Source organism: Amblyomma mixtum, chromosome 5, assembly GCF_055824585.1.
Source record: "Amblyomma mixtum isolate Tamu chromosome 5, ASM5582458v1, whole genome shotgun sequence".
NCBI classification, from domain to species: Eukaryota; Metazoa; Arthropoda; class Arachnida; order Ixodida; family Ixodidae; genus Amblyomma; species Amblyomma mixtum.
Genome location: NC_143016.1, coordinates 75,067,283 through 75,211,461, shown reverse-complemented (window position 1 = coordinate 75,211,461; position 144,179 = coordinate 75,067,283). Strand labels below are relative to the sequence as shown.

Below are 144,179 nucleotides of genomic sequence, written 5' to 3'. Positions count from 1 at the left end.
CCGCTGCCTTGGCGATGATCTTCTACTCTGCAGAAACCATCTTCAGCGATTATAAATACGTGATTTATAATTTCTCCAAAGGCCGAGTCTCTCCTGCCACCATATCCCTTCTCCACTCCACCAATCTCCAACTCCGCCCGATCCAATTGATCTGGGTCCCTGCGCACTCATCCCATCCAGGGAACGAGGCGCCCCACAAACATGCCTGAGGATTCGTCGACCGGGATGTGGCGTCACCCGTTGCGCGGACGGCGAGCGACCGTATGGTTACGCTTCATGAAATCACCATGCACTACCGCTTAGTGAGACTTCTATATCCCCCAGCACATATTTCTCTCACCAAACCTGAAGAGATTGCGTGCAGGCAACTCCAAATAAACCCATTCCTCTACCCCACGATATATGCTCGCATATACCCTGGGGTGTACTCCCCTTCCTGTAAGCTATGTGGCCAACATGCCACTCTATCCCACATACTCTGGGCTTGCTCTCGAGACTCCCCTCCTCGAGGCTTGCAGCTCTCAAATGCAGACTAGTGGAAGGCCGCATTGCTCAGTTCCGACTCGGACACACAGATCCGGGTTGTGATAAGAGCCCTAGAAGTCACCGAGCGACACGGGCTCATGGCCACTTGATGGGTCTGTACCCTCACACTATCTGCTACTTTTGTGGACGAAAATAAAGTTTATTCTCACATTCCTCTGAGTGCGAGAAAGAACAAATCCTTCACGGCCATAGCATATTATCCACATAAAACCCTGGGAAGGTACGAGACAAGTGTGCTGCATCGGCTGGAAAATCATCCGCTGACATGTCCGCGAAGCAGCTGAACTTAAAGCACTGCGAGGCTAGACGTACTGCTCGCATCATTATTTCGGTCCTCATGCCTTGCTTGCACTTCAGTTTTGTGACATTTCCTCTTTAAAGACTTGGTACGAAAAGCGGTGTTCAGTGTGAGTGGTGCCGAACTACAGGCGCGCGCTGTGATATCGTGCGCGCGGCGGGCTCATGTAAACAGTTCGGGCGTGAACATATATTCGGAACATTGCACTAAGTATTATGTACTAGCAAACGATATGGAAATTCTTTCATCGTAATTGTTGCTTCGTAGGCTCTCGCAGAATATAGTGACTGAGGTGCAAAATTGAATTTAGCTGCAAAAATGTGCACTCTATACTGTGGCATGTTGCTGAATATGTATTGAGGAAAGTTTGGAACGGCACCTGCCCTTCAAAAACGGCGGCAAATGTTTATGATGTCTCTGTCTTATTTCTTTCTCCTACAGCTAGCTTGGTGATACCATCAAAAGCGGGAGCTTTTCGTTCAAGAAGAAAGATGCCTATATTAAAGCCCAGTGCAAGAACGCAGCTGCTGTGTTCTTTCATGTAAAGTGATCGCGAATTAAATTCATGCACCAGCCAGCCCTAGAAATGGGGCAAGCCAAGTGGCGGGAATAGAAAGGCGTGCCTATCACCGGATGTTTTAAAATGCTGGTACAGTTTACCAGACGTATCGCGTCCCCTAGTGTTGACCGCACTGTTGTGGCAGACCCCGTCGCAGCCCGCTTCTGTCATTGCGAAAATGCCACTTCGCTCAACACGCCTATTGAGTGAGTGCACCAAAGTAGCGGAGCTGCGTTCTCTCCTGTGCCCCGGCCGGACAGCGGAGCGCGCACCGTCTAACCAGGGGGATGACGGAAATGAAACTTCCTATACCTCCCAGCAGCCACGAATTACAGACAGTTGCGCCGATTCCTCCTTCAGTTACGTTCATTGCGATTGGTGTAGGAGTTATTTTCATGACAGCGGATGATCGAAACACGCGTGCGCGGGGATGTTCGCATGGCATCTGCTTCACGCGTGGACTGGTCCAAAATCGGACCCGCTAGGGGAGGTGGGAGGGTGTATCTTTGTCCGCCTGTTGAGCGCTGTCGCGCGCCGCGCTTTACTTGAATTGTCAAATACCTTTTCTTTGCTATTGGGGCATGTTAAAATTGGTTGCGCTGCTGGTCAACAATAGTAACCGCTGCGCTCGGCCAATGTGCGAAGAGCATAGAACATATATTTCATGGTTTTATTGACACATATATCCTTCCCGCTGGTTTCAGTCTACAAGGGATATTTCTCGAAATACACTACGTGTCTATGTTGCAGCATTCATTAGAATACAGATATGTAATGTGTTTCGACGCATCAGAGGTGTTACGCTTATCTCAAATGGCGCAGCTGAGATTTTCAATCCACCATTTCGTGCATCATCCACGCAATATATGTGCGATCATTCCTGCATAATGTTGACGCAATATTTGTTCTTTATTTTCTCCTGAGAATGCCTTAGTCTCTGTACTCCTTAACATGCAAGCAACAATGAACATTGCCGATTTACGCGTGCCGAAGAAAATCCCCGCCCTTACATGAAAAAGCTTCCCCCCCCCCCCCCTATCCTGTTTTCCCTGTGGCGCGTCTTTCATCGGCCAGGGTCAACACGGGAGATTGAATTTGCCGCGGCCCCTACCGGCCGTCCCATGTCTCGAAGAGCGCGTTGCGATCGAGGTCAGCACATAAACCCTGCTGAACCGAACAAGAATACGCGCATGCGCTCCGCACGACTGTGAGAGCGGATCATTGATCACCCGTGGCCCGCCGGACTACCATATATATATATATACACGAGCTGGCGGTGCAGGCTTCACCCGCCGGCTCAAGTTTGTTTGTTGTGCTGCGGACGTTATTGCAGCGGTTTGCGACTGTGGGCCATGCATGAGCCGCCCTCGGCACGCCAGGCACGCGAAGCACGCGAGCAGATCGTCGCCACGAGCGATGCGAGCCAGCCGACAGGGATTCCCTTGCGAAGCCGCTCAGCTTTGAGATAGCTTTGCTCGGGTGCATGGGTTGCGGTAGCGTTATGGTTAAGGTGGCTGCACTTACGTAAAGTAGGCAGGCAACTAAGCTGCTTCCTAAGTTTCGTTCTTTCTTGCCTTTTTCTATGCACTTACTTTCAATAAAGACCTTACTACCGCTGCTACGCTCGACAGAGCATGTTCCTGACGCATACATACACGCTAACATGTAGGCGCGCCGTCCCAGGCAGAAAATTGCATTGTTGCAGTGATGTAGCAACGCATCCTGTGTAGCACACGCAGAACTAAGTTGGGTGATGCGTCACTAAGCTGGTAGCCTGGAGAAAATATTTGAAGCTCTAGCCCGTACGTAATTACAGGAAAGGGAGGCACATCGTGCAAAAAATACAAAGAAAGCATGCGGTCACCGGGGAAATCTTCTCACGCAAAAAGCACGTTTCTTACGTGCCTAGTTCACGCGGGTTCTACAGCTTCAGCTTGTTAACTTGCATTGCTCGCTCTGTCAGCGCGAAGGCATGCAGGCCTAATCGGACGCCTGTCTTTTATTTGTCTCCCTGGTAGATTACTTCGTTGTGTTTTTAGAGGTCGGGCTTTACTTCACAGAAGGTTTTCTGCAACAGGAGAGCTCACCGGGAGACGACAATTCCAGCGACATTTATTTTACGCTGGTTAGCGCCGACAGTTAAGCCCAGTGACAAGCCTTGCGAGGGTTAGTTACTGTTCTCACGTATATAGATTCAAAACTTGCGGTAGCACATGTTTTACATGCCCCCCCCCCCCCCCCCCCTCTTATTTATATGCATATAAAAGACCACTCTTGAGGATGGTGCACGCTGCTGCTCGTCTCTTAGACAAGCTGCAAGGCTCCGTGCAAACGCTTGAAAACACGTGGGTTAATTGCAACGCAGCAGCAATTACTCACAAGCGGTCGCCACACAGTCAAGATCTAGTAAGCGAGAGAAAAGAATGTGTAAAAAATGCACGAAGCAACATTAAGGCTCTCCCTATTACTGCAAAACCTTAACGATTCTCTCACACAGTCTTCTGCGTCACATTTCATGAAGCCATACATGGCTGTCGGGCTTCATTTATATCGGTGCGCTTAACCTCTAACCTCGGTGATAAATGAAGTTCTAAGCGAGGATGACACGTCAGTTATCGTGCGACTTAGAACGAGAAGTGTATTAGACAACTTGCTGCCGTCATCAACTTCGCAAGGGCCTAGAGTGACTAATCTGCATAAGTCTGCGCTGCTATTGCCAAATCGGCTCAGCGCGTTTGCTGGGAACTTATGGCCGGGTCTTCCTTCCTTGCATTGTACGAGCACTATAATACCCAAAGACTTGTGATACTGTTGTTCTTTTAGCGATTTACTTAGTTTAGTTTAGTTTAGTTTCTGGGGTTTAACGTCCCAAAGCGACTAAGGCTATGAGAGACGCCGTAGTGGAGGGCTCCGGAAATTTCGACCACCTGGGGTTCTTTAACGTGCACTGACATCGCACAGTACACGGGCCTCTAGAATTTCTCCTCCAAAGAAATTCAACCGCCGCGGCCGGGATCGAACCCGCGTCTTTTGGGTCAGCAGCCGAGCACCGTAACCGCTGAGCCACCGCGGCGGCATCGATTTACTTAAACGGCAGCTTAGTTCGTCAATGCATTTCATTTTGCATGTCACCGTTGCGCAATGCCATTAACATAGCTTCGTCTTTCAGGAACTACGCACGTGTCCTCCTCATCTTGTTCTCGGCTTGTCTTCATAATCAACCAATACGGAGAGTTGGCGGTCCCAGCGTTCGAAAGGTCATCCCTGTTTCGTGCAAGTTCTGCGTGTTACGTGTCGGGTTACGGTTTTTTCGGTGCCGCTGCGTATAGGAGAAAGGGCCACCACTTCCTCTAGAGCCGTGATGCACATGACGTGGTAGTGGAATTATGATGCACAAAGTGGCTCTGTGCAGAGGAGCTAGGTCTTCGTGGATTTCCTTGATCAGTTCGTATGAGTGGGCGCCGTAGAGGATCTTGCCGACTGCTATCGCGCGAGCTAGCATGTGAGAAGCCTCCTGTCTTGCACCACCGTACTTGTTTGACATGCGAGCGATGAAATGTAGGGTACTATTCCATGTGCTGATGAGGCGTTTGATCCAAATAGGAGGACTGTAACAGCTGCCGAAGGGCGCACCGAGAAGCTTGACTGATCCGTTATGAGATGTGAGCACTTGGCTCAGATCTGTTAGTGAGGTCTCCAGGCAATGAACCACGGCCTGCAGCTCTGCTTGAATGGGATCGATTCATCAGAGGCGGAGGTAACGGCATTTAGGAAGATATTGGCAAATATTTTAAGTGGGCTCTACAAAGCACTGTAGAGCAGGGCTAAGCCACCTAAGTTTTTCCCCATGTATCTAATAGCTCCCTCTTTTTCCCTTCCTTAACAACCCAATTCCCCCCAAAACGGCCTCGAGCCTCCCTTTAGAAATAAACCATTCATTCATTCATTCATTCATTCATTCATTCATTCATTCATTCATTCATTCATTCATTCATTCATTCATTCATTCATTCATTCATTCATTCATTCTGCATCTAATGTAGCGATTTCGCGAAGCACCTCCTTTTTTTTTGCTTGTGGCCAACGGACCGAGCAGTTCACTACGTTGCAGTCATGTTCTATACCCATATTCTTGGTCTGGATCGAGTTCAGCCAGTGGGAGTTAAATTCATGAACTTAAAATAGATTTAATACCGAATATGGTGCCAACTCTCAGCCGGAATAGGGCGACCCGTGAAAATATTAGGCAGCTACCATTCAGCGTCTGGAATGAGTTTTATCACAGGCCTGTATCACGAGCGCAGAAGTAAGTTTTGGCCAGAGGCTTTCGCACGATGATGAAAGGTAAGCACGGCGAAACCCTGCTTCAATGGTCTTGTAGGTCGGTTTTCTAAAACTAATCTCGGACAAGTGGAGGCAGAATTCAAGAAGGCAGACTGAGGATACGAATCTATCAACACGAAAAGCCTGTAGTGCACAAGGTTATAATTACGTCATTACCACTCAAGTTGCTCCCACTGAAGGACAAAGATTGCTTCCATTGATTTCCAATAAACCTTGTCCGGTACCATCACGGACACCTATAGTCCAGGAATTTTTTTAAACTGATCTCCTCTCACCCAACTCAACGCCTTTCACGGAGACTTCACCCTTTCCGTGGACTCCGCTCAGTTACCTCAGGAGGCCATCGGTTTCTCCTTAGCAGTGCCCATCCGGCACAAATCCGTCTCCTGCACTTTATTTCTGCTGGGATATTATGAACTAGGGCTCGTTGTCAAAATGGAACTCAATATGGCCCTAGCGGATCGATCAGAGTAAACGAAACGGAACATAAAAGCTGGTCAGGACGGACGCAGTGTAATTTCATGTGCCTCGAACTTGAAGTTATCAATAACTTGTTTCTGTACAAAAAATGTATCGTACTTTTTTTTCGGAAGTAAGGTCAGATCGAACCGGCTTATTGCCACAAAAAAGCAATGTTTTCTATGCAGTGCCCTGGTATTCGGATATATCTATTATCATTATTTATTTTAATTTTCATGCTGTTCATGTGGAGGTTATGTTTTCTACAACAGCCGCCTTTGTGTGCCCGTCGATCTGTTTTTCCCTGAGCGCAGCTGTCATGTGAGCAATGAATGATGCGCATAGATTTTACTCGTTTTCGCTTACTTTTGGGAGGCAGGGGGGGGGGGGGGGGGGGAGGCGGGATACAGTGCCACTCCGATTGCGATTTGGTAGCGGCTCCGTCTACTCTGGCTGCTTACAAAACAGGGGAAAAACAGGGACCGCATCTCTGATAACCTCCCCAAGCAATCTTACGCGCCAGTATATATTTCAACGCATCGGTCATGACCAACGCTATTCTGGGATGCGGGTGCATTGTGTTAACTTCCCATCATTGCCCTTGATATGCAGGTCCATCCCATGCACGCGCGCTTGGGAATTTTCACCTTGATCACAATCTCCCGCGTTGCCTGCGAGCAACAACGGGCAGCCAGCCATTTGTGGCCGCGAGCTTGTTCCCTCGGGTCATTTGTCATGGCCTCCGAGATGAGGTGTCGGCAGAAGGACCTGAGGTTGCATAGAAAACTGAACGTAACCAGACAGAAAGAGCGCCAGAAGGCAGGTGATCACTGAGGAAAACAGATTATAGGGTCCGCGGCTTACGATGCAAACTAAATTTAAGCAAGAAGGGACATTGCGCAGTCTGAACATTTGTCACGTTGGGTTGCGTCTAATTTTATTTTAACGCGTTTGCATTGCGAACGAGAATCCGGTGTCCGTCGCACGGTGCAAAGCCTCCGAGAAAGCAGAAAAAAACACCGAATATACTCATGGCCTCGGGAGGGATTGGAACCCGGAGTGGTGCATAAAGATCAGCTTCGCTTGCCGTTGTTTTAGGCCACTCTGCCATCACCTTTTATTTTTTTTTATTACCAACAAAATCATACAATTGTTAAACCTGTTAGCACTGCTGGCATATCCATTGTATTATTTGTATTGTGAATTGTGTGTGTTGTAGCTATGTTCGTTGAGCGTTATATCGCCAGTTCCATTGTTTTTCTTGAATTATGTGAAAATGAGTAGTCGGCGCCATAATCAGGCAGCAACGTCTGCTTTCATGCGCATGTCAATAATAATAAAAAAAGACACCAGCCAAGCTTTGTCTGGCGTAGAAAGAAAGGGTAAAATTCTCTTATCGTCTTTAAGATTTCAATCTACGGGAGCTATTCAGATTACGAATCCTCAAGTTTGATAATTTCAATATATTTTGCGATCGCTTCTTTAGATTGTTCACTAACTGGCCATACTTGTCCATCCCCGCAGCCCTTCTCCCCACGTGCTAAACTGCCTGCCTTTCGCGCAGTGCTTTGGAAGCCGCCGTCTTCATCGACTTTCATATCAAAAGCACGCGGACACTTACAGGTGCCAGCCCAAGTTTGTACGCATGGCCAGTTTCGTGCCGCGGTCCACTTACAAGTGCAAGTGTACGCTGGCATATGGGCGCGCGAGTCAAAGTGCGAACGCGTGGCCAGTTTTAAGCCGATGGTGGTGGTGAAAAACATTTATTGTCTATTAAAATTTTACAGAGAGGTGATTGGAGTAGGCCCCATTGGCAAGCAACGCCACCCGCGTCTTTTGAACCAAGACATTTTGGGTCTTTAATCTTGACAGCCGAGAAGGGCCGCCTCCCAGTGCTCTCTGGTGGGGTTGGGGGATATAAATGGGTTTTACTGACAAGCCCAAATCATGTGGAAAGTGTCAGCCACCTCCCCACAGAACTGGCACGCGCCATCAAAGGATGTGTTGAAATGTTTAAGCACCGCCGGGCACGGCACTGTGTTAGTGAGAACTTCGATGAGGAGGCGCTCGTCTGCGCGACCCACTCCCTTACAAGGGGCCGGGTAGCGCCGGTGCTCCTCCTTGTAGTAATCGGTGATGTGTTTGAATGCAAGGGCCAGATTGTCTGATTGGCTTCCAAGGACAGGGAGATAGCCCAGGAAGAGATTGCGCGGGTGGCCTGATCGGCCTGTTCGTTTCCCTGGAGTTCCTTGTGACCGGGGGCCCAAATAAGGTTACGTGGAGCTGGATCTTCGCATCGGCAGCTAGATTGCAGTATGCACCAGGCAAGCGAGGGAGCCCAGTCCAACTCATAGTTCCGACAGGCCCCTTCCGAGTCGGTGATGATGTGTTTCGACTTGGGATTGGTGAGAGCCAGAGCAATGACAATTTCCTCCGCGTGTATTGGTTGGCTAAGTGGGCTTTTCGAAGCTCCTGGAAGGTGTTCACCACGACCAAGGCCAGAAGTCTCTGGTTAGACGTGGCGACCGGGAGGTCGAGAGCCCGCTCGATGACTTTCCGGCGGATGACCTCCAGTTGGTCATCATCGTGTTTGCGCAGGTGCAAGTAGGGGGTTGAGTAGAGGATTCTACTCGTTACGAAAGCATGGGCAAGCCGCAGTCAATCCTTGCTTCGGAATCCGCCCCGCTTGTTGGAGAACCGGCGGACTATGCGGCCCACCTGGAAGCTTGATGGCATTTTATCAAAGCTTGGAATGAGGTCGACGGTGCCTTGATGCATGTGCATAAAGGTACCCAAATAGGATCCGGCGTGCATTGCCCCCTGTTGCGCAAAGATTGGTTATGCAGGGACGCTTCGGTCTAGCACGGTGAAGGTTGGGATGATAATAGCCGAACAACGTGATTATGCTTGCTGCTTCTTATTGCAGTGAACGGTGTGCTCCGTTGACGCTCGTCTTCAAGGAGGAGTTGGAGGAAGAAGAACGTTGAGGACATAACTAGGTTCTCGTGGGAATGGAGGTGTTCAAATGCGTTCAAATGCAGCTAATCATTCCAGGAGCAAGGGGAGGGGGGTTCACGGAGAGATTATGGCACCGTCACATGCGTATGGAATGCGTCTCCATCTTGCCATGATCTTCGGGAAGTTGATAGAATGAGCTGTTTCTCACCGACGAACCCATACATTGCGGCGAAAACCTGGGTCCAATCCACCAGGTGCGCTAAATGCCTAAGAGTGCACAGCGAAGACTTAATTTTTCTTAAGGAATGCTCAATTCTTTGCAGCCACGGTCCGAACTTGAAAGTTTTCCGTCACACTTAGGTTCGGTTAATGGCGAAATAGGATTTTTGGTTTCAATTAATAAGAAAGCTACGTCTTTTAACAGCGTAATATCCCGCGAAGTCCCTGAAATCTTACTTTTGCCTTTACGTGCGGATTATTTAGTCGGAATTAATGCACCGGCTGTCGAGGGAGACACAGCCGCAGCTGCGGCCTTCGCACAAGGCACCTGCACGAATACTAGGAAGAAAAAAAAAAACGATAAAAAGATGAAGGATTAGCGTCCTCGCCGGCGTCTTAATTTCCTCGAGTGACAGATAATGAGCGAAGAGTCAGCGAATATCTGTTTTCATTAACGCGGCCCTAGGGAACGCGACATTGCGAGGATAAATTATTCATCCGCCTGATTCCGCGGGATTTTCGGGATTCTCCCAGAGGAAAAAAAAGAAACTGATGACGTGGCGCCGTTAATTTCTCCTTTTGTAACTTTTCTCCATCATTTGAGACAGATTCTCTCGCGAATTCCGCAGGGCTGTCATTTAGGCACTTAATTCTTGCTTAGCAAGCGGTGACACCGATAACGCAAAGCAGAATCTGAGGAAGCGAAAAATGCTTTGCGAAACGAACGCTTCAAGAGGTCACCATAGCGCTATGGCAAGAAAAAAAGAAACTCTAGAAAGGATGACAGGGCAGAAGAACTGCAGCCATGCGTGGGTGCGTGAATAAACAAAAAGTACAAATTAAGCAGCACAGGGAAGATGGGCGATGTTCGAGGAGAGTGCGTAATGATTAGCCTACGCATATGACTCCTGTAGTCGTGGCCGCGAGAAAAAAAACTGCAGAGAATGTTTACCACTTTCGAATCAGAGCGAAAGCACAGATTTGTGTTACGTGGTAGACGACGATGAGCAGGCAGTGCCGTGGGACAGAGCGCTCGCATTAGGGCAGCTGCAATATATATATATATATATATATATATATATATAGACAGAGAGAGAGTTCGTTAATGAAAAACCGAGATTTCAGCCAGCGTGAATATTCGCTGACATGCTATTCTGCGTAGGGAGAGAACAGAGGAGTAAAAATAGAAGAGGGATGCAAGAAAAGAGTGCAGTCATTGAAAAGGGTTGGAACACAGTATATAGATCAATTCGCTCTCGCCCTACCATAAGCTTGCCGTCCCGGTTAGCTCAATTGGTAGAGCGACTGCTCCGGTGTGGCGGTGGTTCCGGGTTCGAACCCCGGACCAGGACGAATTTTTCTTTAACTACGAAGTTTCTGTGAAAGCTGTATAGCTTTCCTTTGTGGCCGTATGGCTGCGCTCGGGTGGACGTCAATGAGTAATTACTCCCTTATTACAAATCTACTCCACCTTGGGGGATTCCCCTAAATATTTGGTCAACACTGTTCCCACTTCGAGTTATAGATCAATTCGCTCTCGCCCTACCATAAGCTTGCCGTCCCGGTTAGCTCAATTGGTAGAGCGACTGCTCCGGTGTGGCGGTGGTTCCGGGTTCGAACCCCGGACCAGGACGAATTTTTCTTTAACTACGAAGTTTCTGTGAAAGCTGTATAGCTTTCCTTTGTGGCCGTATGGCTGCGCTCGGGTGGACGTCAATGAGTAATTACTCCCTTATTAGTAGTTCACTGCATAATGGTTTCTTTTAATGAGACCGAAGTAAGGTTCTGCGCATGTACAGCGATATGATCAAGTGTTCGGACAATTTAGACTTTGTCTAAAACACGATTAGAGTCTAAATAGGCAAAGAAGAATATCATTGCACGTCACTGCTGTCTGTAGCAGTCTAAAGGACCTAATATAGGCAACACTGTGAGTGGCACTTGGGTGACGAAATGTATGCATTGTTCATAGTGCGCACGGTCCTTGGCGTACGCTGGACATTCGAAGAGAATGTGAAGTACAGTCTCAATTGAGTGGCAGTTGTCACAGTACGGACTGTGTGCTTGCATGAAACGGCATCGTACACTTTTCGTAAATGCGACATTAAAACGAAGGTGATGTTCACCAGCTCCGAACAAACAAGGGAACAGATAACGGACGATTTTGCTCGGGGTTGGTGCCAATCGGATTAGTGCTGACGCACTAAAATGCCACTCATTGCCGCTTCTGCTTCTCTTCCGGAGTATTTTTTTTTATCTCAGTGGACACTTCAGCCACACCGTGAGGGAAGGGATGATGACAATGTAAGAAGGGAGAAAGGAGTGCAAATACATGCGCCTTTCCTGCGTGGGGAGTGCTTAAGGCCTTTGTAGTGGGAACTGTTTCTGGGAGGGCTGCAGTGCGGTCCCTGAGACACACGCGAGGCTCGTAAATAATTCTTGGCGCCTTGGTGCCAGCGCTGCGTGCAATGGGGGTTCACGGTGCGCCCGAAGGATGGATTTTTTGGATTGGTTCTTGAGGAAAGGAAATGGCGCAGTGATTTCCTCACCTCTCGGTGGACACCAAACGCGCACCGTAAGGGAATGGAGGAAGCTGGGAGTGAAAACGCCGCAGTCAGCGCGCGGATTACTTAAATTGGTTTTGAGGGAAGAAAGAGCGCACTAACTGTCTCAGTTCTCGATGGACACTCGAATCTCTGGGTTATGTAAAGTTTTCATACGCAGCCTGTCGCAGGTAAAAAAATTCCAGGGGGCACTTTGTTGACCTAAACTGCGGTGAGGCGAAAGCCATAAGCGCGGTGTTGCTGCTTGTGTCACTGATGTGTGGTCAAGATGTTAAGCTTCGCCTCTAAAAGTGGAACGCGACAGCGTCTTGCAACGCTGCCAGGGAGTCCATACAACGCCATCGCCCGTTCGGTTCTACGCCTCGGTCGTCAGTAAATTGGTTTTTGAGGAAAGGAAATGTATCTGTCTTATATCTCGGTGGACACCTAAACCTCGCCGTAACGGGAAGGGAGGAAGATGGGAGTGAACGAAGACACCTTATTTACTAGACGTGCCTTTGTTCATTCCAAACCATCGAGCAGGCATGGCGGAGCGGTAGCGTGCTCGTCTCGCACTCCGGAGACCGGGGTTCGATTCCCGAGTTCGGCCAATGTCCTACTCGGATTTATTTATTTATCTGGACTTACTAGAAAGGTTAATTAGGATAATTGGTTAATTAATCAATTAACGAAACTCAGTCCCGCTTTCCCTTCAATTGGTTTGCATGGTTAGTAGCCAAAGTACAATTGGCCACGTTTGAAATTCGCGCACTGTGACGTCACGACCGCTTCGACCAATTGAAAAGCGTGACATTTCTTGTCGACAACCTCTGCTTACAACGATGAGGCATTAAAGGCTTCCGCCTTAAAAAACAATGGTTTTAAGGAAGTGAATACCGCAGTAAATGGCTTACTTCTCGGTCAGTTCAACCGCGCAGTGAGAGAAGGGGGTTAGACGAAAAAGAAAGAAATAGAAAGAGGTGCCGGACTGGAGGGCTGCGGAATGATTTCGACCAGGTGGCGATCTTTAACGTGAAGACGCTTCGGTCAGTGGCAGCCTCTACACGAAGTACAGAGCTGTGAAGGCTACAGGAGGAAGATAGAGAAACTTTATTTAAGCGAGAGAATTCGATTCCCACAGACCTCCTGGGTCTCAGCACAGCCCCACTTGTGGTCTAAACACTCATGTGGTGTTAGTCTATGACGTATGCGGCCCGGCTGATAGTTCTCAGCATCAGTTCTTCGCCTCGCAGGCATGGTCGAAAGTGGGTCTCATGACACGGCGGCCCAGGGCCCTCAGATCTAGGACGCCATGCTTAGTGCTCGCATTCATCCAGCGCTCCGCGCTGAGGTACGAGAGTACGTATTCCCGACGTCGTCATACAAGGGCCAAGCCAACTCAGCCAAATCGAGGGCATCCGCTATGCCCTCTGCTCAGACATCACCATCTGGGTGACTACTGCCACCTGGGCCAATTGAGGAAGCTCTCCAGGCTGTCGCCACCGTAGTCCAAGCCCACACCGAGGTTTGTGGCTTGCGCTGCTCCCCCGATAAATACGAGATGCTCGTCCTGCGTTAGAAAGACGATGATGCTCCATTGTATGTCAACGTCCATGCCACCCCGAGGTCGAAACCCCGAGGTGGAAACACTACGAGTCGTCAGATTTGTGATCAAGCACACGGGTGTTAGTCAGGACCTGTCAACAGGTCACGCGCATGATCGCCCGTATCACCACCAAAGAGCGCGCTAGAGAAAACGCACCCAACGCCTAATCCAGCCTTCATCTTTAGTCGCATCGTGTATGTCGCCCCGTATCTCCGACTGACCTCAACGATTTCGACGTCGTCATCCGAGCAGCCTACATGAAGGCACTGGGATTTCCCCTCAAGGCATCCACCAGTCGTCTACACCGGATGGGAGTGCACAACACGGCTGGCGCGCTGATCACCGTCCACGGCTCGAACGATCCGGCTTGCCGTCACGAAAACAGGACGGAAGGTGCTCGTCGACCTCCGCCTCAACTGCCCACACCACGTGGCATCCAGAAAAAATATTCTTCGAGAATAGAATGACATCTTTTTCACACACTTCCTGTACCCCAAAACATGCATGCCACCTACTACTAAGCCCGGAGGAAAGCAAAAGACCAGAAAATTGTTGTGCTATTCCAACGAGTAGGGTGCCTTCTCCATTGAAGCTGCGTGTCTGGTTAACGGCTCCTCAAGCATCGCGGTAATACAGAAAGCTCAGACGATCGATGAACTTTCCTTCAGACTCTGGGAATCTTCGGTTACGGATGAGGTCGCGATCCCTTCATAGGATCGTCCGTCTCTCTTCAGAATACCTTCTCAACAACACACAAACCGCGTAACTTCACACGCGGCAGGGTGGCCCCGCCGGCCCACAAAATTATGGAAGACTTAAAAAAATTACGAAGGGCACTTGAGACTACTTTTTTCATTTCATTTTCATTTCGTAAGCTACGTCTTTATGAAGACCTAGTGGCTAGCAAAAGAGCCTAGAACTTACCGATCTCAGCAATGCTTGCGGTGAAGTGGAAGTTTCGGGCACAGATGACGGGCCCCACTGCTGTGAGACTGGCCGATGAGCATGCCAGAACACACTTGTGGAAATTTCCGCCATACGCTCGTAGCTTTCTTCCCGAATTTATATTTTCCTCTTCATCTCCTTCATTCCTCCTCTTACACTTAAGGACGTTCAGCTGCTGAGTACGAGGGCATGTGTGAGATGTCAATGCACGTTAAAGAACCCCAGGGGGTCAAAACTGAGCTGAAGCACTCCACTGTAGAGCCTCCTTCTATCTTTATTTTTTCGCTCTTTCCTTCCTCTCTTTCCTCAACACTCGGTTGAGTGTCCATCGAGAGGTGAAACAGTTACTACCCCATTCGCTTTACTCAAAAATCGATTATCGGAACCCTCCACTGCGGTGCGTCTTTCTCTCTTCTTCATTTCACTCCGTTTTTCATATTTTCCTTCACGGTACAGATGAGGGGTACATCCAAAAGCGACAGTTACTACGTTTCTCCTCTCAACATCCGCCGTAGTGGCTCAGTGGTTAGAACGCTCGGCTACTGAACTGGATTATCCGGGTTTGAACTCGGGCGAGCGGTCGTGTTCGAATGGAGGCGAAATGTAAAAGGTGCCCGTGTTCTGTGCGATGTCACTCAACGTAAAAGATCCCCTGGCGTTCGAAATAAATCCGGAGCCCTCCACTACGGCATCTCTCTCTCTCTCTTTGCTCTTTCTCTCCCACCTTCCTTCCTTCCCTCACGGCTTGGTCGAAGTGTTCAAGCAGAAATGAAACAGTTACCGCGCCTGTTATTTTCTGATAACCAACCATTTTCTTCTCTCAAAAGCAATTTTACAAATGATGGCCTGAGTAGTGCTCAGTGATTATAGGTATATATAGAGAATTGGTCACCATCAATCGCGCAGTGAAAGAGGTGATCTAGGAGGAAATGAAAGAAGGAAAAGAGGAAGAGGGACAGTAATGGAGGGCTCCGACCTTGGCTTCTTTAGTGTGCACGGACATCGCACAGCACACCGGCGTGTTTTGTGTTTAGCCTGCATCGAAACGAAACCTCGACAGTCAGGGTGTGATCTCGCGTTCTCAGGCTCAATACCGCAGTACCTAACAATATGCCAAAACCACTGAGCCACCGCGACAGTTACAGGTGAGGTCCGCCAACACACTACATATTGCTATCATGTGCGATCCCATGTCACATCTTACGCATCTGTGCATATCTTTATACCCGCCCTGCCTTCGCGGTGATAGTTTGCTTGTTTGTGTTTCACGTCGACCTTCATCTGCTTCTCGCAAGAAGGATGTCGCAACGTCTGTGCGCACATATTTAACTATTCGAATCGAAAAATGGCATGCAGTGAAGAGGTGACCAATTGCCGACCCTACACAACCTAGTAGGATTTGTAATTGCTGACCTCGCTCACGTTATTTGAATAACTTTATGGCCTTCCATCCCATCTCACAGAATGATGTTGAGGAATACCTGTAGAGGTGAAAGCTTTCTGAAATTGTGCAGCTTTCAACACGACACATCTCTGAAGTAGGTACGTAGTAGCAGTGCGCCCAAGTTTAGATTGCGCTGCGGACATACCAACCCCCGTGGCACTGGCTGCACAAAAGTATTTCGTGCTTTAAGCCAATCAAGCTGCTCAGACTAGCCTCGCAATTTCTGCTGTCTATAGACAGATCACAAGAATTACTCCGAGAGTTACGAAAAAACTTTTCTGGGAACGAGAACCTCTTGACACCTGTCGCTGCTACATTGGAGCGTGTGAAAACGGCTTAATATCAATCAATCAATCAATCAATCAATCAATCAATCAATCAATCAATCAATCAATCAATCAATCAATCAATCAATCAATCAATCAATCAATCAATCAATCAATCAATCAATCAATCAATCAATCAATCAATCAATCAATCAATCAATCAAGAAGTGAAGAGCCATGAACATTGGTAGTTTTCACATTTAGCTATACATCTTTTCTTTCTAAGGCGTTCTTTCTAGCACTCTTTCCCAGTGCTTTCTGATCCGAGGCGCTGTAGCCACCAGTCATAAAGGTAACCGTAAGCTTCCGAACGTTTGTAGCAGCGGTTATCAAAATGAGAATAAACTACACTCATATTTTCTTCCCAAAACCATCGTAACCGGCTTTTTGCGGCGCCCAAGAAAGAATAAAATAGACAGCCTACAGCTCAGAGAAGAGGCATATTATCACATGCTGCAAACTCTCTCGAAAGCCTCAGCTCTGAATCAAAATTTGAAAAATGTGGAGAGGTGCGAAACAGGTTCTCACATTTTATTTTTAAATTTTGAGGTGTTTTTTTTTCCTCCATGGAGGCGACGAAAAGTGAACTGGGGCTGTGCTCGAAATTCATTATGACAATGCCGTGCACATCTACACTGAACCGTGGAAAGTGAATGGCAACTTATTCCAGCGCCCTTTGTCACGCGATATTAAAGTCCTCCCTGGAAATAAATTTCCTTGCGAACAAGCGAAGGTTATAAAAGGGACCTTCTTTTTTTTACCAAAGTGTCGTCGTTCAAGCGCCGGCATTTTCTATTTCAAAGAAGCACGCCGCAAGTTGGGTGCCTTTTCTGTTCACACATATACAAAACATTCCGGCTTCATCGCTTGAGGTGGCCACAAAGCTTGTGTGCGATGACTGTGGTGTGCTTTTCGTTCGGCGGCAGTCTTCCAGCACAATACAATAAAACTGCTTCTGCTGTGGACCTCCACGGAAGAAAGGAGGACAAATGTGTTGTCAGAAAAATTTGTTTTCATTATTTTCTTTAAAATATGCATCAAATATATCAAGAAATAATGATTCACAACACACAGGAAAACTATTTTACAGAAGAGGAGTGCACGATCCTCCCACTTGAATGAAACGACAGAATCGCGCCCAAAATACTATAAAATGTTTTGTCGTTGCGTCGTGATGAAAAATTTTTCTGTGGTATTGCAGCGTTTTTGTGTACTACTGATGTATTGTTCCGCAGTTCCTTCGCAATGACAAGGGACAGCACCATTTTACAGAAAATTCTGTTGTTACTACTAAAATTTCTGCTGTTACAACAAGCTCATGACGAACGATGGCACAAGAAAGCTATTGTGCAGCAGTCGGAAAATTTACTGTTTGAGATATCATCGCGCTCTGGTCGCATCGTTACTGTTTACAGCTCTGAGCGTTGTACGAACGTTTCGTTTCCATTGATGCGAAACTAAGCGCACAAAGTCACAAATATTTTTCTCACCGGTTTCAAACTACCTCAGTAATGCAGCAGTGAAGTTTCCGGAATAGCTGCGATGACCGTTACTATAAGATGCGATAATATTTATGGACTCATGACAGAATTTTGTTGCGCTCGCTTAATATTCTGCTGATTAAAAGGCGCAGTGGTCTCAAGTGCGATACCCATTTACCGATGTGTTCTATGTAGTTCGATCATCATTATTCTGAAAATGTAAAATTGGAACTTTACAGCGTTTGCTTCTTTTAAGTGCGACTATGCTCTTACCGGCACTGATGGAGAGCAATACAATAGCCATGTTCAGAACTAGACTGTATCCCTGGTATATCTTCGCGCATTCAGTGTCCGTCTAGTTGACGCAAGCTGTAGTTTACGCAACGCTGCATGCCATTAGCGAGGCATATCACAGAGAAAGGCGTAACGGAAGAAACGTCAACGAAGAAATGCAGTACGGGCATACACTGTCAACTGCCTTTCTTCTTTCCTCACTTGAGTTTTGTTATGCCCCAAGGCAAGCAGCAGGACCCCATGTACGACCATTAGAGTTGACCGCGACAGTTGGTCGCGGACTAACAGCCCAGACACCTTTCGAAGCCAACGCCATGAACGACGCTGCCCGCGGTACTTATCTCTACCGAACAGCGGTAGCGAATGTGGCTACAGAGTCCTAACTGCCGCATAGAGACCCTGCATGGCAGAGGACAACTGCCGGAAGATCTGGAACACGGAAGTTTGCAGCCAGTTAGTGAGCTTGACACGCCGACTTCGTCGTCGTCTGAGTGCACACAGCGAGGTCGCGAGCACGGGTTGAATTAATTATTTCCGGCAGTTAGAAGCGTGAAAGGCCCCAGCAAAAAATGAAACACCTTTGTAGGACTCTCGGCCTAATCTAAAAACTCGTGGCATTACAGGAAATGCTAATTTCGAATCCGGAAAAGCTGGCAAGGTCAGCGATGCGGCTTGCATTCCGCGACGTGACGATGGTTAGGTGGATGTTGTAATTAGACGTGCGTTTATGCTTACGAAAAGAATAACACATTAACGGCTGCGCACACATCTTATGCGACACCGGCAGTGTCGGACATCTTTATATAGAACCGTCTGTGGTGTCTGAGTGGTAACACCGACGTAGGAGCATTAAAGAAGCGTTGAAAAAATCTGGGCATTGCATTATCATACCCAACAATTCAGAACAAAAGCATTTTTAAGCGGGAAACAGTTTATGAATGCAATTTTTTGTTATAATGTAATATCAACATATCCGCACACCACCCAACGACAATCTTGAATTTTTTGCTATTAACATTTTTGCTATCGTAAACAGCGTTCCCCTTTGGTTTTGTATGGCATTATTAACTGCTCGATACGGTTTATGGAAACACGTTAAAAGAGATACTTTGTCACACATCGGAAGAATGAACTATTACCTTCAATATCTTCTTAACAGTGAGTTATAATTTTTCAACATTCAAAATTTTTGTCCGAGAATATGGGACATGTTTCATGCAAAGGAAAAATAGGACGTATTAAAAATGTTTTTAACGCTTAATCGAGGTAGAAGGGCTTTTATTCAGGCCCACTCAGCGTGCATTAGAAGGAAGGAATTCGACTCTCGCGCCAAGCTGGACGAATGCGTTGCCTCAGGGCCGGCGTGTTGTGGATGCGCGTGCCACGACGGCACCGTTAGATAACCAAGCGAAAAGTGGCCGCAGTTTATCACGAGAAGCTGGCTTAGTGCCTGGTCGCAGAAATAAATAAAAGCTGAAGAGAAAACAAAGGAGCATGCAAAGAAATAAACAAGCAATAATGCAAATAAGTAAAAAGACAAGTTGAAACGTTTTCATGGCCCTGTCATCACCGAGTCGCGCATTGTTACGGACGCCAACGACGTACCTGAGGATATGTTCCTCGTCAACGGGCTGCATTGCACTTCAGCAGTTTGAGCCATATTGAATGAGATATTCTTTTACGACCTCGTTTTGCTGCAGTGACGGGTTGCGACGGGCTTTTTTGAAGTCAACGAGCCGGAACAGCGAGCAATAGGCGAGATGTTAGTTGGGCTGCCAATCCATGAGAACGTATGTTTCGGGATTCCAAGGCCATAGAAACCTTACAACATGCAGTACAACGCATATGCAAGCTATCATGTTGCCTTAGTTTGTGCTTGCGAACTTCTGAAACGGACACTTTTTGACCCACGTTTGTTACTCCAGAGGTGGAGCGAAGCGCCGTTCGCTGTCCATGGTATCGTCGCCAGCTTTTTTTTCTGCAGTAGCTAGGCTTTTGGAGTATCACGCTTGCTGGTTGTCGCTAACAGTGTCTATAGTGCCTTGAGAGAACAGCCGCAATGACGTGTAACCTTGGAGAGCTGCGGCATTCGCATGGTTTGGTGGTGGTACTTTGCTTTTCCGCCTTTCATACTCCTAGCCTTTCTTTAACTATTCATGTAACAGCTCCGTACACTTGTTACTTGTAATCAGTATTACAGTGCCCTTCTTTGGAGAAACCATTGGGGAGCTTTCTGTTTTAACGTCGTTTTCGTACTGGTAGTCTCACGGGGACTATGGGACCACATAAGGCAAGTTGCCAAATGCACTACTATCTCCTCCGCATGTTCCGCATTGTGAAGTGTGGAACACGTGGTCCGTTTTTTTTTTTTTGAACGCTGATGAAAGTCCTTCCAGCAAGTATAAGTGTCAAAAGGAACCTTGTTCTTTCATGTCCCTTAAGCACTCCTGTTTGTTATAGTGAACTTGGGAAGAGCACTTAATGAATTCACCTCTCGAACGTGCTTTGTCAACGGTAGTTCAAAAAAAAAGAGAAGAGAGAAAGAAGCTATACACAAACAGGCTTTGGGTGCATGACGATTTTAATGACGGTCCTTCTCTGAAGAAGTAGCTTTTCTTCGTGAAAGCTGTATAATGAATTCCATATCAGTGGAATCTGTCGAGACCGACTGAAAGCGCCCCTTTTCAGATGAGGCCCCATATTGATATCTGTGATCTGTGTAGCATGCACAAATCGAGACTGACTTTGTATTGAGGCCTAAATAATGTTTTAGGTATAGAAAATCTGCAGGGCACATTTTTTCATTAAACCTAACGAAACCAATTACGCTTGGTCAGGCCAGAAAAATGTAGCATCTTCCTCCCTAGAGAAACACGGCGCTTAAAAAACTGGCGCACTAGTGCCCAAGTACTACCAGCCGCACATACATTCCCATAAACTAAAAAAAGAAAACATACTGTGAAATGGAATCAAAGGTCTCAGTAACGACATCCTAAACACGTCAATACTTATTTAAGGTTTTATCTTTTGATCGCTTTGACTTTTTTATTTCCGCATGTGTGCCTGGTTCACTCGAAACTTTCAGGACCAGTCTAACGCTGCAGTTTCTCTGAAACCTTTGAGCAAATAGGTTTGAGAACACTTGATATGGGGGCCACGATACGGGTAACCAAGACTTAGCAAGACAGGTGCAGCAATCGCGGGTTACTATTTTGGAGCAGACAGCAAAATTGGCTCGAAATAGGCTTTTAGGCTATGTGCTAGATTACTTGGAGATCCATTCCTCACGTGGAGGTGATTCTACAGTCTTCTCCTCCGCGCCTCTCCACGTGCGCCCGTGCTCGAAACTTTCGTGTACACGCGAGGTTTTGCGGAGGCGTGTCCAGTGTCAGGCGTGTGCTTTGCCCGACGCCCACGTCGGATCGCTGGTGACCCCGAGGGCATGTACCTGTGCTTTGCCTAACTGCGGGCGCGAAGCCTTCGCAGTGTCTCTAGCCGGGTTTTGGTAAGTCCAGGCGCCGGAGCGGCTTTTCACATATGCATTTGAGATGGAGCAATACGAAAAATGAAGGGCAGGCATCTCGCTGAGCCTGGTTTTTCCTCCGGCGCGGAACTGTTAGAGGCTGTTAGCAGTAGCAGAGGCATCCTGAAAACGTGGTAGACGGCGGCCGGGTTTTGATGGAGGCGGAACGCAAAAGACGCCGGTGTGCTGTGCGATGTCAGTGCGCGTTAAAGATCCCCAGGTGGCCAAAATTATTCCGGAGCCCTCCATTACGGCACCTCTTTCTTCGTTTCTTCTTTCACTCCCTTCTTTAACCTTTCCTTACGGTGCGGTTCGGGTGTCCACCGAAATATGTGAGATAGGTAGTGCACCAAAGTGCATAAACATGTACAAAGCGTTTCTATACGTGTCGAATGTGAGTCGCAAGCGTTAGCGTTAAGCAAGTACACATAATGTTCTTTTGTTGCCGTTTCTTTCCGAGCTCATATGATGCTGTCAATTCCCTGTCACCGCTGTCCGCCAGTAAAGAAAACGAAGCGAATCATGGTGTTCTGTATATCCTTTCTACAGGCCGTAATGTGCAGGTGCCTACTGTCACAAGACCATCTTATGCACAAAGAAACAAAAATAAAATAAGTGGTAGCAAAATACCGGGCGTAAAGTATACACGCTTCGGTACTTTTTTTTTTTTTTGGCTACAAACGCAAGTTAGATAGCCGTGCGCGTGCTCTAAGTATTACCGCAGTTTGTTGCAAGACCGTAGCAAAAATAGCCATGCTTTGCTTTACAACCAATAAGTTTGAAAAAAATGTGAGCGGTATGCCCAAGAAAATTGTGTGCTGCGTACATATGGCTTTTCCTTGGCGTCCTAGGCTGTTCTAGGTTCGCAACCCAAAGGGTCGCAAGTTGGAAACCTCGTATAAGCGATTATTTCTGTTCTCTTTATTGTAGCATATATGATCAGTGGTGTGAGACACAATATCATCTTTTTTACTCTGTAAACTACGCTTCATTTACATTTTTTAAAAACTGCTGCTCCCGCATTAACTGTTGGGCCCCATTGCCACAACCATTAGTCTTATTTTGAGATTAACTGCAAAGTCTAACTTTTCGTCTCCTTTCCTAGGAGACCAACAACTTGACCTTTACAGTTAGTCCAAAAAGGACTACTGGTTATGGCAAATCAGTTAATTGCCTAAAGCAGGAACCACTCCCCCTCTTTTCTTACCTTTTTTTCTCAGAGAGTATAATAGATTTGGAAGGAAAAGGACTGCTGTAATACTTTGTAAGTTGTTGTTTTGTTTTACTGGCACGCTTTTTTTTTTAAATACACATGGAAATGAGGCGTGTTCAGCCATTGATTTCGGTCATTTACGAGTGTGGCGCACTTTGCTGAGCGGCTTTCAATCTTATTTGTTCGTTCCAAATGAGCTGTGAGCATGCGTTTCAAAAGTGCATATATGCGCTTCGGCATCAGTAATCGATTGTTTAAAAAAAAACAAAAAAAACTGGCCATAATTTATGAGCAGCAGCCGAAAAAATTCTAATGGCAGACAGAAATAAACATGGAGGCATTTATTCCTTAGCACAATGCTTAGCTCCCTGAAGGCCTTTTGTACCCCACAATTCAGATTTGATTCGATTTGATTTGATTTATTGGGGTTCAATGTCCCAAAGCGACTCAGGCTATGATGGACGCCGTAGTGAAGGGCTCCAGAAATTTCAACCACCTGGAGTTCTTTAACGTGCGCTGACATCGCACAGTACACGGGCTTCTAGAATTTCGCTTCCATCGAAATTAAGCTGTCGCGGCCGGGATCGAACCCGCGTCTTTCGGGTCAGCAGCCGAGCGCCGTAACCACTGAGCCACCGCAGCGGGTACACAATTCAGAAAAAAAAATTCAATTGAGGAAAAAAAAGCATTTTTCAGGCGGAAAAAGTATATGAATACAGTTTTTTCTTATATTGCGATATTTCACAATAAAAATCCACATATGCTCACTTATTTCCTCGGCAAGCTTGCATTTCTTGCTGTTAATCCTTCTACTGTTGTCAGAAAAGTTCCGCATTGGTTTTATATGAGAGTCTTTACCAGACGCGAACGATGGAAAAATTTCGTAAGAAATATTTTGTTACGCATGGGAAGAATGAACCATTACCTTTAATACTTATATATCAGTGCCCTACAATATTCCAATATTTAAAACTTTTTGCAGGAAGGTTGGACAAGTAAGGATTACACTTAGAAACGCTAAACCTTTGACACCGGTTCGAAAAGACTAAAATGCTCCAGACGCCTTTGCTCTCTTGTATTTTGAGTGGGCCAGCTACGCTCACGACACCGTACCCATGTTCCATTTTTATAGCACGTGCAAAAATTTACTAACGCGTTCGGGAAACTTCTTGAAAGGCGGCGGTGGAAATTATCAGACGGTGAAATGGTGCAGTTGTGGTAGTTGTCACATTTCTAGGGTCATTGAATTAACCGTTAACTGAGTTCTATGCTCGGACATTTCACATGCCATAAGTTATGAGATGTTTCACTGGCATGTGCAGGCAGCAGCGTGCAGCCAGATTAATGCGAAAGCAATGCCGGGATTTAAAATGACCACCACGTTTTTTTGTGCTTAGGGAAAATGATAGATCACATCAGCGCAATAAAGGCACTCCCTGTAATTGCTTGATGAAGCGAACTCGATTTTGCTGGAAAGCGAAGAACAGGTGACATCAGCCAAGTAAAAGCAGGATCAAATTGTTTGCTTCGATCTTGAAGCGAGAGTGAACGCAGTCGAGAAGTGGTCGTTAGCACTTTTTTTTTTCATAAAGTCCAGGCGGTACTAGCTGTGAACTTTTTTAAACGTAAAAACACTATTCCGATGGGTCAACCTTGAAGTAAGATCTTTGTAAGTAAGATATTTGGATATCCATGTGCTTGCGGTGCTTGGGGTTTGTGCCAAGTGAAAGTAATAAATCAAAACAAATCAAATAAATATTCACGACTGGGAGTCGAAACCGCGGCGGAGAGATCTGATCAGCTTCGCAGACCTGTGCGCGAGAGCATAGGCTATCGCCCCCGAAGACACCTCTTGTTATTGTTGTTGTTGTTGTAGCCTACGACAGAATGGCACATACCCACTCTGGGGGATCGGCCAAGAATCGGGTGGTAAAGGTCGGTATTCACCTGTACGTAGTAAAGGCAAAAGGAAAGCACACGGGAGAGGAACACCGGGGGAGTCTACCACAAGAAGGGCACGGAGAGGATGAAAAACCTCTTGTTAAACCTCTTGTTAAACCTCTTGTGAACGTTGTCCACGCATGCAGCGCACTCCTTACCGCCACATAGCTCAAAGTGTGAACATTAGTCTCATAGCAGTATTAGTGGACGATGAAGACGGTGTACAATGCACCGCGCGAGAGTTTCTTGCAGTTTACAAGAGGTTAAACTGCAAGAAACTCTCGCGCGGTGCATTGTACACCGTCTGCATCGTCCACTAATACTGCTATGAGACTAATGTTCACGCTTTGAGCTATGTGGCGGTAAGGAGTGCGCTGCGTGCGTGGACAACGTTTTGGCAGAAACACAGCATTAAGCAATACGCGTTGGCGTTGGCAACATATAGCTGCAGAAACATGGCGCTGCAGTATATGCCGCCGGCTTGAATTGGCATTGACGATGAAAAAGCTGACGACACCCAAAACTGGCTCTCTGTGTTAGTAGAAACCTCAATTACGCTTGAAGTTGCGTGGCGATGGTGTGCCCCTGCAATAAACTATGCTTTCGCACAATATTTCGTGCTTAGCAATGCTAAACCCCCAGCCAATTTTATTCGTGCGCGGACTATCGAAAACAAACAAATGCTATACTAATAGAAATCTCTACCGCGTTGAGTCTGAACTTCTATTAAAATCAGAAACACTCTTTATCTCACGCCACATTTTAATCAATGACTCTCAGAGAAGCACTCTGAAACAAGTTCTTATTTTCCTGCGCCCTAGATCAAGCGCCCTAAGTGCAAAATGTCCACTGCGGGCCCGCGTATTATATGTGTACAAAAGAGGCGTACAGATTAAAGCTGCATTTTAAAATATGCGGCATCATGGTGTATAATATTTTCTTGACGCTGTGCAATTTACTGAACGAAACTTTTCGAGCTACCCTTTTCTCGTGGGAACACCCATTCCCAATCCGGAAATACATGCTCTCATTAAGGACGCAGTCTGCGACTGTTTTCCATAGCATGACAGAAATGTAGACACGTGGCAGCTGTCATGCTGCTCGTTATTCTATGTCAAGCTTCTGAGCAGGCGTCGAGGGAAGTTCTGTAATTAATTTATGCTCCCTGAGCCGGTTTCGCCAACTGGCGCAAACTAGGATGCGTTAGAGTGTTTTTATAGGCAGAAGTACTGCGTGGAACCCGCATTGTTGACCTGTGTGCAAGCCCCGAAAGCCCAGAGTTCGCCTCACTAAAAATAGAGCAAAAAAAAAAAGCTTCCAAACAATCGCCGCTAGCTTTTGAAGCAATATGGTTTGCACCGCTCAAGGTTGCGTTAACACGTTTTGGCGGGCTAGTGGTTAAGCATCATGAATAAACAGCACTGGTGACGAGCACAAAAGACAAGAAAACGGACGACACAGCGCTGTGTCGACCGTTTCCTTGTCTTTTGTGCTCGTCTTCGTTCGCGCTGTTTCTTCAAGGTGCTTAACCAACTAGCCCGCCAAAACGTGTTAACGCAACAGTTGTTGGTCAGCGCAGTGTCGTCCGTTTCCTTGTCTTTTGTGCTCGTCTTCGTTCACGCTGTTTATTCAAGACGCTAAAGGTTGTTGCAGCTAAAGCACGAGCTTTTGAAGGAAAGCATGCCATGAGCGCTGCGTTCGAATATCAGTCCTGTTCAACGCGTATTGATACATCGGTATTACAAAAGTGTACTGTACGGAGTACATTGGTTGTCATGTTTGTTACGCTCCGTTAATAGATTATGGTTTGGTTTGGTTTTGGTTTTATGGGGTTTAACGTCCCAAAGCGACTAAGGCTATGAGAGACGCCGTAGTGGAGGGCTCCGGAAATTTTGACCACCTGGGGTTCTTTAACGTGCACTGACATCGCACAGTACACGGGCCTCTAAATTTCTCCTCCAAAGAAATTATGACCGATTTTGAAGGTAGAGAAGTGAACAAGCACGCAGAAACGATGAACAGTACTGCAGTACTACTCTTTCTGGTTTATTACATAACGTGCGACAAAACTGAGAGTGAGATTAGAGATGAGTACGGGATACACAACACAGGGGATGACATATCGGTAAACGCCCTTCCTTAACGCTTCCTTAAGGTAACACTAATAAGAAACCTGCTATAGCGCACACGTGTGGTGCTACTCAATAAAGTTGGTTTTGATCGTGTGCACTGCTCGCAAGTGTATCAGTTATATAAAATCACTTCGTGGTTTTTGTGGCAATAAAAATTTCAATTAGGAAATGTGTCAGGCAGGAAAACCCGTTGTCGCCGATGCTTTCACCGCCTGTTTACAGGAGGTATTCAGATGACTAGATTGGGAACAGTTGGGGATAAGACTTATTAAAGAATACCTTGCTAAGTCATTCAGGAGATGAACTGTAAAACATGTTTAATGAGTTAGATAGGCAGAGCAGAACGATGGTTCCAAAAATTAATATGGAGAAAACCCAAGTAATGTTGAACAGTCTCGGAAGGGAGATGCAGTTTACAATTGGCCGCAAGGAGCTGGAAATGGTAAAGGAATAGCACTACTTAGGGCAGGTAGTGACCGCAGAGCAGAATCACGTGAGCGAAATTACTAGAAGAGTAAGAATGGGGTGGAGCGCATTTGGAAGGTCCTCCGAGATCATGAATAGCTGTTTTACCATTATCCCCTTAGAGGAAATTATATAACAGCTGTATCTTACTGGTATTCACCTATCGGGCAGACACGTGGAGGCTAACGACAAGGGTTCAGCAAAGCGCCTGTCTGCGTCTTTCCCTTTCCGTCCTTCGTGTTTTTTTTTTGCGCTATTTTTTCATCATGGACAAGGGTTCAGCTGAAATTGACGACAACGCAGCGAGCTGTAGAAAGGAAAATGATTGGTGTAGTGTCGATATGCACGAAGAAGGCAGAATGGCTGAGGGAAAAAACGCGGGTTAATGACATCCTAGTCTAAATCATGGAGAAGAAATGGGCTCAGCCAGCAGGGCATGTAATGCGAAGGAAAGATAGCCGATGGTCATTAAGGGTAACAGAGTAGATTCCAAGAGAAGGCAAGCGTACCAGGGTGCAGCAGAAAGTTGGGTGGGCGGATGAGATTAAGAAGTCTGCGGGGGTATGGTGGCCTCAGCTGGCGAAGGACACGGTTATTTGGAGATACACGAGAGAGACCTTTGCCCTGCAGTGGGCGTAGTCAGGCTGAACATGATGATGGTGACTTAGGGGTTCGATCAAACAACAGTTTTGAATGCGCGCTTTGGTTTGGTTTAGTTTATTGGGGTTTCACGTCCCAAAGCAACTCAGGCTATGAGAGACGCCGTAGTGAAGGGCTCCGCAAATTTCGACCACCTGGAGTTCTTTAACACGGTCCTCTAGAATTTCGCCTTCATCGAAATTCAGTCGCCGCGGCCGGGATCTCGATGAAGGCGAAATTCTGGAGGCCCGTGTACGGTGGCTCCTAAGCTTCCTGTAAAATATGTCTTTATTTGCTGATAAAAACGAACATAAACGGAGATCTTATTTGCCCTTTCTGTAATCTGTTAACTGCTGAGGGCGGATGGTAGTGATCATTTTATTTACTTCGTGCTTTCGTATGCATTAAGTAGCTAACAGACACTCCATAGTGCGAGACTGTCAAGGTCTGTGTTTCTACGGGGTGCAATCTTTCGTTCCAATTTGGCAAGAAAAGCAGTCGCTTCTACGCAAGCACTGCCTTTAGAGACAAATAGAAGAATAAAGTTTTGTTTCTGGCTTATTGGTTTACAAGTTTTTAGAGTCTACCTCCCCATCCGAGCCTCCTCCTACACTGCAAAAAAATTCCGTGAATGTTACGTACAAACTCTCCATAACAGAACGAACGCTTGCTCTGTTACATCTGAAATGGAGGATCCATCCGTAACACATTCGTGAAGGTGGCTGGCCGTATTATGCATTTTCTGAAACGTATTACTCGCCGTAACTGTTGGCCCCCGGACTAGGCACCACATGACGTCCCATTTCCGATCTGTGTGGTTTACTCTTGTTCAACAATGTCCACAAACTAGCATGGCGAAAATGAGATTAACCCCATGTGCAAAGGTGAAGATCCGAGGGGGGGTGATAATCAAATTAGACCCAAGTGACGCATAATGTTGCTTCAACGTTGAGGGATTGCTACAAATTGTAAGCAACATTAAATAACAAAGGACTTACTTTGCTATAACTTTAAAAGAAGAGCGTTGACTTCATAAAAAAATATTTTCACCATGTTGCTGACCACATGACAGGGTAACAATTAATAAATGCAATTAATAAATAATTTAGAAATGCAGCTTAATGAGGTCAAGAGATAAAAAAAATTTAGACACAGACAATGGTTAGACAACTTCTCTAAATTGAAACTGAACACCAGCTGAAAATACATTACAAACATGATGAAAGTGCACAAGGTGAAAGCCGAATTTCCGTCTGCCGTTTGACAAGGAAACGAACCACTGAGAAAGCCAAAAGCATGGGCAAACAAATTTGTGAATGCAGTGCAATGTAGCAGTCACATCTTTGCTACACAACCATCAATCAAAAACGCTAACTCCTTCACGGATAACAAAAGCACAGGTGCAACAAAATATTGCTAATTGCAATGTTCAATTTATTAGGTACCTATAGCCGGCCATTCATGCCTGGTCTTCCTGCGGATAAATGAAACACTGCAAAAAAGCAGTGAGCAGCCATAATTGCTGCAGTGACAAGGAGGATGTGCACCGTTGGTGCTGTTCCCTCATCCTGACTAGGAAATAATAGCTGTTTTTTCTGGAATGTACTCTGGAAGCATGAATTTCCTATCCACCTTTATTTAGCTTGCACTGACACGACCCATCATGAACTCTGCAGCTTTGACAAACATGCGGGCCAGTCGACAGCCACAGAAGACTGTAGAACCCTGCTAACTTACAAAAAAACCAGTGCTCAGAAAGAAAAATTATAAAAAAATGAGGAGTTCCTTACACGCACTATGTTTTATATGGTACTAAGAATGCGGCTAAGACATGGCATGAATATTGTTTTTTTCTGCTCAGTTACAAACTTTCTCGCCTGTGCTAACATATTACTGCAATGTAAATAATGAAACATGCCAGCATTGCACAACATGCTGTAAGACTTACAAAATACACCCCCTACAAGGCTACCACATGCCTCTTAGATGTGGCAATGTTTATATCTACCAAACTATCTAGACTAAAATGAGACACCAAGCCTCTGACATCTGGAGATGTGTACCTCCCATGCAATTAGAGTGATTGGAGATGCTCCTCATTGATGGCATTTCAGTTGCTAGGTGTGGAAGGACCAGATATGAAGGTGAACAACTAGACACCCACTTTTTAAGCAACGTCACAATGAGCAATGTGCCTTGGCTTTTCTTCCATCCAAAAAGTTTTATGTTCCATGTTTACGTAACTGCTTGCATGTGCTCATTTTGGCTTGCTGAGAGGTTCTTTTCTTTGTTAAACTAGCTTTAACTCTGGCCTCAGTCTTCTGCACCTTCTTAATTTTTTGCTAGTGTTCACCTTAAGTCATGTGTAAGCTCACGCAGATCTCTACTTTTCTACGTTTCCAACTGTCACGTCTTCTCTGCCTTTGTCATGTCCATCACTGCATCCGACGCCTTCAAGTATGCTGTGTATAATCACCTTAACTAATCTGCCTATTACACATGTATTTTTGTTAGCCACCCACTCCTCTATCTGGCGCTGATAGGCCCTGAGAGTAAATAAATTAATTGTAGTCTAAGCTAAGTCTCAGCAAGCATGCATTATGTTCAGTTTATTTTACCATGTTTACCAGTAAAGAGTGGACGGAAAAAAGCTGCTAAGTGGAGCTTGACATGCCTCTTGCCCCTGCACTGGAAAGCAGCAGGCAAGGCATACATAACCACTAACGACAACAGAACATGCCAAGTGTGAAGTAAATCAGTAATGTTCCTCGCATTTATCACAGGGCATACTCTCTGCTCAGTAATTTATTACCCCCTTAGACATTCTGCAAGGAGTGTATACAATGATGTGTCACCACAATACAATGAGAATCATTAACCCTGTGCAAATACAACAGCAAAGAAATTTATGCCCAATAAATGCACTGCTTACATGCAACCAAGAGGCAAGAATGGGACAACCTGGCACATTTATGGAAAATAAGCTCAAAATAATAAAGAATGACATTTGAGCAGCCGCTCATTCCCCCCACCCCCTCCCTCAAAAAAATATGAAAAATGGTCCTCTTCACACGGCACGTTTGAAAGATGCGGCTGTAATGTTTGCGACAGTTCCACTACGTGTGAAAATCAGATATAAATAACGCCAACGCATGCGGTTGGAAGCGAGGCGCCAGGGCGCGGGCAAACAGTAATCGTCTTCAGGTGTCGACTGGTTCCACCTCCTGAGGGCCGCTGCTCGACGAATACCACTCATGGCCACGTTCACATCCAACAAGCTTGTAATAAACATTAGACAGGTGTTTATCATGACGCAGCAGCAGCTCATCAGTACTATTGGCCAGTGCTGAATTTTTTAGCTTGATAAACGAAATCATCCACCGAAACGCGTGTCGACCGTTCCTCGCCAGATTCTTGCAGTCCCACGAGGGTGAGCAGCTTTTCCGCCGGCTTCGTCTCCTCTTTAGTGCAGGGCCACTATCATTGTGACGCACATTCTGCACGGTCGTTTTACTATGCATCGATGCCGCATGGGACAGCAAGCGGTCGTACACTCCAATGCGGCGTACGGGCCGCACACATACACACACCGTAACGACAATACAGCGCGCAGGACGCACGCAGCGAACACGGAAGAACAAAAACCGTTCTAAAGCACCTGTTCACTCAACACCGGGCCGCACACATACACACACCGTAACGACAATACAGCGCGCAGGACGCACGCAGCGAACACGGAAGAACAAAAACCGTTCTAAAGCACCTGTTCACTCAACACCACACATAATCCGCAATTCCGCGCATGGTTCCGACTGCGGGCTTGGTTAGCGCTTCGACTCGTCATGGCCAAGCTGCATGCCCTGCGCTCTTGTGGTAACAACGCTCAAACGAAAAGAAAATTTTAATATGTAAAACCATTCAAGTTGTCAGCTAAAAAAGCTACGGTAAAATTAAATACATCTGATATGTTTTCAAGGTGGTGCGCTTTTGCGGACGCGAATACGCGAATGGGGCTATGAATTTCCCGTGCAGCTCTGCTAGACACCATAGCTCTGCAAATGGCATCGTGCTCGGAGTTTTGCGCGGCTGACTTGCCCGCATGAATTTTACTTCCTCCGTGCACACATGCTTGGTGAGGTGAACGGTGGTCGGTGCGAACAGTTCGAAGTTTAATCGACTGAAAATTGCTCAAGGAAAGTCAGCGGCATTGCATTGCATCACGAGTGACTGGCGGCAGCCACACGGCATCGTCTCCGGTTTCGTGAACTTGTGAGAAGGTGAGCAATTTGTTCTCAAATTTTGAAAGCGGTTTTTTGTTTGTATTGTAACCCTGTGTCTCGTCGCATGTTATGTTCACGGTAACATCAGCACAACGTGCATGCGCTTTCTGTCTCTATTTGAAGTAACATTGGTCGGTCAGCGTAAACTTTTCGATTCAATTAAGCACAAGCTGTCCATGTTGGTAGTGCGTGTTGAATGTGCTTGTCCTGTCCGCTCTCCCTGTGTTCTGCGTGTTTTTCTGTGCTCCGTTTTTAGATGGATCGATACTAACTAGCCCAACTTTCTGCTTTACTGAACTCTATTTGAGATCATTCTGCGCTCGAGATGGTCTTCTGGTAATTTATTTATTACCAGGTATAGTCTAGAGATTTGGAACCGTTCATCCCACTGCAACAGTGCTGAAAAGCTGTTTTGTGTTCATGCATCTGCTGTCCTTAAACTTTTCGGCAATCATTCGCATGGTTCCTTTGGATCTGGACTACCGGCTACTGTTGCAAGGGACGCCTCGCAGCAGAGCCCCTGGGGACGCCCAGTGGGTCAGCTGTTTGTCCAGGTGCCAAGTTACCAAAGGTACCATTCCAGACATTTTTTTTTTCTGTTCATCAACCTCATATTCCTTGCAAAAATTACAGTATGTAATTGGGCACTAAAAAAATTGGTAACTTATACACATTTCAGGACAGTTCAGAGAAATGAAATGAAAATTGGTTTTTGAGGAAAGAAAATGGGGCAGTAACTGTCTCACTTCTCTCGGTGGACTCCTGAACCTAAGGGAAGGAATAAACGAGGGAGTCTAGAGAGAAATGCACATGCAGCATCAGTATTCTCTCTGTAGACTTTTCGAGACCTGGATTCATTCCTTCTAGGACAGTGCCAAGCAGTAGGTGAACTGCACACAAATTTATTTTCCTCAGGTGCAAAGTAAAGAGTGAAAATGTTGTAAGACAAATCTCTACCCTGTTTCATTCTCACTGCATTTGCTCAAAGCATAATATGAAATCCTGTATTTCTTATACCCTGGTTTCCTTTACTTTGAGCAGTAGGTATTGACAATGAACATCAAGGCAACTCCACTCTCATTGCTTATTGCTGCTTTTAGGTTTCCTCCATGATTTTCTGTTTGCTCAGTCCTGGCCTTAACATATTTTCTTCTGCTGCTTAGCTTCGAACTACTGGCTAGGTTACATGGTTCTGCTACTTCTATGTTCACTGTGAGGTTTGAGAGCTTGTTGCTTTGTTCTTTTTTTATAAGCATCTTTGTCTTCTCGAGGCTGATTGGCAGTCCGGAACAGAGACCACATGCATTGTTTATGTTAAGATGATGACATGATAGCCTAACACATCGTATCGTTGCCATTCGAGCCCCCTGTGTACTTGCTTTGTTGCACTGCGAGCAAAAAAGTTTAGTGGAAGTCGCAATGAGGCGCACTTTTGTTTAGACTAGTGGCAAAGGTTTACTGTTGCTTCGCAGTATAGTGCTCCCACCTGTTGCGCACGAGCATTTAGATGGCTGTTAAATACTACTATCAAGGATTTAGCCATTGTAATGTCGCAGGTCTGTTGTGTAGGATTTCAGGTCATTGTCTTGCACTGTCCCCGAAGCCTGTTGTGTGTCAGTTACGCCACTATGCTGTTCTATTTCTGTCCAGTGTAAAAAATATTTTCTGTGATTATGCTACACGCACAGGTTCATGGGGAAGTAAATATTTTGTGTCGCTTCAACCGGGTAATGCTTCAGAATGAACACATGCAAAAACCCATGCTGTTAAAAGCCTTGGCTTGTGTAACCCAAGTGTGAGGAGAATACTATTATGGCAGGGATTCTTGCATTGCAACCTTTTAAATTCCTTTTTTGTAAAAAGAATGACGAGAGGTTTCATGAGTTACAGCTCTCTTTCATTGCTTGCTCAGAGAAAGCGTTTATTGTAAGTAAGCAGTAGTCGCTTTTTTCTATTGTTCAAGCAGCAGCGTCAGCATGCCTCATCATTTTTGTCTTGAATGACTGAAGGTGCTTCCAGAGCATTGCCTTCTTTTTTCTTGTTGTTTATTCAGCATGCAATATTGTGTCTATAGATTGCTCTTTAGCATTATTTTGTGTTCTCCCATGCAAATTTTAGGCGACCAAATTCAGAAGCACCTTGTATTGGCCTTACATGCTCGCTATTAATGCAGAAGTAATTATATGCCACACTAAACACCAAATCTACATCCTTCAGAGTGGGTCTAGAAGCTTGTCTCCAGACTCTTGCCTTCAAGGAGTTTTTGCAGGTTTCATGTATCTGCTTGGTGTTGGAAGTGACAGCCTTGACTGATAATGATGAGCATTAGACACACATTATGCATTTACAGTTAGGCCGGAACGAAATGCGAACATACATGTGCAGTACTTTTCTACTTTGCAGCGAGGTATACATTTAGAAAGGGTTCATATATGTGTATTCGCTAGATCTCTTAACCAGAAACAGGAATCAGGCTAGCTGCATACTCAAGCTGAAATCACACAGGTGAAATATTTTGTCTTGTTCATAGGCGCTGTTTGCATTTCATTCCAGCCTGATTGTGCACTACTGCCATAGCAGGTACCCTATCTAAACGAGACACTGTCTTCTGGCAAATCATGCACATATGTTTTAGACACGTGTGTGAAGAAATGTGCAGCTACAAACATTGCATACTTGGTTATTCATAATGCTTTTTTTTCTCATGTGCATAGAACAATGATCAGCTACATTGCTTGCTTTGTTGTTCTATTTTTCTGCTAATATTAAACTACATATTAATCTCAAAGACCCGATGTTCGACTGAATGATCCTTCTGTGTCCCACTAGGAAGGCAAAAGCATCACGCCTAGGGCTCATTCACCGCCCTTCACCCCTGTTTTGGTTTCAGTCGGTCAGTTATGCTATTAATGAATGTAATCACTTTATAGGACAAGTATATATGAAAATATATTTTGGGCTAAATGAGGTTAATTATGCTATTAATGAATGTAATCACTTAATAGGACAAGTATATATGAAAATATATTTTGGGCTAAATGAGGTTAACAAGTTATCCACTGTGCACAATGGTATGGTTGGTCTTGTACATCTTTACTTGGGTGTTAATGTTTCTTTTGTGGTTGCTGTCTAAATAACTTTGCCTGCCTATTGTATCCTAAGTCCTTTTATGCCCGTCTTCCTTCCTACTGGCTCTCTCCCTTTTCAGTCATTCCTTTTTCCTTTAAACTGGCGATTGGTCACAAGCCTGCTGTGGGAATGGCAGCTAGCACTAGGCCCCCTTTTTTTTAATTGAACCTGCACTGCTAATATTAACGCTAATAGTACTGTATCAGTATTTATGTGATACTGCATTTTTTGTTATGCATAAATAGTTGGCTAAGCCAATGGTAGCAATGTTGAATATCACAATATATCATGCATATATCTTGCATGCAATATCAGTATCAGTTTATTCACTTTGGATGAAGGTTATACAAACAGGGTGATAAAAGCATCTGGGCCCTTAGCAAGCTGCTAGTTCGGGCCCATGCAATAAGTGCACAATATAGTGTACCCAGGCGTCAACATAAGAAAAAACAGTGTACATTTTATATGAATAGAAGATGTTACACAAAACTATATCAGTATATTCACTATTACGCTACCCTCTATTTCTTTCAGCTCGGCCGTTTGGCTGTCGATATTTTGTGCTGCTTTCCTAGCTTAGTCCACTCAAACTAAAACTTTGCGTTCTGTGTTGCAGGTAGAATCTACAATGAATGCCGCACTGTGTCTTGTAAGCAGGAGGCGGTGTTAATGGAGCCATGAACTTTTCTTGCGGATGACTGGCGTTGGCCTTATTATGCACTGAACCTCAAGTGTGAAGAGGAAAATGTCGTGTTGGATTTCTGCACAGGTGAGACATCATGGTGAATCTACCAGTGCGAAAAACTAGACAAGAGACAAGACAGCCGCTGAGTCGCGGCCATAGTTTATTGAAGTGAATAGGGAATACATGAAGAAGCCAAGCAACACCACAAACCACACAATTACAAATAAGCATACATGACAACATGAGTCAATGCCCCTGAACATTCCCCTGATCGAGATAGTCCAATTCATTGCGTGTTAGTGCGATAGACAACACACTTGCACATTAGTCACCGAGTCGTAAGGTGTGTCTAGCCTCAATAATCTACCATTTAATCTTCTCTGAATTTACTGCCAAAATGTGTGCTGCCAAAAGAAAAGGGTAGCAGCCTTCACATCCCTTGCAATATACAGAAAAGTTAGAACCCCTACCCTCTTGTGCTCCTGTAATCTTACATTGATACACCTTCCAGTTTGACCTATATAGACCCGACCACAAGATACAGGGTCTGATACCATGTTCATTTTACAAGGTACATATACATTTCACTCCACATGTGTACTTTTCTCTAGCCACGTTCACAGAATTATTCTTAACAATTTTACATATTTTAAACAACTTATTAGGGGCCAAGAAAATCGCTTTTCCATCATACCTTCTGGCCGCATTTTTCAATTTGTGCGACAATCTATGTATGTACGGTAACACAACCGGTCTTTTGGCATCTCGCTGGCTGGCCCCGGCCTGATTGCGCCGGTCGCCGTGAAAAGCTTTCGGCTTCCTTAACAATTTATTGTATGCTCTTGCAAATAACATGGTTAGGAAATCCTGCGTTCATTAACCTAAAATGTACTCTTGGAAACTAGTCGTCATGCTAAGAAAGCATGACTTCATCAATTCTGAGTCCAGGCTTGACAGTCCAATGCTATCTTTCACTAGCTTGTAATAGCCAACCTGTGTCCAAGTAGCAGCTTAACACTCCTGGGTGAATATCACCAGCACACATGGTGTGTGCAGATCAACTTATCAAGGTAAGGTCCAGAAACCGCAGCTCCTTTTGTGGCGACATTTGCTCCAAGGTAAACCTAAGACAAAGGCCTTGCTCCTTAAACAGATTGAGAATATGTTCACATCCCAAATTATCAGAACATTTGTAAAAGACCAGAAAATCATCAACATAGCAAAAGATTTTTTCCCCCAGTCCATGCAAGTCCTTGACAATCATTCTATACACCCTACTTAAAATATCTCTTAGCACAAGGCCCATCTTCGAACCACTACATATACCAGATTTTTGAACACATACCACACTGCAGTACTCTACAGCCATGCTCTTAAAATAAATGCTATTCACTAGCATGCTCTTCAGATGAATTTCAGAAAAGGGTTCTTGCAAAATTTTGTCTGGTTATTTGCAAAAGCATTTGTCTACTTCGCATCTTGAAGATCGGTTTCTTGTACTCAATTCGCAGCGTGGTTGAGTATCTGAAGAATGGCAATCCAGCAGATTGTCTGGTGGTTAGTGTCGATGTAGAACTATTTTATTCCATCCCATATGAGGACCTTATGAAAAGCTTGTGAATGTGTATATCGGAGCACAATGATGAGCTTGTGTTTAGGAACAGGTGCGTAGTAGTCTTTTTTTGGACTTACTTCCTTTTATTTGAAGAGCATGTTTCTGGAGTATGGCTGTGCGGCATATGTTCAAAAGTCTAGTATATGTATCGATTGAATGCCTCTGTGCTAAGTAATATTCTCTTAAGCAGGGTGGATGGAGTGATTGCCAAGAACTTGCATGGGCTGGGGGAAAATCTTTCACTGCGTCTGATTTTCTGGTCTTTTACAAAAGGTTGCGATAGTGTGGGACCTGTGCATATTGTCAAGTTGTTTAAGGAGCAAGGCCTTTCTTTAACTTAGCATTTCCTTAGAGGAAATGTCCCATCAAAAAGAGCTGTGGTTTCTGGGCTTCACCTTGATGTTCTGCACATGCCATGTATGCTGCCGATATTCACCCAGGAGTGTCAAGCAGCTACTTGACTATTGGCCGAACTATTCTAAGCTAGTGAAAGATAGCATTGCGTCATCTAGGCTAGGCTCGGTATTGATGAAGTGATGCTTTCACAGCATGACAAGTGGTCTCCATGAGCAGATTTTAAGGCTTACGAAAGCATTATTCCCCAACCATGCTATTGCAGGAGTGTGTGATAAATTGTTAAAGCTGAGCGTATAAGATTGATCAAGTTGGTCAGACATGCTAAAGGTAAGAATGGCATAGCATCATGTAACGAGGACAGCAGGAGAGCACACACGCATTAGTGCCAACCTTGGAGCAGATACAGAATCCAAGAGCATGTGCTTGACATTCAGCGTTGGCAGTCAAGGGTCGGGCTCATTCAATCTTGAATGTTCAAATCAGTGTTTTCTCATTTCCTTGACTGCCAGTGCTGATTGTCAAGCACGTGCTCTTGGATTCTGTATACACTCCAAGGTTGGCACTTGTGCGTGTGCTTGTTGTCCTGCTGTCCTTATTACTTGATGCTGCGCCATTCTTCTCTTTAGCATGTTAAAGCTAAAACCCTTTCACAGGGATTGGCAGGATACGGCCAGGGCCAGCCATCGAGATACCAAAAGATCGACTGTGTTACTGTACATACGTAGATTGTCGCACAATTTGAAAAATGTGGTCAGAATGTATGACGCAGAAATGGTGCTTTTGGCCCCTAATAAGTTGTCTACAAACTGTAAAATTGTTAAGAATAATTTTGTGAATTTGGTCCGGGAAAACTTGTAAAATGTATGTGGTGTATCGGATACTGTTATCTTGGGGTTGGGTTTATGTTGGTCAAACTCGAAGGTGTGTGAATGTAAGACTACGGGAGCACAAGAGATATTTGGATATTGGTAGGGGTTCTAACTTATCTGTACATCGCAAGGAATGTGAAGGCTGCTAGCCATTCCTTTTGGCAACACTCATTTTGGCGATACATTCGGAGCAGATTAACCGGAAAATTATCGAGGCTAGACACATCTTATGACTCGGTGACAAATCTGTGAGTGTGCTGTCCATCGTGTTCATATGCAACGAGTTGGACTATCTAGATGAGAGGAAAGTTAAGAGCGATCTTTTACTCATGTTGTGGTATAGCATATCTGTAACTGTGTGGTTTGTGGTGTTGTTTGGCTTTTCTATGTACTCCCTGTTTACTTCAATAAACTTCAGTTGCGAGTCAACGCCTGCTTTGTCTCCTTTCTTGTCATTGTCTCGTGCTGGTAGGTTCACGTACTTGCAGAGTAGATTCACTGAATTGTATACTTGCAGAGGCTTGTGAAGAAAAACCAGAGGAATTTTCTTTCCTTTGTCTGGAATGGAAGTTAAAATTTTTTTTCGCATTGCTAGATGGTTGCAGCATGAAATTCCATTCTGGAAGGGTAAACCCACTAAATTGTACATTTTGTGTGCAAGGGTACTGATGCTTGCATGAAACTGAAAACATTCGTCCAGGCTATCTGGCTAGCTTTCTTCTTCCTTGTGCCCAGATTTTTTTAAACAATACTTTGTCAGATTTATTTTGACCAGAATTTCTAACATGTTAATTATACCACATTTTGTGATCATATACAACAAAATTAAAACATGATGATCACTGGTGTATGGTTTAGTCTGGGGTAGAATGATGAGAAGTACCTAGTATATAGTAAAATTTAATATTACTAGTCTAACATGAACAAAATTGCTCTTTTTTTTAGTGGAAAATTTTGCTACCAGAGAGTCGGAGCGGCATGGCATGATGAAGACTTGGACAATGTGCATTCCAAAGTACCTGTATTCATGTCGGCACGAGAGCTTGCGCACAGTGCTTCAAACAGTTGGTGAGTACCTTGGTGCTGTGCTTTTGCTTAAATAGATAGGTAGATATTTTATTTTAAATGTGCCTGAACAGCCAATTGGCCTAAACGAGTGCACACTAAGCCAATACAAACACCATGACGTGAACAGACATAATACAGAAAAATGGTCACAAATACGATGATAATAATAGTAAAGAAAAACAAGCATAATGAATAAACAATGAAAGCAGGAAATTAGGCAAATATTTCTGTGTCATAAAAAGTTGAATTGTGTTATTTGCAAACGAGTCATTGGCGAAATGGCATGCATGTCAGGATAAAATCTATCATGGCATTTGGTGGTTTTTCCCTGAGGCACACGAAATCGCAGTGACATCAATAACGGCTCACAGTCAATAGAGCCGAGCACAACTTTATGTAGAAAATCCATGTCATAAAGAGTAGACATACCAAGGTCTGCTAGAAGAAAGTCGTGGTCTTAGAAACGACAGCGCTCAATATATCTATCACAAAGGATGCATACAATCTTCTGCTGAACATTTTCGATTTCATCGCCAGAGGTAACAGAGGCACTATTCTAAGCTACTGATGCAAACTCAAGACGTGGCATCACGAGAGCACAGTAGCCAAATTATGTTTTTAATCTGAATAAGAGTGTGTATCTGAAAATTTGAGCAAAAATTGAGTAGCATTTAGATATTCTTGCACGAAATACCACTGTTAAAATTGGTTATAAATGATATGTCTCACATGTACACTTATCTGCTGAATATAGTAAGCATGGCTTGCGACCTGAGTGCCTCCGATGTATGAAAAAAATGGCCAGGTTACTGCATGACGCGTGGAGCAACCCAGTGTAGCACATTCAGGCTTCATGGAGTGGAGAATGAAGGCAGTAATAACTTTAAGAACAGAAAATACAGGCCCAGGAAGCTGACAGAACACACTGACACTCGGTGCATGAAGGGCATTATGGAGTTGCCTGTCGTGTCGTGCAAGATGGAGGTCGCACAGACAGATGTTAAACATGAGTCGATGCAGATACCTTCTGTCATTACGTAGTACTCACTGCAGAACTCAACAAAAAAGAAGCAAAGGTAACAGCTGAGCATGGCCAGACTCTTGTGCTTTCCTCCGCAAGCAATCTGGAAGCACAACTCTTCGAAGTCTTTTATGCTTTCACTCGACATATACATCATCACTGCATGTGTCGAGGAAAAGTACATACCCTTAATGTCAAATGACATAGCACTTACAGGACCCAGTAACAGCTTACTGAGGTGTTCTGATGCATCTACAGGGCACCTCATGAGAGATTCTTAGGCTTCAGAGCACTCAATCTACAGGGCGCCTCATGAGAAATTCTTAGGCTTCAGAACACTCAGCTCTTGCAGAAATTGTTTCAAAGTTTGTTGCCACATGGACCTCTTCTTAATAATGACCCTAAAAGCGAGCCTTCCTTTAGTGTCACAAAAAAAGGCCTAGGACATGGGTCTTTTTTGCTCCTTCATTAGAACCAAAATGTTTGCGAGCGAGATCTTTCACAGATATGGAATGATTTCACGAAATGTCAAAGGGAAGACTGAAGCTGTGCGAAGCAATACCAGCAACAGCCCTGCCGCGGTGGCTCAGTGGTTACGGCGCCCGGCTGCTGACCCGAAAGACGTGGGTTCGATCCCGGCCGCGGCGGCCAAGTTTCGATGGAGGAGAAATTCTAGAGGCCCGTGTGCTGTGCGATGTCAGTGCACGTTAAAAAACCCCAGGTGGTCGAAATTTCCGGAGCCCTTCAACACGGCGTCCCTCATAGCCTGAGTTGCTTTGGGACATTAAACCCTAATAACCAAACCAAGCGATACCAGTTACAAACACATCACAGCTGTTGAAGAAGCTGAAAGATTCATGCCTTCATCCTTTTTCTTCATCAGACACATGACTACACTTTGTCTTTCTGGGCCATCATTTTGAAAAGGTTAACATGGCAGCGGCCTTCGGTTAAATTTCTGCAAGGAGCCCTTTGTGGAAACTTAAGCATCTGTTCTTCGTGAGGCGCACTGCAGAGATATTTGAATACCTTAGTGAGCTGCAACCAGCACCTGTGGCTGCATTTTCACTGACATCAGAGATTAGTACATTTTCGTGCAGATGCTGAGATAATGGAAACTATGACTGAAAGCATAAGGTTTCGGGGCAGTATGCTTCCTGATTGCTTGTGGGGAAGTGCTGGGTAACCACCAATCCAATGGGTACAAGCTTTCTCCTCACCTGGTGCTCGTCTCCTTTAGGGTGAAATGCCTGCCAAATGGTTCGTTGCCCCACCTTGAGATGAAGAAAATACCTTGTGCCATGGTGCTCTTTGTCCTCAGATTCCCTCGCGCCATCAAAAATCAATCATCATCATGCTTGTGGGCAAGTGTCTGGCCTTTTTCAGATGTTACCAATGTTCCTTGCTCACTAAGTTGTGCATTGGGTACTATGTAATGAAAGGCATCTGCATTGAATTGTATTTGGCACCCATCCTTAGCTACATTATATTTGCACAAAATTGTAGACAACCGTAAAGACTTTCATGCACACAGTGGTGTCCGAGTAAGCGCATTTTGTCTGCTTCTTCCTGGCCCTGTGGTTTCTGCTGTTTACTCTTATGAGAAATAAATTTTAGGCAATGAATCATGTTGGTTTGGTTCTCAGTAAATGGCTTTTACAAGCTTCTACGAAAGCCGATTGCTCAATAGCGGATGGTTCAAATGTATTTGTGAAATTTATAATAGGTGTTGTGTGGCTACTAAATGAGGATTTTTTTATCTTTTCAGATGGATCCGAAAGCAATTTTTAGAGGTACAATCTGTGCAATTTGTCATGAAAATAAAACGTATGTACTTGTACTCAACCAAACACTTGCCACTCTTTCATTCTAAGTTGCATTCTTTGTACGTGTGCAATACATAAAATGCATGAAAGTCTTGTACATAATACTTATTTCCTCGGCCTCTGGACTGCTATATCTGCAGTGAACGTTCTGGGCAGAAGCTATACACAGATGCATGTGCATGTACTACTGAAAGTATTATAGAGAGCAAAAATAACAGACCCCTGCCAGCGCGGGCCGATCTGTGCCAAACTGCATGCAAGCGCCGCTTGACGAAGCACTCCAGATGCTGAGACGAGCGCAGTGGCACGCAATGCGTAGCGCTCCTCGAGATGGGCGCACGCCACTGCGCTGGTCTCGGCACTAGGAGCGCTTCGTCAGGCGGTGCTCACATGCAGTTTGGCGCGGATCGGCACGCGCTGGCAGGGGTCTATTATTTTTGCTCTCGATAGTACATAATTACAATGCAGATTATTTCCGTTCTAGATCAGATGACTTCCAAGTGAACGGAGGAAGTATGCATACACATTACGGGACCTTTAATAAGAACACAACAGAAGCATTCGTTGCAAAGAAACGATTTCATTCTCGTTCATAGCATAGCGTAACTTTCCGTTACCAAGAATGTGACAACCGTCGGACGGAGTCGCTGTATTCATGTTGCGGAAAACCCTCCGGCAACGCATTACCAGCGGGTTTCTCTGTACTGAGGAGCATTTTTTTTTACAGTGTAGCGTACACACCTTGTAGCATCTAGTCGACCGACGTTCGTAACCACTTAAAAATATACCGGGTAGCCTATAGATTAAAACAGAAGGGAACGGCGCAATAAGTACAGCGTGCTTGATGAATTTTTTTGTACAGTTGAGATACGGGCTGACTAATTTAAACTAAGCTTTCTGGTAGCAAGGACATGGTGATTAAAACTTCTACAAGTGCTTTTTGTTTTAGCTGAGATAATTAAGCATTACCTGTTGTTTAGTACGCCTAAAATTTGTACAGAGGGTAAAACGCTTGCCTAGAACACGTTCTTGGCCTGTTTGGCGCTGAACACATGATACATAGCAATAACATTTCATTAAAAATGGTCTGGATGTAAGCATGTGCAGTTAAACTCATAGTATTTCATCGTCATTTTTTGCCTGGCTGAAGGCAGCGGCTTCAGGAGCTGCGGAACGCTCAATTCGGTCGCTCTAGACATGTGTTTTGCCCTCTGTACATTCTGCAAGTGTTAAGAAAGACTAGTCTTTACCACGGCGTGTTGAGAAAAAGGTCCGCAGAGGGTGATGCAGCTGTATGCCCCACTTCTGAAGAAAAAGAAAAAAGTGTGGTGTAGTAATAATAGAACTTGCCCATCTCTTTGCAAAATTCGCGAAAACCCGAATTATGTGCGCGATTAACATGCACCTTTACACCTGAACAGTTTACGCTAACTTAGAAAACGCTCACGCGCTTCAGCCACATAGCGTGAATTTTTGCCTTTCTCCCCATTTACCTCACATTTCGAATCTCAGAAAGCACTAAAACTTTTCATTCTAGTTTTTCAGAAAGAAATAAAGACGAGGAAACAGTACCTCATACTATACTGTACCCGTCAGTGGTGGAAACGCATCGATGACGGGAATAGAAGTAAAGTTTCGGGTTTGTTTTAATGCGTGAGCATTACAGGGCACATGTTGCGGAGAAAGTGAAGCCCTAGGTGACTCCCTAGGATTGAAGCCCTGAACCCCTGCCCACCAGGTTATGAGCAAAGTGCGCTCCGTGGCAGGTGGCAGTTAAATTAATGATGAGTCGCGAGAGGTTGCCGGGGAAGAGCAACCTAGGTCAGATAAGCCTCGCCAATGTTAGCATATGCCATCGTAGAACAGTAGCGCATCGATTAGCCGCTGAACCACTGTACCAGGAGTGGTATGAGCGCGGCCAGGTAACAAGAACGAAGATAAAAAAATACAAAGAAATTGGTTTGTGGTCAATGGGTGAAGTTCGTAACGGCGACTGCTCAAGCATTTACTTCGTCTCGCCCAAAAGAGCACCATTGAGATTTTTTTTTTTGTGAGAAAAGGCTTCTTTTGAAGCTCTTCTGGCCCTTTTATGAGCGCGGACATAATGTCAATTGTGTTCTCATATACCAGCACACGTTGCAGACGCGTGCTGGCATGCACGCGTCTGCACGCGCGAATTGTAAAGGTATACGCTTGTTATATGAGCTTGTATTTAAAGCAATTTCTGAGACTACGGTAGAGCGGCGAAAAAGCATTCGTTCAGCAGGCAAATGTGTGCGGCCTCTCGGTGGTCGTAAGTGCGGCGAATTTTGTGGTTTCGTTGGTATTGTCCTGGATAACTTTCCAACGACATCCAGCTTAATCGACCATTCACATTAAGTGTAAAAAAAAAACTTTTATTGCGAAAGCAATACTACTCCCAAGAATGGCCTTTCGCGTAGCGGCGGCCACTTGACACGTTTGACCTTTAGAATGAACCCTGACGTCATACCATGCCTAGTGACGTCACAGCGTGACGTCATACCAGGAGCGAGAGACGGCCTACCAACTCGGCTCGTCGGATAACGGCGGCCGCTTGGCACGGCGCGCCGCGCTCCTCCCGCTAGAGGCGCTAGTGACATTATGGCGTACCAGGAGCGAGAGACGGGCTACCAACTCGGCTCGTAGGGTAACGGCGGCCGTTTGGCACGGCGCGCCGCGCTCTTCCCACTAGAGGCGCTGCATGTGCAGTATAAAACACCTGCTTTCGCAACCTACCATGCTTAACCAACGCTAAGCCCCCGCCAATTTTTTATTGCTCCGGTCACCGAAGCCACTGCTGGCAAAGCTATAGTGGTTTTAGAACAGACTCTTTGCGTAGTGACTGTCTTTATATCTTCAAGTGTATGCGATGTTATGAAACTGCATAAGCCATTGCACTCTGTACTGATTACGCCGCTTGTTTGCCGTTCTTTGATGTCCTTAAAGCGCAGCAAAGCTAAGCGTGGTGATGCCGTTCTCGAACGATTCGTTGGCTTTGACTGTTATGAGTTCGAAGCGCGGCAAGAAATATACTGAGCTTAGGATTGTAAGCTTATTTGGAACTGCTAACTGCTTAGCGCCGAGTCAGCTAAATTTGTCTGCCACCTCTGCCAATGCACACTTGGCCTTAAGGAAAATAAAACCACCCAAAAGGAGACACGCAGGAAACTGGGAAGGAGATAGGAATACAGCCTCTCTTCCGTCTTCTTCCCAGTTTTCTGTGTGCGTCTTCTTTTGGCTGGGTTTATTTGCTTTAAGGCAATGCATCAGCTATCCCAACGAAGTGTTTTACCAGAGCACTCTGCTTCTGTGATATTTTCGGCTCTTCTTTTAATTTTGCGTTTGCTCTGTTTCTGACGATGGAGTGCTATAGCACTTTTCTTTTAAAAACACTATATGCATTACTCTGTGTGTTGACTCTGTCACTCTCTCTGTGCGTGTCGTAGGCCGTGGCATTTGACTCGTTTTGGGACGGGGGATGCCGGCATGTGTGGCGGGGGTGGCTATTTTAAGCACCTCGAAAAACATGCGAAATGCAGTTCGTCTACCCTCTCACCCGCACCCTTCGCGTCTGTCACTCGTTCATCCATGTCGCGGTCTCCCGGCGTTGGTAAGTATGCTTTTAGCTTTGATACGCGGCTGAAAGGTGCTTTGGAAAATACTCGCGCAACCATCTCTCTAAGAGTCTTGCGGAAGGCATAGCATGAGTTTCCTTTTAGCGGCTGCTACATTATTAAGCGATGTCAAAAAGCTTGACCCAGCGTATTATGGGGCAGAGGAAAGCAACTGAACCTGCGTTGTTTCCTTATGCGAGCGCTGCATCTCATATGATGGTTAATTAGAGGCCGCAAAACGAGCCCTAGAATCGTTACTAATTTGTTGTGATCTCTTCTTACTTTCTATTTACCTTCTTAGCAGTTGAAGGTAATGGTCGCTGAATGCATTACACCAGTTCAGCTGCGGGGTTCGGACTACTCCTGAAAGAAAAATTATGTGTACTCTGAACATATTTGGCTTTGAAGGTAATGTGTGTGCTCTCTAGTTCCCACACAGTGATTGCGAACAAGCGCAGCTATAACCGTAGCATTCTGTTCGGCTTTTTCTGGGGAGGACGCGAAATCTGCGTGCTGACGCCATGGATGTCTCTGTTTAACACTTAGATGGTGAAAGAGTGCTTATTTGTGCTTTTAATACCGAATGACTGTGAGGTGAATAATTTAGGCTTTGGCATTGAAGATTTCACAGGGTTTGTGCCTATTTGAGTATTTGCGTATACCACAGTTGACGCTGCGCAGCCTGGACGCTTTGGTTTCCTGGTTTCGAAAGCTTTGCCTGGATATTTAATGGACGTGCAGTTCGCAACAACCTACGGTGCGAATGCGTGGTGACGTGTGACAAACCTCTCCACGATCTTTTCTTGCAGCGTCCAGTGAACACCATAGTGAATATTAATATTGGCACTGGGAATTAAATGGAGAGAAAGAGCGCTTCTTAGATTATATATTATATAATATTTATTGCCATATTATACAAAAGTTGTTTTGAATTGGTCACACGTATCAATTCAAACTTACGAAACGTGTCATCGTAGAATCTGGTTTGTGGCCAAGGAATGCCTTATAAAGAAAGTGCACGTGTAAGGGACAACGGTAAATTGCTTTTTCAGTTCCTATAACACTATTTTATTTTGCCCGCGACCCGTTTTCAATATTCCCGAAGATGGTCGACAGTAGTGTAATAGTTATAGGTACAAGAACAATATTTAGGAAAGGTGGTGAAGCTGTATTTTCACTTTTGAATTGCATAAACATGCGCATGTCAGGCAGACTTCCAACGTTTCGCGCGGGGCGCTTCAATATTCTGAAATTTAGTCGTTTTGAAATGGCGGTGCACGGGAACGAGCGTTATTATGGGACAAAAAACTTGGCTGAAACCGAATGGGGAGGAAGAAAAAACTGCCCAGGCGCGATCTATAGGGGTATGTAAATAGTACCTTTTCCCGACATAATCGAATACGGATACAGTGGCTTTGCTACGAATCGAATACGAATAGTTTGATTAAAAACCGAATTGACATTTGCTCTAATATTCGCTACTTCTACGAAGAGTGCAAAAAGAGCAATTGTGCGAAACATTGAAGCGCCGGCGAAAGTGGTGCGGTCATCATTACTGTGATCAGCCTGACTACGTTCGCTGAACGATAAGCGCTTCTCCCACTCCAATATCTCTGTAATTAACCGTGTCTTGCGCCAGCTGCCACCCCCTATTCCGCAAACTTCTTCTTCTTCCTTTGTTTTTATACTTATTTCGCTGTCATGACCCGGGTCTGCGGTCGCTACCTGCCCTAAGTAGAGTTGTTCCCTTACCACTCACAGCACCTCGCTGCGGTGCGTTGCTATAATTAAAAGGCGCAACAGTAATCTCCACTAAGTGGTCGCAACACGAAGCCAGTATATTAAATCTATGGCCGCCAAGTGATGCATGTAGGATAATTACTTTTTGGTTTTTGCTGACGAAAGAGAAACTGCAGCTGATGATAGCTACGTACGTACACGAGCCATTACCTCCGAGGTCGGGCGTCAAGACAGCGTGTGCTGAACTTGCTCGATCCCGGCCGCGTCGTGCAGTGGTATAAGTCATGCGTGAGTAGTCTGAATGCCGTCTCACGAATAGACCGCGTCGTGGCACTGAACCCTTCATCCCAGCATTCCACGTCTTCTAATCGCGACAGGATGGCACGCCGCGCCGGTGTTGGGCGCGTTTTTGGAACAGCCGTCGAAGATAAATATGGCGGGCCCTATTCGATTTTCGTGTCAGTTATTCCAAAAGTATTGGTAAAGGTCTGAACCTATTCGATTTGTTGCGAACAATTTTGAACATAGCATATTTGATTCGTTCGAATAATCTAATAGGACAACATTCGATTCTCTATTACAAATTTTCGAATATTAGCACATCCCTACCTGCCTAACTTTGCCCCGAACATTTGTTCTGTAAATTAGAAAATAAAAGCAAAACAAATGCGCATAACAAACTGCCAGTTGTTAGGCGTGTGTGTCAGCTTACTCACCGCTGTCTCTTTCAGCCCTCTTTTGTTGCCATGGCACAAGTACTGTCTCATATTTTTGAGCGCTTTATTGAAGTTTTCAGTGCACGTCTGCGTTATTTTGGTTCGTGCTTGCGTTTTCATAGCACTGGCTACTCTTGCAGCAAATTTCTGAGCTGCAGAGTTCGTCCCATAGAGAACAGCCTGGCGAACCTCCCTGAAAGGGTCTGGAAAGCACCTCAACGTGAACATCTCTCCTCGGTCGTGGATAATGAATTCGCTTTTAGCGCTCGTACTGTAGACACATTCAGCTTGGTTAGTGTGCGTATAATCTGCCTATATTTATAATGGTATGCCACAGACACACTGAGCATCATTCCTTTCTTCTTTAATTTTTTAGAAGGGCACAATCTCTTTTTTATGACTGCATTTTTTTTCTGAAATGAGATTTGTCCCCGGAATATTAATTTCTTCGTTTTGTCATTGATATTGCCCTGAGCATTCATGAAAACTCGCATTCCCAGAAAAGAGTGAAGCACGAGCTCTGTGCCATTGTCCTAAAATTCGAGAAGAGCGCTGGAAATGATGCAACAGCGATTAGGCCATTCAGGCTACGCTTTGGCTAAAACTGGGCTCATACAGGCCTACAAGCCACGTGGGCAGCACCACGTCACACAATAACCCTCAGTTTCTGCCCAATTTTGATTTTTATTGTTTGCGGTGCGCTCCACGCGATACGGTGATGTAGCGAGTAAGCAGCGATATAAACAGAGCACTGTGTAAGCCAGCAAGCAGTCACTGTGCGCCCCAGTTATAACACTGCATACGGTGCATAAAAATTGCACACAGTACGGGCACGAACAATTCTCATATCTGATTCTGTTCAGACCAACATGAATCCCAGTGTTATCCGGACTGCTGAGAGAGCAAACTATAAACAGCTTCTCAACCATGGAAATCAATTCGGAAAGGTGCCACTACAGTACAGAACGTCTGTGAACATACCACGAGGGGAATGAAGTTTCGGAAGGACGCCTATATATCAGTGCGGTTATCCAACATGCGCGTTTTTCACGCATGAACAGCTCTGATTAGGTTTTGCGTGATGTTAAAATTGAATTAAAATTTGGCTGTCACCTTTTTCGTCCTCACATAGGATACTCCCGATAATATCTGTCCACCACGCGCCAAGTTCCATGCACCACAGACGCCCCGAACTTTCTGGCGAACGTATGTACACGCGCCTACACCTCCGTCCCGCGCACACCACCATTTTGCGCGAGCTGAGCGAGCCTTTGGTATAAGTGTCGAGTACAAGAGGTTTGCTTCCAAGTTCTACAGTGGGCCTCTAACGACATCCGTGCAAGTCTTAACTTTCGGAACGGTGAAGATGGAAGTTCATCTCTCCGTCGAAAATTTAGAACGCTGGCGATGAACAACTAACCAAACAGCATGGGCTAGAAACAAATCCAAGCAAGCGGCCAGGCGCACGCGTTTTTCATGGGCACCCTGTGTTCATTAAGCCAGAAGTTTTCCTGTGCGCGCCGCCCGCCGCACACTCTGCGCCTCGCCAGCCTCCGTTTCCGCAGCCGCTCATTCCGCGCACTGAGCACCCGCTTTCGTGGCATTAAGTTCTTCTCTTTTTTTTTTTCACATCTCGCACTGAAGAAAACTTTAGTCATTTTTTGCTCTTAGTAAAATACATACTATGGCTCTTTGTGTTGATGTTGATGTTTATTCGACAGCAGAAGATGAACTTGTTGCTGAGAAAATTGCATTTAAAATTTTTTTCTTTCATCGATTCGAACTCATGTCATCTACACCGGAAAAGTTTCTTTGATCAAAGTATTCAAGTAAACGCAGGTGCAGCCAAGCCTCGGAAATCCACGCTCAAGGAACCTTGTCAACGCATCGCAGTTTACTGGAGAAATCGGGCTGCGATAGTGACAGTGTGCATTCAATACAAGAATATTTTGGCGAAAAGGAAACCAGGCATTTTAAAAATTCGCGTTTGGACTTCATACCCCTGTAACCCAAAGAACAAGGAATGTACGCTGGTACTTTTCTCAAATACTAGATGATTCCGGAAACTCGGCAGACAGTGCAAGCATATAAGTAGAAAATTGTAATATCGAAACAAGCCAACGACGTATAGACGTCTTGCATAAACCACCACTAACACGGGCAAGAAAAAGTTTGACTTAACTAGGAGGCAGAATGTTAACAAGACTTACCCGCGGCAGGGTACAAATTAGCAAGAACTTCAAGATCAAGCTGTTTTGAAAAATGAGGCTGCGTACAACTTAATAATAGTGGACAAACATATTACTCTGCCCGAAAATAATCTGCCGGCACTAATAGGCCTTAAAGGTTGTCGCGCGTGTAAGCTCAAAACTTGAAAGAGTTGCGAAAGTTGCAAATACTTGACAAAAAAAGCAGAAAGGCAATGGTATTCGCAGTGAAACGACGGAAAATTGCAATACGTAGTAGATTTTTGTCGGAAAAAAAAATGTTATATGCATAATTTCTGGCACAGAGGCTGCTGGCTGTTCATCTACGGGCTTATTTTACCTGTATAACGGAACGCATTGGTAATTAGGCCGCAAGAAAGGCCGTTGAGTGACAAGATATAAGGCGACGCTGAGATAGTGACACGACTTGTCGGGTCATTTTTCTGCACGCTAGAGGTGATACCAATGATCCTTATTTAAGATACAATTGTCTGAGTAGTTTATTAGCGCAGCAAAATGCGAGTTTGCTCTTATGTGGTGCCATTTTGATTCAATATCTAAGAACAGCGAAGCCGTGAACGTTGCTGGTATGAATAATACTAAAACAAAGCAGATCCAGGTATAGGGAGAAATATAGCGCAAAACAATGGGCGACAGTGCTTCACAATAGAGCGGGGTAGAAGCATGTTCGGAGCGACGACCGCTAATAATGGAGCGGGTAAAAAAGTTGTAACATAGTCGCAGTCAGTTGAACACAATGAAGCATGCATGGACACGTTGTTTTAAGAGGAAAAAGAAATGAATGGCAACCCCGATCGAATGTCTCACAGCGTGTACCTGATGAAATGTGAACATGCAGGAGCAAAATTCTAAAACTTGTGGTCGGGGAGTACTTTCCGCTAGTTTGCATGACGCGACTTTTTGTGAGGACCAGCGAGCGCTGATATTAAAAACTCTTGCAGAAATTGTGTGCCGAAGAAGCAACAATGTTCTAGGCCTGTAGCTCTCAGCAGAGCAAGGGTTATTTTATGTGCCCGTTTAGAATTTTACTGTTAATAATTTTAAATAATATGTTGGCATGCGTTTTCTATTGTTCGTCGTAAAACAGCGCCCTTTGTCTGTCGCCGCCAGCGCGAGACCTTCGCCTTCTTTTGTTTGCCACATGCGGGCAATGCTGCGCGGTTCGGGGCTTTTCACGAAGACATACAGTCGTTTTTCAGGTTGCGTCTAGCCACGCTCTAACTGGGCGCGACCGAGGTTCCGAACAATGCCCAATGACCATATCTGTATGGCTTCCCACATCCAGTGCCAGCGCCGATACCTTCAGTAACGTTCTTTGCAGCCATAGAGATGTGCTGCTTTGATCATCACGCGGAGAGGCTGCTTCTGCCCACATATCTCAAGAGGGAGGGGTGCCACACGGTTCCCTGGAAGACATTGCTTGCCCATGTGCAAGCTGGACATTTAGGAGATAGGTTTATTCCTTCAGGGCACTGAATTGGTGTTCTTATGGTGCGGAGGCAGTTGGAGACTCTAGGGGTTGCTCGTTAGCGTGCTAGCAATCAGCAGCTAGGTCACACTACCACGAACTTTCGCGTTTATTATTATTCAAAGCCTCGCTACTGTGGAGAATCGCGGGCAGTACAATGAAAAGCTGTAGCAAACAAAAAGCTCAAGTTCGAAGAAAGCTCAATAAGCGCAAAAGGGCACAGGCACCGGGGAAGTTTTCATCGCGCCAACAACGCTGCCTGCGTATTGTGCGGGGCTGAGGCAGAAAACAGTTTTCCCGCTTCCGCACGCAGCCCCTCCACCGTACGTGCGGTTTCGCGGGAGCATCGGAGAGGAGAATAGGGAAACGCTAAGGAAGAAAACGGGAGAGAAAGGCATGAACACAAAAAGCGAGAGGAGAGCGGCAGTGGAGAGGCAGGAGCAGCGTGGGCCAGGTGTCGAGAATGCCGCCAGGGCGCGTTAGTGGCGTACCCTACGGCGCGCGCGCGGTATTGCCGCGCCAACAAGTTCCGGCGCTCTCTTCTCCTGGGCACCACATTCAACGCCGGCCTCGTTCCAAGTTGGCCATGCTGTGCGGATTACGGCGCTCGGCTCGGTGAGTTGCGTGACGTATCTCGGGCATCGTGGACATGCTTGTTTTTTCCGGTGAAGTCAAGCCGTCAAAGATGTTTTCATTGCCGCCGACATTCTTTTCTTGCCACTAAGAAGGTGGGTGCGTTGAAGAAAAAAAAAGAGAAGCTTTCTTTTGGCCACAATTATACACTAGATACCTCATCTTTGGCAAGCCACTACCAGTGACTTACGCCAACATCGTTTCGTGAGATGCGAAAGTTATTCGAATAGAGATTTAATTTTCCCTTCAACCTCAACTAGCGGAAACTAAATAAAGTTTTCAAAAATAATCGGTCAGTGAAGTCGGCAGGCAATGGAAATGTTGTCTTCGGCCGCGAAGACAACAACTATGCAACAAGTTTGGCAGGAAGATTTCTGCGTTAAGTGTGTTTTGAGGATCGATCTCACGATGAGAATAAATAGCCTGTGAACTACTTGCCTTTGTAAATTGTTGTGGAAAGTTAGCGATGCTGTTATTTAAGCCCTTCATGAACTGCCTTTCATGAAGACAAAGTAATTTGCGGCACATTGATGTGCGTTGTAGACAGACATTCGTTTCAGGCGAATTCTATGGCTGGCACAGAAACCATGTTATATTAACCATGATTTCGAAATTGTAGCCGGAGTAGACTGTCCGAAGCCCCGTCACTAATAAAATTACATAATCGCGCACATTCAATGACACTTCGGCGCTTATAAGGCGAGCATCACGAGATGTTCAACCAGGTCTACTTAAGGAGAAGGCGCAGGCTTAATTAAAGACATCATGCTGGCGCCCGCATAATTTGCTGTTTGACAGGCCAGTTTAAGCCAATAAACTGTAATGAATGCATGTAGTTAGATTTTTTTTAATTCCTTCTTAAAGAAAATCAGGGGTGGGGGTGCACATTTTAGTGTACGACTGTGTAGCGGCTAAGCGTGATGCGATCTGAAGGCGCGATTACATACTGCAATACTAAATGTCGTTATCTCCCTTGAATTGCTTGTCCATGACAAACCACTTGCTAACTATGGTGACGGTGATGTGCTCCTGAAGCATGCTTTTTTCTGGTATGGCTTGCGAGAGTAAAATAATGATTACGAAATTGAATAGAATGGATAGACTTCATATGTGAGTAGGCAGACGAGAAGGTGTGTGTAATTGTCCGTTTTAAGAGCAGGTAACGTCTATATGAAAGGCAACACATTGCCAGCATTCAGCTATTAATGGTCTGTAAACACGAGGAATAACGATATCTTTGTTCTCTAAATAGTTTTCTTCTCGATGAATAATACCTACAAGACACTTTCGACACATTAATGTTTTGGAATGAGAACATTATTCTTGTTTGTGTGCATGCTGAGTCTTCATTGCATATTGCAGGCAGCTTCGAGAAAAAAAAAATTGCGCATGTTCTTGTTTGAAAAAGCGATACTGGTTTTGCCGGGCCTCGAAGCAGGAATAGAAACCGACGCGGCTATTCTGTACCAGGGATGAGGCTAGGTATGGCTCGATCAAAGCCGTTTCCATCTGTACGTCTGTCAGCGAAGTCGCAGATATCTGGATTTACATGACTGACCCATATTTACCGTATATTTACTTAGATGTCTATCGCCTGTTATCACTTTGGCTACTTTGCTCATTTAGCATGCAAATGAAAATGCTCATGTGCATACCCAGCATTGCTACCTCTACGTGTTTTGGTCTTCTACACATTTTACTGTGGCTGCTTTTAACACACTTGTTTTATTCGTGTTGAAAAGCAGTGCACTTTGCACGTTTTTCTATTTTCGCCTTCCTGCTTTGATATCATTGACTTTTCTATAAACGAAAACATCATATAGCTTCAAATTCTTACTGCACAGTTCAAATCAGTTTTTTTTACTTTCACTAGGATGGTTACTTGGTTCTTGAAAAAACTAAACATAGGTAACTCTGGTCACTGGTTCTAGCTTGCGTACTAGTACATAGTCTCGACATTATTTCATAAACTTTTTTACTGCAGCATACACTTTCGCTTTCTACTTCGTGAGGAGTGTTTAACCTATGATCACGCGAGACCTCCGTTAACAGTCGTTGCAACCGGTGTAACACACGCAAGCAACTTCGATCCCAACGTGTCTTGCCATCGCCAAAGCTATGACTTCAGCATGCGGCCGGCATTGCGTGCCTACGTGTGCATGTCGATTCCTGCCAGCACTCAACGGCAAATATGCACGCTTACTTGTTTCCGGAAGCGGAACTACGACCTAAAAGGTCTGAGGCGTATAAACAACCTTTCGCAATTAACAAGGTCCATTGTATCCTTTGTGCCAAATATAGCTCTCTTTATGTGCTTTGCTGCAATGCCCGAGAAGTTTCGCTTTTTTTATATGCTTCGCCCGCTACACCAATGGTATTAGCTTTCATCAAGAGACAGAACTCAATTTTAAAAGGCAGTTGTGCACATTCATCTCTGGTAAATCACAGCCAAACATGCATGCTAACTTTCTCCAAAAATATTGCTTATAATGAATTCGCTTCACGTTTTAACACTTCGACAGTAATTGTTCCCTTTTCAGTTAGTTTCGCTCTGCGACAATACGCTACAGCTGTGGCCGAGCGTTGCAGCCCGCAAAATGGCTTAGGCGTGCATGCATATGCATATTTTTTACTTAACTGTATAAACTTTAGGGGGACATCTGATGAGTGGGACAACTCGATAGCATAAAATCATGTTGTACGCCTTTACTCACTACAACAGAGCAGAGGTTGCACTGAGACATTGCACTCATTTCATTGAATCTAATAGACGCCCGTACATGTGTTGGTTGACGGTTCGACTCCCCATTGATGGCTGACTCCAGTTGCAACTGCTAGTTCTGTGCTTCATCTCACTAAGATTCGAACGCAACCAGTCCTGCACATGCACGACAATTTGCTGGCTCACAATTTTTGCACCTGCAACGCCACACCGGGCGAAATGGTGCACCCTTTCTCAAGGTGTATATATGTATATAAAACAGTTGACAAGAAGGCACTTTGAACTAGATGTTGCATACTGAAAAAATAAACTGATGCACTCTAAAAAAATTAACAAGGATCTCCTGACGTTTCGACTGGAGACCAGTCTTCATCAGGTATGCTAGGACCACCATGAGAGATTATGCTAGGGTTTCAGAGATGGTTGGGGCTTCCGTCATATGTATAACGGACCCTTCACATCCACAGTGTGTGTGTGTGTGTATATATATATATATATATATATATATATATATATATATATATATATATATATATATATATATAGTAATGCACGTATTTGTTTCTTAGAGGTAGAATGCGTGGTGGACTAGAGATCCTTTATTTATCTACAGATTCATTCCGAGTCGACGCATCGGACAGAGCCTGTTTTTTTTCTACTACTAAAAAAGAACCAGGCTCTGTCCGAAACGTCGACTCGAAATAAATTACCTAAATGTTACGTTTCTCAAAGTAAGACCAAGTACTGTTGAAGTTCTGGTTGACCAAAACCTACCAAACTTCGCTTGCCAACTTTATTTCAATTCTGTTTTCATTTTTCACAAACCTCCCAGGGCAAGACAAGGCCGACGGGCGGCGAGTTTTAGATCCAACGAGGCTTTTATGCTATGGCCTCAAACCATCATTATTCAAATAGTAAATTGCTACCCCGTCGGACACATGGGTCAACAATCCCAGCAGTCACTGACAAGACAAAAATCAGGTTGGATGAACAAAAAGAAACAAGAGTTAAGCATTTCCACTTCCCAAAACATAAGCGATGGATTATATAGCTTACCTAGTAGTCCTGTTAAACTTTTTGCGCGTTTGTGTCGGCAAATCCAAAACAGATTTTTTTTATTGGGCATTAGCCTATTAGCCCCTTGGCATACTGGCCAATTTTTGTGCACCGGCTTTCTGACAGATGACGGTCGTGAGGAATTGCTCAGACCTGGACCACCTAGCTTGCCATGAAACACTTTCACTGCAAAGAAAACTGTAGCCTTATGTTCTTCTACAGAGCGACACAGCTACTTTTGTGCAGGCCTCTACCACTAAACCTTTTTGTGGCTAGGATACGTGCTTTCACGCACACGCACAAAGCACAGGCACACAAAACAGGTTTCGTGGATTTCCTTCCATCCTGTGTCGTGCATTTTCTTCCTCTGTGTCCTCGTTTTTTCGCGCAGTTTTTTCGCGCATGAATCCTCACCAACTCGCCCAGTTCTCCGTCCTTATTAAAGGGAAACTCCATAGGTTTTAGAAATCATCGAGCTTAAGAGGGTCGAATGTGTGAGACTTGCAGGTAAAGCATGCGAAGTCTTTTTGGGCTCCCACTTGAAATAGTGAAGTAATTGCCGATTAAAATCCAGACGCCCTTCAAGCTTCTCCGCAGCGCACAACGCCAAGTGGGGGGCGCATGATGACGTCATCGAAGGTATCGGTAAATTTCCAAGGCACAAACGCCTGCTTTGAAGGAAAAAAAACCAACGCCACCGAAGACGAACCCTGCTGAGAGTTGTTTGACAGCGTATAACCAGTCATGGCAGGGTGTGGCTGACGACAGCGGTAATTTGAAATCATACCTTCCGTGACGTCACGCTGAGTTTCCCTGCACTACTCTGGTGCATTAAGGAGAAGCGCAAATATCAATCGTTGATTACGTCACTATATCAAATGCTAGTGAAAAAATACTTGGCATGCTTTCATTACAGCCTATATAGATTTGAATCCTTGAATATCGCGGAATTCTGAAAGAAGGGCTGCAGTTGCCCTTAACACAAAACAGGCTCAAAACACAGAAATGCAAATCACGACCACTAAAGGGCGATCCAAGGAGCGTGAGTATAGGACGCCTAACGTGGTCGTGGACCTCAAATTTTTCATTTGTTTGTGGAACCAAGGTAGAGGTAAATAGCTGAGACCAAGGTAGAAGTAATCAATGAGGGGGCAAGGAAGCCGCTGAAGCCAGAGCAACAAGACAAAATAAAGTCTGCAAAGTAATTTGTTTCCCAATACTGTGAGTTCGTAAGGGTGATTTCAGGTCGGGAGCAGCAAACATTGTTACACTTTATTACAGAAACGTGGAGATTGTTAAAAAGTACAAAATTGAAACTTACATGACATTGTAGGAAGACGTTTGTCAGATCCTGGAAAATGAGCTAGTAAGGAATTACACTGCGGTGTAGTATTAAGACCAACTGAATAGGCATATCGATTATTCTACGATTTTGGTGCGTGTTAATTTATACACGCCTTCATCTTAAGTTTTTTAACTTCCGTAAATGGAAATATGTTTCGTGTCAATATTTAAAAACGTTTTTGGATAGCAAAAAACTTCTAAAGAAGGTGACTGCAACGAACAAATGCATTTCTGTGCCTGTATCCTTGCGGTAAATATTGATCAAATGAACGCGGCTGCTCTGGGTTATGCTTTCTCTAGCCTCCCCTTTTATTTTCCCAGTTTAGAAGCGTCCCTATAACACAGGCATACACTTATGTAGGTTGGACGTATGTTAAACAAGTTAGCAAAATTTGATGCAATTTGTAATTCTTTGCATAAGACTTAAAGTCCTTTTTCCGCGGCTGAGCAAGTCTGGTTGATGTGGGTAATTTATGGCATCAGCTGTAGTTTCTCCGAACTATTTCACTTTGTGAACTTAGAGCCGTTCAAGAAGAACTCTTGTATGGGCTAGTTGTTACATGAAAATTACAAAAGAAGACAGCGCGACAGACCAAGACAAAGCAGGCACACAAAACGACAGCACCGGCGCCACTAGCTATTGGACTTTATGTTGCATGAAACCTACGTTTTTCTACGCCAACCAAGCCTATTCATACTTGCAAGCACCCATGTGAGGCAGGCTCATGGAGCGAACTGATGAACATATCATACAAAAAGGACGAGAACAAATCATCTAACCATGTTTTGTTATGGTCATTCGAGAGGAAAAAAAACTCACGAAACCGCGACAAGAAAAAACAAAAAACTAAATGCACTACACCAGCATAGTAAGCAGAACAAGCACAGCCAAGGAAAACCATTAAACGAAAAAACTACAACAACCGCATGAGGGCTGATAACAGATGACAATAAAGGAACGTGGATAAAAGGCGATAAATGAAGTCTTAAGAGCCCTTCGTTTTCGGGTTTTATTTTTTTCCGCAGTTAGGGGGGCAAAAGGCCCGATGATAATTTTCGAGCAGAAGTACGGGTGAAAATGGGTTGTTCAGACAAAAATTTGTGACCTTGGGGCTTTCTTTCGGGCGATTATTTTACGCAGCACAAGAGTTCAGTTTAACTGTTAATTCTCCTGCTAGACATAAATTGCTTTATTGGTGGCTGATCATTTCATAAATAACATATGAATCGCAGGTTCGGCTAAAACATTGTTTACCAACGCAGATTTTTTCTAATCTATTACATGTGTTTCATCACGTACGTTACGAATCTCCTATGGAGCACTCCAGGCCGGCTAGCTTTTACTTGGGCAGTGCGGAAACATTCGACATCTCAGCGATGGTTCTAAAAGCGCAGAGTGCTTGTACTAGGGTGTCATCAGCTTGGACAGGGCTTAATGCAGTGGCTGCGATAAGACGTCTTGTCAGTAGCCACGTTTTTGCCTGTCACTCCTAAACTGCTTTGTTCAACCTTATCCTCAAATTTAACCGCCCCTGAACAACGAGCGTTCAAAGAAGTTTGAGATTTCTATTTTACCGGAGATACCCCTCTGGAATATACACTAGATAACCACAAATTTTCTTGCAGTGTCTTCAACTTTGTGAATTGAAAAATGAACATCTTTCAGAAGGCTCACTTAGAGAAGAAATCACTTTTCACGCGATTGTTAATATGTTCAAGGTCTAAGAATGTTTTACTCGTAAACGAAGGGCCCTATGTAAACTGCATTTGGAAGGGCAGAACCCAGTATATAGGTAAGACCGAGTGCACGCTAAGGGTTATTATAGTCGGATTCAACTTACGTCTGCAGTGAAGCTCCGCCCACATTCAGCCTCCGCGCACAGAATTCCTCCACGACGAAAAAGTAGGCCACTGCTTAAAAGTTTCTTCTTACTTAAACAAAAAGCTTATCGCAAGAAAAAAATTAGGAGCTCTAGAAGTGATATGTGAATTGCTTGATATAGTCAAACAATAAAAAGCTGATTTCGTTTACTCTTGCGATTGGACAGCGGAGTAATACAGGATGCCGCGGACCGCTGCCGAGTGTTAGCAATTTTTTAAGCTGTATCCTACTATAGTGACCTTTAGAATAGCACTTTTTCTTCAACCTTAATCAAGGCGTGACATAAAAAATATAGGCCTTCTCTGGTCAGTATTTGTATTTGTTGATAAGGTAAACAATCACAGGCAACAAAGGCAACAGTAAGCACCCTTGTTTTAGGTACTTGTGAATAAGGGCTTAAACTGTCAGCCATTTCTTCAGCATTGTCGGTTCACTTTTTATCCAGGACCCAAGGAGGTAATCAAAGGATTTTCACTCGCTATCTATCAAATCTTCATTTCCACCGCTATGTATCCTTCCTGCTTTTGGTTGGCTTCCGTATCACGACGAGTATGCAACAACTAAGTGCAAAGCACTTTATCTCTCTTGGATTTATGTTTTCGTCCAGTTCCGCAGGCATGTTGTCTCTTTCCCGATGCATACGCATACAACGGGGTCCAATGAATTTAACTGCGCAAAGCCCGTGAAATGCGCAGAATCTTTACGATGGACATGCAGATCAGGCCTGCTTATTTTTAAGTTCTTTTAACTGGTGGGGACAGATAAAACTGTGCCAGCGTCATTACGCCGTGGCAGAGCGATGCGTGCTTTTATTAGGATGCTGATTACCGCTCTTCATCGCATCAGTTTAATGACACAAGTCATAATGGTAATGCCTTGATGGGAAGCGCCAGCTTTCGCGACGAATATTGCAAAACACGAGCTGGTTACGGAATTTTAAGCATACTACAATAATTTTTGACACTGATGGCTTGCAGCACGGCTGCGCACGCGCACTCTTTGAGTTAGTAGTAAAACTCAGTTCAGGTAAGCCTTAGTTAACGTATCGAAACTGAAGAGCATTATGATAAGCCGTTAACGTCCGTGTAAGCCGATGGCACGGAAGCATAGATAAAATTCGCTAATAGGCTTACAGTCTCGTTATACTGAATCTGTAGTCACGGAGAAAAAGAAGGAAAACAGAAGAGGGCAACCTCACCGCAAATTGGAGTACCAGGAAATATGAACCTGTGGAAAGCGGCCGGTGAATTGCTTCGTCTCTGACGACCCGTTCCTAAACCGCACTGAGTGGTTCCCCAACTCAGTAAATGTTCTAACTTGATGCACCTGTCTGAATTTTGGCTGTCTTCACGTGTACTGTGCGATGTCAGTGCACGTTAAAAAACCCCAGGTGGTCGAAATTTCCGGAGCCCTCCACTACGGCGTCTCTCATAGCCTTAGTCGCTTTGGGACGTTAATCCCCACAAACCAAACCAAACCTACATGAATTGCCTGCTCCCCCCCCCCCCCCCCCCTTCTGCTATTTGATTTCATGGCGAAGCCACTACTTAACTGTAGTATTTTTTCGTTTTGTTTTGTTGGACCACTCTTTTCCATCCTAGAAATAGATGCCAATTGCGATGACCTCTGCACACAAGCGAAACATATTCTCAGCCTCTATGTCACAAGGCAGTGCTTCACTGAAACTCACGCGGGGCAAACATAGGCGAATAGTTTTCTGCGTGTAATCAGGCCTTGTCTTGGTTCGGGATCTCCAGAGAAATCTTGATTGAAGGATCTAGATTATTCCTTCTTTTCGTGAGTCCCGTGTAAACATCAGGCGTCTACTGGCAGTACATGATCCCACTGCAGTCACAGCAAATATTGCGTTAACCTAATTAATTGAGCCTTGGCGTGCTCACTAGTCATCATTGCGGCAGTGTTTTTATTTCTCATTGTACTGGTGCGTTGTCTGTTGTATCGGTGACTACGCCTCGAAGGACGGCTTTGTTTGCAAGTTGAGTCTCTCCAGCCCATGTATTTGAAATATCTTTGCGTGACCAAGGAGAGAAACCCAACTGCCCAGCATGTTCAGCTGTGATTAAATGTTATGTATGATTGGCTGCAAATGAAAACGTCTGCGTCTATCCAGAAATAAAAAAAGATAGCTCCAAGGAAACACGAAGGACAGACCGGACGATGCTGTCTGTATTGGTCTTACTTTCCTTCGCGTTCGCTTTGCGCTGTTTTTTTTTTCACCATAAACGCACACTACCTCGCCTAATTTTCGGCATTGCTTAACGCCCACGCAGAGAACTAAAGCTTTTATCCAGTAATAAAATATTCGGAAACGCATTGACGTGATATCTAACGAGATCGAGCGTCATCTCCACGCATGTGTGGGATATAAGAATCTGACAAGAGCATGGGTTTGAAAGTTCGGTTGACTGATGAGTTTCATGACTGTCAAAAGCAATTTCAATCCTGAATATTTTTGTTCGATCCGGGATCTTTTGTACCGCCTTATCTAACTCTTTCACCAGGCAAGGAACTGAAAATATATGGTTGTATCAGATAAGGCCGGTAATCAAGGTCCCATAACAACTTTCTGTTTTAAATGAAATGTGTGTTTGTGATAGGAAAATGCGCGGACACAAAGTAATGGACATTAGGTTTTCAAGAAACGTTATAACAGTATTCATGAAAAAAAAAACTTGTATGTAACAAGTGATGGGAAAAGTCGCTTTTGCGATTTCGCAGAAATTGTAAGTTTAGATATTTGCAGAGCAAAATGTGAAATGTTGCCCAACCGAAGTCGTTTTCTCAATAAATATATGTGAATGAATATATGTGCTTCCTGTATGAAGCAGTGCGAGAAACGCTTGTGGCTCTTGGAATCTTGCAGGAAAAAAATATCAAGCGTTGTTTAAAAAGTTGTGTTCGAAGAAAGGCACCTTCCAGCATGATAATTGGACAAACAGGAGTAAGAGCTTGATGCTGGAACTTTTTCTCAACATTTATCGATATTTTCTACTACAGTGAGGAAAATTTTTACGTCGACTGGTAAATTTTTTTACTGCGTGTTGAAACCTTTTGAAGTTAAACAGCTGCGGAAAATGGCAAGCTGTATTCGTGTAAAAAATAATTTTCTCTCCGATTGCCTTCAAAATTTTTCTATATACCTTTAGTACCTGACAATTCTAGATGAACAATAAAGGATTGCTCTGTTCTGTTTTAAAATTAACGAATTACGAGGTTATTTTTGACCAGTATTCGTTCAGTTATCAATAAATTACTCACAATAAAAAAGTAACGGTCAGGAACTCACCAATTCACCGAACGCAATTTCTTTTAATTTAGTTATCACAATGACAGAAAATCGTAAACAAATTTGGAAGCTTAATGCCTTAGCTTATTACTCCGTTTTTATGACATTCACGCGTTAGTTTTCTATATCGCGTACTCTGCCCAGATGTCGCTAATGGAAGAAAAAACAAGATATTCTTTTTGGTCATTTCAATGTTTAGTTATTGTTAGTGTTGTTTGATGTTTATAATTGATCGTCCATTATTGTTTAATATCAATTTTATTTCAGCGCCGAGTCCACATAGATGATGTTGCTTGCGTACGATGGGGCTTTTTCGCATGTGAAACTCAATACCGCAATGTGAAAGGGTACCTTTAACCGGTCAGAGAGTTTAGCCTGAAGTGAAAACCAGAGCTGGCTCAGGTAAGGCAATGAATATTACTTTCTGGCGTTTCTTTACACAGGATTGTTTGGCAGTGCATGTTAGCTCACTTTCGTCTCAAGTATAGTCATTGTAAGAAGCTTAGAGCTCAGGGGTTTTCTTCTGAGTCTTGCAGTGGTGCTTCTGCAGCATTTGTGGGATTTCTACCCATCGGAAAGGACAAGACAAAGAAATCTTCTTCCTTTTAGGCGATTTGGAATGCTGGGGATGCATTACATGTGCCGCGGTACTGTTTAGAAGTAGAGCTCCTGGGATGAATGCTTTTTTGAAAGGCTTTACATAGAGCTTTAGGGTTATGGTGGTCCTACATGCGAAAGTAGTCAACAAAAAAATATGCTGCACTCAGGAAATTACCTCCATTTCAATCTCTAAGAAGAAGATACCTGAGACGAAGCGTGAACATCTCCGGATAAAACGCGCTTTTGAGGCCATGATGGCGTTTACGTAACCTGTATTACGAAATAAAAGGCAACCGTTCATGTCTCTATTGCTATAGCAAATGGCCACGCACACGACTTTAAAATAGTACAGAGCTTTGTCCCCTCCGAAGTGACGGTGTAGGCTATATAAGCACCTGCATGGTAATAGCCCTTTGCCCTTTTCCCTGCCCTTTTCCAATCCTCCATACTGTCCTGAAACCCTTTTCCCTGCCGTTTTCCAATCTTCCATACTGTCCTGAAAAAGAGTAAGATGACAGTGCAGAAGGTCTTTATTGCTCATTTCGTTTATCTTTCCTGTGAGTGCGGTCAAGAGGCCACTGGCTGTTTCTATAGACTCGTTTCCAATCGAGAGAAAGTTATGCCGTTTTCTAACTAACCTGCCTTCACAGTTGCAAGCACTTTAGCACTGTCCTGTGGAAGGTAATACTGGCTTTGGAACTTGATATTCCTTGTGTTTGAACTCTTGGACTGATATTTGTCCGTAAATTGAGTGGGACCCGTTTCATTAGCAAAACTTGCACGGACGTACAGGTAAACGCGCTATATTGAACGTCTTGATTTCAACACAGCGAGGAAGGCATGTGCTTACTCGTGAGTCATGTCGCCAAAAGTTATGACAAAACCGCATGTAGAGCTTTCTGATGTAGAAGCACCAATGAAAACCATGACTTTATCTCTATTTGCCAATTGTATGCGTTTATTGCGTTTGTAAGCACGACTGTTTTATATTCGACAAAGTGTAAACGACAAACAAGGTTCTCTTTCCGTAGCTCTGTCTTCTTGTATGCATATATATTGTTGCAATTGATTTTGCATACTTGTGGGGAGTAGTGTTGGGGCCATCCTTCAAAATTATTTCAATAAGAAAGAACTAGTGAGAGCTTTTCATCACTTCATTTGACCCCAAGTTGCCATTAGCTGTTCGTGTTCAGCACTGAATTGATTATTTTTGGTGAAAAAATTGCTTCTCTTAGGAAACGCCTATACTTACCGGGAACACAGGCTGCCGACATATGCAGAGAACTCCGGCATTTAAATGCTTTTTTGGCGAATTTTGGAGTACCACGAGCACGAAGCACAACTATTGGTCCATTTCCCATTGGAGTATATTTCTAATCAAGAAGTAATTACTCATTATCATGCACCCAAGCACAGCCATACGGCTACAAAGATAACTTTGTAGCGCCTTTGTAACCGTATGGCTGCGCTTCAGGGGATGCTAAAGAGTAATTACTCTGTTATTACTGATAAAGTCACCTTGGGGGTTTCTCGTAAACACTAGACCAAATCCGTTCCCACTTCGAGTTGTTGATCATTGCGCTGTAGTCCTACCGTATGTTTAGCCGTCCCGGTTAGTTCAGTTGATAGCGCGTCTGCCCGATGAGGCGGTGGACTGGGGTTGGAACTGTGGACCAAGGCGAAGTTTTCTTCAACTACGAAGTTTTCGTGGAAGCTATATAGCTTTTCTTTGTAGCGTATGGGTGCGTTTGGGTGGATGCTAGTGCGTACTTAGTCCCTATACATTTCCCAAGTGTACATTTCCGCGTACCTTTGGCCTAAATTTCATACAAGGGGCTGTGCTTGATCGAAATACAGCGGAAGCTTGACTTACTCGTTTTATAAAAGTGATCTCAAGCGAGACTACCTTGAAAGGCCCTATAACTACGGAAAAACATTGTCTCGCTTTACCAAGATATATAGAAGCTGTGTGAAGCAGTAGACTTAATAACCGAGGCAACGAACAAATGATGCCCCCAGAGTATTTTCTGAGATACTTTCATTGCACTAACTACAATGCAGTCACCAGCACTCAACTCGAAGTCGAAATCATGACCGTTATTCATTTTAATGAGCAATGGCCAGTAAAACGTAACTGAACAAAATATGGTTTGTTTAGGCATTTACACTGATGGTCTAAAACAATGTAAGCCAACACTTTATTCTTGCTCTGAAATTGCTAGGTACTAAAGGTCTTTTAGAGGAGTGTTATAGAAAATTGATGACAATAGATCTTTTTTAACACCGACTGTGATTAGGCCATTTATCATAATTCACGAAATCTCTAAAATTTCAACAGGCAACTAAAAAAGAAATTTAATAGTCTCGAAGTACACTTTTTCCCTGACATTAGTCGAAAGGAGAAGGAAATGCTAAGGAATAGTTTCAGCGCCAATTTCTTTTCGTCTGAATGTGCAACACTAAGTTTGTTCATATTGTCAGAGCAAAAAGATTTTAGTTGGGATATTCTCCCAGCAAAGATGGAAAATGTGCAAAGGTTTCTGCGCTTCAAAGCTTTGTACTTATGAATTAACAAACGTCAGAATATCCACATCCCATGGCGTTATTGATTTGTGTCGGGTAGCATATTCGTCACCTTTTTAAAGCGCAGCAAAGAGCCCACAATTGCGAAAGGTGGAGACGACATCGTTAAGAGTGTGGTTTCTGCCAATTCCGCTTTTCAGCTCAAACACTTTAATGAATCGCAAGCTTCACAAAAAGATATATTTTGTTTGTCCCCATTTGAGGACACTTAGGCCAGTCCTAGCCGTAGGTAGTGATGCTGATGACAGTCGTTCATATGACATTGCTTTGCGCTGACGTCATTTGATGCTATCCTGGGCGCGCAGCGTACGGCTTGTCGAGCCCATTTGGATGCCATTCCTTACCGGCTAGGTGGTGAAAGTGACTTTTTGACGAGTTTCGCTGGTTGCAACACGCACATTTTTGGATGTTAAAGCAATGAAAGTCCGCACCCAGCTCTCATCACACTCAGAATTGCGCGAACATCCTTGTACCGGTAGACCAGATTTTCAACCCTGTTTCACCCGGGCAATGTCCCAGGAGCCTTTGCAAATCGTTGTAACGGTTTCCGGGGTTGAATGCCCAAGCCGTATATGGAACTTTATGCAAATGCGCTGATCGATTTCCTCCTTCCCCCATTCCGAATGGCATGTCGACAAGGCGCACCAGCTCATTCAGTAGTGTGCCATTGGCGATGGAGCTGACGACAGCCATAGAGGACCGGCTCATGCATACACATTAGGACCCCGTCTTGCGGGCTCAAGCACGGCTCCGAACGAGGGAACAAGGCCAACCACTGGTATTGGTGGTAATAAATCCGAGGCCTACCATTAGAATGGACCTCTTCAAATTGCAGTTCCTTTTTTTTTTTTACTTTCTACACCTCGAAGCAGCACTCGATCAAGTTGCACTTCTCCTTGACAAGATTTTTGCTCCTTTCAGTTTGGTCTCTGGCGCAACTTTCAGCTTCCGGGTTCGGGATCATTGCTGTGGTCTAGTATGCGGCAAATACAAGGGAAGGGATGAAAAATTTAAATATAATAATGGTAAATACAAGGGGGTACTGCGCACAAAAAGACAAGGACAAGAAGATAACACAACAAGCGCAGACTCGCGCAGACTCGCGCTTGTTGTGTTATCTTCTTGTCCTTGTCTTTTTGTGCGCAGTACCCCCTTGTATTCACCATGATTGACCGACTAGCCCAACAACGTACGCTCTTAATAATGGTAAGGGATAGAAAAAAAGTGTTGCGGTAGGAATCAAAGTGCATATCCCGATTACTACTTTGTTTTATGTAATATCTTGAAATCATGCATGCGTAGAATGGTGACGCTGCCGAGCCAACTGCGGCAGTTGATTTCGCGGAGTGGATCCGTGTGCGTTTTGCGCCTAGGGAAATCTAGCGACTGACAGCGCCCTGCACTTACCCGATTGCTCCTCATTCTTACCTGTTGTCTCTAAAAATCTCGAGCAGCTAGAACCGATTGCCAACCCGTGTTTCGCAAATGGGGCTTCTAGTTCAGTGTGTCAGCCAGTGTTTATGACAGCACGCCTTCTCGACAGTCCGAGTTTGACCGGCAGTTTTGCGCGATTCCTTAATGTTTCAACAACGGACGCATAGCTCCCTAAAAGTGGGGACTATACTTGCAAAAAACAAACAAACACAAAAACAGTTTCTTCTTTGCCGTATCTGAAAGTCGAGCTTGAACTGTAATGCAAAGATTTCCGCTTCCGGCGGAGATAGCCTACTTTAAAGAAGGCACGATGTCCTGCCTAAATCTACAGAGAATGCTTGCTACTTTCGAATGAGCGTGAAAGCATGGATTTGTACTACGTAAAAGAAAATGGTGAGCGGGAAGTGCTACGCTACGGAGCGCTAGCGCTAGGCCAGCTGTGAACAGACAAGGGAACATACAACGGACGATTCTGCTCGAGGTTGGTACCCATCGGGTTAGTGCTTCCTAAAAAGAAAAGTATTCCTTAGAACTGTTCGAGCTCTAAACAGCCTGCTGTAACACGTGCATACTGTTTTCGCAGTACTGAGTCCTGCCAGGTAATACTGCTGCTCCTGCACTCTGAATATGCGGGGGATAATTTGTGTGATTTGATATTCTCAACTATGCTTCACCAAACGCACGCTTTTCCCCGATGAAAAAAAAGCAAGGAAAAGCATTCTCTGATGGGAGTTCGTGTTCACTGACAACTCAAACAGCGGGCACGAGAAGGATGAAGCCCTAAGTATCCTTGATACCTAGGGTTTCCGTAAAAAACTTCTACAAGGATTTCTCGAGAGCAATGGTAATACGCCGCTACTGCTACAATGCGGTGCTACTACCGAGGATTTCGCACTCAAACTTGAGACTAACATTGTTCATACAAGACGCTCACTGCTTTGTGTACGCTGCAAATGGCGCATCCGTCGTGCATTCAGTTTGCCTTGCGCTGAAATTTTCTGCCCAGTCGACATATAAAACCACGCTCCGGTTTTCCAGTAAGTTTTTTGGCGTCACTTAGCGCTAGAAGGGCGATCTTTTCTATTTTTACTAGCAAATCTATGAGGAAACGAACCGTCGGGCTTATCCTCACCTAGCCTTTCTCGCGAGCAATTCTGCGCTCATGTTCTGCCGTGTCGTTTAGGGTCACAAATTACATCTTCTTGAATGCATGTAGGAGTAAAAAAATACTTTTAAGTTCATAATAGATTGTTCACAGTGGAGCCCAGTACAAGGAGATCAAAGAGCTTGCGCAGATTGTGGGAAAAGAATAGCTTTCCCAGAGAATCCTAGAGCCTAAAAGCAACCTGGGGCCGTATTCTATAAGCTGCCCACTTTTCGTTGTCCATTTCGGGTCCATGCCGAAGGCCCACAGCAATACGGTGAGACTGCGAGTAATGTAGCTCTCGCTGTAAAAACTTAAGCGGCATTTTTTTGTCGGCTCGGCGTGTCTAAGCAGCGGCAGCGTACAGGTACAATTTCGCTCAGCCTAGATTTACTATAGCGTGCCGCAAGAGCCCGCAAGACCAGAATGGAAGTGACACAACGTAGCGGTAGACTACGAGGTTTTGCATTAGTGGCACGCAACGTCCCTGCATGCTAAAGCAATCCGCTTGCGTAAGCCCAGCTGAAGGAGTTCTATTACGAAAGAATACATTGCGTATTTCGCAAGAATTTCATTGACTGTTTCCATTCATCGTATGTGAAGGAATCACTGCGATCTAAAACTTTAGAAAAAGAGCACAAATTCACGTTCCAAACAGTCGAGAAGCACACTGCCCCCCTTTTTTTTCGCGCTTATATAGCGTTCGCTTAGATCTGGTTACAGAACCATTACTCACTTTCTACTGCAAAGACAACCAGATCGAACAATGCTGTGGTCAATATTTAATACCATAAGGGGTTGCAGGCGTAATAGTTGGCAGTGCAAGCATTTCTGTCATTCAGCCTTCTGTTTTGGTAACGCTAAACTACGACAGCCAGTCAGAAGGTAACCTTGAAATGGCGATTATAAATCGTCGCCATGTCGTACACGGGTCTACAATCGATTAGCATGACGCGAAAGATGACGTTAGCATATTAAGCACAGATAGCTGCCTAACCCCCTGCAAGTGTGTCCGAGAGAGGAGCGTTTTGCGGTTATTCTATTTTTGCACACAAAATGAGTGCGAAAAACAGTCTGAAATTCTCTACGAAAGAAGGAGCAGTATCGGGACGCCTGCGTGCCCTTTCAGAAAGTCTGGCTTGTTACAGTTCGCTACAATTCGTAGCATATTCCGACACACTGCGTGATACACAGCGGCTGCTCCGCATAGTCCGCTATCGTATGATCTCATAACGCAGAGCGTTCAAGCTCTGCACTCAAAGAGAAGGTCGGCACCCCCTACAAGCGTCATGAGAGGGACGCTAAGCACGCGGGCTGTAAACCACGCACGGCGGAGCTCGTCACGCTGAGTTACGCTTGTTCCTCCCGAAACCAGGCCATGCCTAGCGGACCTCATCTAGCCCGCCCCTGTCGCCAACACTGCCCGCAAAACGTGCGTTGCAAACCGAGCGGCATCATATCACCCACCTCCCGAAGGCACGCCTATACGCCTTGCCTCTGATGAAAAGAAATGGCGCAGTACGGTGAAAGCTACTGTCAGCCAAACTATTTTTTTTAAAGGTGAAAGCCTTTAATGGCTCATACTGTCGTCCATTAACAAAGCGTGTCACACGCGTTTAACTCGGGAACTAAAAGAGATAGAAGAAAACCAATGGTTGCTTCAGGTAGAGAAGGAAAAAATGAACCTAGAAGCCAAGTTGGATGACTGCAGATTAATTAGTTATTTAAATATATGCAGAAATGTTGAAATTGCGTCGAAATAGCGCGGACGTCTATATAGCCACGGGAATGGTGCGACGTCACATCCACCGGTAGCCGTCACGGCATAGTGAAAATTGTGACAGAATGGTCAGAAAAGCGACAGATTTGTGTCAAATTAGATAAAAAATGTGTAATTAAGCATAATTAACACTTAAGACCCCCCAAAAATTGGGTGTCGATATAGCCACAGGAAAGATGTGACGTCACATCCACTGGAAGTCGTCACGGCATAGTGTCCTCGGCTTTCGCCTCTCAACACTTAGTTGCCAAAGTGTCCTCGCAATTTTTTCAAAGCTGTTTTCGCTCGCAAGAACGGCTGGTGGTTGCCCAGTCGGGTCAGCTAGCAGTACGATAGCCAGTTAGGAGCTACTGTAACGAGTCAGGAGATATTTACTTGGGAATTTGGCAGGGAATTGGGGAAGCTAGATTGGACGATGCTGCACGTTTTTTTTTTCTTGAGAGGCGAACGGTAGAGGCGTCGACGGCTGCGTCAGCACGCGCCACCTGCACGTGTGGCGCGGTTAAGCAAGTGCGACGCGCTTGTACTGCCCTTACTTTCCTGTACACAACGGCAGCCTTTCCTCCTTGTAGGGACGTTAGCGAACGACCAGTCGCCGTGAGGGGGCCGGCCATCGCAAGTTCACCCTCTGGAGGCGACGCAAGTTTGATATATACGACGCCTCGCGCTGGAACCACCCCGAGCATATGCGTCGCATGTTGTAATTCGCCTTTTTTTGTTGTTTTTTTGTGCATACGGTCTTTCACAACCTGTCAGTGATCAGGCGTTCCACCGGCCTTAATTAGTGGACTGCGCTGCTTTTGAAGCTGGTGAGAACTTCAGCTACTGCTGCGTCCTGAATACCTGTCTCGCTTCCCCCTCCCTAGCCCCCTAGCCCTTCTTGCCTTTCTGTTGTCTTCCACCGGCTGTCATCCTGGCTGTCGGGAGTTTTGACGTCTTGCGGTTTAGTTTCAGGCCCCGGCTTGCACAAGAGTTGACTGAGTGATGGTTCTAGTCTTAATATGCGCAGCGCATACCCCTTTCCCCGCAGGTTCTTTGGTTGCGTCACTTGATGTAATACATCGTAGCCGCCTGCGCCGCCCCCTGGCGGTATAAGCTGGGAACTTGTGTCTTCGCAGGAATACAAATGAATCACTATGGATCTTGGAGACCCATTAAAAGCTGGTACTAGATGCACCCGTGAGAAGGTGAAAAAAAAGTGCGCATTTTAACGAGATAGCGTTAAGGCCTTCGTTCTGCACAAAATCCGTCGTCGTCGGCGTTCGGAAGGAAAAATCCGCGGCGGAGCAATCTAGGTGCGCCACCTAGGTCACGTGCCCTTGTGGCGTCATGTCTACCTGCCCACCGGGTTTTTCATTCACAACGCAATGTGTACCTAGAAAATAAATTTGATTTGGTTTGTGAAACTTATTTATGATGTCCTTGTCCTCAGTACAGAATATCTGCACAGGAGTTCCCCAGGGAAGCATATTGGGTCCGCTTTTATTTTTAATTTATCTAAATGATATTGTGCATTGTGAACCTGATAGTACATTTGTATCTTACGCCGATGATACTTCAGTGTTCATTTCTGGGAAATCAGAAGATGATATTGAAGAAAAAGCAGGTAGAACAATTAATGCATTAAATACATGGGCACAAGCAAATTTTCTGAAGATTAATCCTAAAAAGACTAAAATAGTGTTGTACTTGCCGAAAGGGAAGGTATTGTTTAGGCCACTCAATGTATGTTTAAACCATGATCCTGTGGAGATAGTGGATTCTGTCAAAATCCTTGGTGTCGTGTTTTCAAAACACTTGACTTGGAATGATCATGTGGATTATATCAGATCCAAAATATCTTCAACTGTCGGAGTTTTGTCGCGCCTGCGCACCATTCTTCCTGTCAAAATTAGGCTGTTGCTGTATAACTCCTTAATTCTATCTCTCTTACAATACTGCATTATCGTTTGGGGTACCACCGGTATCACGAACATGACCAAGTTACATCTTCTCCAAAAAAGAGCTGTGAGATGCATTGCTGGTGTTCCGTATTGTTTCCCTACGAGTGACCTCTTTTTAAAATATGAAATCCTGCCAGTCTTAGCTTTACACGAACACAGACTTTTAATGAGTTTCAAAAGTGCTTCGCGGAGCAATGAAAATTATGTTGGTAATTTGGCAGAACTTGCAAAAAACACCCATATTCCACAAACCAGAAATAAAGAAATGTGGCTAGTTCCTACACCTAGAGCATATTACTCACAACAATCTATCTCGTATACACTGCCAGTGCTATTAAATAACTTAAACAAAGAAATGTTTGACCCTTTCCAGCATTCAAATACCGTTATTAAGAAATTTTTTCTGAACAAGTTTGTGTCATGACGCTGCATGTATTTTTATGTTGGTACTTTTTGCTTTTTTTTCAAGGTGTGTTATTTTCTTTTGTGCTATAATGTATAGCGCAGAATTTATTGCCGCTTGTCTGTTGCAATGCCAGCGTGAAAAAAGGGGGCAGGACCTCTGTCAAGCTTTCGAGCTTTTAGTCCTGTCTCCTTCTCTAATATAGAGAAAATAAAAGGCTGATTGATTGATTGATTGATTGATGTAGAACATGTTGCCTTTAAAGAGAACAATGGCACGAAGTCAACACGACGCATTCTTTTATTTTGAAAGTTGCGGAAATCTGTGGCCTTAATTTGTGGTAGGCATTTGAACAATGAATATCCAGGGGCACACTGCTCACTTGGCATATATTTATCGTGTTTTTTAGTGCACTGTCGACAAAGGCTTTAGTTACCTGATGACACCGTGCGAAGCCTTCTCTGCAGTCGAACGAGATGGTTCAAATCGAGCCTGGTCTCTCAAAATATCGTTCGCTTAGTCAATAGGCCTTGCGCAATGTGTCTTGTAAACTCTAACTGCCCAAGTTTTGGCTCACTTCCGAGCTCGACATAGACCCTCCAAGCAATGACGCGCAGTGTTGCCAGAAGATTATTTAGCCATGACCGATATCTCTTCTTGCCGTGAATGCATGAGTGATGTTACCTAACTCAGCAGCTAAAAAGGCCAACGCCTCTCATAAGCTTTTTGCATTCTTGAACTACTTTCGGCTGTGGCAGAATGGTATAAAATGTGCGTTTTTTCCTAATAAAAAATAACTTGCGAGTCAGCGCTTGTCTCTGTCCTCTTCAGCACGCCTTGCATCTCTTTTTGCGCTGTACCTTCCAATATCAACGTTCAACCTCTTCAGCTCTTTCTGGCTGTTGCGGCTGGCTGTTGCTGCGGAGTGAACTGCGTCCTAGTTTGTGGTAAAGCGTACACACATATTGTTGTTCCGCTTATGAACGAGTATTTTGCCATCACACATGTAGTAAAAATGTCCTCTGTTTTGCTTGGAAAGTCCTTTTGAAACTTCTAATGAGCGCCTCTTCTGTCCGCTCTCTCCCATGGTTTCTGTGCCCCGGAATCCTCTTACTTTCAGCTGTTGCAGCAGCGAGTCAAACCCGAAATATTTATTGACAAAAATTGTGTGGTTTGTATGCTCTTCTACACATTTGAGTCATATTCTTCTGGTGAACTTTTCTACTGTAGATGTCAAACTGAAATATGTAACTTGATAAAGATGAGAGAATGCAGAGCTGGCACAAAACAGGATTAAATGGAGAGATGTGGGAGGGGCCTTCGCCCTGCAGTGGGTGCAGTGAGGCTGATGATGATGATGACTGAACTGGGCCAAAGAATGTTTCAAGGGGAAACGGGTGGTAAGTGTGAAATTGATTTAACACAGAAAAACACAACATTCCCTGTAATTATCCCGCTCAGGAAAACGGAAATATTTTCTGTATGTCCTGCTAAAAGCGGAGGGGGAGGGGGAAGAGGGGAAGAGGGGGAGGAAAGGCCTAGTGCTGTGCATCTGCAGCTGTCGCTCCTGAGGTCAGGAGTGAGCAGGAATTTGGGACAGTGATCTAGTTCTTTGTTTTGCCGCCAAGTGGCGCATAACAATAAACTATTGGCTGTATTTTTTCTGTAAAAACAAAAAAAAAAACATTGATAACGGAGGTTTGTTTCTAGAACCTCTTTATCTGTGCGCCGCCGTGGTGGCTCAGTGGCTATGGTGCTCGGCTGCTGACCCAAAAGACGCGGGTTCGATCCCGGCCGCGGCGGCTGGAATTTCTTTGGAGGAGAAATTCTAGAGGCCCGTGTACTGTGCGATGTCAGTGCACGTTAAAGAACCCCAGGTGGTCGAAATTTCCGGAGCCCTCCACTACGGCGTCTCTCATAGCCTTAGTCGCTTTGGGACGTTAACCCCATAAACCAACCAACCAATCTTTATCTGTGCGGTGTAGCGCCAGACCAGTAGGCTGTGGTGCGACTGTTTTTTTTTTTTTTTTTTTGCTTGGAGGAAGTACACTGACTCTCTTCAAGCCGTACTTAACAGTCTCATTCTGAGAACCAGTACATTTTCCCACCATCGTCCCATTAACATTCCGCCCGCACGCAGAAATTCCGGGCGGCGCACACAGGCATTATGAAAGGGCAGCCAATCGGAGGGTTGATCTTGCGCCGCCTATAACACTGCACCAAAATCCAACTGCTGTCTGAACAGAAACTTCGTTGAACGCGGAGATTCTGCGCGTCGAAGTTCATCATACAGTTCTTCCGTGGGCTAAATAGACGCAAGGGCACGTACATATCGCACTGTATCATTGAGCCATTCATTGCAGGAATAAATGTTTGCCTCTAAAGAGTGATCTCAATGTAATTTTTTAGATTAGTTTGAAGGATGTCCCAAACGAACACGGCATTACAACGCAACACAAAGCAATGATAAATAGTCCCTGGTCACTCGCATAAGCGGGAATTTACTGAACACGCTGCAAACGACCCCTGTGCACGGATCGACTGGTTGATAGGTAAAAAGGTCGATGCGTGCAGTTTAAAAAAGATTTTCCGGCGACTCAGTACATATCCGCTGGTCTCTTTTTGTAGAGTGTTGTCGAGAAAGCCGATGTAAGGTTGCCTGTAAATGTGTACTCGAAGTAAAAATTAAATGAGAACATTTGTAATCCGCCTTCTGAACAGCCTGTATGGTTACTCTAAGGAAAAGCGAACGGTCAGTGAAAGGAATGTGTCAGCGGCATATTTAATAAAACTACACAAAGGCCCCTCAGGACCCCACCCTGCGGGAGCAAACATAACAGAGAGATAGGCACTCAGCCGCCTGTAAAGGACAGCTACTAGGAAGGAATTGTTCGCCGTTTTGTAAATTATGAGCCGCGAAAGAAGCTGAAGAAACAAGTGCACAACACTAGCTCCATCCGACTGCTGACAGGGAAACAATGTGTCTCGATGCATAGCCTCCCCTTGCGAACAGCGCATAAAGGTCGAGAAAATTCTGTTTAGTGCCTGTTCCTTCTTTATCGCACAATAAAGCGCTCGTAATTCAAATTGTGAAAATAATTCGGGGCATTTTGTTCTGTTTGTTTCGCAAAACACAGCATTGAGTAATGGGCAGCCCACTCTCCATTCTATTTGAAAGTGTTACAAAAAAAAAAAAACGTTTTGAGGAGTAAATCCTTAAAAAATTGCGTTTTCATCCCAAAGGGCGCGAAATGTTTGTCGTTTCTGGAGACACCCATTGTTTAAAAGTAAATGGTTTGGATCAAACGTTAAACGAGGCATCAAGACACCGCTATCTTTCGAGTGCGTGGCAGATCACCTAGAACCTAAATGCTGTGGCAAACCCGAATCCGTTATCTATACTGTTAGTTGTACAAAAAAAAATTAAAAATTGGACTTCTCACATTGAACCGACATAGGCCGTAAGGCTAAGCGGTGCAAGGCGGCAGCTGCCCTTAATTCCTGGTACGTCCCTTCAGCCGTTTTATCCTTTTATTGCGCCTCTCAGTAAAGGTAAAAAAAAACAACATAAAAGAGAGAGGAAGCCCGGACGAGCAATGCTTTGCGAGGCTTAACGCCAATTCAAGATAAATGAAAAAAAGGTAAACGCTAAAAAAAAAAATTAAAGCGAAAATCGGAGCAATAAAATACAAAAACAAAACTAAAAAGAAGAGGAAACAAAAGGCACGTCAGAGAGGAAGTTCAGTCACATCTACCATTCACGTCACAAATCACCATGTGACCCTCTGTACGATATGAGGCATCCACATTACCTCGACCCGTTTAAAATTTGTTTTCAGCCTTTTTGCGATACACTGAGTACGGTGTCGTCAGAATGGAGCACGAGGCAGACACTGTTGCACTATGAGACTGTTTTTGTGCTCCGTCAAATCAGCGTCCAAGACAAATGGCTTTTCTAATGAGTAAGGGCTAGGTAAAGGATCACTAGACTGGTACTGAGAAAAACCATTGCACAGGACTAATGGCTTCAAATTAATTTAGATCACATGGGGTTCTTCAGCGGGTATGGACGGTTGCCCAGCACACACTGATTTTCGCATTAGACCTCCATCGAAATGCAGCCGCCACGGTCGGGATTCGAAACAGATACTATTTGTTGAGCAGCTTATAGCCGTTGTTATTCAGCCACCGAAGCGGATGTATCAGCGTTTTCTCTGTACGGTCGATGCAACAGAATTATGCACGAGCAGTTAAATTACAATCAGTACGAAAGTGCCTTTCCCTCTGCATACGGGGAGAGTTCCGTTCTTTAAGCAAGTAGTATTTTACGCTTGCAAAAGAACATATTGTGAGCACTGACTGCGGCTTCGTCTTTTTCACTTATTTGCATGTGACTTCAACATTGTCCCCTGTGTATACTCATCGTCATCGCTTGTGCTGTTCGCTCGGGGTTAGAATAAACCTGGTCGGCGAAGTCATGCCTTGCAACACCATCGCTTGCTGAAAGTTCTCTCCAGTGGCTGGCAGGTCCAGGGCCAACATGGCTGCTCGCCATCGCTCGTAGCTGGCGATCTGCGGTGATTCATGTACGCAGCCAGAAATGCAGGCGATGGGATGAAGAGCACTACACACTATATCTCGAAACCATGATGAGTGCAAAGCATTTGCGCCTTCTTTCCGAGACTGCGTTCAATGTAGTAGCCACACGCACAAGAGCCGTTGGTCTCGTCTCGGAACTTCTTACTCTGAGAAGAATGGTAGACAGCAGAAATCAGTGGTACTTCTCAAGAAAAAAAAAATCTAATAAAAAAATTGGACAGGATACTACAGGTCTGCCTTAAGGATATCACGCGATAGCGTAATGAGTTAATTCCTACATATGCAGAAGGTCATTCTCAACTTTACATTCATAGATCCCTAGCAGTCCTCATACCTCCCCTGGCTCAGTAGTGCAGCGGTTAAGCAATGCGGAACTGTCCTGCGACGGTAGGTGCTCCCAGAGGTGGGCCTTGTGTAGCCCAGGTCGCTCTTCCCGAGCGACAATTCACTAATTTAACTGCCACCTGCCACGGTGGGCAGGTTGTGATGACGCCGCAAGGTGACGCGACCTAGGCGGCCCACCTGCCTCCTGTAGGTTGCTCTCTGGGGACCACCTGCCAGAGTCATGGTCATGATTTTTTTGGTCACAACGCCGGCAACGCCGACATCGTATTTTCTGGGTAACGGGGCCTTTTACGCTGTCGCGCTAGAAAGCGAAAGAGCCAGATGGTTACATAATAGCTGTGGTCAAGTTATACCAAGATTATGTAGGCTCCGGTATGGATGACCCAAATTCAGTCATGGCAAGCATGCTTCTTCGTTGCATGACATTTCATTTGTACCACTTAATCCAGCCCGTCCTGCGCTTCCTGAACGTATCTCACTCGAGGCTTACTTGGAGAACAGAACCTAGGCCACCTGACTAAGCTAGGAACGTTGAAGGTCTGCCTGCGCTAGAGACAAATATAGTCGCTTGCCGGGGTTTAAGTTTGAATGTTCAAACGACGAGCAGCATATCCGCTCTTTTTCGCAAATCTGTCGGGCGGCTTGCCAATAGCCAGTTGATGAAAGGTCTGGACCCAATTAAATTGTCCTGGCCTCGTGTTTAAACCGAGTCCGTGATTCCTGGCCTCGTGCTTAAGCTGTTTCCGTGATTGCTCCGCTTCAAACGCGCATGATTGTCTTTGGGCTAAATACAGAAGCTGATTTCTTATTTGCAATCTAATGGCCCTCATGATCTTTCGAGTCATAGCATTTTCACGGGTTCACTGGAACCTTCGCAGTGACATCTGTTCTCTGAATACGACCGTCTGTGAGCTGTCACAGAGAGGTAGCCGAGGGAGAAGCTGGTTTTGGCACAATATTCATGACACCTACTTTGGCTAATAATAAAGCCCTGTGGCGTAATGAGTATGTACCTTCTGCCGCCTTACATCAACCAATTGCGCTCCCACGAAGTGTGAGAGTTGACCGCACTAGACGGCGATTGCTCATGAACCTGCTGAGTACCCGCATTACCTGGAAATTAAAAGCAAACAAGCTGTCATTTTTCCTCGCTGACAAAGTGGAGTTAAAGACACCGTGTTCTGTAAAGAAAAGTACATATTACCATAACGCTCTTTGGCCAAAGCGGCCCTTATGTCATTAAAGTTCACCATCATCAACATCGTTATCAACTTCTGCGTCTTCTTTCCTATTAGAACGCGCTGTTGAGGAATATACACCGGAAGCAGCTAACCTTGAAAATACGCACGGATGAAAAACAGGCGCACGCAGAAGAGAAGGTGTGAGAAGTATCAGACAGAGCGAGTATTATAAAAACACGAACTTCATGAAGTGACCACGGTTTGGGGTGGAGTGAGGCAACCAGGCCTGAGGTGCGGCGGGATGCCGGGAGACCAAAAAGAACAAGGTTTGGCTACCCTGTCATAATACTTGACCACCACCTCTCATATGAAGACATTAATTGACCCCCCCTTTCACTCCTCACCGGCTGCTGAGCATCTGACCAAGGCCTTGGTCAGAGATGTGACAGTTTGTCGGGATAATTAAGATCGCCGCAACTCGCAGAGGACACTCTTAATTTGAGAGATATGAGAGAGGCATCTGTCTTACAGTGGGATTAGTTAGGCTGATGATGATAATGTGTCATGAAATGTAGCAGACAAAATCTTTTCGAAGAGAAATGAACGGAATGAAAAAATTAACTTTAGTTAGATATTTCCTGCACTTTAGCGAGCGATGACGGGAATAATTAAAGAGACTCCCTCTAAAGATTCGTTTTGGGCTTGCTGATTAATGGCAGTTTTGAGGAATACCGTCACACGACTAGCAACAAGACGGCAACGTACTCTTGTTCGTGTTGGTCAAGCGTTGCCCTGTTGTCTTTCTGAAAGCTACCGTACGTGGCAGGTCCGACGAAAATTTGGTCTAAGGATGTCACCTATGAGTGAAATGCGATCCAGTCTAACTGCTGAAACTGTAGAGACCAGCCACCCTACTTTCAATGCCAATTCTTATTTGGCCGTATTATGTCCCAAGGAGCGTCCTCCCATTTCGCGACTGCCATATTTCTGTAATTTTGAAATCTGTCTGTTTCCTCGCTTTATTAGCTATTGCGGATTTCATTTAACTCTAAATGTACACAGAAGCGTCGGGGTCACTGAAAGTATTCTACCTTACAAGTATCTACAAGCCGTTTTGTAAGAAAGCAGCATACGAACTTTAGTAAACGTAACAGAATGACTAAGATCTAATACACAGCAAGTAAAACATAAACAACTTGTCACGAGTAAAATAGCTGTGAAGGAGGAGAAGGAACAAACTTTATTAGGCACGTTTGGTCGTCGTTAAGCCACTGTCGCCCCAGGTGGCCTCCATGAAGGGGTGACCTCGAGGATCCAATCTGCAATCTTCACTTGTATTTCTTTGTTTTCATTGCGCATATTCTTTTCCCAGCTGTCAGCGGAGGGATATTGCAGGAGCTTTCTGAGGGGAGGACTTCCCTCGCATCTCCAGAGGATATGGTCATCATCTTCCTTAAGATTTTTGCCACAAATTTGGGAAATAGGATTAACTTCACCTTTTGTAATTAAGGCCAGTCGATATGGGCTGTTAAGACTTTTTGTCTGGGCTCTGCTAAGAGCCGTGGCTGGTGCCCTGGTAAGCTCTGGTTTTGGGCGTAGGTAAAGTATGTTTTCCCTATACCTATATTTGTAACCTCGTTGTATGTAGTGGTTGTCTCCGCCGGCGGCTCATTTGTGCAGACGGCCCGGTTGGTTAGCCGTCGGGCATATTCGTCAGCCTTCTTGTTTCCTGTGCAGCCGGAGTGGGCCGGCACCCATACAAGGTTGATGGTGGATGGGGGTGTGTAATTTTTCAGTACGGATGCGGTGAGTTTACCCCCTCTGCCCCTCTGGTAGCCGGTGATCGCGTATTTTGAGTCACTAATGACCGTCTCCGTGCGGCGATCCCTAATGGCCAGTGCTGTAGCTGCCTCCTCTGCGCCTTTGATGAGTGGGGCAAGAATTGTCGACCCATTGATAGTTTTGAAATGAGGCCTAATCACACAGACCCTGTACCTGCCAGGGCCTTGCTTGGCCTTGTCCACATACACGGCACAGAGATCGTCCGCATAGTGTCCGTGGCCTGCACCTGGGCAATTCGTCTGTCATCAATTCGTCCCTCTAGCATGTTTTTGGCTATATGTTTGACCTTGAGCACCTGGCGAGTGCCTTCGGGAAGGGCTGTGAGTTTAGTTGCTGTGTCAGTGGGCCGAATGCCCAGTTCACCTAAGATGCATCGCCCTGCGTCAGTTCTCGATAGCCGTTCTCTCTGCGCGGTTTTACAGTGTGTGCCTCAATTAGCTCGCCGAGGTTATTATGCACCCCAAGTTCTAGTAGCTCGTGGTGACTGGCAAGACTGGGTATACCCAATGCCGCTCTGCAAAGACCACGAATGATGCTATCAACTGCCTCCTAATCCTTTTGTTGAATAAGAAAATACGGAAATGGGTATGGGATTTTGCTCAAGAGAAATCCCTATCAGCCTCCTTCATGCCGCCGTGTCTCATAGCGATTCTCTTCATCAGCCCGAGAATCTGTTTAAATGTCCTTTTCAGCTGCTAAATGGCCTCCGTATTTTGCGCATTATTTTGAACCAGCATGCCAAGGACCCTGATCGTCTTGACCTTCGGTATGCTGTTTCCGTTGAGAGTGAGGTTTATGGTGTCGGCCGGGGCGTCCACCCTTGTCTCTCTGTGTTTGTTCCGAATGATGAGTTGCTCGTATTTACTCAGTGAGTACGTTAGATCTTTACTTTGAGCATATTCCTGGACTGTGTCGACGGCCTCCTGCAAGACACTTTGTATGGGGCCGTCCCAGCCCTGATGCGTCAAGACGGTGATGTCATCCACATAGATAGAGTGCTGGATGCCATATATGTCATTTAATTTCGTGGGTATATCTTTCGTGGCCACATTAAACAGGAAAGGGGAGAGAACCGCCCCTTTCGGCGGGGTGCCTCCCGTTCCAAGTGTAAGTTTGCCGCTTTTTAAGCTGCCCACATGCAGAGTGGCTGTCCTGTCGCATATAAAGCTTTTGACACTGTCGTAGGTACCCCCTCTGACGTTCGTTCAGAGCTAAGCCCTTCAAAACGGCCGCGTTTGCTACATTGTCGAAGGCTTTGCTGACATCTAACCCAAGTATGGAAGTATGGTATGCATTGATATCACTGGGCCTGATGTGAGAATATCATTTTGATCTGCCGCATCATGTCTTGGGTAGACTGGTTTATTGGGGCTTAACGTCCTAAAGCGACTCTGGCTACGAGGGACGCCGTAGTGAAGGGCTCCGGAAATTTTGACCACCTGGGGTTTTTTAACGTGAACTGACATCGCACAGTACACGGGCCTATATAATTTCGCCTCCCTAGAAATTCGGCCTCCACAGCGAGGATCGAACCCGCGTCTTTCGGGTCAGCAGCCGAGCGCCGTAACCACTGACCCACCACGACAGGGTCCTAGGCAGGTAGGCCTAGTCTAAACCCTATGATTGTGTGTGGAAAGATGTCATTCTCCTCCGTGTAGGTGCTTAGTCTGCTTAGGATCACGTGCTCTAAGCACAACATGAGCGAGATGGGTCTAAGGTTGCTAATGTCCAGTTCTTTTTTGCCTGGCTCGGGAATGAAAATTACCCTCGCATGTTTCCACACGGCTGGTATTTCACCTTTATCCCATACCTCATTAAAGAATTTCGTGATGGCTGCGATCGAATGGTCATCTAAGTTTTGTATGGCCCCGTTGGTAATGCGTTGTCACCGGCTGCGGCGGTACTCTTGATGCTATTCAGGGCCGCCCTAACCTCTGCTTCTCTGATATCTCTATCCAGGGAGTCGTTTGGTATCCCTAGGTATATATGCATCCCTAAAGGTAGGTTCCCGGTGGTGCTGATATGTGTTTTTCTTAATACCCTTTGCAAGTCCTCGTCGTCACTCTGATAATGATGTACAACCCTGTGTAGGTTCTTGTGTGTCGCCGATCAGGCCGCCCCTCGGTCAGGGAGATGTCTCAGTAGATGCCAGGTGTTTTTTTTCACCTAATTTCCCGCTCAGCCTGTAACACCTCTGGTGGCAATGCTCTATGCTCAGTTGTTGCGCTTGGGTCTGGACAGGGTCTGCTAACCTCGGTATTTTTTGGACATCTACGCCACCGTCTTCATCCCATAAATCCGCTGAAGAGAGCTCACAAAGTGAGACGCTGCAGTGTAAGACGCCGTTAAGTGAATGGTCCAACAAAAAAGTGTGTGTGGCTGAACTCAGCTGAGCCAGGATATACAGAAAGCTCTGTTAAGCGTGGTTAGACACGGTTTAGTTTTGGTTCATCTTTGTTTTTGTAGGAGTTCAGCGAGAGCGAATTTTGACAGCGAGAGCAAATGACGTGATGCATCACGTGCCGCAAGTGCGAGAACGAGCATACAGAGCGGCGGCCGACTGTGCGGCGGACTTGGCTGCCAAGTGCAACAGCGAATCACGTGACATACCGCATGCCCCGTCTGGCGAGGAGGAGCTGTCGAGCAGCAGACAGCGCCGCGGCGGACGTGACTGCCAAGCGCGCAGCTATGGCGTCGATGAAGATGATCCCGGCACCAGCCACGCCCAGAGCGACGGACGTAACTGCAGAGTGCAAGGGCCAATCACGTGACACATATGCCACCACTGGCGAGGAGGGGCGGCTGAACAGCAATCAGCGCAGCAGTGAACGTGACTGACAAGAAGCAGCTATGGCGTCAATGAAGAAGATCGAGGCACCTGCCACGCACGATTTTGCACATGCGGCACGCCTCCCGTTAGAGGCCAAATCTGTGAGCCAGATAACCTTCAGGCTCAACATCTAACCAAAGCTCTAAAATGCAAGAGTGTGACACCTGCTCTATGTTTTGTACCCTTGCTTTATTTTTCCGACACTCATGTCCGCGGAATTTTGTCACGAAAGCCGATCCACCTTGGACCCAGAGGCAAACAACGGCCAGCAGTAGCTGCTTTCGATCCGAACTGGCAAGGCGTCTTTTTGCGTGTGAGGAGGCCGTGTCTGCATGCATTTCTTTGCTGCCTTTCGACGTCGCCCCGAGTTACGTGCTCAGATCGCAGCATTGTCCTCTGACGTGCGCACTCTCTGCAAGGCGGAAACCACAGTACTCTCTTGCCCCATGTCCCGAATCACTTTTCAATCACGAATGCAGCCTCGTGAAAAGGACCTGAAAGTCAGCACCACCGCAGCTAATGCGCAAACCCCGCCACCTTCCTTGCCAGCCAATACTTCGAAAGAAAATTGGTGGGCGGAGCTGCCAGCCACCTACGACGGGGGCGAGCTGCCGTTCGCCGTCATGGTACTGATCTCCCACTTGATATCCTGTGGCAAGTGGCTGATATCCATGCCCGCGTCTGTGACGACCAGCAGGCAGAGGGTCTTCAGTGTTGGTGTAAATTCAAGGACGTGCATGTCAGAGTGATTCATGAGCTTCACATCATCGGCATCGAACTCGTCGTTTTCCTGACGGACCGCCTGGTTGGGTGCTGGGCTGGTGCCTCCAAAGACAAACAGCCGGTCGCCGACGATGCAGCAACACTGGCGTCTCCTGGCACACGGGCCTTGCCTCCGAATCTCCACCTTGCTCCAGCACGAGTTTTCAGGGTCGTACTTGTACATGTCTTTGAAGTGGGTCAGCAGAAGCCCATTATAACCTCCGAAGATGTAAAGTTCTCCGTTGTGCATGAAGGCTGAATGGCTGCGGCGTCCCTCGGGAGGCACACCGTCGACGTGAGGATGAACCCAGCGGGCCGACGTTGTGTCCAAGAAGGCCATGCGGTTGAAGTACATCTCGTTCTGCGTGTGGTACGGCCCCTGGATGTCGCCCCTGCCACCCCACACATACATGCGGTGTCCAATGGCCCACGCCGAATGGAAGTCCCGCCACTGTGGTGGCTGACCCTTGGTGCGCACGTACTGCCACTCCATGGTCTCGAGGTCAATGAAGTACACGTCTTGCGTGAACCGGTCTACTAACTCGTCGTAGCCTCCAAAGATGTACATCCGCTGGCCCACGACACACGCCGAGTGGCCGTCACGCGGTCCAGGTACATGGCCAGATACGATCGGACGGGTCCACGTCATGGTGTCGGTGTTAAAGCGGTAAAGGACGTTGCACGCTCCATCTTCATCGTTGCGGCCGCCCCATAGGTAGGCACAGTCACCGTAAGCAGCGACCGTGTGGCCGTACCTCTGAAAGGGTACTTCGTCGGGATGCGACCGCGTCTTCACCGGTGCCCACCTGAGGGTTACTGTGCTGAAGACATGCACATCGATGGGCTTGCAGCTGTCGTATTCCTCGCCCGGGGCGTAGCCGCCAAAGGAGTAGACCTTGCCGTTGATGGCAACGGCCGCGTGGTTCACACGGCGCGGTGCGCCCTCCAGACGCAGTGTCCACATCCTGCCGTGGGAGCCTCCCGCTGTTCGGACAGCTACCGAGCCTTGTCTTCTTTCACTTCAACATTCGGGGCACGTGCTGATATTCCAAATTCTTCTCCTTCTTCCAAATTCTTCTTCTTCTTCTTCTTCACCTCATTATAATGGCACATACTTCTTCCAAATTAGCAGCGCTTCTTCCAAATTAGAAGCGCTGCTTCCTCTTTTACCGGCGTGGGCTTGATGGCGATGTCAAACGGTGCACTGCAGCTGGCTCCGCCAATGAAGAAAAATGTCTGAGGTAGTTGAACGTAAGCCAGAGTCGAGAGAGCTGCGGCAGAGACCTTTCACCACACAGGCATACACAAACAAGCCTGATCAATAACACCGTAGGAAACAACGGTGACTAACTGATGCAGAAAAGAAGTGTGGTGTCGGGCGGGCGTATTTTATTGCTTTTTGGGCCTCTGTTAACAAGTGTGGGTACACTGATGAGTCATGACTTTCTGACTCTGGACTCATCCTACGAGGAAAAAGCACTAAATCTGCAAGGAAATTGCGCTTGCCCTTGGCACGTAGTTAGCGGAGAAAAACTCTGTCGGAATAACAAATGTCCTGCATATATTCATTGTGGCCATGTGTTGTCCAAGTGCCAGGGGTCTGAAGCTACTTTTCTTCTAATGAAGCGAGTAGAAGGCACCTTGATGCTAGAAAGGAGGAGAGGTCGGCAGGAGGAACCGTGACCCTAGTCTTTGCTACCCGCCAGAGGAAAAGAACCAGCGTATTCAGCACGATATGCCCGATGGTACGATACGAAAGGCTCCGACAGCCTGAGCGTGCACTTATGCTACGCGAAGTGCCTACGCAGGCGCCGCGAGGACTGTGAAGTACCTCCAACCGCAGTGAGCTCTATCGAGAGGAGAAGCTGCCTGTGTCGGCATCTACAGACAGGCACCTTACCGTTGCCCCAAAACCGATATGCCCTCCACCCAACCAGTTCACCCTCAACGTGTAGCATGGGCAAGCTCACCGATCCTGTACCACATGGTTTGGAAATGCGCAAACGATCGCCAACCGCCTTTCAACACTACGAAAGGGCATCATGGGAACACTGGTCCTTTTTCCTTTTCCCGGCCACCAGCTTTTTTGCCTGTCCGCCATTGAGGGACGTCGGAGCCAGCGCTTGGTTTCTCTATTAAGAAGACCATCCTTAATGGCAAAGAGTACCATCGTCGATGACCTTTCCTTTGGTTCTGTATCTCTGTCACTGGCGGAAGCGCACCCATCTGTAGAAGCCAGAGGGCAGGGTCATTATCTTTTGACACGTTATGAGTTGCTAGGAAAAGCCCACATTTTTTTCTTTGTTGAAATATCATCTCAGTCTCCGAGGTGGTTTAGCCATGGGTCTGGCGCCGAACGCTGTAATGTAACGTAATCTTGTCCCATCAGAAATTACCGGCGCTTCATGACTATCTTCGATTCAAAAACGCGAGTGATAACAACTATCGCGTACCGCAATGTAGATTCGAAGCCCAGGAAGAAGCATGATGGGTGAGAGAGGGGAGCAGAACGGAGAAAAAGTAGGCGGAAGAGCGAATGTGCCGGAATCTCAGTTTCTAAAATGCCCTGTGTGTTCTTAGCTTTTTTGGGGCAATTCGCGCAACAGCAATAGCCTGGTTTGGAAATGCAAAGTTTCCAGGCCTCAGGCGGCAGTGCTTCGCTGCATACGGCAGCCCCACCTAGCCATCTTGGTTACATCATCACACTTTCTCAATATTGCCTAGAGGGAAGAGTTGCGCCATAGTTCATGCGAGGTTCTTAAAGCGCACTTCGTTTACCACGGGAATGCTGGGAAGATGAGGTTTTGTATTTGGCTTGGCTAGTGTTGGGCCAATAATATGGATTCTTCTTCTGTACCAGTAACTGCGGCGCGATGTTTTCCTTTACGCGGAGACGAACTCATTTTACTAGCGTGTTTTTCCCACAATGAATAAATTGAACGCAGGTGTCAGGCTGGTGTGCAAACTTTTACGGCATTTCTTTGAGGTTTGCCTCGAGAAGAGACTTATTGTTGCGGCTTTATCTGCGTGTCATGCCCAACAATAGCGAAGCAAATATGAAACCTCATCTTTATGGCGTGAACAATCGCAGCATAAGGTTTTCTACTATGTACAAAAAACTATGTGACAAACTCTGTACCACCAAAGCCGTCACGCTGGGCCCTAATATTGAAGAACCATAGGGTCGGTTTACAGCACGCGAGATAAGCCATGCAGGAGAAGGTTGTCGCCACGCAATATGGCGCCAACTGTGCGGGCTAACCCTAGCACATCGCATGCACGTAAAAAAGAAAATCATAAATAAATACCTGTACAATGAAAACAGCGTCACTGAACTTACCCTGACTGAACATAACGGTCTACTTTACTTTGCTCTGCTATGCGCGCACGCAAACACAAAGACGGAAGACGAGGGATCTAAGAATATCGGGTAATGCTTTTCTTCGGGGCGTGCTTTGAAGGTCGCGAAGGAGTGCATTGTGTTCGAGCGTAATGATCCTTCCCCCTCCCCCCTCTCGCATTCCCCAACACGCGACACCTTTCTAGGTAGATAACTTGCTGGGGAGCCCGAAATCGTGACGTGCCACGGGTCTATCGAGCAACGCATCGGGGAGCAAGCAGGCCGGATTACTCGCTGCGCGCAGCGGCACACCTGACGTCCTGTTTGCGTCCTTCGACCGTCGCTCGCATCTGTATAGCTCCCGTCTTTTACCCGCTCGTAAGCATGTATGCACAAAGGCTCAGTCGCAGGGGAGCACGACACGCAATTTACCCTCTTATTGCATTGTGATAAATTGTTCGAACCTTCCCGCCGATATTATCCTTCGCCCGTCTGCTAAGCATCCGCCCGCCCTTCCCTCTATCACCTGCATAGCTGAGCTTCATCCAGACATTATGATAACGTGGTAGTGATGTGCGCCTTCAACCCAATGATCTACGCTAGCAGCTATTTATACGCGATTGAAAACATGGGTGGTTCTAAAGACGAGGAAAGCGGCTGGAAGGAGCGACCGCTTTCCTTTCCCAGTCTTCGACCGCAAAGCCCGTTACCACGGCGGAGCTACTTTGTCTGGTATGGTATGGCACACCTACATTTTCTTTAAATAAAAAAGCACCTTTATCCAAGCATTCCCCACATTAGCTAGCTATAAGATATGCGGAGTAGAGGTGTGGACAAAATGAAATGGAACCCTCTGTGGTGTTCTAATTCAACTCGTGCTTAATTGCTCCACTTCCTTTATCCTAAGAGCTATGAAGCTATCCGGGAAATTGGATTATCTGTTGTGCGCATGCGCCATAGTATCGCTGTTATGCGGCTGCGCTTGACTGCAGGGAAATACCTTGGCTTAATTTCTGCAGGGAGCGGCACAAATGCGCTTCTCGCATATTCCTCTCCGCGCCCATAGTTGGATGAAGCAGCGTAAGACGAGTTACCGCTATACTAGAATCGCAGCGAACGCAGCTCGTTCAAGGCGCACTTCCACATCTCGAAGCCTGGAAACAAGCAAAGCCTTGAAAAACTCTCTATCGCAGGCCGTACAGTGAAGGCCACGAAAAAACAGCCGGCGTCGCCGAAATGATGTTGCGCACCTCCCGCTTAGTTTCAAGCACGCAGGCACCAGAGCGCATGCGTGCTCGTTGCATGCACAGTGCCCAGTAAGTGGCGTTGTGTGAGCTGTAACTCGAAACCGGATGGTGCTTTGCCGGTTGCCGGCATGTTTCCTTATTCTACTCGACCATTCTTCCGACGCGTTGCTTCACGTGGGCGGAAGAAACGCACATCACATCTCGAATTATCACCAACGCCATAAAGGAGATTGCGTTAATCGCGCTACGCTAATAAAGACACACTAAGCTGTGCGCGCCAAGTGCTTGAGCGTCTACCAGTTGCGGAAAAAATAAAAAAAAATATTGGGGCGACGAGAAAGCACTGACGGAATCCTTAATAACTTCACGCAGTGGGCATGCAGTAACCGGGGACTGTCGTAATACAATTTGTGCTGTTTCACGAAATGTGACGCAAATGGCTCAACGTGCGAGCATGAGCGAAAGCGTATATGCGTCGCTTAGGCTTTGTTCGCTGAGCGTCCCTCGTTCCTTCCTAGAGGAAGAGTGGAGCTTTGGCAGCCGAGCCGGGAGAATCCTCGGCGACTCTTGCATAACAATCTGGCTGAAGTGTATCACAGTAAAAACTTTGCAGCCTATTCTAAATTTCAGAAACGTTGTAAGCTGTAATAAAATTGAAGGCGAAATGGGGGCGGGGGGTTCTATATACATCAAGGTTTGAATATAAATAAAAATGATAAAGAAGTCCGTAACTGGCTGGCGTGCTTGTGTGAGTATTCTTCGCCGTCGTGTATAAACTGTGGGCTGCCACCCCTGACAGTCGCCAATCACTGCCAGATGCGAGAGGCTCTTCGAGAACTCAACTCAAGCAGCAGAGATAATCTGACCAATATTGGAAATGAATTGGCAGAGAGCGGTCATACAAGGGACCAGAGTGAAGCCATGAGTTTTCAATACTGGGCCAATTGCCTGCGCTGCATGGGAATCAACTACGTTTATGCCAGCTTCACCTTCAACGCTACATCACTGCATTAGAGATAGAGAATAGCTAGCGCGAATGCCTCTGAGACAGTCACAAAGCAAGCAGCGCATCCAACGTAATTTCCTATAGGAAGAAAGGAAAATTGAGTGCGCAAAGGAAAAAAAAAGAAGCCAACATGAAAATGAAATGTAAACATAGATAAAGAAAGAATAGATGAAAGAGATGGTAACCATGAGTAGATTAAGGGACGACGCAGGGAGTAAATGTATACTGAGCCCAAATTAGATGTGGTGTGCAAGGTAAGCTGTCTGATGACCGCGAGAGCACTCGCATAAGATGTTGCGAGGGAATTGGGTCAGGATGCTATCGCATTCTTCGAGTCTGCTCGGATGGCTGCGTCACTATTGGATGAAGATCGAAGTAATTGAATTCTGCAGTACGGACGGATTTGGCACTCTGGTGGCCCTCAGATACGCAGCAGTGATGTTCTGGTTTCGGGGCTCGTAGTTGGTGTCTTCTCGTAGTCTGTCGGGAGGCCATACTTCTTGTCTTCTTTTATGTCTAGGCGTTGGACGCAACTTCTTCACTACACTGCCAGTTTGTGCGCTTACTCCTATCCAAGTTTTCACTGTGCGTGACTCTGCAGGAAGCTGTCGCCGAAGTAAGCGCAGCCGCTAACATGCATTGATTAGTATCGTAAGTGAAATGAAGAGGACGAAATGATTATGTGCAGGCACGTAATGCAGATAAAATGCGACCAGTGGCCTTTTGGGCTACAGTGTGGATGCCTATCGGGAAGGGCAACCCACCCGAGGCCAGCAGAAGGTCACGTAGCAGAGGAGGATTAGAGAAGTTTATTCCTTTCGTGGGTGGCGCGAAACACTAGCGGTTTGGTTTGGTTTGATTTTTGGGGTTTAACGTCCCAAAGCAACTCAGGCTATGAGGGAAGCCGCAGTGAGGGCTCCGGAAATTTGATCACCTGGGGTTCTCCAACATGCACTGACATCGCACAGTACACGGGCCTCTAGAATTTCGCCTCCATCGAAATTCGGCCGCCGCGGCCGGGATCGAACCCACGTCTTTCGGGTCAGCAGCCGAGCGCCGAAACCACTGAGCCACCGCGGCGGGTGAAAGACTAGTGTTGATTGCAGATCAAGAGGGGGTTTTTAGACATTTCACCTTTGGCTATTCACCACCTTAAATGAAAATGCTCCGCATGTTTACAGTGTAACTTTTCGTCTGAGTACAGATTTGCCATTCATCCTGGTGCCGCTGAAGGTACACGTCGAGAAACTACAAAAAGTATTGTGCTCAGCAGCTCCGCAATGGCAGTATTCATCCCATTTCTTGAATGTAGTGGTACACGAAGGAATCGGTATTCACCGACTAGCCTTTATTTACAATACCAACGATATTACGAGACAGTACTTGGTAAGCATATTAATCTAGAGCGTGTGTAATGGGCAGAGATCAGTGACTTAAAAGAAAAAAAGCATCTGAACACGTGACTCGCACATTCAGCTCTAAAGCGAACACGGTGCAGTTCAAGCTATCGCTGCGGCTCATCTTTGAGTGTTTCGTGCTTTCGAACACTTCTAATAACGCACCGACTTGCAGAAGCCCCTGAGTCAGTGTTGACGCAAGTGAAGATGGAGGCTAGGAATTGAGCTTCCATGTTAACAATCGGATTGCTACGATATAGCGCTGCCCGCTGTGGGTAAAAGTGGTGTGGTAAGCTTTGGGATGAACGAAAATGTTGGCATGGAAATAATAAAACGAAAACACTGTGAAAAACAAGAACAACAAATAAAGAGGTCCCAGCCGAGGAGCACACTTTCCACTAAGCAGGCAGCGTTCAGAATTCAACTTTAAGTTCACACAGTTCTACATTTAGACTCCAAAGTAGCACGCTGCGTTGAGATATATCGATTTGTTTTGCAAGTGATTCTAAACTAGGCCGTACGAAGCATACCCTGGCACACCTAACGAACGGAAGAGCGCGGGTGCCGCACCTCTTGCTATCTCTGTTTTTTTTTCTCGTCCCTTTCACCTTTCGTTGAACTGATTCAAACCATTGTGGGATGCCTCGCAAACTTTCCTGTGCTATTGATAAGGATGTTTTTGGTTAATTTGATGCATCAAGGGCCCAGGCCGTAAACTTTTCAACGAAATAAACTGAAGCCTAAAAAAGAACCTCTTTCTTCGGCACTTTCGTTGTTGTTGCTGCTCTGGCCGCGGATCAATGCGCAGTAGGGGTGCATTGAGCAGTGGTGTAACTCCGGACAGCGCTACACACTTGCTGGCCTACCTTCACGTGTACAGATAGCAATTTTGGCTTGACGTAGAAAAGGCGTGTCCCACTCGATTGTGAATGCACAGTGGAGGCCGTCTCGTGCCTGGGTACATTGTCCGCCAAGTAGTAAAGCTGTCTTTCTCCTGCCGGGCAGCCCAGAAAAACTTTGCAGAGTTCTTCTGAAAAAAAAAAAAAAACAACAACAAAAAAACCGACACATTATTTTCACTTTCTGTTGGTGCTGCACAAGCATTGTAAGAGGGCCAATGGAATAAGTGCCTTGAGTACCCTTTTATTCATCACAGCGCAGCCCCAATCCATGTCTGACATTCTTGAACAAAAATTTTGAACATGGAAACATTGTCAGATACTGTAATGGAAATATTGAAGGTAATGGTCCGTTCTTCTGGTTTGGTCTATGGGGTTTAACGTCCCAAAGCGACTAAGGCTATGAGAGACGCCGTAGTGGAGGGCTCCGGAAATTTCGACCACCTGGGGTTCTTTAACGTGCACTGACATCACACAGTACAACACGGGCCTCTAGAATTTCTCCACCAAAGAAATTCAACCGCCGCGGCCGGGATCGAAACCGCGTCTTTCGGGTCAGCAGCCGAGCACCATAACCACTGAGCCACCGCGGCGGCGCGGTCCATTCTTCTGATGTGTAGCAAAACTTTTCTTTTAAAGTATTTCCATCATTCGCATCGAGCCGTTAGGGCTCCCATAGAAAACCGATGGGAAACGCTTTTGACGATAGCAAAAGCGTTACTAGCAAAAAAAAAAAAAAAAAATGCATGCCTGTCGACGGGAGATATGCGGGTGTATCTGTTGTTACATTGAAATCTTACAAGAAATAAAATTATCTCGTTCATAAATTCTTCCCCGTTGAAAAATGCTTTTGCCCACAACTGATGGCTATGAAGTGAACTCGCAAATTGTAATCTGTATCTAGGACCGATAATGAATCGCATCGTGCTGCTTCCGCACAAGAGACGCTGTTTAGCACGTTTTGCTGAGCTGTTTGAAAGAAGGGATGAATTAAATATAATAACCCAATAAAGATAGGCGAACAAGAAAGTGCGGTTTGACGAAGGCAAAAAAAAAATCCACCATTACAGCCACAAACCGCATGGTTTGAGGCTTCAGATCAGTTATTCATTGCCTTATAGCCTCTCCATCACATTTGAAAGTTAGGTTGTTGGACTTTTAGAGCGCAGCTCTTAGGCGCCCGTTCCGGCGTTCCGCGTCGTCGTCGCAACCGTTTGTACAAGTAGTAGAGCGAAGCGCCACCTGGAAGGGTGGCTAGCAGCGTAACGCCACCTACCGGCGGTTGCAGGTGGCGCGGGAAGAACTGAGCTCAAATCTCGAATTACCGACTATCGTAATTGTCTCGCACTTTTTTTTTGTCGTCCGCTAACTTTGAAATCAATCCCAACGTTATAAAAAACAGGCGTCGTTCAAAAATGCAATAATCACAGTAGTCAGTGTGTGTTCTGCTCACTTTGTCAATGCCGACTGTTTTTGACCGGACAGAAGCAGAATTTTCTGTAGAAAAAAAAGGAATAAGACTGCAGACTAAGACATTCAAGGTGACAAAAGCGAGCCCATCCCCATACGCCTAAGCCACGGGACATGATAACGTATACTGTCTTAGTCAAAAATTGAAAACCCGATGTTTTTGCTTCAGGGTGATGCTATGCGGGTCTTTCTGCATTGCCAGCGTTCCGAATCTTTGGAAGCAGACGGGAGCTCTCATCCTCCCTCCTCCGAGAGTTAGGACTTCCGAAACGCTACAAGAGCCACAGTGCACGGCGTAGAAGCAAGCATCTTAGGCCCCTTACTCTCCACGAAAGCTGTACCATTAATCGGCGCAGGACTAAACTACGCGAGCAGTCTAGGCAGACAGTCTGGAAGCCCAAGTTGCGTGAAGTCCTGAGATTACTTTGGGACGCTGTGCCCACTCCCCCCCTACCTCCCCCCCCCCTCCCCTCCTCGCCCTCTTTGCCTTTTACCTTCGCACCTTTTCTATTTGCGAGAGAAGCGGAAATGTTTTCCAACGCAGTTTCACTTTTCTTTTCCCGCGTCGCCATTTTTGTTCTCGTATTCATTGTTCTGCGGCTTCAACCTCTCTGTATTCCTTTCCAAACAGAGAATGGGGAACTGCGTGGGGGGTGCACAGCCCGCCGTGACAGCGGCATCTTTAATCATCGCCGCGGAGGCAGCAAATTTGCTGAATCGTGTGCGACGGATGCGCAAACTGTTCGCTCTGCTGAGTTTGTTTCACAGACGGCGCGCAAACTTTCGCATCGCTTCCTTTTCCGCCCGGAAAGAGTGCTCTGTGGGTGTAGCGTTTGCTGAATCTGCAGCTTCCAAATATGGAAATCGCTAGGTGTAGCACAGGCCCATTTTACGCGAACTCCTTTTGTACAAAAAGTTGGGTGCCACCACCTCGCTGCTTCACCCTACCCTTTCAGTACCCACCACACAATTCTCATGCCTTTTTGCGTGGAAAACAAAATCAGTTGTTGTCTTCGAAGAAGTAGAACACAAAACCATGCAGGCAGGTGTTTGTATTGTTTTTAATCATTTCAAGACTAGAATTTAGCAGCAGTCGAACAAGAATTGGGGACAGTTTCTGCTATCATAAAAGAATCTCTAATATCTTGTGCTCGTACCAGCATGGCTATAGGAGGTGGTTGCCTACGTTGCACAGCTTTTTGAAACTGTAGAAGACTTTACACAGGGAATCAAAAAACGAAGCCAGGTAGCAGCATCATGTTTATATTTGTTGAAAACCTCTGGATGTATTTTTCACTTGCAAGTCGTGGTAAAATTGTTTTATTTTAGTGTGGACAAAAATATAACGAGATAGATTATACTTTAATTTAATAACTGTAAGCAGTTTGTTGAAGTGAAGGGGAAGATCACGAGTGCTGCCTGGAACTTCATGCTGTCTAGAGTGCTCGCTTAAGGGGCCAGAATTGTCAGAATGGAAAACCAACTCGCCCACTCACTTCCATTATTTACTTATTAACAAAATGGACGCAACAACGCGCTAAGTTTCACTGGCTCTGCGCTAAAAGTGGGGATATTGTGGGAAGGGCTCCCTAGTACTGCGAAAAAATACTTTAGAGCTCAGTATACGGCCAGAAAATCTTAAAAAATAGTTTAGAAATTGCTGTATAGAATTAAAGTATTGTCTGGAAAGGAGACTAGCAGAACCGAAAAAAAGAAAGTAGCCAGACCAAAGAGGACCGTTAAATAACCTTAAAAAGCAGGGCAGCCATCTTGATGACGTGATGTATGAGGAGAGCGGTATTTTTAAATATTTAGTTGGTGGAAGTTAAAACAAGATGACTAAGAAACAATATTCTAATGCCGCCCGCGGTCCTGTACCATATGTTAATGTGTAGTGACTGTTCTTTCTTCTACCTTTAAATTGTGTCTTAGTAGCTAGAATCCAGTAACCTGCTTTATTACCTGCTAGCTAGTGCTTCTACTCACAATGGAGGCTATCTTTACACGTCCTGTTTGACTGTGACCGCATCGTGGAATGCGTAGAAGCTTCTGCCCACAATATAATGTCGTTCATTTCTTTTGCAGTGTTGTCCCGAAGAAACTTGGAGCAGGGATGACTGCGGGATATTTTTGCCGAAATCAATAAGTGGCAATCACCTAAACCTCACTGAGCAGCGTAAAAAAAAACTGTGCAGGGGTATGAGGGAATATACATTCTTCACTTCGTGAGAGCAGGTCGCAGAATGAGCAGACGAAAAATATGAAGTTTGGGAGGCCGAGGGCCAGTCGCTGCGCTAACATGACGGCATCCTCCAGCCACGCTGTCGGCAGTGAAGATGATTTCGAAAACCGAACCTGCACGCTGCTCAATAGTGCAAACGTCACAGACATTGTCGACGAAGGCCCCGAAGACATACTCGGTCCTCGATACCACAAGCGCGTCCGCATCGCCATCATCATTATCATGATCGTTACCTCAATCATCGGAAACTCCGTCGTCTGCTGGAAGCTCGTGGTCCAGCGGCGTCACCGGCGCTTGTCGAAGGCTAGGGTGCTGTTCCTGAACTTAGCCATTGCGGACCTTCTAGTGGCCTGCGTCACCATGACCTCTCAGGTGGTGTGGGAAGTGATGGGTCGGCTGTGGATCGCGGGTGACGCCTTCTGTCGCTTCTTCAAGTTCCTGCAGACTTTCGCGTTGGTCTCGTCCACATACATGCTGGTCACCATCGCGGTGGACAGACACATCGCCGTCGCCACACCACTGGCACCCAGTCCGGACCCGTGGAAGCTGGCAGCTGCCACGTGGTTAGCCTCGTGCTTGCCTTCGCTGCCCAACGTGTACGTGTTCCACAGCGTCGAGGTGGCACCTGGAAAGTGCTTCTGCGCGTCCATCTTCTACGATCGTGGTACCCCGCTCTACCACCGCCAGATATACATGGGTTTCGTGTTCTTCATGGTGTTCCTTGCGCCTTTGGTGTTGCTGGTGACCTTCTACACGGGCATCCTGTGGGCCATCTGGAAGCACAGCTCGAGCAGCGGAAAAGTGGGCCAGCAGACCACCTCTGCACTGCCCCGAGCGAAGGTGAGCTCCACTTCTAGACTACCACGTGGGTAAATTTGAGAGCGAACATTTTGTATACTGCAAACCCCATAGGTGCGCGTTTACACATTCACTCACGAGGGCTGTTACTGTGCTCATGCTTTTCCACGAAGGAGCATGCATGTGGAGGAGAGACGTCACTAGCAAATGTCACATCTTAAGCTAAAGTAATCACGCACTGTTCGTGCTTAATTTCTCATGCAAACGTTCTATTTCATAAATGACCTCGTTAGGATTTTTTTTTTACAATACATATAGTCGTGCAGGAGCCGCGTAAAAAAAATTGCGGGATGATCAGACTATTGGAAGCGACAGTTCAGCGAAAGCAGTTGGATTTACCCTCGATGTCTGTGCTGATACTGATGCTGTTGCTCTAAGCAATTACCCCACTGAATAAAAAAAAAGCATCAAAGTATTCATTGAGGGCTAATCCGGCTGCTTTGAGGCTTTTACTTTTATTGTTTTTAGATCTTCTTGCTCGTTGTTTCTGCTTCACTTGCTTAGTTTAAAATAATTAACGACTTACTAACTTCAAAGTAGCACTGAAGATGCAGTGTTACTTTTAAAGTAGCGCTGTATTCCCAATAACAACCAGCATTCATGCAGACGTACGGGTACAAAGCTCCCATTTAAATGTAGGCATGACGTGTGCATTGTGTTTTCTAAACAGTCCATACAACAACTTGAGGTTTGCGGACGTAGGAAAAGCAAGAGCTTCTGATAATTTTATTTCAGTTATTTACACAGCTGCATCGAAAAGTGTGTCTGCTTTAGTAGTATTTGAATGTTGGTACTGGATTTACGCAGAAGCATTAGGAAATACCTCGTATTTTTTAGAGGACGATAACGACAACTGCGCCAGAAACTCAAGCTACTTCATGCTGCCGAGCGAGCGAGGAAAACTTCATAATTTAGTAGGGAGGGCATCCCGTGCCATATCCATTGTGAGAGATGTTAAATATACACGCTGCTCCCACAGTGCGTTTTCAGACAGTCCCAGAGTGTGCGTGAAGTGCTTATTTTCTCAAGTTGCGGCATTTCTCGTTGCGCGTGATGGTTTCATCGCTTTCTGGGAGCGACAGTGCAGCTCCGACAAGACACATTAATTGACTAATACGATTGTTTCACTAACAAATGCAATTGAAGTCATCGCAGTATCAATTGAATATCAAAATGAAATACGAGTCGTTGCATGTGTACTGTGGGACGTCTTCGAAGGTGCTGCGTCGCGAACGGCTAGCGGTACGTCTCAGTTCAGACCAGAGGCAGCGATCAGTCCCAGCGGCAGCGATCAGCGCACACGCACGAGCATCGGCGCCGTTGTCTTCGTCCTCTTCTTCCTTAAGCCAGCCACCGAGGATTCGGGAGCCGAAGGCCTGTCTTTCAACTGCCCCCGGGCGAATAGGCGCCATCCTGGCGGCCTATGGTGATGTGATGACGGCGGGGTCGTAGTATGGTTTGAGGCGGTCGGTGTGGACAATTTCACGGCATCGGCGACGGTGATCAGTAGACGGTGTAAGGGGTTCGATGAGGTAATTGACGGGGGATGTCTGCATAAGAATGCGGTAGGGGCCCTGGTACTTGCTGAGAAGTTTGGAGGAAAGGCCGGGACTTGAGGAAGGAACCCAGAGCCAGACCAAAGAGTCAGGAAGATAAGTGGGAAGAAGGTCAGAGGAATCACGGGTGCTTTTCTGCTACTGCTGGGCGTGTGAAGTGAAAGACCGGGCAAGTTGGCGGCATTCTTCGGCATAAGTGGCGGCTTGAGAAAGAGTCGTAAATTAAAAAAGCATCAGGGCAGTAAGGAAGAACGGTGTCCATTGTGCAACAAGGCTCACGGCCGTAGAGGAGAAAGTATGGAGAAAATTCAGTGGTGGCTTGAGCAGCGGTGTTATAAGCATAGGTGACGAAAGGTAGAACGCTGTCCCAGTTGCAGTGATCAGAAGCTACATACATAGCCAGCATGTCGCCAAGTGTGCGGTTAAAACTCTTAACCAGACCATTTGTCTGCGGATAGTAGGCGGAGGTGGTGCGGTGAACGATGTTGCATTCCTGAAGGAGAGCTTCTACAACTTCAGATAGAAAGGCCGGACCTCTATCACTCAGCAACTCTTTGGGAGCACCATGGCGAAGAATGATGCGATCGAGGATGAAGGATGCAATGTCTTGGGCTGTACCAGATGGCAAAGGCGCAGTTTCGGCGTAGCGGGTAAGATGATCGATGGCGACGATGATCCAGCGGTTGCCGGCCGATGTGCTGGGGAGAGGGCCGTAGAAGTCAATGCCAACTCGCTCGAAGGGCTGCGCTGGGCAAGGCACCGGTTGCAAAGGAGCGACGGGTCGGCGAGGTGGGTTTTTTCGGCGCCGGCATGCGGTGCAGGACTGAACGAACTTCCGCACATAACGGTGCACATGTCTTTGTGATGTATTCCTTCCCAGAGGAGGTTAAGCGCCTTCTCGACAAAGCGAAGATGCCCGCAATAATGAGATGATCGCTAATGCAGTGAAAATTTAGATGTTCGCTTGTTCGATTTGTTAAAGTTTAACTGAAATCAATTTAATGATTTTTCATAGCTCTTAACACGTACAAACTGTGACCGGTATAGACTGCAGCGACATAAGAACCGATGTATATTTTTACTTTTCTTTTTCAGTCACGGCATAATCATTTTTGTTCTAAGAGCAGTAATTGTTTACGTGTTTATTTTATTGCAAGTTATTATCAGAAAGCGGCATTGTACGATAACGATAAGCAAAAGTGTTCGCAGCTTTCAGTTATCCTGCCAACTTGGCCGTTCTGTTGGCACTGAAAAGGAATAATTGGCATGAAAGTAAATTAATTCTAATCAGAAGATTACATAACACCTATAATTTTATTTAGCTCCATGAAGCATTATATATCGCCGATAGAAATTAAAATCTTATCAAAAACACCACGGTGTGTACAACTGCACCTTGCCTTTCTTCTGAGCCGCCGCGGTGGCTCAGTGGCTATGGTGCTCGGCTGCTGACCCAAAAGACGCGGGTTCGATCCCGGCCGCGGCGGCTGGAATTTCTTTGGAGGAGAAATTCTAGAGGCCCGTGTACTGTGCGATGTCAGTGCACGTTAAAGAACCCCAGGTGGTCGAAATTTCCGGAGCCCTCCACTACGGCGTCTCTCATAGCCTTAGTCGCTTTGGGACGTTAAACCCCATAAACCAAACCAAACCAAACCTTTCTTCTGAAAGACCCCGCGATAATGGGCAATTCTAAACTGTGTGCTTAGCGGTCGTGCTACTTTTCGATGGTTTTTGGCAACCTGGAGACTTGGTGTTCAACCGCCATTCGCGAGCTTTTAGACTACTTTCTCTGTCTCAGATGTTCCTTGTGCATTTTCTGCCAACTGCTCGGCCCTTTGCAAACTTTGAACTTACCCTTTTCTCTATATTTTTCTCCCTTCGGAGTAACCTTTCTTGCCTTCTCCTCCATTCATTCGCACGCGTCACCTGCAGCTTATGCTTCTGCCTCTCTCGTCGAACGCTTGCGTTTGCACCGGTCTCGCGCGCTTCTCATGCATGCACGGACGGAAATCTCTTGAAAATATTCTGTGCTAGTTTTCATAAAATACCATACGTAAAAGCGCGTAGCTATGACAGTGTTTCATGATGATTCTTTTTTCTGGTTCACTATTCAAACCCTTCGCTAATGGTCAAGACGCCTTAGATATCAGAGCTGGTGATGTAGACTGAGTGCCAGCTGTCAGCTGTGACGTCACATGCTGCAGCCACCAATAGGAAACGAACGAAATGATAAATTGCTAAAACATGGGTTCAAAATATGGCTGCCGCATCCTATAAAACTTCGATTATAAAATAAAGAACGACGAGCGATAAACAGTTAGCCTGAAGGCATACATTTATGGAACTCGGTGAGTAAGCAAGTGGTTGGAAGCACAGTAAATAGATAAGCTTAAATGCAATTCATCTTCAGCCGACTCCCTGGGCCACGTTCAGGTCTTTGTTGACTTCAATGTCTTTCCGATAAATTTTATTCAGCCTGATATACTCTGCCTTCCGTTCGGGAGCGACGCATATGTACCATCTTTGAGAAAACAACCAATCAAGAGTTTGTTTCTTAACCGTTTAGCGGAACATTTTAAAACCCCTTAAGCTCCCAATCTGCGCAAGGTAACTGGAACCCTCCTCATCCCGTTTCGAGACGTTTTGTCGAGGACCCCTACGGGCCCCACTAGGCGGCCGACAAGCAAACCCCGTTGCATAGTTACTTTTGGCATAGACGGTACTTAAGTATATTTCTTTTTTTTCTTCTTCTTGCGGGTCATCAGAAGGCGTTTGTCAATGTCACCCTTTGGCCATGACAGAAATTTTTTTTCTCTTTCCCTCACTGCGTAAAAGAGTGTAGCTCTACCTAATTTTGCGAATCGCTAGTTTTAAGGATCACTTCAATCTTTTCCACATGCTTTCACTTTAAAATTGAGTACGGAGTAGTCTGTGATCCCCTCCATTAAGGCACTACATTTAAATTTATTCCTTCCTTCTTACAAAAATTAATCCGGTTGGTTGTTTGCACATGATGCGCGGCTCGTTCTGCCTCACGTGCACTGGGAAATCGAGAGAGCTGTTTGGAGAAAATGTTCTGCGCGCAGCTTTTACTAAGCATTATACACCGCCTCAAGGGGCTTTCCCCGCACACTGCGTCGCTGCCGCACGAGCTAGGAGTTGCTCTGGGAACCCAAACAAGGAAGTCTAGGCACCATGACGATATTGTTTTATCGCTTCAGTTACTCTAAACGGCGTAAGATGCTGCATGCTTTAATCATGGTGCTTTTAGAGCGAAGCTCTTAGGCGCCCGTTTCTGCGTTTCGCGGCGTCACCGTCGCCGTTGTCCGTTGTAACCAGCAGTGGACACCCCTCAAGCTGAGAAAGCAATGGAGCGGGAGCTTGGAATGGAGAAAGTAAAAGCGCAACCTCCTCCCCTCCTTAGGAACCGGCGCGCCAGTGGGGGGCGCATCTGTGCATAGCATCTGTGCATAGCATCTGCGCATCTGTGCATAGGGGGGTCTTTAATGTAGATATAAAGACAAGCGGGAATTTCTTACCTCTTATGCCGGAGATTATCCCGTTCCTCTCGCTCGTAACTGCTCCCACAGCTGTGACAACCTCGCCAAATACTTGCGCAGACCTTGTCTTTGAGAACCAGGCACTGGTGCAGCAAGTCGAGCATATATCCCTCAGAAGTTTTGTATGGGCTAGTCGGTGGTTCATATTAAGGAAGGTAATAGGTAATAATATTTAAAGCTCTGCCGTTTTCAATAAAATTTCAGCCGTTAGTTCAGCGCCAGTCCTGTTGGTTGTGTCTCTCTTGTGTCCCCGTTTTTTTTTGCGCTGCTATTACCTTCCTTAACATATATCCATCCATTTCTCTGTCCACAAAGCTTCCTTCATGAGAATCAAGAACTGTTAGTGGAGTGTTTCTCGAAGAAGGAATATGTGTGAAAAATAACAAGTTGTCTATAATTGTAGATACATGTCTTGCTCAATTCTTTGCCTCAATCTATCGAAAAGCTTACACAGCTGATGAGCCGCGCTCAAATTTCGCATTAGAAAGTAACGTAATCGTCGGCAATTTTTTTTTGTTCTGAGGAGAGTAAGAATCATGCAAAGAAAGGAGGTGGATGTATTCTATTCACAAATACAACGGACTGGTTAAAAACTGCTTTGGTGTCAGCCACGGTTCGGCTGTGTTAGTCTCACAGCGGAGCGGTTGATAAGCAAATGGAGGCTGTAAACATCGCATGTAACGAAAAATACTCCTGTAGCTGGATTTAATTCCAGCGAACACATGGAGTGTTTTCATGGTGGACACTCTCGCTTCTACTGATTCCGAATGAACGCGCACCACTGTTTGCGAGTCCTAACCTGCTGTACGTTGGTCCTGGTTCCGGCACGCTTTAATCAATTACGTTCATTGGCCAAGCTGAGCAAATGCTGGTTTCCCTTCTTTCAAGCGCCATCCAGATAAGCAGTTTTATTGCGAAAGCAATACTACTCGCACTTTCAAGCCTTCGCGTGACCCGGCCGCAGTTACGTTTGACCTTTAGCGGAGTGAGTATGGGCGACCAACTCGCTCCTTCAGATAGCCCGGTTGCAGTTGCGCCGCGCCGCGCACCTGTGGTGCTACTGCCGCTGTGACGTCACACCAGCTGTAGATTATGGGCGACCAACTCGCTCCTTCAGAGAGCCTGGCTGCAGTTACGGTGCGTGTTTGCCGAGCTACGCACCTGTGGCGCTACTGCCGCTGTGACGTCATACCAGCTGTAGAATGTTTTCTTTGTCTCAGTCGAAACAACATCAAAAACAAATATAAAAAAAATACCGAAGACGCTTTGAGTCGTCGCGCAGCGGCGGCCGGCAGCCACGCCTGACCTGTGGACGCGGCGCACTGCGTTCCTTCAGTTGTAGGCGCTGCGCTATTGCTTTCGCAACCTACCAGGCTTAACCAAAGCTAAGCCCCTCCCCAATTTTACTTTTTGTACACAGCTTTCCCACATATCTTCATTTTCCCGCATTCTTAGGGTTACATCTCTTGAAAAGTTGTTTTTGATATTGCGTTCTCACCAGGGTTACTACATATAGTTCGACAAAAAATTTGAGGAAACCTGCTTCGCAATCAGAAGACGCTAACATGACTCGCAAACTTCTAATCCTATCTTCGAAATAATCCCCGCCATACGTGCCCACCAACTTCTAAAAACGAGTTGCACAAGTTCTTGAGACTTTCGAAATCGTGTTTATGATTCTGTAGTGCTGTCCAGCCTTACTGCACTGAGCCTCGCGCATTTGTGCAGGAGAGATGTGCGGCTCCAACAGATTACTTGGATAAACTTTGAAGCCCGTTTTCAAGATGTGCAACCAGCGCCTGTTTCTAAATCCTTGACTGCAGTTTACGATATAGCGTCCTGTATTTCAGTGCCTTTATCTCTGTGTCGAGTACAGGCCGGCACAACTTGCTGTTGCTGCAACTCAGTTAGTTCTACACTGTGCAGAACAATAAAAACAAAACAGGATTCCCTTCGCGCCTACTTATTCAAGACACGTCGAGCACCTCCAACTGGGTAAGAAGTAGGATAACTGCGGTGGAAATAGAGTAGCAATTTGATGACGCATTTGCGCAGACCGTGAATGTCTTCATCAGGGAGAGAACTACGAAGATTACTAACATTCCCTTCCTTCCTGAATATAAAGCAGCCCGTGTCTCTCCTCAGAGGTATTTCATACTCGGCGCACACGCATACGGCTTACACATACGTCAAGCGCAGGGGCGATGCTGGCAAAGAAACAGCAGAAACCAACAGTTTGTGCCCCGAGAGCTGAGGACGTCCTCATCGAGCGCCTAGAATCAATGCTTCTGCCCCGGTAAACTTCACGCACGATCGAAGATAGCGCAGGATTCTCCGAATGCTAGTCCCGTTTGGGAACCGCTGGTTCTCCTTCCTTGTTAGCTGTGCTGATTGGCTAGTACTCAATAAAAAAAAACGAGATCGATAGATGCAACGAATGATAGAAGAATGGAACGGCTCGTGTCGAAAGATAAGACGATTCTGAGTTAAGGAGAAAGTGTTTTCTCTGTTATTTTTCAGGGAAAGTTGTACATGGGAGTTTGTCCAGCCTTAAACGAATAGTGAGAATGCATGGCATTCAGTTTGCCTGGAATGCAGATGTAAAGAGTGGTACCAAGGGATTGAGAATGACTTTTTGATCATGTCATTCAAGTCGGGGTTTGCATAGAGCCTTGGTTGTGGAGATGACGTGTTCGCTTCCATGGGTTATAGGGGCGGTGGTGTTACGTGCGAAGTGGCCACCACCGGTTCTTTTTGGTCCGGGTGGAGGACGAGGAAAATATTTGTGAAAGTTTAATATCTTGCAGCTTGGAGGGCTGCGCTCTTGCAAAGAAATCTCGTGTTATACCAGCTTCTGTGGAACGAATTCTGATCGTCAAGGATGTAGCGAGGCGTTCATTTTGCTCCGCGCCGGCAATCTTCGGCTCGCTACAACCATGACTTAATCGTGTAGAGCTGTCCAGCTCATAGAGAAAGTACATAGCCACGGTTTGGAGCTGCCAAGCATACAAAGCTTTCTCATGGTGCAATGCAAAATGCTGATTACCTAACTGTTGTTTACGCTAGTGCAGATAGTCGCGACAAACATCGCACGTCTTATTCTTGTACCCTGTTCACGCTTTCTGTTCCAATTCATTCGCCTGTGCGGACTCTCTCACTGATATCTGGTGGAATTATGGGACTTACTGATGGTGTAATATTGTGTGGGGCTGATCCTTATTTTCAGCATTTCACAGGGTTGACAGACTTCCTGACAAAACTCTGTGAAGAATGCTTGACGAGGTAAGAGAGCCGGCGACAGGCAACAGTGGCAGCAATACTGAAGTTTCTAGCAACCATCTGCCGCTAATCGAAGAATGGGGTCGTTTTTATCGGATCTTTACAAAAATAAGAAATTAGGCAAAGGTAGCGAATACAAGAGTGCAATATACAAAAAGTACTGTTTCTATAGACACAATAATACAGCAAAATACATGATTGAACACATGAATCACACAAAACTCACATTTTCAGGTTCAATACAAACGGTACCATTGGTTGCGAAAACAAAATTGGTCACTATGGAAACATTGAGCGAAAATCTTTAGGCCTACACGCTGTTGTAACGTGACTGAAATGGAAACGGTTTAGCGTATTTAGTAGAATTGGCACTGTACAGGTTTTAATGACTACAAGCGGAAACTAATTTCTTCGGTTTGGAATCGCACTTCTCAGAGGCACATGTGTTACTAATATTGCAACGTATACTGTTGCACATGATAGGTTTAGAGAGAATTGTCGGTATTTTTCATTAGCTAAGTGCGAATGGTAAAGAATATGATAAATATTAAGAGACTTGATATTGATAACCTGACGATAAATAAATAGATATCTTGAAGGATATAAGTATGGTGCATTGCTTATGCAACGAAGGGCGTTTTTTTGGGGGGGACACACAAGTGTACTCATGTTTTTTTTTATGTTGTCGTCCACCACAACAGTGTGCGGCTGTTAACGTGCGAGCAATATAAGGAGTGATAAACTTGCAGCCTAATAAGGACCAGACAGCGATGCGCGATTTGAAGACGGGCGTATACAGCACAGGACAGTTTTTTGTCTTGTTGTTCAACGTGACTATCCCATGTGATCTGACTTGATAATATGACACTTGGCATTTTATGCTCTTTCACCATGCTTATTCGGTGAGGTTGTAATTTTAACTCGTGACCAGGAAGCACACGTTTGTTCAAAGGTGAAAATAAGATCCTTTATTTTTTTTTACTGTTTACTTGGGACCATTACAATAGATTTGACAGCAAGAAATTACCCGTTTTAAAGAAACCGACTTCATTAGTTGGGCTCGAGAACAAACTAGAATCATATGCATACAATACTAGTATGGAATTAACATCCCAGCACGTAAGAGAATTTGCATAGACATTAAAAAGGAACATCCAGGAATGCTGCCCCTGTGAGACACCGAATGAAATCTTTTGGAAGGTGGAACGGTCACTGTTGTCAACTGATCGGGACTAACCGGTTAGGTCCGAGTGCAGAAAAGTATATGCTAGCCAACGGACACCATAACGATCAACTTTATTAAGAACAGTTGCGTGACCTACTGAATGAAAAGGCTTTACTGAAGTATGCAAAAGTTCCCAGTGTTCCTAGGGATTAGCATCAGTGCATTGAGTTATGATTTCTTTTTGCAACAGAAGGGCTGATTCAGTACACTTATCATTTCGAAAACCATCCTGACATTCTGATAAAATGTTTGCAATCCCAATCTTCTTAGAAAAATTGGAATCACAGATATGGGTTGGTAGTTGCTTTTGTCGTTCCTGTTTCCACCTTTAAATATAACCGAAACTTTTCCATGTTTCATGCAATGTGAAAAACTACCAGGTGCAAAGAAGAAGTTGGAAATGTGTACTAAATATTGACCTATAAGACCAAGGTCATGCTTTGTAGGTGTAATTTGAATACTGGTCCAAGTTCGGGCCTTTAAATGCGGCCCGTGCAAAGCTGTAGTAAAAGCCTCCTAACACAAGGCAATAAAAAAGCGTTTTATTTTTAATTATCACATTAGTTTAAGATGAAGCTACACATCCACTAAGGGTACGAAGCAATTAGCTGCAAGAAGCGATGAATGCGACAGTAAAATTTTCTGTGCGCCTTTTAGATTCATGAAGGGAAAGCTGGTGGCTGTCTGAATATGATGGGGCTGTTATTGCTAGTTAGCAAGTAACATGAGAAGGAAGAGGCACAATCTGTATGCCATAAATGTGACTCACCTTCTATTTCATGAGTATAGAATCAACAAACATAATTGTTCTCTTTCTTCTAAATGTACAGCCAGCCACTTAATCTCTTCGCATTCGATACTGTTCCCGCAGGTGAAGACGTTGAAGCTGACGGCCGTGGTTTTCGGTGCCTTCCTGGTGACAAACGTGCCATACATGGTCCAGGAGGTCATCTTGGCCCTAGGGCAGCCTGGCATTCTGGACGCCAACGTGGTGGCCCTGTTCGGCGTTATTTCGGCCTCGAACAGTGCCATCAACCCTTACATCTTCCTCTACTTCGAGAAGAGCCAGCGGCGGGGCTCCCGCAGCTTCGTGCGGTCCCTCCTGAAGGGGTTGCCCTGCTTGAGCCGATGGCTAGCAGGCAGGGACAATGCCGGCCGCCAGATGGCGAGCCTCACTGTGACCTACTCGAGTAGGCAGTCGCGGACAATTACGACGGTGAACTGTGACTCCGCCTCGTGTTCGGAGAGGACAAAGTCGCTATAACTGTTTTGTGCACGTGACGTGTTTGGGAAGAAGTGGTCGCCAGAAAACATGCGTCCAAGTTGTTGAACAAATGACTGTCGTTCTCTGCTGAGCCTGTGTGGATGTAGCGACGAGCGGCAGTTTCCTTTGTTGTGTTATTTAAGATTGCCGACGTGCGGCTTTGTGCGCGTGATAATCAGGATTTATAAAGAAAAGGTACTTAGAGCCAGAACCTTTAAATCGGAATGTAGTTCAGACCATTCCGTCGCAGGCGGTTGTGATGTCATTACACTAAGCATCAATGCCCAAGTTCCTGCTCCTGCTTATTCAAAACATATTTCACGCTTCCCTAGCGCATGCAGTGAAAAGTATAACCCGGCATCTGAATAGGATAGCTTGCGCATATACGTTGCTATTATTTGTTCTCATTTCCTTGACCTAAAGTATGTTATTACTTATCAATGTTCTTTGGCTATGGCTCCGGTAAGTTCCTCACCATTGTTGATTCTGCGAAATGGCTCACTCCATACCTTTCTCGCGACATTTATGATGACTCCTAGATTTCATGAGCGTAACATTTACCTGTGGCGATCTTTAGGAAAGGGTCGTAACACGGACACTTACTTATTGAAAAAGAATAAACAACAGGACACATAAGGAAGCTGTGATTTCATATCCTGCACTGTTCGCCGCAATTCGGAATTCCTGTACCTGAATCTTACGACGATACATCGCTGGCGCAACATATTAAAAGTTTTAATTCAATGCAGTTCATTGCAGTCACATCCCTTTACTGCGTTTTGCTTGGAGCCAGTGGTCGCTTTTGCGCAGAAACAAACACAAGCGCGTAGTTTCCACCTCCTGCCCTCTGGAAGCCACTCACAATAAGGATATTGAATGCAGACAGAGATGAAATGGAATATCTACACACACTGGAAATCAAAACTCATTTTTAGGTGGTGAATATAGTTTGCCGGCTACGTAGATAGCAGCTATTACTTCGGTTTGGAGGTTCATGGTGTGATGGTAAAGCGTACGAATATTTTGAATACCATGTAGCGTTTAATGTTGTATAAAAAGGTGTTTTCAGTGTATATGACATCTGAGAAAACGCTGTATTTTTATCGCCTTGTATATACGTGTAACTGTCACCTTGTATATGTTCCCACCTCGAGACTTTTAAACACTTTCTAAGTTTCCAGGCGCAACACATCTTTGTAGTTCCCTCGAATTGCTTGCTGTACCTCCTTGCCGTATGCCGCCTAGAGGTGGCTCGGAAAACCGGAATAGTCTACTTCGAGCCCGTTAGGATAGATATTTTTAGACGGCTTTGTAAATTTCTGTATTCATGTACCTGATCAATATCTTCGTGTGGGCTAGTCTGTTAAGCATCATTGTAAGAGACAGCTCAAAGGAAACCAGGACGAAAGGAAAGACACATATACCACAGGACAAGCGCTGATTCAGTTGGTAGTTTAGCGCTCGTCCTGTGGTATATGTGTCTTTCCTTTCGTCCTGGTTTTTTTTTTTGCGCTGCCTCTTACAATCATGTACCTGACACTGCGACAATGCATTTCTGGTGCCTCTCAGTGAGAAGAGACAGATAAGTGTCACAAAAGGAAAAAAAAATTCGTTTTGGCTTTGTTTCGTAGCGATGTTGGTGCGGGTCGGCCCTTTCCCCGCCTCTTGTCGAAAATAAATCATGCGTTCCGAGAGCAAAATGCAATATTTCTTTCTCGGCAGGTTCACAAGCTTCAGCGCTTGTGAACTTTTGTGATCTGTCTTCGTAAGTTTATTTAGAATGCCACGCGATATCATGCATGATGTGATCGCTTGCGCGTATCAGCTAATCACATTTTTTTGGGTAATTTCGCATCATGATTATGGTGAGAAGAGGGTTGGACAGTATAAAGAAAGTCAATAAAGGAACGGCCATTGCAAAGCGTGTGCTGAAACGGTTGTGCATTAGCTATTTACACGCATAGGAATGCCAAACAGTCATTACTTTTCAGAGAATAATGAAAGTGACTTCTCAGTCACCACTGTATGCATTTAAAAACGTTATTATACGGTTAGAAAACAATGCGGTACCAAACTGGAATCCACCAGGAACGCAAATTTAAGCCAGAGTACAATATTTCGCATTTTAGCATTCACCTCGTGTGAACAACAATCATGGAGACATGTTTCTGTGTATAACTATTTGCGAAGAACGCGTATATGAAAAGGGTAGCCCTTTCTGCCCCACTGCTGATTCGAGTGATAATGTATGAGAGGTTCGTGTACTTATTCCTAGAGATTTAGATTAAGAGTCAGTCAAATTTGTTTTGACAGTCTGATGACCACAGCAAGAATGCTTCATGAACGCTATTTGAACTAGGCTGGTTGGCTTTCTTTTGTTTTAGAAACGACTACAATGTTCTATTAATTAGTTAGTCTTGGAAACTCTAACTAGCTCCACGGTCAAAGGCTAAAAAAAGGAACAAGGCCTAGGAAAAGCTCACAAGGAAGCCCGCTTTTCTCATCACCGGATGATATTGTTTTGGACCGGGTCCTGAAATTGTTCGAGCGCCTTGTTTCGCGAATGTTAATGCATCCTTACGTCCGTAACACTACAAGTGTGCTTCGTCCAGGACAATCAACACCACATGCACTAACATAAAAACGGTGTTCGCTTACCCCAATGGCACGGTGCGAAGCCAGCGCTTGCTTGACTGCGGGATGATTGAAAAAATGAGGACATGATGCATGAGGAATTTCGTTACTGTTGTTGGTATGACGATAATAGGTTGATTCTTAACTAATAGCCCAAGAACATGTATTGATGCGCTTCAACACAATGTTTGTTGTTTTTGTGCGGTTCGTTGTATCCCAGCTAATTATGTCTTCTTTGTGGTGAGGGAAATGGCTGAATATGTACCCTTACTGAATAGGTGAAATTATATATTTCCAGAGAGTTGATGAGAAGAGCTGTCATCTTGGAAGAACTTTCAACCATGACAACGCATAATGAACCCCAAAGCATGAACCATTAGCCAACATTACGGACTCTACTTTTGACAAACACTGCAAATTTAGTGCGCAGCGGAAAACAAGACAGGTTAATCTAGCTATTCCTGAGCTGTCTATTACCGGGATTCCCCCTTAGCCGACGAGGCAGAGGAACACGTTACACATCCCATAATCAGCTTCGCCGAACCCCTACAGGCCTACACACAGGCCAGACAGACATACCCCCACCTCACAAAACTCTAGACAAGGCAGAAGAACACACCCTTCGCCGACTACAGACACTCTCGTAACTCCACTTACACTCCACCAATGGTACCCCTCACTCTACAAACCAGAGTACCCACTGTGGAGAAATAGCGACAGCTTTTCACATCGGGGGGGGGGGGGGGGGGGGGCGGGGGGGCATGCCAATTCAATCCCGCCATAGACAGACTTCCGAATTCCAGCATGGAGCAGTGGGAGGCCATTCTGTACAGCGAGGACCCCGATCAGCAACGAGGACTGGTTCGCAGGGCCCACGCTGCGGCGCAGGCCATTGGGCTCCCGGGCTCCGGTAATTGCCATTGTTGAAATAAAGTTCTCAATCAATCAATCAATCAATCAATCAATCAATCAATCAATCAATCAATCAATCAATCAATCAATCATGAAGTCACAAATGCAATAACGCAGTGAACTGATTCCACTTGTGTAGTAATGAACTTTTTGTCGCCCTTCGCGATTAGAATTTCACCACCAGCAAGGCATCAGTGACACCTGCCGATTTACATAATAGGAGTGAAATGAAATTGCGGCACTCGTATTGGGCTGCCTGCTGATAACAACCTGGCCAAGAGCGAGTGAATCTGAAGCTAATACTTCTCGAACGTACAGGAGCCGCGACCGATGTCAATGTACGAAGGGAAACAAGTGTCATGTCTTTTCGCGACTAGAACTCGCCAGTAAGAAACTAGAAACCCTAGCGTCTGGCCCTGCGTTCTTGATAGAATACGTCTCCAGATTTAGAGGGTGTCGTCATTATTTAGAATTAACATGCAGAAAACCAAAGTAATGTTCAATAGCCTTGCAAGGGAACAGCAGTTCGCAATTGGTAGCGCGGTGCTAGAAGTAGTAAGAGAATATGTCTACTTAGGGCAGGTAGTGACCGCAGATCCGGATCATGAGAGGGAAATAACTAGAAGAATAAGAATGGGGTGGAGCGCGTATGGCAGGTTCTCTCAGGTCATGAATGGTAGCTTACCAGTATCCATGAAGAGAAAAGTATATAACAGCTGTATCCTCCCGGTACTCACCTATGGGGCAGAAACGTGGAGGCTAACAAAGAGGGTTCAGCTTAAGTTAAGAACAACGCAACGAGCTATGGAAAGGAAAATGATAGGTGTAACGTTAAGAGATCGGAAGAGGGCGGAGTGGGTGAGGGAACAAACGCGGGTTAATGACATCCTAGTTGAAATCAAGAGGAAGAAGTGGGCTTGGGCAGGGCATGTAATGCGAAGGCAAGATAACCGCTGGTCCTTAAGGGTAACGGAGTGGATTCCAAGAGAAAGCAAACGTAGCAGGGGACGGCAGAAAGTTAGGTGGGCGGATGAGATTAAGAAGTTTGCGGGGATACAGTGGCGGCAACTAGCAAAGGACAGGGTTAATTGGAGAGACATGGGAGAGGCCTTTGCCCTGCAGTGGGTGTGGTCAGGCTGATGATGATGATGATGATGTCATTATTTCAGCCGTAAGAACAAACCTGGGCAGCCGTGTTGAGGGGTAGAGCTCAAGTGTACTTGTTGCATTCCAATTTCCCTTCCCATTTGGTGGTCAGAATACAATTTATGCCACACTTGACAGTTTGTCTCCATTGTCCTCTAGCTTCTCGCGATAAGAAAACTTAAAGAGGAGAAGAATGTTTAGAAATAAAAAGGACCAATGTTTGGCTAGCTTTTCTTAACAATTTTCTTGTTCTGCCCGAGAAACAAAATCAGGAGGTGGATGTTTTTTTTAAAAAAGCGCATGACTTGAGGTCGCTTAATAAGCATGCGACCACGCTTCCTCCTCTTCCTTCTTAAACATCTGCACCATTATTATCACCAATGCAGGAAAAAGGGCAGTTTCCATTCATTTGCAAATAGTCCTTTGCGGTGCAGCCGGGACCACCGTACCGGAGCCAATTTGCGATCCCTATTTCCGCTTCTGACTCCCTGCAGCTTCCGTCTCCGTTTTCTTTCCCTAGTGGTCCACTTGTCCCCAACGTACTATCGTGGGCAAAATAATGAGACCTCTGGCAACGAGTGCCGATCCATGCCAATTTAAATGCATTCGAGCGCCGCCTGACGAAGCACTTCTGGCGTCGAGTCCCCGCACACTGGCGCGCACCTACATCCAGCACAACTACGTAGCGTACGCGCTGCGCCGGTCTCGACAACAGGAGTGCTTCGTCAAGTGGCAGCAGCATGCGGTTTGGCCCGGTTCGTCGCTTGCTTGGAGGGGTCTCTTAAATTTGTTCGCAATAGTACCATCCCTTCTACCTCCGCATATTGTGCCCCGCCAAAATTCATGATTCAAAACGCATTTGCGCGAGCAAAGGAAGTGCGCATCTTGAAATCTGGGCGAGGGGGCATTTGCGAGCTCGAAAAAGAAAGTAAACAGACCCTGAAAGCTGAAGGCCAAGGAACAGGAAGTCCAGTTTTCTTTTCAGCGCGTTTATGGGGTAATACTGCGCGATGTCGTAGAACGGGTAAAAGGCGGCATTGTTCACCAACCATGTAATGATGCGTGCGGAACCAGATCATTGCACTTTAAAAGCTTGCGGAAAACATGCCGCGTACGCATGCAAACAAATGACACAAATGCCGACGCATGCGCGTACTGCTAACAAAAGCGACAGTTTGGCCGCGCACAGTTATTGCAAAAAGTAGCCGAAACAAATTTTACTAACAGGGTAGCCCCCCAAAAACGTTTTCTCGGTAGGAACTTGCGATACAGGCCGGCCTGATCATTTATGGTCTTTCCTGCAGTATAGTAACATAGCTTGAGAACCAGCACGTACATAAAATTGATAAAGAACATTAGTGCACACCAGCGATGTCTCAGTACTCTATAATTTCCTAATTGCTTCAATAGATTTACAATTATAAGGGAGTAGTTACGCATTAGCATTCAACTAAGTGCGGCCGTACGGCTTTAGTACTATTATTGTTTACTAGAACTACGTTACTACACTGCCATTACCGAAAAGTAGAGCGTGCCTTTGCCTATTGCTATAATCTTTTTACTGTCGGTTGCGATAAATTTACAGGCTACGCTGTGATATTACTTCTCACCGCCATTTGGGAATCGTTTGCAGATTACACTGTAGACTTTTTTTTTTTGACGTCAGTTGTGAGTAATGTAGAGGTCACCGCGTACCCTTCATAATTAACCCGCCCAGGACTGCTCGCGTAAGCAATACGCTCAGACATGACTTTTGCTCCGGGCGGGAAATAAAGTGTGTGTTGCCGCTCGATATCGCCTCCCGGGTTCGGCGACTGCAGTTGCCGTTCCTCTCTGCCGGGGCACGTCTCTTCGTGTCTTCGGTGCTAGCAGGGTATAGAGATGAATAGCGCTGAGCTTGCTGCCACTCTTTTTGACTTCAGGGGCTAGCCAGCTGGAGGAACTTTTGTTGCTTTGGATCAGTAACAGCTTCTGGCACAACAGAGAATGTAAGCACCAAGGAATACAAAATGAGGCGGTGGTGCTCACAGCTTCCTCACTGATTAATAGAAATGTGTCACGATGTATCAGTTGTGGGGTTTAAAAGGGGGAGATAAACACGTTCTCCCCGTTTAACCGCGGCTGAGCCAGTTCAAAACCGCGCGGACCCCACCCCGTGGTCGCGTACGCTACTGAGCGCACGCCGACCACGGCGGGCCGTGCTCTACGGGAACAAAGGAACGACACACTGGCTGACACAAACAAGGCATTTATTGCTATAACAACAATAACGCCAGCTAGCAACAAAATACACTGAGGAATCTAGGATGTCCGACTCACCAGCACGGCTACGAGCGAACGTCCGCCCACGGTAGGGCAAAGGGATAAACTCCGAGGTCGAGCGGGACGGGCTCGGCGGGAGTAAGTTCCGACCAAGAGGCGCCCGTCGACGAAGAGCGAAGCTGCGAGCGAAACGTCCGTTCGCTTCCCGGTGCCGAGGGAGAAGAGAGCCAGCTATCCCCCGCGCGCGCGCAGCAAAACGCCATCCGTGGCGCTGGTGTCGCTACGTCGCGAGCGCCCTCCCCTGTTAGTTAAAGTAACCAAAACAGAAGAGCGCGTTTCGGAGGAGCTAACAACAGTGGGGTGCAATGCGGGAAAGTGAACGCAGGGGACGAAGGCGTCCCCACACAGTTCAATAGAATTTATTTATTATAGCAGAAATTTAAAGACAGAACGTCTGCCGAAGATATTATGTAAACTGCGAAAGCCTCTAGCCAATGAAACGTTCAAGATTGGAAATTGGAGCTTAAGGACGTTTGGTAATAAGTCCGGAAACCATGAAGACTGTCGCTTTTTATCCGGACCTTTCAGAGCACACTGAGGGCACAACACATCGCAATATGCGCACTGCGATTAAGATGACACAAAAAGTAAGGGCACGCTATCAAATGCTTTTTGAAAGGCAGAACAAAGAAGATGAAATTTATTGAAAGAAGTGCAACTTCTCATTATGTTCTCTTCATGGCAGTAACCATTATTTTTCGCAGTGCAAAAAAAAAAACAAAAAAAAACGCCTGCGTGAACTCTCCGTCAATGATGCCAGCACAGCCAATGTAAGCGCCCGAAGTAGCACCAGTGCCGTAGAAAACGCATTTAGACGATCCAGGTAATTGGCTAGTTCCCATAGCTGGGCTGCTTGTATTTCGCGTTACCTTCGGCAGTCTTATCCTCCAGTTCTGTGACTACACAAAATGTTCCCCGGAGCTCAGAATGCTTGAACGGCTATATCAGAGTGTAAAGAGGATAGAGGGAGGAACATCTCTGGCTCCACTAAAGTATCGGCGGTGGAGGGGCACATCAGCAAGAAAACACACCCGCCAAAGAGAATAAAATGTGAAAACCTCAAGCGTGATTTCGAAATGTGTACAAAACCTCCAAGAAGAGCAGGCACATATTTATTCCCAAAATGAAAAATGAATTTCTTCCTTGATAGTAACAATAGACGGCTCATTCCCGGAAATAGAATCTTCACTCCTCTCACCAACGGCTTAACGAAACAGTTTAATCTGGCGACCGCTTGCTAGCCGCGCATGATAATCGGATCTTCTGATTTGTATAGAGGTCGGGTCCTTATAGTAAGACTGGCCTTAGATAAGGCTGACCTTTAAGCTGTTGCTGTGCACCTACGAGATTAGAAATGCAACAGATTGTGGGCAAAAGCCTTAACATAGCTACCATCTAATAAATATTTGAAGGTGATTCAGTTCGATAAATTATTAAAAGAAAAATATTCGCATATGAATAGTGATTCGTATGCAGGTCTAAAACAACAGGGATCGCTTGCTCTGTTATTTCTTTTCAACCTGCTAATAACTTTGCTTTCCGCCCATCTATACGTGCAGAAAGCTCTGCTAATTTTTCATTTGCTGACGTTGCGCTTAGTCTTAGAATTAAAAGAAAAAGTATGGTCCCCCCCAAAAAGGAGGTAAACAGGGTAACTTTATTAAGAGGAATGTGAGAAGGCAAACCTTAAAGTCTTCTTTCTTCAGGATTAAGCCGAAGCTATGTTTCTTCTGCTGTTATTTTCCTGTTCGCGCAGAAAGGCAGCTTAGATTGGAAACCACCTGCACGCATTTCTTGCTCTTCTAAAAGCTAATGATGGCAGACAAAGGCGCTTTGGTCTCGATATTACTTACGACATGCAGTGAAGGCTACGCCGCAGTGATATCGCAAAGAAAATGGATCTCTGCGTGGAAGATGGCGAGCTAGCTACGCTATGAAACAAGCAGACAGCGCGCTTGCATCCACCATGCTCTGATCTTTGCAATCTTTAGAACGCACAATCCTCTTGCACAATGAACGCAGCTCGCACTGTGGGCTTAATGCTTATTGACGTAAGCTGGCACTCCCAGCTTCCAATCTGAATGCAGAAATGGGGATCTCAACTCGGTTCGAAACACCATTATGCCCACTATAGTGCCTGAAATTCCCAGAACAGGAAAATATGAGAAAACCATTGCGATAATAACTCGAAATCACGCATCAAGTCGATAAAATTGAAGAACAGAAAGAAGCCATAACATATTTTAAAAATAATGCATTCCCGATGATACGATGTGGTATGGCAAACCTGCGTTGGTGTATAAGTTGTACATTTTGTTTCTGCAGTGATGGGGTCTTTGCATTAGATTTCACCGTCGCTTCTGTGGTGGCGAAAGCTTCTGGGGGTGGAGGTTGGGGAACGGGGAGGGGGGGGGGGAGTTCTTTCTTGATGATACAGGTGGGTGGAGCTTCTGGCGGAGAGTGGAGGCTCATAGGTGGGAAATGCACATACGTAAAGCAGTGGGTGCCCACATGTGCACCCAGCACAGTGGGCCGCCGGTCGGTGGGAGGCGGTCTTCTTGCGGGTGGAGCTTTGGGAGGGTCCGGGAACCGGTTGCGCCTCTCAGCTTTGATATGTATTTTTACCGGTGGGTGCACAGAAGTGTATACACACCGGAGGCAGCTTCCGTAATGGGAGGACTTCACACATGTACTAATGTAGTAAAAAGAAACTTAGGAGCGTGAGGAATGGTATTCCTTTGAATCACAGGAAACGATGCGGAAAACGTCCGTGTTTTTTGCCTAGTTCACGACTGAAGGGCTTCTACTACTACTTTCACCATCATCGCTACGTATTCTACGTATTCGCGTACGCAGTCAGTATACTGTAAACAAAAATAAAGCCATAGGGGAGAATAAATTGTGGCAGCCACCCTTTTTACTCCATTTGTGAAAACGTTTACTCCATGAGTGTGGAGTAAAATGGTGGACTCTCCTTAATTTTACTCCCATGAGGGAATAATAGAGTAAAAATGAGGATTTACCTGCATTTACTCTAGTCTAGAAAGGGAGTTAATTGCGCCAAATACTCCAAGAGTGCCGAAATGGAGTAAAAAACACCATTTTGTGTAATCCGCCCCGCCCCCTATAGCGTCTCGTCTGGTTTTGGTCAATCATCTGATAATGGCGGTGAGTGAAGACCGCTTGTTACCATCAACGCTGGATCTCTGCTCACTTCTGCTCCTCCACGAGCGCCTGCCGCGGTACAAGATATCGGCTTGTCGCCGTTTTCCGCTACTGTACGCTACATAATTGAATTGCTCTGTGAAGCCTCCAGTGCTCTAACCATACCTCACTTTCCTTTGTAAGTGTCGCCACCCCATTACAGCCCTCGCTTAGGCCCAATTCTCCAGGCTTTATTCAGGGTGGTTCTCGCAATGTATTGCAGCAGATTATGTGTTGCATGAACATGGAACTGTGATAGAACATAGTGTCAACGCTGAGCTCTTGATTGAGCTCATGAAGCTAATTTTTCCTAAGTCATATTGAAAAGCCAAGCCTTAATGAAGTGAATATGGAAGCAAACACGGCCATTCCAAACTACCATCAGGGCTGTTTTCAACTTTTCTGCTCTGGATTTTAGTCAAATATAGCGTGGTACATGACCGCGAAAACTTCCCAGCGACTCCTTCGCAGTTTTGAACTACTGATTATAATGTTACATCCCTTTATCTGCAAACACGACAAGCCAAACGAGCTCGTACAGCAAAAGGAGACGACAAGCAGACGACTCGTGCCGCCAACGCCGCTGCGGGGCTTGCATACTTCGAATAGAATGCGTGCCGCGGAGTTACATTAGGGCAGCGCAGTTTCCCAAGTTGAGTTGCCGGCGGCCCGCAGAGCTACTGCCCGTTTCCGCTGCTGTCACTGCTGTAACAATGAGCCTGAATGAGGATAAATAAACATGGCGCCATTTTTGGGCTCCATTTCTGTGGGTAGTAAAAAACGTACTCCCTTATGCTCCAAAATAGCTCCCTTATATAAGGGAGTAAAAAAACCTCCTTTTGGGTGTGCCTTAGAGGACAAGCCATTTACTCCCTTTTGGGTCTCTTTTGCTAACAGTGTAGAGCCACAGCACAGATCTTTCACTGCGGATTCATCCGACGTCATCATAATTATCCTCAGAATAATTGCGTTACTGCAGGACAAATGCCTCTCCCATAATACCACCAATTAGGCCTCTGCTGCGCCAGCTGCGGCGGCCTCGTTATCCGCACAAAGTTCCTAATTTTATCTGCCCACCTGACTGTGTGCCATTCCCTGCTACGCCTGCCTGCGTTACCCGTAATCCACTCCGCTACCCGTAAAGATAATCGGTTATGGTGCCTTCGCATTACATACCCTGCCCGTGTTCTTTTATTCTCCATGATTTTTAAGGATGGATCATTAACTCGCGTTTGTACCCCTACGCACACTTATCTCTTCCATATGAAGTGAGTCAACGTCACCGAAATCAAGGAGAGCATGGGAGAGTGTTCTTTTTTTGTGCTGTTAATCAATGAAAAAAATCACTCTAATTACTTCATGGTTGATAAGTAATTGATTACGATGTAGTCGTAATAAAATCACATGCAGCAGGTGGGATCTGAACTCACGGCTTTCGGATTTCGCGTATGGAGGTCTACCAACTGAGGTTTCGCGTCGACTACCGGTCTTCTATTTTAGGGCGCGTTAATGCTGGATGTGACTTAAGGGTGCTTTCTCTCACCGACGCCACCCTCGTCCATGGCGAGGGTCATAGTACGTCCTGTGTTACCGCCATCTAGGTCATCGATCTTGCCTTGCAATTCGTCTCCTGAACTACTTAGCAAGGAAATGTCATTAACAAATCTGGAATTACTAATATTAAATCTTATGCTAAATTCTTCCCAATTCAGTTATTCGAATACCGCATGAAACGTGCGGTTAATTGTACAGTAGAGATCGTGTCTCCTTGCCTGATGCCCTTTAATAGTGGGCAATTTATTACTTTTCATGTGAAGGACTATGGCCACTGTCCAACTACTAAAAAATATTTTGCGGATTCCTTGCATAAGTCTCTTCTATCCTCTTGTTGCGCAATGCCTGCATGGCTGCTTAGGTTTCGATGGAGTGAAATGCTTTCTCGCAATCTGTGAAGACTATACAGGGAATTCGCGGAAAGGCTGTGCAACTTTTAAAAATATGTAATTTTGGGTAAAATGTTGATTTCTTCGCAATGAAAGCGACGGCACTGACGGACACTAAAAAATTTGCAAGAGAAGTTTATTACTGGGGTAACTAACTAAAACCTGCGAATCAGCTTCTTTAATTTAGGCAGCTAACAGTGTATTGCCTTGGTTGCAATAACAGAATTATAGAAATTTCCTCACCTGAATTAGATTGATAATTAAATGTTCTTGCGGTACAATATGCCTGGTGAAGAAAATAAAATAATGAAATATGCTATTTATTATTAGGTATTCCGAAATTGATTACGTAATACATAAACATTTATAAATAGGTAAAGATATTTTTCCTCTCCGTAGTGATCTCATGCGGTGGTTCGGTACCTACCTACTGAAGGAAGCCCAACCCTCTCTGCAGGACATGAGCTAGGCGGTAACTATTCCGTACGTGACATTCATCAGTTTATCCGCAGGTCAGATTTCGAAGGCACGCAATGTCTTGCTTAACCTACAGCTTTATTATGCAACGCAGTCGGTGGTATGGGCAACCTAACGTAACGCCCCTAGTTTCCTAATGAGCCTACCGCACAAAGCGGGAAGAGAAATATTGCTAGAAATGTCCTTCACACTCCGCATTGATCTGCGCCTGGATATACCATCCGTATAATTTTCCCAGCGCTCGAGCTTCATTTATGCCAGAGGATTTCTCTCCTTCCTTTTTCCGAGCCCAGATTAACGCTTTGCGAGCGGTGATCATGTTAGCGGACCGTCAGCTCATGGCTTACAAAATATTAAGATAAAAAAGTCGCAATCTGGTTCCTCATCAATCTAGTCTGATTAGTTCACGCCTCTCCATTCGTCACAGTACTATACAGCAACACACGCGCATACATACGCGTGTGCCGGAAAGAACCGCAGGATAGGCAGGGGTCTAAGTAAAAAGAAAAAAAAAAAGAGAAACCGCATACTGAGTTCGGAAACTATCTGGGAAGGCTGAGCAAGTGAGATATAGGCGGTACGCGAGCATCAATGTACCAAGTGAAAACAACCTCAACACACTATCTGAGCTAACTTGCAACCTGTCGTCATCGCTTCCTCGAATGCTAATTAGCAGATTGGTGCAGAAGGGTTCAGATGAGAATGAGAAGACACGAAAAAAAAAGGCGAGAACAGGAATTGGGCGGTGAGCTGCCGACGAGCAGGGTGGCTTGCATAATCAATGGGTTTGGCTGCACGTGGGCAAAAAAAGAAATACTAAGATAAAATGCCGAAAGCCATGAACGGCCAGGAATGTGGCCACGCCAATGGCGCACGCTTGGAAAGTTCCCGGTCACGTGCATTCGCCAGCAATGAAATATATATTCTCAGCTCTGGCCATCAGAGACTCGATCTCACCCAAGCGGAGCTCTATGTAGTGCTGTCTGATGCTACTTCTGCCTTCTAGCAGTCCACTTTGTTTAGTATACGGTCGCTGCTATAAGTCTAATATTTTCCATGCCCCAGATTTCCTTGAAAGCTTTTGTAATCTCAGTTTTTAACCCGTGGCCTCACCACTGTAATTTTCTTTTTTACTCCAGCTTCGCAAACGGGAGAACCGCGGTGGCCCCGCTGCATCGCACCAGGACGTACGAACGTTCAGCCGCTGTTGGATATGCTGACTGCCAAATGACCTTCCCAGCGTTCACTGTGAATAAGTGATTTAATTCGATCAAAGCAACATATAAGTAATCCGAGTTATTAATTCAATATTTAGAGACTCATCGTGCCGTGATAAAGCAGTCAATCTATTCCTGGCAAAGGGGGAAATTCCAGGAGTTTTTTTAACGTTTTCTTTAGCGCAGTACCTAGTTTGTTCGAAGATAAAAACAACGCATTTCTTCGAAACAAAGCATTATGCAAACACTAGAGCTACTTCGAAGCAAAAGAATACCAATAGTAATGTTACATTACGTTACGAACATCAAAAGTTATATTAGAGTCTTTTAACGGAAGGTGATTACTGGTTCTAAAAATCTGGATGCTAGTTAGCGAATATGACAACCTTAGCTTTCAAATATACAGCATTTTGGAGGGTTGAACATAGCGTTTTATTTATTTGTTTACACATACCTGACAGGCCTCCGGAGAGGCATTGAGTAAGGGGGGCCAAATACAGAAGTTTGTGTAAAATAGGTTAGAAATAAAAAGCATAGTAAAAGTGCATCAAAACAGACAAAAACAAGCTAGTTCAGATAATATTATGTCGCAGCTCACAAGAATTGGTAAATGTGCAAGGAAATTATGCGTCGTTGAACAAAAATGAGTGAAATGCACTGAGTTACACAAAAGCAAAAGAAAACATTTCAGGCATACATGAGGATCGCTGCGCATGAACAGAACCAATGAGGCAATAGTCTCAAGCAGCTGAAAACAAAGCTATATAAATTATGAGTGTATAAATGACGTGCTAAGCGTTATCAACGAACTTCTTTGACGCTTTCATCACAGTATGAGCATTTCAAGAGCAGCATGGTTCCGAATGCAGCCCATTGAAATCAACTGTCATAAAGATCAACAGTAATGACGAGGACTGCGTGGCCAGTTGGTCACGTCTAACAGAAGGAAAACCACGCTTAACACGGGAAGAGAGAGAAACAGCAGACACAGCACCGACAGCTCTGCGTATGTTGTTTCTTTTATTCGTTAGCACTTAGAAGGGCTCTTCTCCGCATTTAGCCGTTGTGAACTTCTTTGTCTGTGTGTTTGTTTGTTTGTTTGCTTGTTCGCATGTCTGAAGCCAACTTTGTGGCAGGCTGCTCACCGGGATGCGGGCAAACTGCCCACCGGGGCAGGTGGCAGTTCCATTAATAACTGCTCGCGGGAGGTTTCTCGGAAAGTGCAACCTAGGTCGCACAAGCCCCACCGATGACAGCACCTTTCATCGCAATGCAGTGCCGCATCACTTAACTGCTGCACCACTGCGTCGAGAGTGGTACTAGGGCTCCCAGGGACTTAAGAATGTAAAGAAGAGAATGACCAATTTCGCATATATCAGCCTTCGTAACCCATTATCGCTATCCGAACAACTTCCATCCGTCAACAATGAATCAGAGCAGCGGAACCGCAGTGAAAACCGAAGTGCTAGCTCAACCGATTCCTATTTGGCCCAACTACACAAATCAACCGCCTTTTTTTTTCTCTTCCCATGTTTCGAGTTGTTTCCCTTGTGTTTGAAAATCAACCAGGGGTCAGCAATCCAGTAGGCGTTCTTGAATTCCCAGCAAGACCAGGAGAGGCACAACGTGGCAAAAGCGTGCTACGCGGCAGACCAGAGCAGAAAAAAGTGGTAGCGATTTAATGTAGTTAAACCAAGTGCATGTGCTAAAGCAGAGAACACTTGAGCTCCACTTCAGGGGCTTTAGTGGGTTAATGCCCATACATGCAGAATTGGTCGTTCTCCACTTTACACTCATAGATCACGGTGGGTCCTCATACCACTACCAGCGCAGTGGCGCACTGGTTACTAAGGGATGCGCCACTGCTGAAAAATGCTGCTACAAATCTCTCCTGCAACACTTGGGTTAGAGGTGCCAGTATTTTATTACTTCGCTCCCTAGCCTGTTGATCATGATCATACCATGCTTGTTGCAAGCAAATGCTTTTGCATTTCGGGTCCCTATTTGTTTCTGGCATGAGCTGTGTTTCTGCTCACTATTTTATTTCATTTTGTTTTCTCAAAATTATGACTTGTATGAAATTAGTGTCCAGGATGAGGCGATGAAACAACACCATGGCTCGGTCGCAAAACAGGTCTATGGCAGAGGTATCTGGACAGTTTTAATCATTCACCCGAAGATAAATTCATATTTGCGTTCTGCACTGTGGAAGTGACTCTAGACGCTGATAATGTTGAGGGACCTCCCAAACCGCGTCAACAAAACAAAAAATAACGGTTTACGTTGCTCTGAAAACTCTGAGCACCTCCAGATAGTCAGAATTCAGCGTGACAACTTAACTCCAATTCTTTCTAGCGCAGAAGGTTTCGCTGGATCGCTTTCACGATAAGAAGCGTTTGTCGCGTCTAAACATCTTTAGAAACAAAGCTAAGTGAAGAATAAAGCACTCGACTCGATCACTAAAATACACAACAAAAGTACCTTCCTCTAGCAAAACGTGATCAAGCACAACCGATTTCCCCTGAAAATATTGTTCTTATAAACCTCGGTTTCTGTGACGAGTCCACTTTGATCAAATGTGAGGAAAAATGTCCGCCGTCATTAGATTAATCGGGAGTTCTGACCTAATATCTGTATTACTGGACAAGGACCACCACCTCAACTTGCGATGGAGAGATAGCTGTTCGGAGTAATTCTTGAGAAGTGTTTGATTATTGATTAGTTATTTGATTGATTAGCTACTGATTAGTTGATTTTGATTATTGATTGCTTGATTAGTGTATAAATCATTTAAAGTGGACTTAAAGCTTCAGATATCAGTTAGCAGACAGCACGTGTAGAGTTGCTTTACGGCATGGCTGTCGCCAGGAAAAAAGAGCGCTCCCGGCTTTTACTGCATCACAAATATATTTTGGGCACTATGTAAAGAAGAAAGGGTAGAGTCGCTGTTAACGAAAGTATTTAAAGAAAAACAAAGCAAATGAAAATTCTGAATTTAACGTCAGGATTGACTCGTCCCTAAAATGTCAGTCAGGCAGCAAGAAGGAAGGCATTTTAAAAGAAGAAAATATGCTGCACTCCACAATTTTAAAATATATACTGTACAGCTCTCCGAGAGTAAGCGTAAGTGTTAAATACAAAAAGAAACACTGCCACACACGTACGCAAGCACGCACAGAAGCGCACATAACTTCAACGTCAGACATTATTTTAAATGCATGAATTGTACAGAACCGCATTCGCTTCCGTGTATTCTTGGACAGTGACTGCAGGAGCAGGAATTTCCAAACCTCGAAGTCACATTCTTAGCACCTTGTCTCCGGCAGATGCCAAAGTGACGCTGACAAAGTGAAAGACGAGAGGAGAGGAGACCCCCCTCCCTGGGCTGCGGCAAGGAAGGAAGGAACCATGCTGGGAGTAGTCATGAATAACGGAAGACAGCATGTCCCTGTCTCCCGCATAGGCCGGGAGCACAATACCAGGAAGAAGAGACAGGACAGCTAGGGCGATGGAAAGGGCGATAATTTTTTTTCAGAGCCGCTGGTATGGGCGCTGAAATGAAAGAATGCAGTGAATCTGAAAGGTTTACCGGAAAAATGTGAAGCGACATGAAAAAAGAACGCCAAAACGCAGTTAGTGGTTGACTCTATAGTAAGAAAGAATTTCTATCTCTTTCTTTTTCGCGCAAAAAAGGAGAAACTGGGGCCTGATAAATGGGGGTTCAACAGAAATTAAGGGCCTAAAAATTTTCTGCTTCAAAGTTTCTGCGTGGAGGCATTACCTGGAGAGCTCTGGACGTTTAAACTGACTGGTTTTTCGAATGAAGTGATAAGCTGCTTTTTTCATCGACATGACGGGACAGGATATCGATAATAACTCTCTTACATAGGTCAGGTGGACACGACCCACCGCCACCTATATATAATACGATTGGCCGCACTGCGTTCGAAGAAATACTGGAGACAGGCGGGTGACTTGCAATGTAACAATTAATGGAAATGTATTAAACACTAAGACAAGGATGTTATTAGTAGACTTACAGAAAAGTGTAAAATAGCAAAGGTTTACTTTTAAACGTGCTATGCGCCTTTTTCGAGCAAATCTCGGTGAGTATGACGCGAACAAATTTATTATATTGTTACAAGCAAGGGTCCACTTAATACCAACATGCCCAAGCTTCATCTCTTCACTTAACACGGAACCAGCGACTTAAGCCAGCTATAGTGAGCAGCACGCGAGCCGGCAGGCAAGCGAAATTCGGCTGCGAAAACCGGCATAGTGAAGGAAAATGGTGCTATATTTTCCAACTTAACAGGACTGTGTCGGTTGCGAAGCACGAATGTCATGTTACTTTATGCCGGTTTGCTACTGTCATCTGAGGCTAAGTTGGGTAGATGAGCAGCTCTCCGGGATGAGGGGTGAGCTTGATTGGAAAATACGCCTCTAAATTAGTGAGTTGAATTGGAGGCGGCTGAGGCTATAGATCCGATTGAACGCGAAACTGGAATAATGAATGGTCGATGTTGGGCTTGTAGGACTGCTTTCGTTGACCAGAATAGCGTACACGGAAGAACCGCACTTGCAAAATCTTTCTATATGTTTGTTCTTTCTTCCTGTTGAGTGTGGTGGTCAGAAAATCATGAATGTTGATGGCCTTCAGAATGTTCTTGAAACAGGGCGACGGGCAGTGGGAGGAAGAATTTGCACGTCATTACAATTGTCTGCTGTTGTGGCATGTCCAAAAAGTCACGAATAGTGCATATACAGGGTGTTTCACCTATGAGTTTACATTTTTAAAAATAGGCTTTTTTTAGATAGAAGAACCCTTTTTTTCGGCACACCACTCTCAACAGTGCAGTACATCAGAATACAGCTAAGATGTACTAACTAGTAACTAGTACTAACTGCTACTAACTGCAGTACTAACTGCTACTAACTAGTACTAACTGCTGCTGGGAGGCGCAACATTGGAGAAAAAATCTGAAAAGTTGCTTAGCCTTGGACCGAAGTTCTCAGTTGATCCAGGACTGAGCATACCAGAAAAAATAGCTCTTACGAGAGCTATTTCTCGGCAAGTGAATGAAGAAGATCGGTTCTGATGCGCCGCCGACTGTGTTGATGCAATTGACATTCCAAAGGACCATAGGAGGCATAGACCTATTCAAAGGTCGTGGAACACCTGCTAGCCAACAGCCTTCGAGCACTACTGGCTGACAAAGAAGGCAAGTTTGTTATTTTACCTGATGTTGTGTTTGAATAAAAAGCAGAGGCAACAGTTAACAAACACTTCAAGCAAGTGCAAGTTAGCCCGAAGAAGTGCAAAAGACAGGCAGTCGCACTGCTCCAAGAGCCGACTGCTCCAAGAGGTGACGCGACCAAATACTGCCCTTGACGAGAATATCGTACAGTGATAGGTCATGCTTTCTGAACACCGCAGAAGAAATCAACAACGTGTGCGCGCTTGTATATTGCAACTAATTGCAGGATCCTATCCCTTTGAGTAGAAGACTTTAGTCAAGCTTTCGCCATATTAAGACCACTAGTTTGGCTAGTTGCTGAAGGTTGACGTTTTGCAAGAACACCACCGCAACAAAAAACGAGGGGCAAAGAAAAGAAGAAAGAAACGCATCACTTTGTCGCTTCTTCCTTCGTCCCCTGTTTCTTGCGCTGTTTTTTTCATAACCATTACCTGCTGTTCTTGGGGCAGTCATCCAGAGCTTCTCACGGCTACTCAACTTGTCTTTGTTTCCGGGAAGCTTCCCACAGAAAGTAAGGGAGCCACAATTTCTCCTAACGAGGTCCTTCAGACGTGTTTGTTAAGCAACGAAGTCCTCTGATTTGGCCCTGAGGCTAACTTCGGGTGCTCGGGCTCAGTGTTTGTGCTTCTTGCTGTGTGCCTATGCGCCAGCCTGGAAGGTATGGTTCGTGGGTGATCTGCCCTCCCACTCCTATTGTGACCTTTTCTAACAACTGCGTATGCTTCTGCATAGTCACTCGTATTGCTTTTGCATCCACTCCTGCTCCTCCCGAAATGACAAAAACAAAAATTGAATTTTTTTTTTTTTGCATGTGGGAAGGAAATGGCGCAATATCTGTCACATCTCACTGGCAACACCTGGACCGCACCGTAAGAGAAGGGATAAACGAAAGACTGAGAGAAAAAAAGGGAGAAAGAGGTACCGTAGTGTAGGGCTCCGGAATAATTTCGACCACATGGGGATCTTCAAAGCATGCTGACATCGCCTGCTGACGGGCGCCTTCTGCGTTTCGCCTGCATCGCAACGCGGCCGCCGCGGCCGGGTTCGAAACCGGGAACTCCAGCTCAGTAGGCGAGCGCCATAACAACTGCACCACGAAATCGGGCAAATTCATTGATTGATTGATTGATTGATTGATTGATTGATTGATTGATTGATTGATTGATTGATTGATTGATTGATTGATTAACTGACTGACTGACTGACTGACTGACTGACTGACGAAGAGGAAGAGGACGGAGCTGTGCTGACGTGTCTCGCATGGACTCCCGCCTCGAAGCCACTTTTCGGCGGAAAGAGTCAGCCTTCGGGCTCGAATATTTTGGACGACATCCGGACCATCGTCCAGTGCCTGATGAAGCCGGAATTTGCCAATCTACGGACAACTAGGCATATTGCCGGCCGACTGCCGGTCTAGCCATCGAGATCGGCCTAGCTGGTCACCTCTCCGCCGGGAACTGGGCGCCCAGGGACCCGCAAAGATGAAGTACGCCGTGGAAGGCGAGAAAATATCACCGTCGGAGCTCGCGGACGGAAAATGGGAAACCATTCTTCGGTACTGCGACCGACAACGAGGCCTGAAGAATAAATGGCCCGCATCAACCGACGACGAGCCTGCGCAGGGGCACAGCCAAGGCAAGTCCAACTACAATTTTCCATCGCGAAAGAACGGGAAAAAGCTACTTGCACTCAGCAAGAAAGCCCTTCTCCCATGCTTACCGACCGATGATTACAAAATCGTCTGCCGACCACAAGGTTGAAGTCTGAGGGACTTTGCGCCCGGACTACTTACTCTTCTGCGCCTGCGAGGTGGCCAGGCTACCGTATGATACGGTGAAGAATGAAGACATTACCAGAGTCAATTCGGCCAACAACACCTTCACGCTATGCACGCCCGATCGTTAACGGCCGACTGCATACGCCAAGATTGAAAAACTGAATCTGCAAGGTCAAACTTACAACGTGACGTCGTACGTGGCCGCGCCCGAAGCCTGGGTAAAAGGGGTCATTTACAATGCCTACGCGGGAGACTCGCCCGAAGAGGTTCGCCAAGGGTTCGGAAAAAGAAACGAAGGTATAGAAGTTGTGGATGCCCGAAGGATCGGACAGTCCAGAACAATACAAATCACCTTTTTTGGAAAGAAGCTACCCAGCGAAGTAATCTATCAATGCGGCGTCTTTCGGGTCCACCCCTTCAGGAACCAACATGAAGTATGCTACATCTGCAGGAGGGTAGGACACCGGGCCGGTGTCTGCTACAAACCTACGACGCACCTTTGCCGCCGTTGCGGAGAAAATTATTCACCGCCACTTGAGGGAGAACAGCCAACCTGCCAACCCGTATGCATCGTCTGCAACGGGGGCCACAACACAGGCAGCCGGAACTGCAAATTCCGGCTGATCAACAAGAACAAACAAGGAACACCCCATGGCAACCAGACACCCAAGCAAGGGGACAACGGCTCATCATTACACGGACACCAGTAAAGGCCCAGGAAGAAGGAACAGGGTGCTACCGGAAAGGAGGCAGCCACAGCCGGAACAACTCCAGCTCCTTCCCGCCGCTGGGGAACCCAGCAGGGAATGAGAAGAGAAGCTCGAGCCGCGGACGCAGCGATAGCCGCTCCAACAAAAGGTGAGCTGGCCAGCAGAGGCCTCCCAATCTATTGACGCTCGAGAGAAGGAATTTCAGATCCAACTACAATCCCGAGACAGAGAAATTGCCAGCCTTAACAAAGAGCTGGCTGACATTGAACGCCTGTTACAAGCGCATCAGGTACAGAATGCCACTGCGACTAGGACGCCACCCACCGCGTCCCAGGCTTCGACCAATAATGCGATGGAAACAGACGCCAGAATAGCAACTAAGAGACCGCTTCCTACAAAAGAAGGCGAGCAACCCAAAAGAAAGGCCGAGGCTTCGGAAGCCGACACCCCGCAGCCGTCGAAAGCGCCTACCAAACTCAGGGCAGACATCAATACTCTGTCAGAGAGAACTAGCGCTATATCAACAGAACAAGCAACCTTCCTAGGCCTCGTTACCACCAAATTTGCAGAGATAGATATTCACTTTGCAACACTAGAGGGACAGGTATCCCAAATAGCCACCTGCATGCAGCAAATAATGGATGGGCTTACAACTATCGAGGCCCGCCTACCCCCCATCTTGGATCTGTCTACGACGCCACAACCATCTATAACCCAACATGGCACCACACCAAAAATTTGAAATTTGGCAATGGAACTGCAGAGGCTTCCGCCGCAAGCGGGCCCACTTGCAGCTCCACATCCAACAAGCACCGTCTGTTCCAACCCCAGACGTGATTGCATTGCAAGAAGCTAGCGGCAGGGCTACACTGCCAGGCTGTAAAGCTTATCTGCCACCTCATTATGATACTAGTAACGCAGCCGGCTCCTTCACAGCCACGCTGTTGCATCGAAATGTCACCACAATTCAACATTTTATAAATGATTCGGAAGAAGATTACACCCTACTTGAAATAGTACCAAGGCAAAAAGGAGACTCAAATCTCTTCATCCTTAATGTATGCAACCCGCCCAGAAACAAAGGCAATGGACTCCCACGCTTGTTGATAAACGCAATAAAGCTGGCTGCTAGAGCTCAACTAATAATTGTGGGAGACTTCAACGCTCAACACCCAGCATGGGGATATACCAAAGCAACTCCGAAAGGGAACCTGCTCTGGCAAATCATACAGTCTCTAGGGCTCACAACACTAAACAACCCGAACGACCACACACGCATGGGTAACAGTGTATGTGTAGACACATCTCCAGACTTATCGCTCTCTAAAAACGTCAAGGACGCAAAGTGGGTCAATACCGGGCAAAATCATGGTAGTGATCACTTCATCCTTAGCATCACCTTCCCCACAACAAAACTCAAAAACAAAGCAAAAGAAATACGAACCACGGATTGGGACAAGTTCAGGCAACGTCGCAACAAAACAGCTCCAAAGGAGATCTCTAACCTTAGAGACTGGGTTATCTCCCTGAATGAGGATGTCAGCACCACTAGCGTTGTGGTGCCAGTTGAGAAGGAGGAGCAGATTGCAGACTCAAATCTCTTACACCTGTGGCAGGCACAAAAAGGCCTCAAAAAGCGCTGGAAGAAGCAAGAACACAACAAGCGACTACGCAAAAAGATCGCTGAAATTGAGAGGCGAATCGAGGAACATACACTTACTCTCCAAACACAACAATGGAACCAAATATGTGAAAGCGTCAACGGACAGCTCGGAAATAAGAAGACATGGCATCTTCTAAGACACCTACCTGCTCGACCCAGAACAAACACGTCCCGTGCAACTAAGTCAACTGTACAGACTCATACATAAATATGAGGGTACAACTGACGACCTAATCAAAGAGCTAGCAGAAGGTTATCTAAACACGGATGATGGTACCACACAACCAGACTACCGGGGGACTCCTAATCCAAATTTAGACGCAGACATTTTTATTTATTATTTATTTCATAATACTGCATGCCACTGCTTGGCCCAAGCAGGAGTGAACATACAATGTCACATAACCAAAAGAATAAAGTTATTCAATATTAGCAGCACACGGAAAGAAAAAGAATAAACTTATACAATGTTAGCAGCGCACGGATACCAAAGGAATAAAATCAAACGAATAAACGAATAACAGACGCAGAGGTCTGGTGCGCAGTTGGAAAACTGTGGACAACATCTGCGGCGGGACCAGACAAAGTAACAAATAAGACTCTCAGGAACTTAGCCGCAACGTCGATCGCGGCGGTTACAGACCTTATGAACAAATACTGGCATGCAGGCAACATACCACCAGAGTGGAAACACGCGAAAATCACTTTTATTCCTAAAGCGGGTAAGAAACTCAGCACTGAGAATCTACGCCCAATTTCATTAACATCATGCCTGGGCAAACTTATGGAGCATGTCATCCTCAACAGGCTCCAAAAGTATGCGAAGGACATGAACCTCCTACCTGAAACAATGTTAGGATTCAGGGCCCAACTATCTACCCAGGACATACTCTTGCAGCTTAACAAGGACATAATTGAAGCTGACGAGGGAACAGGAACGAAAGCAATATTGGGTTTAGACCTTATTAAAGCTTTCGACAACGTCACCCACAAAGCCGTTTTGACAAACTTCTCAGAAATCAACCCCGGAGGAAGGACGTACAACTACATCCGATCCTTCCTCACTAACAGAACCGCAGTGATAACAGTCGGAACAATAGAGTCTGCCCCAATCACACTGGGAAGTAAAGGAACGCCACATGGCTCCGTCCTGTTCCCTTTCCTTTTTAACCTCTCTCTCACCAAAATTTCCCAAAAACTGGCACAAATACCAGACCATACATCATACGTTCTATGCAGATGACATCACACTTTGGGTAACCAAAGGATGCGAAGGCTACGTAGAAGACACACTCCAAGCAGCAGTGGACATCATTAAGGCATGCGCATGGGAATCCGGGCTCACTTGTTCCGAGCAAGAATCTGAACTCTTCGTGATCCGTCGTAAACAAAGAGGTAGGCGTACCACGACTCCCCTTCCGCACATAAACGTCTATGTTAATGGACGATCTGTCAAAGAGGTACAAACCATGATAATACTGGGGTTGTATTTACAAACAAATGGAAAGAATACTGACAGACTAACTAAGCTAAAACGCATGGTAGACGCGACGGCGCAATTAATCCGCCGCATAGCTAATCGCAGGTAAGGGGTAAGAGAAAGAGATTTATGCCGACTAGTGCAGGCCTTTGCGCTAAGCAGGGTACTCTATGCGACCCCTTATCTCAAATTTGCGAAAGCAGAAAAGGACAAAATGGATAGCATGATACGGCGGGCCTATAAGGCTGCGTTAGGACTCCCACTAAATGCCTCAACAGAAAGGCTTATGAGGTTAGGAATACATAACACCTACAATGAACTGAAAGAAGCCCATTTAATGGCTCAAACAGCGAGATTAGACAATTCCAGAACTGGCAGGAGTATTCTTACCAGGCTCGGGATTAACTTTCAACCTACGAATGAAGAAGCTAAAGTAGACTTACCCCGCGACTATAGGACGGCCCTACTAATCAAACTAGAACGGTAAACTGGGCTAGTTGGTAGGAATTCATACTGAAAACTGCGCAAAAAACGAAGACACAGCCCGTGTCGTGCCTTCTTGTTCTGTGTCTTCGTTTTTTGCGCAGTTTTCAGTATGTAATCAAACCACTCCCCAAAAACATGCACCCCTTACACCATGAGGGTAGAAGACAAGCACGAAGCAAAGCCTTACATAACAAATACGGACAGCGCGCTGGAACACTTTATGTAGATGCGGCAGAATACAAACATACCAATGCCTTTGCAATTGTGGCTGTGAACGAGAATGGTGACCACATCGTCTCGGCAACAATCAAAACGAAATCTTCTGAAACGACAGAAGAGGCGGCTATAGCCCTCGCCCTAGCGCATACCCAAGAGAGCATCATCCTCAGCGATTCCAAAATGGGTATCAATAATTTCGCAAAAGTGCGAATTACAAACACCTCCCTTAGAATTCTTAACGCAACCAAATTCTCACCAAATTATTCCGAATTGATATGGGTCCCAGCCCATTCGGGGAATCCGGGGCACGAGGCAGCCCACAATAAAGCTCGAGGTTTCGTCGACCGGGCAGTGGATGAGTTTGGCTCCCTGAATTTCACGAAGGACTCCATGATCACATATCATGATCTCACCAATCATTTTAAACTAGAGAGGAGAATTTTCCCCCTCCGGACAAAAGCCTGACTACAGACGAGATCGATACGAACCCCATCCCTCCTCGCGCTCATTTATCCTGATCTTTACAACCCAAATTGTAAGCACTGTGGCCAACGAGCCACCTATGATCACATCCTGTGGGACTGCAAAATAGAGCCACCTCCGGGTGATCTAGTTACTGCTCCTTCTCTCGAGCGGTGGGAGACCGTGCTGGCTAGCTCTAACCCCAGAACGCAAGTTTTGGCGGTGGAGTGGGCTGACAAAGTCGTCGAGGGCTGCGTACTCTCGACCACTTAACGCGACCTCTTGCCAAGCTCTTTCCGGCGAATAAAATGTTTTACTCTCTGACTTATTGATTGACTTATTGATTGATTGATTGATTGATTGATTAATTAATTGATTGATTGATTGATTGATTGATTGATTGATTGATTGATTGATTGATTGATTGATTGATTGATTGATTGATCGATTGATCGATTGATCGATCGACCGACCGACCGACCAACTGTGCCACCTGGGAGAAAACACTCTTCGTGATGGACACCCTCCCCAGTCAGCAGTAATGGCTTAATGAAATAAAGAACGCTTCTCTTATGGGACAGCTGTTAAGGACGACGTTCCGAAATTGCGCGGCATCGTAATACGGAAGAGCGAGGAGCAGAGAGGCGAGACAACAGTTTTTGCACGGAACACCAATTGGTCCGAACTTTCCCGTAATTAGTAGCATAATAAAGGAGAGACAGCGGATGCAAAGTACCAAGCGACCAGCCGTCCACCTCATATGGATAGATCAGGGAACGTGTTTCATATTGCTTGACAGCCGGTCGAGTGCGAGCGCACAACTACTTCCTTACCCCGCACACCTAATCAGAATGATTCAACATTGAGGTAAGAATCGGCATTTCGGATCAGGCCAGTCGTCAGGAATTACTGATTAGACTTGCAATTAAGTTTAACACCAGGCGAATTTCTACTGATTCCTTACAGACTTGAAGTAATTGAAAGTCTCGGTCATGTTGTTCGAATGGCCATCACGGACTTAGTGCGTTACCATCAGAAGCGGAGCCGTGAAGAACAAATGTCCGGCGTCCGACGCAGGGGTCTGTACATCACCTGCTACCTGCCAACCACCTGCCATGTTTGGCAGAGGGAAAGTGGAGAGTGGGAAATCTTCCTCTCCACTTGTAGGGAAGAGGACAGACAGGCTGGGAGGTAGCAGCCATGCGAAGAACCCAAAGACGAAAATGACTAAGAATTACTTAGAAAAGATTACCTGCCGCATTTGGCAGACGGAAAAGTGGAGTGAGGGAAGCCCCCCCTACATTTGTAGAGATAAGGAGGAAGAGGTTGGAAGGTGGTGGCAATGGAAAGAACCCACAGGGTGGCTATCGTGGACGGAAAAAGGTTCTGATGCAGGCAGAAGTATGCGCAACTTCAGGCTGGTTTCCACGGAAACAACCTGGGGAGTTGCACCGAGCAAGCTGGTCGGTGGGTGTTTAATGCGCGAAGCCGGAAACCTTAGCTCTTCAAGCACTGAGAGGACCTATGGCAAAGGCATTGTCATTGCGTTTTGTTAATTAACCCCTCTGTAATGTTTGCCCATTTCGCTGCTTACTTTTTAGCGTTTTCTTCGCCATTGTGTCCTGTGGGCACGATGAAGCCGCTAGCCTTTTCCCTTTTCATTATTCGTATATTTACGCAATTTCACCGAACCAAAAGCAAAACATAGATGTTTGCGGTGTGTGTGTGTGGGGGGGGGGGGGGGGGGGGCTCCTTTTTAATTTTTGCCATCTGATTTCGTCTTCTGCGTGCACCAGTGTTCCTGCCCTCATTGAAATGCGGCCAACGCTTTTGGGGTCGAACCCACGACCTCATGCTTTGCAGCACAGCACCATAGCCACTGATCATCCGCGGTAAGGCAGTTCGCCGTAATTGTAAGAGAGCTTCTGGGTTAAGCCATTTGTCTTGCTTATTATCATAAGCTGGCAGTAAGGAATGACGTAATAATGCTCTGAAGAGAAAATAGGTGCATGAATTCGCAGTGAAATCTTTCGGGAATGTCTCGGGGGATAACACTATAGTCGGAGATTTATAAAGGCGGAAGCCATGGTCCTGTAACGCTTGCATAAAGAGAGCCATTTTGTGAGGCTTCTAGGTTTCCGGTTTGGATTTTGTGTTAAAAGCATTGTTATGGCTTCGGCGCGCTGAAACGCGGAGAGGACGTTAATAGCCCATGTCTGCTTCCGAGAAACCTTTGAGCAAGTGTTATTTTTCTTCATTATGGACAGTCAGCTTTCGCCCTGTATTGCGAAGCTTCTTGAGCATATGAGCGGTGACTTCGGGGTCGTTACAGTTAGATAAGGCATCTGTAGGTTTTTAGCAATTAGCTCGCACTCTTACTCTCTTCTTCTTCTTTCCTAATCTTCTTTTTTTTTTCGCTACTATATTTAAGCTATATTGCCTAGGTTACGAATCTCAGCGAGGGAAAGCGCAATCGCTGCCTGTTTTTAGGCTTTTACCACTTTCACCCCTACCTTAATCATTTCCTTCACGGAGTGCCACAGACCTCCACCCCACGAAAGTCCGGCACTGCGCTTTTCCTTTTACCCACCTATAATTCATTGCACAGACGGGCACCCTGCATCCGAAAGCCGTTTCGACGCGTTTGGCAGCGCATTACGACCTCGCGGCACACCCTATGACGACGAAGGCTGCACAATGTACGAGTCATGCTGTGTGCATGAGCACAGCACACCTCCGCTTCTAGAGCATAAAGCATGCATTGGCAGCGCTACATCTGCCAGTAAGGCGCCTTATGACGAGATGCCACTCTGGGCATGCGCATTTCGGCATCAGCGCCTGTTCGCACCTGTAATTGCTGTCACCTGCGTCTGTCGTTGCTCGACTATAGGCAACGAGGCATAATGTGACGCGCGCTTTGTTACTCCAGCATGATATATGATAGAGGCCATGGCTTTGCTGTCTCGCTATCGCTTTGTCGGCGTTACTTTCTGCAATTCTTTACGTTTCTTTCGCCAGAGGCCTCTGAAAAGTGCTTTAATTTAAATTCACTGGTGATTCAAATTCAGTTGCCTGTCTTGGTACGCATTAGGTTATTACACTTTCTTCGCCGCGTCAGATACGTTTCGGAGAATGAAAAAAAGAGCTGGAAGCATATTTTTAGTAAATGGAAGCCTCATCACTACTACAACTATTTCGCGGGCAGAGACAAGAGGCTGGTTTACCTTTTTATGCCAAGACAACAAACCGACACAGCGGCTCAGTGCCTATAGGGGGCCAAGGGCCCGAAAGACGCAGGTTCAACCCCAGCCGCAGCGGTCACATTTCCATAGAGGCGAAATGCTAGAGGCTCGTGTACTGTGCAGTGTTAGTGCATGCTAGAGAACCCCAGGTGGTCGAAATTTCCGAAGCCCTTCACTACGGCGTCCCTCATAGCCTGAGTCGCTTTGGGGTGCTAAACCCTAAAGCCTCTCCAGATGTGCAGCGCGCGGCCACGCTTGTCTTGGCGGTGAGACAAAAACGTATCTTCATGGGTAACAAAGTAGCGATCTGAGGTAAATACATCGAGGTCGTAGTGTTTCGGGCGTAAACAAGGGAGCGTATACCGGCAAGAACAGAAGGGACGGCCATGAGTGCTACGTTATTCGACACAAGAAGCCTCGCCAATAGATGTCGCAGCGCTGCAGGCTTGTGTAAGAAGGTGGCCGTTGGGGTTATCTATATACTTCATAGGTCTGTATTAAGTTTTTCATACCAATTGCGAAAAACTCGCTATTATCATTCAAACTGTTCCGCAGAAGAAAAAGTAGTGAGAATTGTTAATCGGAGTAGACGTGCGAAAGCATGTGTTCCTTCTTCGCCTCCTGTTTCTGACATCTACACGTGCACGCAACCACGTTTCTGGCTCTTCACCTTCACACCCTTTTTCCACTCAGCCAACGCCTCCCCCCCCCCCCCCCCCCCCCTTCCTATTGGCTGCAGCTGGCGAGGCGTTCCTCCGAACTTACCCGAGCTTCCTCCCACTGCCTGTAGCTTGCGAGATGCTCCTCCGAATTTACCTGAGCTTACCGGAGTCACTCCAAGGCTGCACACTAGATTATTGGTCGGGTTTGACCCCGTTAAGTAGTGCTTTCGCACTAAAGCTTCCTCTCTATTAATAGAAACAAATTAGCACCAAAATCAGCCTAATGATAATACTTACGTTTTTCCGGTTACTTAGGAGCAATATCGATAAATGTGCTTCTCAAATATCGATGAGTATTTCGAGAAACGGTTACATTTTTCTGAACCCCAGCACACTTTGCGAAATACCTACAAGCGATGGTAGAGCTTACTCCAGCGAACAAGATAAATCTCGGCTTACCCCTACACTCCCGCTAAGCGCAGAGCCACGAACAAACACACTACCCGGGCACTGTCAACCCGCACGGAAGCGCTAGCGCTAACTTCCGTCGCAGGCTATAGATCCTGCCGAACGGTGCAAGGAAAGGGGTAAGAAAAGAACAAAAGAAGATGCCCACCACCAGGTTTCCTTTTCGCTTTGTCCCTTGTCCGTTGTGGGTCCCTGTAGGAAACACTTCTTTTTCTTAGTGGTGGGCTCACATTGCCAGCTGAACCTGTGGCCATCGATCGCACCTCCTAAGCGAGCTCCTCCGGATCGAGTACGAGTCCGGTGGTCCGTAGGGATGGAGTAAGCGGTCGCTTCCCGGAAAAGGGATTATTCCGGTTTCGGGAGGCAAGCAACATTGGTGCCTGCGCTGTTTTTCCTTCAGTTTGGGTTCCTGTTTCAACAGGGACCAGTCACCTCGCACATCCTTACAGACATGACAGCGGCCAAACCAATAGCTCCTATTTCGAGTCCAGCTGCAAAAGAAGTCCCGCTATGGTCGAAGGCGCTCGCGATATGAGGTCTTCGTGTGCCTCCCCTGTCACAAGATGTATTCATACTTGGGCTGCGTTTAATATAGGAAGAAAGGCATGCTTAGTCCTTCATCGTACAAGGCCCGCTGTTCGCGGCGCGGTCAGTGTTGATTAATGGCCTTACAAGCTGTCTCTAACCAAGGGAAACCATCGGAAGATAGAATATTTTTCATATCCTTAATTTAAAACATCCTTTCACTTTCAATGCCTGTGGCGAGTAGCACAAATATTACTGTAAAGTGGGATTTATTCGGTGAAGCTTCTTAACGGGCCAGGGTCAAAAGCAGTCCGAGGTCAGCTTGTACAGTTAGCAGCGAGCACCAGACGATGGTCTTGCGGCTCGCGCGTATGCCCGTCGTCTTCCTTACAATGGCCCCCGGACAGAAGAGGAGCCATCCTGGCGACTTAAGGGGCGGACAAGACAGCGGGGTCGTAGTATGTCTTGAGGCGGTGGATATGGACAGTCTCACGGCCGCGGCGTCTGAGATCGGGCGACAACGTGAGGGGCTCAACATTATAGTTGACTGGACATGTTTGCTGTAAGATGCGGTAGGGCCCGTGATACCTAGCGAGCAGTTTACTGGAAAGGGCCGGTGTACGGGGTGGTATCCACAGCCAGACAAGAGAGTCGGGAGAGAAATGCTGGGGAGGTTGATCTTCATCGTGGCGGGTTTTTTGAAGGGACTGGGTAGCTGTCGTGAGCGACCGGGCTATCTGGCGGCAATCTTCTGCGTACCCGGTGGCTTCGGAAACGGTGGTGCACTCAGATGCGTCAGGGTGGTAGGGGAGAACACTATCAATGGGAACGGAGGGATGTCGGCTATAAAGGAGGATGAAAAGAGAAAGCCCGGTTGTAGACTGCTTAGCAGTATTGTACGCGAACGTAATATACGGGAGAATTAGGTCCCAGTTCGTGTGGTTCGAACCGACGTACATAGCCAGCATGTCGGCCAGAGTGCGGTTAAAGCGTTCAGTGAGGCCGTTTATCTGAGGGTGGTAAGCGGTGCAAGTTACATGCAATAAGTTACAGTTACATTCCATAAGGCTGATGTCGCGTACAGGGTTCAGTATCTATTATTTGAAACTGCTGTGCAGGATAAACCTTGATTAAGCCTGAACAAAATCGAAATTCAAAGCTAAGATTCTACCGCTTTAGTTTCGCATACACCGCGAAGCAAGATCAGTTTCCTACAAAGCAACAACTCTGTCATCCAACATAAGTGAAGCTATACCACTGCAAAGGGTATGCAAACTTTCTGAAATGTTTGTATTTGATGAAGGAGCAAGGAAAAGCTGTAAAGTTTCACGGGGACAGCTACACATGGCAGGTTCCCTGGTTTCGTGGCATCATTGGCGCCATCCTCCTACCCTCCAATCCCCAAGACCGGTTACTTCAAAAAGAGGGAGCTATGCGGAGGAGCTCGTGGAACATGCTCCCCCCCCCCAATAGTTACTTCATTTACGGTACACTGCATACAGGCGTTCGGTGAGTAGAAGGTGTAACTATAGCAGCATCGCTAGCATATTGAAGCGATAGCGTTATTGCTCCCGCTGTGCAGAAAATCCGGGGTCGTCGGCGTTGTGAGTTAAATATCCTCCGAGAAGCCACTAGATGGTCCACCTAGGTCACGTGACCTTGTGGCGTCATCACAACCTGCCCACCGGATAGTGAGCAAACTGACCACAGTAGCAGGTGGAGGCTAAATTGGCCACTCGAGAAGAGCAACCTGGGGTGCACAAGCCCCACCGGTGGCAGCACCTGTCTTCGCAGGGCAGTGGCGCATCGCTCAACCACTTCACTACTGCGAAGACTCACAGGGATCTATGAATGCGAAGTCGAGAATGGCTGCTTCTGCATATATGGGCATTAATTAACTTATGAACGCTATTACGTCATATCCTTAAGGCTGAGCTTAAGTGTCCCCTCCAATTTTTTCGCTATTTGGAGTAAAAAAAAAAACCGTGACAAAGCAAAAGCCACTTTTCTTTATGCGACGTTTATTTTAACATTAATTTTCAAACCAGATCAATTTAAGAGAGCACCCATCCACTGTATAAACATTCGCTATAAACGATGTAGGAGTTGGCTGTGCGTATGGGCAGAGATCTCCCGTACTAATATGTCTAGGGTGCGTCCAGAAAGAAAAGCAATCGGACTAAAAGGCACCATTTTTTACAAGCTGCGAGTTGGAAAATAGCACCAAAATATTTATTTTCTGCTGTTTATCTCGCTTATTGCCTCAAAAGAGCTTATCCTTACTTTTAAATGTGTAATTAGGCACAGACATTCAACATTAAGTCTTCTCGACGTGCGTATTGTTCATATTACCCCTCCACCTGTTTTTCCTATGAGCCAAAAATGCTAATAAAATCGAACCACCTTAGGGTCGCACGACATCTTTCAGTGAAATCACATCGCTATGACGCGTAATTTGGAAACGAAATATGCATACAATAACGGACGTAATTCTTTTCTTCCAATTTCACCAACGAATATGGTTTAGTTATGGTTGAAATCAGAGTGCAAGTATGGCGGTAAAAGCCCTCTACTGCGTAAAGCACGTTGCGACTCTCAAGACGAACTCAAAACTCATTTAAAGAAAATGAGTTTCTCTTTTTGCAGCAGTTATGTCCCAAGACTTTCGTTGGAAATATCACTTACTCCTTTCTTCCCGTAGAAGTACGTAAAAAATGGACGCCGCATGTTTTCAATCGAGAGAAACGCCTTGTTATGCCGCAAGAAAAAAATGGAACTATAAAAATCAAACGCGCCCTCGCTGCAAGTTTCCGGGACGAATTTTAATTTCAGGACGCTGTGCTAAAGGCCTCAACTCATTTTTCAAGTCTTAACGGGTCGCAAAGACGCAACACTGTGTAGAGAGTACAATCCGCAAGAATACCTCAGACACCTCAGACAGCCAAGCGGAAATTTCTCTGCTAAGCACACCTCGGTTTCTCCCTGCGTTATGTTCTCCTTGTCGTTAAAAAGGAGCACTCAAGGATGAAACCTAGAATGTCGTGCGCCTTCTGTCTTCTTTGTTTAGTCTTCTGCACTTCCCCTCTTGTCACTGTCTTCCGAAGAGATTACGTTGGTGTCTTGGAAAGAAAAGTAGGGAAAATCTGCTTGAAGTCCTCTTAAGCAGTAACTTTGTTCCGGTACCGCGAGTATGCGTGTTTCAAGCCCGACACGCTTGAATAGTATTCAGAGTAGCCTTCAAGCAGCAGTGGAAAGATTTTAAACTGGACAAGTTCTGAGGGAATTTATCCCACATTCACCAAAGGATGAATCACAGCAAAGGCCCATGAGATAGACGCAACAGTATGAAAAAACTCCCCTCCTGTTTCAAATTACCACGAAAACCAGCCTGCTTTACCTTGACAACGTATCCAACAGGTATGGACCCTTAATAATTATGTTATAAAATTGTAAGTGCGTTTCGCTTTCCCGGAACTCTGTCCTAATGGCGAGTGTGAACGCTCCATGTGTAGCATGCGGTGACCGCTCACGAATGTCCACAGCAATCACTTTTTTATTGGCGTTAGGAGAACAAAAAGTTAGGCTCGTTTTTAAGCCCAAAGAAGAGCAGCAAAGCGACCACGAGGCTGAGAAAACTGAAACCACACTGCAGAGAAAGAGCGAAATCGTCTCATTGATTTTCGAATCTTTCGCTCTGGTCCATTATATGCTCCCCTCAGCAGTACTGCTCCTGTAGCCTTCATTGCTTCGATTTAGGCCTCCACGGCTAAGGCGTGAAAACGGCAGGCTTACGTCAGACAGTGTTCGAAGATCTCCGGCACCGTGAACTATAGTTCAAGGTCATCGGTCGGCTGGTGTTTAATGAACATTCAGTGTAATTGAATTCTATTATACATATATTTTAAGGGCTGTCTATTTACTTCTTATACACTTGACTGCATTTCCCTTTGTCTATTCATAACTTATAGACTATAGACAAAAGTACACTACCAGTCTGTGACCACAGCTCTATAGACTGCCTGTGGACTGTGTAAGCAATTTTCGTTGCCTATATAGTATATAAACTTGTATCTAGGATTTGTCTCTAGAACGTCTATGGACTGTATAGACAAAGGTCTATGGACGGTCTGAGAACTGTTTTAACGAAAGGCTTTTAAGTGACCGTTCTTTTAAGTGTGCGAATAGAGGGATTTGAGGGCTGTGGTCGAGATTATTACAGCTGCAGAAAATTTAGCGGAAGTATTTAAATATATTTCATGCATGACATCTAAGTATGTGCAAGCATTCGTTTCCAAGAAATTAAACTGCGTGCTTTATTTGATGTTGCCAATGATTCGCGCTCAAGTGCTTCTGTTGCCAGGCTTTGTCGCTTTCCCCAATATACCTGTATGTATATTTCGCACAAAATGACTATGGCCACCAGGGGTTATATTTACTAGCACAGATGATTTACCCATAAATAAGAGGCGCTAACAATTATTAATTGCTACAGCTGCATCATAAAAGTGAACACAAGCTTGTTGCACTTAAAGCAAATTGTTCGAGAGACAAAAAATCATATCCTGCCGACACCAAAATTTTATTTTGTGGCCCGCATGAAAAGGATATACGTCGGCCCTCCAGAAGACGGCCTCGCTATAGGTAACTCGTGTTCGAACACGGAAAGCGGACCCAGATGGCCTCAGTTGCCCGTTCTGCACTCCTAAACCTCTGCATGTAACTACATGGTAGATGAGCAAGGCATACGGGCCAACCGAAGACGGATCTCCAGTTTGAACTTTGTAGAGTCATCGCCTTGCTAGTCTACCACCTTCCATGCTCATGATGGCCGTTGACGGCGATGCTCTGAGCTCCGTGCCAAGCACTCCGCGGCCGTGAGCCGCTATCATTTGCAGCCTCTTGGCATTTGCCGCTATTTGTACACGAGGGTATTATTTGCTTAAGTAAAACGTTTGGTGTACATTTAATGCGTACTGATTTCAAGGAGGTAAGAATAGTTGGGTTGTGGGGATAAATAGTAGCGCACGCTGTCGATGTGGTATACAAAGATTGTACTTATTTTTCTCG

The 144,179-nt window shown here is 45.7% G+C and overlaps 1 protein-coding gene, 1 long non-coding RNA gene and 1 pseudogene across 3 annotated transcripts; 2 read left to right on the top strand and 1 right to left on the bottom strand.

Moving 5' to 3' along the window:
* Positions 1–31,907: 31,907 nt before the first annotated feature.
* Positions 31,908–42,809, top strand: LOC149342701 (uncharacterized). Of its 2 annotated transcripts, none has more exons than XR_016283068.1 (4): positions 31,908–32,786; positions 35,961–36,113; positions 39,816–39,938; positions 42,200–42,809. It is a non-coding gene; the product is annotated as an uncharacterized LOC149342701 (long non-coding RNA). The 2 variants fall into 2 exon arrangements; XR_016283067.1 differs by having other exon boundaries at positions 31,912–32,786; positions 42,728–42,809.
* A 10,338-nt stretch (positions 42,810–53,147) lies between these two features.
* LOC149342699 (gonadotropin-releasing hormone II receptor-like) lies at positions 53,148–109,679 on the top strand. The gene is made up of 3 exons (XM_089542212.1): positions 53,148–53,187; positions 96,407–97,403; positions 107,913–109,679. Exons 2-3 carry the CDS (start codon positions 96,582–96,584, stop codon positions 108,303–108,305), a joined length of 1,215 nt encoding a protein of 404 aa, XP_089398338.1. The 5' UTR covers positions 53,148–53,187; positions 96,407–96,581; the 3' UTR covers positions 108,306–109,679.
* Positions 84,793–85,953, bottom strand: LOC149342700 (kelch domain-containing protein 3 pseudogene; annotated as a pseudogene).
* Positions 109,680–144,179: the final 34,500 nt, after the last annotated feature.

Bases quoted from the DNA above. Each gene is read 5' to 3' on its own strand.
- LOC149342699 (XM_089542212.1), top strand. From the start codon at position 96,582: ATGAAGTTTGGGAGGCCGAGGGCCAGTCGCTGCGCTAACATGACGGCA. The intron at 97,404-107,912 runs GTGAGCTCCACT...CTGTTCCCGCAG, and splicing joins CTGCACTGCCCCGAGCGAAG to GTGAAGACGTTGAAGCTGAC.